The following is a 140,836-nucleotide window of genomic DNA, read 5'->3' as shown; positions in this document are numbered from 1 at the left end:
TTTTCTCAGTGAGAAATTAGATCCATTTCTTATCCTGAACAAATGAAGTCAGTGCAATTCTCAGACATATTTGATGATGCTTACTGAACTCAGAATGAACTCCATTTGATGATGTTTATGACTGAAAATACTGACTCACAGCGGCAAACACAGATAATTTTTATCACTTTTTTTAGCAGCACTAATGAGCAAAAGAGACATTATCGGTTTAAAATATTAAACGGTTCTGAAATATTGCTGAGGATGTAGTTATTTGAATAACTTTTTATTTATACAAGATGTGACCAATGTGTTCAAATAAAACTGTACTGGACCATGTTTGGGAAGTTAGGGTATCTAAAATACAGACACAAAATTTTAAACATACCCGTTCAGGCTGAACCTGTGCAACGCTCCGCTAATTGACGACTCCTAGGTTTTGTACAGCGAATGTCCTGATGTATTATGTAGGGCTGTGATTTCATCAAAATCAATCGGAGGGTATAAAAATGATTGACGGGCTGGAGTCTCTTTAAAGTAAATCAGTTAGCTCAGCGGCCATCGTGACAACACCCCCCAGGCAGCTATTTTTTATCTAGACAATAGGCATGCAGGTTCAGATCTAATTCAATGGGGGAAAACAGAAATCTCTGCAAGTGTTTGTCAAGATTACTTTTCAATAACATCTCAAGGCAACAATCATAAATCAAACATTTTGCTGCTTTAGTTTAAATCCCACTAAAAAAACAGGCATGCATATTCTGGAATCAAAGGCGTTGCATTTCTCCTATTCATTTTGCCACGAGTGGTCTGTCTTTTCTTCGTATTACTGTCTTGTGAATCCCACAGGGCCCTGGCATTCTAGTCAAGTCACATGAGAGTTCAGCTCTGGGCTTTGCTGTGACCCCTGCTGCAGTTTACTGTTAAATCACATTTACCATTACCAGACAACAGACATAATCTAACTAACAGGCGCCCAATGAGATTTCATCCATCGACAGAGCACCGAATTCACCAGACTGCCACCAACCAAACAAACGCAGAAAAAAGCAAAATCCATAATATATTACATTCAGCCTCACCTACAAATTCTCCTTCAGACAAATCCTCCTAAAAAGAGAGTCTGGGTGAGGAATCACTGGCGCACCAGGAAACCTTTGACTAGAGAATATATAATTTATATAAATATATATTAATGCTTTTATTCTGCAAGGATGTATTAAATTGATCGAAAGTGGCAGTGAAGGCATTTGTAATGTTACAAAAGATTTCTATTTTAAATAAATGCTGTTCTTTTGAACTTTCTATTAATCAAAGAATCCTGGGTGGGGGGGGGGGGGGGGGGGGGTTTCACGGTTTCCACAAAAATATAAGCAGCACAACTGTTTAACACTGAATCAGAACATTAGAATGATTTGTGAAGGATCATGCAACACTGAAGACTGGAGTAATGATGCTTCAGCTTTGCCATCACAGGAATAAATGTCATTTTAAAATACACTACCATGCAAAAGTTTGGGGTCAGTAAGATTTTTAATGTTTTTAAAAGAAGTATCTTCTGCTCACCAAGTCTGCATTTATTTGATTAAAAATACAAACAAAAACAGTAATATTGTGAAATATTATTCCAATTTAAAACATTTGTTTTCTATGTGAATATACCGTAAAGTGTAATTTATTCCTGTGATCAAAGCTGAATTTTCAGCATCATTACTCCAGTCTTCAGTGTCACATGATCCTTCAGAAATCATTCTCATATGATGATTTGATGCTCAAGAAACATTTATGATTATTATCAATGTTGAAAACAGTTATTTACATTTTTATTTCATGATGCTATGATGAATAGAAAGTTCAAAAGAACAGCATTTATCTGAAATCTAAAGCTTTTGTAACATTAAACACTACCGTTCAAAAGTTTGGGGTCAGTAAGAATTTTAATTTTATTTTTGGGGGAAATAAATAAAATAAATCAATACTTTTATTCATCAAGGATGAGTTAAACTGATCAAAAGTTACAGTAAAGACATTTATAATGTTAGAAAATATTCTATTTTAAATAAATGCTGTTCTTCTGAACTTTCTATTCATCAAAGAATTTTGAAAAAATATTGTACACAACTGTTTTCAACATTGATAATAATAATGAATGTTTCTTGAGCATCAAATCATCATATTAGAATGATTTCTGAAGGATCATGTGACACTGAAGACTGGAGTAATGATGCTGAAAATTCAGCTTTGATCACAGGCATAAATTACAGTTTAAAATATATTAAAATAGAAAACAGTCATTTTAAATTGTCATAATATTTCACAATATTACTGTTTCTTATATAGTTTTTTGTCAAATAAATGCAGCCTTGGTGAGCAGAAAATACTTCTTTTAAAAACATTAAAAAATCTTACTGACCCCAAACTTTTGAACGGTAGTGTATATTTAAATAGATGATAACTATTTTAAATTGTAATAATATTTCACAATATTGCTGTTTTTACGTGTTTTTTAATAATATAAATATAGCCTTGGTGAGCATAAGAAACTTCTATAGAAAATATTTAAAAAAAAAACATTATGAACCAACCCTAAACTTTTACAGTAGTGTATATGGATGACAATTATGTATATGCATATTGAATATATATACATTTATAGTTGTTTCTTTAGATTTAATATATTTATACATTTTAAATAATAACATTTAAATGCATTTTCAGAAATCCAGGAGCCAATTGTATAAAATTTTGTTTTGTAGAATTATTCAAATTTAAACATTTTAAATTGTAATAATATTATAGTTTTTACTGGTTTATGATCAAATTAATGGATGATCATAAGAGACTTCTTTAAAAAAAAGAATTAACTGACCACAACATTTTGAAGGGAAGTGTATAAAGTTAATTTAATTCCATCTAAGTGTTAATTTAATTATAATGGTTGCACTTTATTTTACAGTGTGTGCACTTATGTGTGTACATGGGGAACAGGACTGTAAAATAAAGGGCTACCGTTATAATTTTCAGGGGTTTATTGGTATTTTCATTGTGATTATTGGTGTTAATAGTGTTTGCATTAGCTGTTGCACAAAGTTTCTTCGTTGCGCTTGGCGTTGTACGTAAGTTTGGTAAGATCAGTCGTTGGTTCAGGGTTAGACTCTGGGGTTTGATAATGAATTGTTTGGGCGGTTGTATGATTACAACTCCTGCTGGTCTGAGTGTTCTCCTACAGAGAAACACTTTGTAAATCTTTAGTACTGAGTTTTAAAAGATCCGACCGCAGCAGGGAGTCTTCTAAGGGTTAACAAAGGAAAGTCGGAGCGAGAGAGAGAGACTCTTTCGGTTTGATCTCTTGCCCCATAGAGACATGTGGAATTGTGGGATAGCAACAGCCTCTTTCCCACATTTGTATCTCCATGGTAACGCCCCATAGGGAGGTGGAAGGGTGGAGGTGAGCTAATCTCTAAGTCGATACAGAAGAATGTTCAACTCTAACTAAACTCTGAGAGTGGGGAGAGTTAATCTATTCTCTCTTCCAACTCAATGAGTTGTGTGTGTGTATGTGTGTGTGTGTGTGTGTGTGTGTGTGTGTGTGTGTGTGTGTGTGTGTGTGTGTGTGTGTGTGTGTGTGTGTGTGTGTACGTGCATGTGTGTATTTTGTGTATGTTGTGTTAAAACTAATAGACAGAAGATGACAGCATGGAACCAGCTAAATACTTAATCTACCATGAAGCTTTACACAGAAATAATTCAACATATATTCAAAAGGGAGTTATTTAATTATTTAAAGGGAATATTTATATTTGTTGCATTGAAGTATATTAAGTCTGCATATATTATCTGTATCAGATGTCTCTTATGGTAGTGTACCTATACTTTTCTGTATTTTATAAATGTACTATTTCAGAGACTTTTACTTTTGCTTTACTATACTTCAAAGCACAATATCTTAATTTTTACTCTACTATAAACATATTGTTCCTTGTTATTTCAGACTAAAGAAATCAAGACTTGGTCAGAGATATAATAACGATATCTGATTCAGGACTAAATCATTCTTTTGAGATGATTGTTTTTGATGAACCCATTGAATCCATGAATCGCACCGTTAAATACATTCCCAAATTGGACCGAATTTTAGTATTGTTTATTGTGATTGAAAATAAATAAATAAATAAACTTGTGTAAGGTGCTTTTAAATGAAAAGGCTACTATAAAAAGACAAGCTGATAAAGGAATTGTTCACCTAATAATGGAAATCCTGTCATCATTCAACTATACCTTTAATAGCTAGGACGAGTTTTGTTAATAAAAAGAAACATTTGCTTATTTGCAGGTCATGCATATTTAAAGTCTTTATCCACTAATCTTTTTTTATTGAGAGCTGGCTGTTTGATAACTTGTAATTTTATTGAGGACTTATACTTTTACTGGTGTAATATTTCATTGGAATATCTACTGTATACTTTAACTCCGGTATTTGGTCCAGCAATCCCCTTTCACATAAGGCTGATTTAATTGCCAATATGCATGTTTTCCTCAGTTCTACTCAGTTATTTGACTCCACTCTTACCTCTAGGCTATACTCAGATTACTCAGATTAAAGAACTGTCGCAACATCTTTCAGTTCTAGGGGCAACAGTATGAAAGTTGTAGCGACAGAGAGAGAGAGAGAGAGAGAGAGAGAGAGGGATGAGGTGTGCGCCACAAGAAAAGAGTGGTAGCACTTTTACACTGCTGAGAGAAATAGCTAAGGGATTTCTTATTTTATTTTCTTTGCTTTTATAGTGCAGGCCAGTTTAGGGAGGAAAGTGGGGAATGAAATTGAGACATGATGCTGGGCAGATCTGAACCTGCATCCCCTTGAGCACCACAGGTCTTTAAGCATTCTCTAACCTCATTCTTTCCTACTTTTCTCCAGTTTTCAGTGTATTCCATGTCGTATTAAAGTGCACCTTTTATGCTTTTTCAGATATTACCTTTCATGCAATGTAGCTGTTTGTGAATGTAAAAGATCTGCTAAGTTTTAAAGATCAAAGTGCTCGATATATATAAAGTTATTGTCTCGCAAAAGAAAGAATCCATTCTGAACTGCCGAAACAAGTCGTCAATAATTCTAGTCTCACTTCCGTAAACGTAACAATGTAACAAATTTGCATAATACCCGCCTATGGTCTTCATTTGGCTGCCCGCGAACAGTTTCTACTTTGACCCACCCTCAAACACTGATTGATTCGTGTTGTGTACATGATCTGCGCTGCAAAAGCAAATTATCTCTGTATACAAGATGAGGATGTGAAGAGTCAATGATTAAAATTACCACAGCGATACAACAGCAGTATAACCTTTTGTTGTGTTCACGTCATTTTACTGACAACTGGTTCTCAAATCTCGGCCAACACGGGATTTGTAAAACGCTTATCAATTAAAGATGGGATAGTGCCCACTTTACTTGGACCAACTACCTCCTCTGAATCACAACCTGTATGATTAATAATTGATGTACATATTTTCTACCCAGTGCAGCTGTAGGTCTCCGGCTAAGTCACGTTATTAAAGTCTTACTGAAATAGTTCTGCTAATCAGCTGTGGGCCCACTATTACCTAAAATTGTACTTTGAGTAATAATGAAGGATGGAGCAAGATTTTGGTTTACAAACTGTAATGTTATGTCATTCACGATAGTGCACGGTTAACGTGTGCACCGTTATTGATCCAACTAATGATACAGTTCCCACATGTGCACCACAATAAATTAAAAATATACACATTGGTTTGTTGATGAGCATACACTTGTTAATGCTGATGTAGAGGAATTAGTCACAACCTCTCATAATGTATGATAAACCGAGTAAAACTGATCACTGAGAAATGTCCTGCTAAGTCATCTTTGCGATGGAGGTTTGAGTTGAATAACTAGTTATTAACTAGTGTTTTATCATTGGACTCGCGCTCAACTTGATATGGTAAAATATACAGAGTGTACTATCGCTAGAGATTGAGGAAGCCTCCGGAGCTGCAATTCGGATATGGTAATGGCCGTTTCATTTCCGACACACACTGTAAGCAGTAGACCAATCACATTGCAGGCGTTTTTAGAAAAGATGTGTTCAATGCATATTATGAGAAAATGAAAGTGTTTTTTGACCTTTGATTTATGTAAACCTATTGTAGGAGACCTCCAAAACAAAATTAGGAACCTTTAAAATAGCATAATAGGTGTACTTTACCATGTCAACAAGAAGCCATGATTGAAAGAACTTGTCATTGAAATCTATACCTGAGGTCTGAAAAGAATGTAAACAAAAACCTCCATATTCACATCCAGAAGGTATATGAATGCAAGCACAGAATGCAGGAAAGCTTGGGCAGTGTGAATGAACAAAATCTCACAACAGTTGCTGCTGTTCATTGTATCTCCCTCTTTGGTGAATGCTGGGAGTAGGTGTGAAATTCATAAGGACATATTGCCAGCATTCAACTGATGTTGATGAAAATAATCTAATGAATTTGTTTGTGAAAGTTGAGTTACTCAACTAGAATGAGTGTAGAAAACCAAGGTCAACATCTCAGATGTTCTGCCATTTCTTTAGAATGAAGCCATCATGAAGCCTTTTGGGAAAAGATTGTGTCAGAATCAGCTGCTCTGAATCATGCTCTCTGAAAACAGACAGGCGTACAAACTTTGACCCTCCCTAATAAACCCGTAAAGGTTTGTTTTTGTGTTGCTCATAGGGGAGATCTCAAATGTAGTGTATGTCAGCTCTGAAACTGCAGCGCTTTGAATGTGTGGATATAGACGACAAACAGCCTGTATTGCTTTCCACATACACAGCCAATCAGAAATGAGTGACATTTAAATTCCCTGAGCATAAGGCAACTGAAAATACTGAGAGAGGAAAAGACCACAGCAGGAGCAGGCAAGTAACCCGACATGACTCTTAGAGCTGGGACTGTGTGTTGTGTGTGTGTGTGTGTGTGTGTGTGTGTGTGTGTGTGTGTGTGTGTGTGTGTGTGTGTGTGTGTGTGTGTGTGTGTGTGTGTGTGTGTGTGTGTGTGTGTGTGTGTGTGTGTGTGTGTGTGTGTGTGTGTGAGAGCAGGGACTCGTGTCAGCAGAGGGGCTGGCTGATGGAACGTCAGAGGCTGCAGATGAAGGGATGAGAAATGACGATGAGCCGAGCTTGGCTGTGTGGCACTGGTCAAAAGCGTGTGAGGGAGATATGAGCTCTGTAGATCAGATTAATCTTTACTCAGATGAGACGAAAGGGAAAAGCATCAAGGCTAGGTATTTTTTTCCTGATAAGTTTGTTGCTGCTGTCCATTGGGCACAAAGATTGAGGGGCTACAAATTCAGTTCAGACTTTGTGCGGCACCTTTTGTGCAAACAGTGCAGTATGATGTGCTGGTAAATACGTAATAAATAAATACACGAGTAAATCCTTTATGTATTAAAAGAAACAAAAACTTTGGCATGAATCATTTATAGTTTCCAATCTAATTTACTTCAGTTAGCAGTTTTGTTGTTTTAGTCAAAATGTCCTTTATATTTCAATATTAATATTATCACGTTTTGTCAATATTTCATCATATTAATACATTTTGTTTTCCATTTTTGTTTTCCATTTTTGTTGACCGTTTAAGGTATTTTTCTTGTCATATTTCTGTCAACAGAAGCTTTGTAATAAAAATTTAAATATAATATTTCATTAATCTTATTAAAAACTTAATTAAATCAAAATCATTTAATTATCTTCATTATACATTTTTTTTTTTTTTTTGTCCTTGTCAGCATGTTTGTTGGATGACTGTTGATGTAGCGGGATGAACAAAAACAGATATAACGGATGTGGTGTCAAGCCTTTGAGAGGTGGTTCATTTTAAATAATTCAACATCAATGTGAAAAATGGGGGCGATAGTGTGTCCAAAGGGTTTGTGATGCAGAAAATGAAAGGGGATGTGTTGTCATCACAGGCTGGTTGGTGTGGGTAGGATCTGGGCCCAGCAGTGGTGGTTTAATCCCTCAACCCCAGGATACAGAGTTCAATATTTCTAAAAGAGACTAGTCTTTTCTGAGTGCACGCTGCCAGCAGTACACCTTTACTGTGCCCCTCCTCTCACACCTGCTGTAGTCAGGAGACTGACTACAAGGCGGAGACCAAAAGGATGGGGCGGCACTGACATAAGGCAAGGCGGTAATTCGGTGATGCTGGATAAGAGTGGTGAGACCAGCACATCAACATCCATGAGGACTAGCATCCATTACTCTGGCATGTTCTTCTCCATCGCAAGGCATGTTCTTGCACTGTTTTTTATGTCTTGTACATTGACAGTGCCTTTAAAATGCCTTTACAAAGGAGTATACTGTAAACAATTGAATGAAAGTAAGTAGAATTGTAACTGAACTGAAATTGCATGTCTTCAGTTTTACTGGCCTTACAGGGAGAGGGAGAGAGAGAGAGAGAGAGAGGTTTTTTAATTGTATTTATATATACACCTTACACTTATATATATGTATATATCAAAAAAATGTCCTCTTTCTAACATTCAAATTCACTTTCTGTGCTTTATGCATATCTTTGAATGTTGCTATGTGTCTTTCTCTTATTTCAGCATTTTTAGCCATGAGCACTGTTGTATCATGTTAAAAAGTTTAACTTTTAAAAATGCATCTTAAGACACCGACTTTTTTGCATTGATTTTACTGCACTATGTTTTTGAGCGCAAGAAGGCATCCTCTGTGAACAACCCCTCAGAGAGCCTGATGTCTTCTGCAGGCTGTTCCATAGTTGGGGACTGAGCATCCTCATAAATGCTAGTTTTGACTGTTAGAACACGTTTAGAAGACCACAGAGACTTGTATGTAATAAACTTCACTAGCTTATTAGATATGGGCTGAGCTGCAAACACATTAAGAGATCTGAACACCAGTAAACCAAAATCAATTTAAGATTTACTAATCAAGGATGTGTAATGCGATAAAGCTGAAACATTTGGGGCCCTTTCTCATGAAGGCCAGCATGAGGACTGTCTGAAACAAAGATGAGACGTAATGTATTCTGTGTTAGGACCGAAATGCTGAGGGGAGGAAGAGCTAAATAAATGCTTGATGGGATTTACTGGAAATTTCACGCTTTGCGACATCTACCGCTTCTGCCACTGCTTCCTGGTCATCCCTTTTGTTCACTTGGAGATTTTATGCACGAAATAATGTTAAAGAGAGGAGGGAGAGAGGTTTCAGAACTTCCTCTCTCTTTCACTCCGTCCCTTTCGTTCCCTCTCTTCTAATTGCAATGCATACACACTAAGCGATCCATATTTTCAGACCTACTCGCTCTCTCTCTTTCTCTCTCTCTTTTTATCTCTTTCTCACCTAATTGCATGCGCACATTAACATATATTTCCATTCGGGCTAAAAGCAGTGGCTTTGTCTGCCACCGAATATCAGAGAATGTTCCTGCATGTTTATGAGTGATGGAGACGTGGGACCATCTATGAACAGAAAATGACATTTTGTTCACATTGGAAACAGAATGAAAATGGGGAACTGATGTTACAAACTGTGTGTGTGTGTGTGTGTGTGTGTGTGTGTGTGTGTGTGTGTGTGTGTGTGTGTGCGCGAGTGAGAGTTTTGGCATTATTTATTGACATGGAACGAAAGCAGCCTTAAGAAATCCAGCATATTCTCTGCCATCTCACGATCAGGGATTAGCCAAGTCTGCATGGGCAAGCATACACACACACCCTATTTTTGTCACACACTCCGAAAAATGCAATCACTTAAACTCCAAGTAAGGCAAAGAGCTCATATGCATGCAAACACACGTTAAATTAATTAACTGAAGTAATTAGTCATCCCCATTTAAGGTATGACATTACTGAGAGAGAGAGAGAGAGAGAGAGAGAGAGAGAGAGAGAGAGAGAGAGAGAGAGCCATCGACTGTGGAAACAGAAGTCAACTCGCAGACACTCGGTCGCCATGGGAACCACTGATGCGCTCAACAGGGGGTCACACATGATCAGGTCAGCCCAGAGCCCCCTTATCGACTTTGTTTCTCCATCTCACATCCATGCAATGGGGGGCCGCAATGTTTTTATAGGAAAGAAATGGCATTGTCCTCTAAAAGCTGACAAGCCTTTGATTTTTCTGACTCCCATTCTTTGTGGTCTCTCCTGATGAAAGGTCCTGCGGTGTGATGTGGTGCTCTGATCTAGGACCAGCTGTTGAGCCTAAACATTATCAGAGAAAGCACATGGCTGCTCTTAGACCGGTGGACATGGGTAGCCAGTGAACGCACTGCTGCATGTGGGAGGAAAACTCGCCGTTTCCATTATTAAGGCTGAGGTATTGAACAGGCAAACGGACTAGAAAAGAACAGTCACAGTACTGAAAGTTTTGCTGAGAAAGAAGGAAAGAAAGCGAAAAGAAGAAAAAGAAAACCATGAGATGGGGCCCCACCCAAGTCTGTAGTAGAAATGAAATAGTTTTATTTTTTCCGGTCTAGCACTCTCATATTACTATTAGGTTGTTTAGTTTATTCTAGCATTTTGTGTTGCTGAATTGTTTTTGTTTAAAGGGTTCATATGATGTTTTGTGTTTTCATGTTTTCCTTTTTCCTTAGTGTGTTATGTAGCTGTTTGTGCATGTATAAGATCTGCAAAGTTACAAAGCTCAAAGTCTCCCACAAAAAGATTTATTCTATCTAAAAGAGAAGGCAGATCCAGACCTAGCTAAAACACCTCGATCGATTTCTCCTTCACATACCTACGTCACTAGGTGGAAATATTTGCATTAATGCCGCCCAAATGCATACGCAAAGAAAGAAGGCGTGGCTTCAGTTATTGTAGTAGTGTTGTCGCCGTCATGTTGTGAGACGCTGTGTGTTTCTATGCGAAAGCAAAAGTACTTCATTTGGCCTTCCGAAAGTGGACGCAATTAGGAATCAGTGGTTAAGATTTATTTACAACACTGTTCCAGAACAGTACAACCCAAATGTTTGTGTGTGTGCAGCGCATTTTACGGAGGATAGTTTCCTGAACCTGGGAGAGTACAAGACCGGCTGTCCACAAAGGCTATTTCGAAAAAATGGGGCAATTCCAACTTTGCAAGTGCAATCTGGCACTTCTGAATCAGAGCCTGTAAGTATGGTTTATTATTTGTTAAAGTATTTGCTATTGACAGTTCAAATTTTGAGTTTTGTGCAGTGTAGAGTAACGCATATTGTTTGTTGTTCTTATGAGCAAAAGTGCAGAGATGGATTTAAGTTTACAAACATAGTATCCTCTGTTTCTCTGCTTATAACTTGGTGTTGAACCGATGACAAACATGGATGCACTACGTGTTCTGTTTCACACTGGCCGTTCTGCTGAAGTCGCACTTGCAAAATTCGTTCCGATCTATCGGCTTGATCATCTGCATTTTCAGAATCCAACTCTGACGACATTATTAACTGCCTTTATAATTGCTTTGGAAGCTGAAGTTTGTGATTATGGTAAGGGGGCGTTGCATTTCTGACACACGCTTGAGGTGTTCGACCAATCACAATGCACTGGGTCAGCTGGCCAATCAATCAGCGTACGCCTTGCACAAGAATCAGCGTTCAGTTTTTAGGTATGTTATACATTTATTTATGGTATAAGTTGTGCGATTAACCGATATATCCATATTTTTCAACATGGAAGTAAGCTAGCCTATTTCCTGTGCGAAACTTCCTATTCTTTAGTTGAATAAAACAAAGTGCAGTAAATGGTAAAACTGTTTGTGCAACAAACCAGTGTGTTTATGATTACGATAATAAATTAAAATATGAAAACAAAAATATCTGACAACAGAAGCCTTGCACAATCACGGTAAAATGGTCGCACCCGATTTAACACAAAAAATAAGAATAATACAAAATAAGATAATAAATATTACAGTGGTACAATATAATTTTGTACATTTCTATACTTGATCCCGATGTCGATGTGCATTATACAGCACAGTTCGTCAGATCACACGGTGTGATGTGAAGCGTGAAAAATGTTGACAAAGGATTAATTTGTCAGCACAAGGCCACTGAAGAGATGTTTTCATTTAATGAGATATTTATTATTAATCCACACAAATGTCAGTCTTGAAAATGCCCTTTTTTCCTCTGCAGATCGTGTATTTAACTGCAGCAGCGCGAGCACAAGCGCTCAGCATGCGCTCTGGGACTCTGCATCTGACAGCCGAAGCCCGTTTTTCTTCCAAAGGGCTATGGAGAACAAGCTCTGAACTTTAATAAGACTAAATGAGCTTCCAAAAGCAGAGATAAAGTGCATTTTATCCCTGCTGTGTAGAAATCGGATGGTCTAAATGCATTCATCACTGTATATAAGATACAGAATACGATGAAGACACAATCTAAGATGGAGGACTGTGGAATAGCGAAAATACTACAGTATGATCTTGCCTTGGTTAGTAATTCATAATTAGGTATATACTATATAGTTACAAAGTCTTAAAGACTTTTCTTCTGTTCATTTGAAAGATCCAACCAATCAAGTGTTTAACTATGGTGGCCAGAAGGGGACATGTTCGGTTCACTTAGTTTTGTCATGGCCACAACATATTAAATCATGGGAATGTGATAATATGTCGAGGTCACGAGATATTAATTTGTGGGAACGTCATATTAAAGGCACACTATATAATTTTTCGCCACTAGAGGTAGCTTGATGATGCCTTGATTTCGCGGAATCATGGGAGTTGTTGTCTTCACCTCTACAGCCAGTGGAGAATACGATGGGACTCGGAAAGAAATCATATTCATGGATGACCGGTAATGTATTAAAGATTTATTAACATTACGAAAGCCGTTGGAGCGGAACGAGGCTGCTGGAGCGATTGCTAATGAGAGACAAGCACGACACACAGCTCGAGAGCAGTGGAGCTTTTATTATGCCACTTCCGCTTCTTCCGGTCGTGCACACTGCAGTGAGCTAGATCAATATAGAGCTGGTAAGTCCCGCCCATCCGTAAAACCCCAAGTGGACCTCTAGATTGAAAAATCGTCAATGCAAGTGAATGTGAGAAAATAATTATTTTCTGGTCCCGTTTGAATTGTGCCATGAATGTAAACATATGTTGTCTGTGAATTTTTTATATAATGTTTCATGTTACGAGTTTGACCGTATATTGTACGATTCTTTGGCTAGCAGTTGTGGAAAAGACATAACGAGAAAGACTACATGTCGCCTATGTGACGTCACCCCATAACACATTTTCCCTCCACTTGTCAAATCACGGTGCTAATGCTGCGATAATCTATGGAGACAGATCGAGATGCCTGTGTGTTTTGTACCCAAATGTCACCATTCAAACCAAATGGGCTGTTCTTTCTTCAGATTCCCGTATCAAACGCGTCGAAAGCAGCGAAGAGTTGTAGTCCACAAAGTGCTCTCACACAAAGTCTAACCGTATCAAATTTCTACCCGCTAAATTGTAGCATTCTTCACACGAAAATTTTTATTAAAAATTCACAGACAACATATGTTCACATTCATGGCAAAATTCAAACGGGACCAGAAAATAATTATTTTCTCACATTCACTTGCATTGACGATTTTTCAACCTAGAGGTCCAGTGGGGTTAGCGGAAGGGGCGGGACTTACCAGCTCTATTAGGCATGGCAAATATGGTACTCGCGGTAAATCAAGAAAACGAGATTTAAACAAAAAGACTGTGTTGAGCTATATAACAATGATTAGTTTTCTGTCGATGAATGTAACAGTTTCTCACCTGTCTAATAAAACACATAATATATTAAAGCGTCTTTGGTGTTTCCATGGTTTCTTCAAAATATAACCGGAAATCGAGGGTAACGCGGGTATAATATCATTAGACGCGTTTCCATTACAAATTTGCGCAAAACTTTTGTGATTTTTTTAAAATATCGATAAAAACCTATTGCGAAATGACGCCGTTTCCATTAACCGATGTTATGCGACTACAGCGTCATTTTTTCCTCTCGCGATAAGTCACTCCAAAAATCATGGCAACAGACGTTGGTAGGTTTATATATATCACAGCCACATACCACACTAGACATTATTATTATTAATGGAAGGAAATGTATAGGCTTGTTATCCAAGCATTAATGGCAAGGAAAGACCCTTACTTACAGCACATATGAGGTGTTCATGGGTGTTTCTCCCTCATTTCTGCTCCAAGGTCTTGATTGTGGCACCTCTATGAGGTTTAGAATCCATAATCCTTTTATGAATTTAATAAAGAACTCTGTCTCGTATTCTGTCCAAACACACCGCGCCTTCTAAGTCAGGTGACCTGTAAATGCACAAAAAACTGTTTCCATTGCAGTTTTGCGAAATATTCCTTTTTCGAATTGCCTGAAAAACCACCTCATGCGAGCGTGAAAACTTTTTTGCGATAAATGGGAGTTTTTGTGAAATTGACGTGTTTCCATTGAGCGTATTTCCAATTCGCAATTTCAATTTGCGCAATTTGAAGGGTAATGGAAACGCGGCTATTGATAGGCGACGTACGGACAAGGTCCGTGTCCTGGTTAAAACTGCTTATTTCTCTGTATTTAAACATTCTTAGAAACAATTGACCGTTCGCAAAAGCCACGCCCCCTAGTTACCAGAACCAGACACATAGCTATGGCTGGGTTGAGCTCCATACCGGTATAAGTGCCGGTAGACTAACTGTTACTCTCTTGCATTGGCAAATCATGACATTTGAGATTAATACAGTGAAAAACAAAACTTGAAGATATTGAAAAACTAGAACAATTTATTGTTATTTATTAACAATATAAATGTATTTAAACAAGTCATGTGTGTGTGTGCTTGTGTGCAAACGGAACTCCTCCAAGTCTGCAAGTCCAAAAATACATTTAGGCAATGGTGAGTTTACTTCATTTTATTTTATTAAATGCATTTATGGTGAGATTATTATATTTTCATGTCAATCTGTGTTCATTTTGACCAAGAACCATGCGCTGTCACTTTAATTTTCAGCGCGTGCAGCACAGCAAAAATAGACTCGGTGCGGAAACGATTGCAGCATTCGCGTGCAGTGTGAAAGCTTTACCTGATAACATGGGTGCTGGAAAAAGTACGCACTGTAAACGGACTACAGAGTATATGTGAAACAGGCGTGACTGACGCTTATATATGTTATATACGCTGACATATTTATCGTATGCTTATTAATCTTCAAGGCATTTAGCTGTGAGTCAGGTCTCCCAAACTGCTTAATCCATTGTAGGCATCTTTCCGCTTGAGTCTTGGGTTTTGGAAAGGCGAAAAAAACGACCCCTCCCTCTAAACTTTTGGGGTACCTAGTGTCAGACTTGCAGGTGCCATAGGCGCATCGTTTCACCATGTTGCTGAAATCGCAATGTTTGACGGAGGTCCTTCTCCTTAGTTACAGTTGCTGAGCTAGGATTGGACGAGGACCGTTCGAGGGCGGGGTTTTGCGAACGGTCAATTGGGATAATGTAAGTACACAAATCAACACAATATATAACACTGTTCTAGTGGTTTTTGGATATTTTGATCCAAAAATCTTACATAGTGTGCCTTTAACTCGTGGTAACGCGATAAGTCGAGGTCATTTTGTCGAGGTAATGAATAATAAATAATTTTGCCCCTGTTTGTTACCGCAGTGGTTTTCAAACTGGGGTCCAGTGATCCCCAAGTGGCTGCAAGGGAGGTTTTTTTTTTTACAATTTAAATGTGATATTTATATATCTTATGAGAGAGATCAAAATATTTGGGGGTCCATGGCAGTAATAAGGTTGAAAATCGCTGTGGGTATTGATTCAGTATTGATAACTAGTTACTGGAGGCTGGTATCTTTCTAAAGCCAAAAACCAAAATGTTGATATCGATTCAGTCATATTCCAGTGTAAATACACGTGTATCCAGACTTTTGGTTTGCGGCATAAAGCTTTTTCTTTTTTATGTTAATTACGCTATAAGTTAATCTGAACTGATTTATACCACTTGCCATTTTTGTGTGCAGTATGAACAGGCAGTCAGTGAACAGACTGTGAAAGATCTGTAGGCCTGCGTGCCATCTGAGGCTAGTGTAAACCCAACTTTCCTGTTATATGTTGTTTAAATTCTTCCCCCTTATTTTGTCTTGAGAGGCTTGTCTTGCGTTTTATCCGTAGGGCTGCTTATTTATTGATCATCCATGCAGTAACAGACAAGCCTGCAAAGAATATTGAACAATGATTCTAAAGTAATGGTGGACAGAAGCGATTTACAGCAATGATTCCCAGCAGATGTTTCACGGAAAGTGAATCAAAGAAAATTATTCATTAAAAGAGTCATTCAAACCAGTCTTAACAGTGAGGTAAGCTGCATCCATGGCAACAAACTCCGAAATCTCTGTTCGGCCCTTTCGTTCTACTCGGAGAGACGCGGTGTCCCTGTGGCACACCCTTGTCTCATTTGTACAGCTGGATAAACAAATTACTCCAAGCCAATTAGCACAAGCTGTTAACACTAGTGTTTCAAGGTCCTTTCGCATTAAGTGTACCACACAGTTAAAACATACTTTAATAAATGCTATAAATGCAACATCAACGGCTGAAATATATTTGTATATTACTGTATAATGATTATTTGGGAAAAGGCAAGATGGGGTGCAGAGACCTGAATAACTCTCTCTAGTGCTGAAAGCATGAATGCAGCCAGTCTGTGGTTTAAGAATGATTCTCCTGCTCTCTGCCATACAATATATTTATATAATCTATACAGTTCAATCATTTGTTCATTTATTCATTCATTTCACAAAGCTATAATTTTATTCAACAGCCATTAGTCCGGTCTTTGATGTCACATGATCCTTCAGAAATCATTCTAAAATACTGATCTGATGATTAAGAAACATTTCTATTATTACTGAAAACCGTTGAGATGCTCCTATTTATGCACCGATGTATCGTCCGCTGATATTTATCGGCCAATTTTTTATCAATTTAAAACCACTGGCATATATCAGCTATAGCATGAAAAAGGCCGATATATTTAACAAACCGATGTTAACCGTGTGAAGGCACTGAGTTGTATAATGTCTGTTGCATAATCCAACACTTTTGTCTGGGTAAAATAAATACTTGCTGAAACAAAATGAAATTGGTACAAAATACAGCAGTGCTCGACAATAAGCATTGCCGGAGCCAGTGTGAACAACGCTCTGAGACTGGCTGGATCTTCACGAAAATTTGCCCTTTGCACGTGTTTTTAAGGCTTGCAGACTTAAATATTAAAGTACAAAAAGATGTGAAAGAGAACCAAGGATTTGTGTATATTTAATTTACACAATTAAGAATATGTTTTACATTTGATTACTTTATTTCTGTAGGCTACCTGAAAACTCTTTGACCAACCTGAAAAAGCACTTTTTACAGAACATCTTTGTTCTGTTGTATTTATGTTGGTCTATTGAGTGTTAAATGGGATCCAATCCATGTTCAATAGAAAATTATTTGATGATGCTGCAATAAACTAGCTAGCATGCCTTAATTAATGCGTTTTTGAACTTTCTTAATTTAAAACATGATCAAAACACTAATCTATTTTAATGACAAAAAGTTCAAATAAGAGAGAAAGTGGGAAATTCAGTATCGGCCAATTGTTGTTTGTTAAAATTGGTATCGGCCAAAATTTAAATCTGTGTAAAAAATCAAATAAAATCGGTGCTTCCCTAAATGGCATCAGTGATGTCAAACCTGGTTTGTCTTGTTATACATTTCATAAAAACAGAATAATTTAAGAACATCTGAATTATCATTCAAGAGCATCAATTATCATTATATTGATTTTCAAAGCTGCAATGTCTATAATAGTATAGCTCAAAGCCAAATGAACAGCAGTTGGTAAAAGAGAGACAGCTCTGAACAGTATGGGGCCCTGAGACTATTACAAGAGGGATGTTTTTTGCTAAACAGTCTCTGTTAAACTTCGGAGCGCATTTCATTTTGACAGTCTCAAATTCTTTTGAAAATGAAGACTTTGTGTTCATACTCACAATCTTACCTGTTCCTGTTCCCAGTGAAACAGAAGAGTGAGTATTGCAGTGTTCTTTCTGAGCTGCATATGTTTTATATAGTGTTTGGTTGAGTGAGATAAGGCACGAAAACACATTAACACCTGCATTCAAGACACACACACACACACACTGCAACGCACACACGTATACGGAGATGGATGATGGGGGAGATTGGATTTCTGGGCCAGTGAGCAGGAAGCAGAATGCAAGCGTGTGACTGCAGTTCTGTCACAGCGGGTCATTTGGGTACTAATGACTGTGTGTGAGTGAGTGTGTGTGTGCGCCTTGCATAAACCGTATAGGTGTGTGATTGAGACACGCACACGCACACCTACCAGCTGCAATTTCAATTTGAAACCCCTCATTTTTATATAAAGGAGGCTGCGATAGAGAAAGTGGCAGGGAGAAATAGAGACTTTTGTTTAGTGCTGTTGAACCAAAGCTCTCACCTGATAGTACAGGTTTCTTGTCTTGTCATCTGCCTGCGCGCTTAAATAAGATGTCATCAGTGCGGTACGGTAACGGTTGTCACCAGAACCAATGATGTGCTCAGAGTGTAACCTGAGTCAGATAACGGCCAGCAGCTCATCTCTGCTCGTTCAGGTGTTTCTTCTTGCCTTTAAGACAACCGGTTTTTGTACTCACGTTGTCTGAGTGTGTGACAGAAAGTGTGAAGGGCGGCGCGTGTATTAAACAACTGAACGGAGAAAATGTAAGCGGAGAGGAAGTACAACAGCGCACTCATGTGGCGAGATAAGAGGTACTACAGTCACTTCCAACACACACATGCAACTCGCAGGAACAAGCCTAATGTTGAGTAAGTTTTCTGACGTTATTATACTTTAAATTTTCTCATTTATTTTTTCTTGGTTAATTTTCACTCCCTTTTTTTTTTTCAATTTACCCAAGTTGAAAACAACTGCCTAAAGTAGTCTAGGATTGTTTGCCGGTCTTTGCTCGTCTCCCAGCCTGGTTTCAGATGGGTTTGGGGACTGGGTACTTTTCAAGTGGTCCCTTGATCACTGTGAATCGGTTTTTGCTTCTTCTGTCTTGCCATGCCTGGTTAGGACACACGATTTTAGCCCCATTATGCGAAGTTTGTAAAGTCAAAGTGGCACAAGGACATTGCTTTTCTCCACTATAAACAATAGTAAGATATAAAGAAAACCAACCCATTTCGTTTTTTAATAATACTGGACTTGTACATATAAAGATCAGCAAAGGTTCAAACAAGAATGTGTAAAATAGCTTGAATGCAACATTAAAATGGCACATGAAATGTATAAAAGAGCTTAAGAAGATTGGATGTGCAAAGCTACAGATCACATGGATTAAGGTGCAAATCACAGAGACCTTAAACATACAATAACAGTCTCAGGCAAAAAGAATTTCATTTATGAAACACACAAACAAGATCAGAATGGGCTTCAGAGGCCCTGTTTAGCATGCTAAATAATTGACAATGTTGATATGAACAAGGAACATTTGGAAAAAAAAATGAAACAAAAAAAACTGATAAAAACAAGCTCTAGCAAAACGTGTAGCTGCCAACAAGTATGCAGCCTGTGGGACAAGATTGAACACGGTATGGAAGTGTTTTATGTGTCCCAAAAAAGCTTTTGTTTTTCTAAAATTTACATGTTTATTTTAAGAAACTGGTGTTGAGTCACAGATATAACAGATAAAAAAAAAAAAAAAAAAAAAAACGGAACGGCAAAATGTTGTAGAGAGCATTGATTATTGTAGTGCTTCGTAATGGGGGACTGCGGGCACAGGAGTCAGGTACGAGATTTCTTCTCTTTCCTGTCAGACGACACTTCGGCTTTACGCTTGTGAGCCTGTGACAAGATAGACAGATAGATAAATAGATAGGCAGACAGACATATAGATAGATAGACAATCAGACAGATATAACATTCTAAATCTTACTGACATTGCTGACATTATGACTTTAGATTAAGACATGGGCAGCCAGATAGATAGACAGGCAGACAGACAGATGGAGATAGACAGATCATTTGCATGTTGTTCTTGTCTTGTAGACAGATTTAACACATTGTAAATCTTGCTGACATTATAGGCATTTAGCATGTGATGGAACGATACTGGAGCAAAGAGAACACGGGCAGAAAAAAAATGCTCCTCGCTCCAGGCAAAATCTTGCAACTCACACCATGCACATGCTCTGATAGATCGACAGATGCATAGATAGATAGACAGGTTTGAAATCGTCAGTGGGATATACTAGTAAACTTTACTGTGGACAGTAAATCTGAGGGGAATTTTGATCATTTGCATGTTGTTCTTGTTCAGTTGTTCAAGCATAATTCGGAACTAGAGGGAAAGTCTTTGGGGACATGAAGCACGGAGCACAACAGATGGAGCGAAAAGAAAGAAGACAGGACGTATTACTGATTGTCCTTTGGGTGTTCTTCTCTTTTTCTCAGCTCGCTCTTTCTCCTCTATCTCCATGTTCTCTTTCTCAATGAGAGAAATGAGCGTGTTACAGCGACGCTGCAGCTCCTAGCAAACCAGACAAAACACACGGAAGGAAACTCTTTCATCATCTCAGCACAAGAGTTATACATCACATCTCATGTACTTTTTAAATTCCTTTCAGGCATCACACACGCATCTGCACCCACACGCTTTCATAAACATGCACACCAATATGACCTGAAAAACAATCCCTGGATGCAATATGATTAAAAAGAGAGTTGGTTTGCATTTGTGTGTGAGACACGCATTCATAGGCTTTATTGTTTTTACATGGACACTAGGCATCTTAACCCAACTGTAAAAGAAAACATCTTCCATTTTAACAAAATGTATTAACTGTTTTTCCAATTGAAGACCACTCCAAATGGAGGCTTCGTGAGATTCAGTTCACTGCTTTCCCCAAAGTACATCTCAGTAAACCCACATACACGTACAACTAGGGCTGTGCGATATGACGATATATATCGGATGGACGAAATAAAAGGTATATCGTTTCATATTATGCTCTATCGTTTATTTCGTGGTGTCGCAAAATACGTTGTTTACGTTAAAACTTTTTCATCATTTGGATGACTGCAATCTTACACGCCACCATGGGGATCGCAGGCAGAAACGTGAATAACAGCATGGCGAGTGAGACAGATCCGGCTGGCTCCGAGCAGGAGAAGGACCTGCCAGGACAAATCGAGGAGCTCGTTCTTAAACGAGGGGTAACAGTTACCTCTGTAGCATGGACATGGTTTGACTATTTTATTTAGATAATTAACAGGCTGCGATGTCAAGTTAGCAATGCTAGAATAAGTTGTGTGCGGGTGAGGTGCCGGCGTGATCAGGGGAATTTTGAGGAACTTGTTACTTTGTAATTTATGGTCATACGGATAGAAGCAAGACACTTAAACTTAAGATTAAGATATTTCTTAGTATTTTCAGATATTTCTAAATTAAATTATGTCAAGCACTAAAATATTTTATTGGGAAGAAATAGAGGGGGGAGATTCGATTTTGAAAAAAATTGAAAAACAAATCTAATATTGTTGTGGACAATAGGGAGATCTTGAAAGTCAAAAAGGTTGAGATCCACTGATTTAGATCATTCATTAAGCTTTTTTTCCATGTGGTGATGCTCCTAAAAGATGGTTTAATCAGTTTTTGCAATTTACATCTAATGTTTTTTTTTAAACCGTCTATGAAATTCTTCACTAGTCTGCTACAAAAAACATCTTTGTTCTTTTGGAGGTTTTTCTCATCAAATATTGATATATATTAATCAATAGTGAATTGTGATTGATTGATTGATTGATAGACAGCCCTACCAATGATTTTTTCCATGGATTTTCCAGTGATGTGTGATTATTGGCTGAGTATTTAAAGTCCCCGTGAACCGGAAGTTGCAAACGACTTTTCTCCAGTGTTATGACGTATTTCCAAGTGAAACGGAATATTGAACAGAGGGCAGGGTTTTACTTAGCGCTCCTCCTCTCCATCTCTCGCTCATAGCAGACTAACGGTTTGAGGGGAGTGATTAAGCGTTTTCAAACCAAGCCGTCAAACCTATGTCATCAGAAAAAGACGCCATTCCAGACCGGAAGAAACTTTTCAGATTTTGATTAAAGATTACCATGGTAAAATTATTATTATTTTTTTTATATTTACTTGCACAGATTAATTGTTCACCACAAGACTAGTAATATGCGCTAACAAAGTAAATAGGGTCAGTTTTGATTTCATGGGGACTTTAAAATTTAGCAATTTCTTGTTAAGAACTTTTAACCAAAAAAATTCCCTGATATTTCCAAGACTTTAGGAGCCCTGGCTTCTAACAAAAAAAACATTCTCACCATTGCAGTCCTGGACTTGATGAACCAGTCGAATCTGAACTGTGGAGCGTTCCGTACACACTGTCGAAGTTCTTCATAAACATATTCTTTATCAAAGCCCATCTTGTGCAACATGCAAATCAGAAACCTGTCTTCCTCCTGCAGACATGCACACAAAGAAAAGTTTCCATATTTTAAGTTCTTAGTAAACACACTACACACATACACTAACTCTCTCTCACATGCACGCACCTCTGTGTAGTTCTTTCCTTTGTTTGTGCCGTACTGGATGCGGAGCTGGTGGAACGGAGCCTTATACCGTGCTATCTACAAGTACACAAAACACACCATCAAACAAGAAATATTTACTAATTATTATTGCATCAAAAATTACATTTCCTCTGAAAGTTTCTTGCTTTCCATGATAAGGCTGTGACTGATTTTGCCTTATATTGAGGTTGCAAATCATCAAAAGCATGAAAAACTAAAGCTACCACACAATCATAATTCAGCAGCCACTAAAGAAAAAACCTGCTTGTCAACAGCGTAATTGAATTCCATTGTGAGTTTTTGAAAGGTTGACCTTGGCATCCAGGGCTTTTTTGATGCTGATGCGTCTCTGGATGCGAGCTTCTCCTCGCTCTATCTGAGCCATGATCTTCTCAATATCCTGCAGCTCATTGCAACGTTCCCAAAACACCGCTATAATAAGGACAAAAGTGTGAGATGTGTGTCTGTGTAGTTGATACTGGAGTGAAATATATTTGTGTAGTTCAGACAAGTGTGAGGTTAGCTGATTGTGTATTTGATGCATGTGTATGTGTGTGTATGTAGTTGTGCATAGTGTACAATAGGGATGAGTCACAATGGTTGACTAGGTCACCAAAAGTAGACTAGTCGATTAGTGAAGTAGCTTAGTTTATCATTGTTTTTCCTTAAATATTTTTTAGATTATTTTATTAAATATGATTTTTTTCATAAATGCTGGTGTTGTTCTAATGCCGTCTGCCCTTCTTTCTTTTATGGACCAAAAAACTAATTTTTAAGAAATGTCCCACTCGCGCTCATCCATATAATGGTAGTGAATAGTGACCAGAATCAAGCTTTTTAAAAAAGAAGTTTTTGTTCATCTTGATTTCTAACTACTTGTGTGCTTTTTCTCGGCGAGACAGAGTGAACTGCGGCGTTAATAGAGTCACACAAACACACGTCGTGTAGCTGTGCACAGACCAACGGCCAAGGCAGGATTTTCATTAAATAATACCTAAAATTTCACGTTGTATACCCTCAGAACACTTGTAAAAATTATATCGGTTTTAAATACCGATAATCACGGTATTTAAAAAATGAAATATCGTTATCGTGTTAATTAGGGGCGTCGCAATATTGGTGATAACAATAATATTTAAAAATGAATAGTGCACATATGATAATATGAGACGTAAATAATCCAGCACCAGTATCTGTTTGACATCCCAACATACAGTAGGTAACAGTATTGCACCTTAACGCTGGTTTCCATGCGTCAAAACACAAGCAGACACAGCGTGCAGCTGCTGCTACTGCCGCGTAAATGTCGTCGCATATGACAGACAAGGCATTCAAGACTCTGAATGTTAGCTCACCAGTCTGGGAGTTTTTTTGATTTTGGCCTCATTGCAACAGTACATGGTTTATCTGTGTTCTTCAAGTCATCTTGGGTATTTTAAAAAGGATTTATGATGCATAGCCTTCATCACGGTATAGAGTAACACAAAATAAAGGATAGCATTTTTCCCCTAAGATTTCTATAGATATTGCGATATGATGGTTGCTCTTCTTCCTGATGCTGGTTGCTCTTCACTGCCATTATATGGACGAGTGCGAGCGGGACATTTTTTTTAATTCTCCTTCTGTGTTCCATAAAAGAAAGAAGGGCACAAGACATTAGAACAACACCAGGGTGGGTAATTTATGACTTAATTTTCATTTTAGGGCGAACTATGCCTTTAATATAGATTTTATTTTTATAACAAACAAAAAAAAATATTATATGATGTATTTCTTTCTTTCTTTTTTTTTAATACTTCAACCCAAAACCAGCCTAATTATACAGGGCTTCCTGAAGACCATTTAGTTCAAGTAACCCATCGACTAGTGAATTCTGAAAAATTTTCTAATATATGCTTGCACATTCTAAGTATGAAATTTTCTATATATAATAGGTTTGTGTGTAGTTGCATTGTTGTGTATTGTACCCGAGTACTCCATGACTTCTTCAGGGGTCTTGCCCTCCACCTCTCTTGCGATGTTGTCAATGTCATCACGACCATATTTCTCATTAGCTTTAATAAACTGATTGAAATCACGCTTGTTCCAGTTTGTGAAACCCTGGGGAAAACAAACAAACATATTCTGCTGTAGCATTGCTCTGTACTTAGCACATTTGTGAGAGTGTGAGTGAATGTATGAGTAAGTGATAGAGAAGAGAGGGTGAGTGTTTGTGTTTACTTGTGTAAGTAGTTTCTCTTTTTCCTCCGTCTCCTCAGGTGAGAGGGGTTCTGCCTCGTCTATCTTTGCTTGTTCCTCCTTCTGGACCTGTGCTGAATTTGGGATATCTGGATTACGTGGAACCTACAGTAAACACAAATACACAATCGCACACCTCTGTATAACAGATGCAACTTTTTCGGAAGCAACTGATTTTACACAAATATTGAAAACAAACATGATGTTCATGAAGTGCTCACCTTGTATCCAATGGTTTTCCTGTAGTAAAGAATCTCCATCTCCAGCAGCTCAAAGAGACGTGGTGGAAAGAATTGAAAGTCCTGGATGTTGGGCTGCTTTGGAGGCCGAGGAGCCTGGATCACATCCACACACATACACACACCCTTTTCATGATCTCTCCACAGACACTTATGTGTATACTGTCATTAAAACATTTGTGTGATCCTTGATGTGCACTGTATAATGATAAAACATTGTTATGCTCCTGGCAGATGCATCTTTATCTAGCGGACACTTCACTTTAATAAAAACACTCATTTGATTTTCAATTTAATTGAATGATATTCATTAAAATTGAGGTTTATCAGCTCCCTGCTATTTTGCTTGACAGGGTTATCACTTTATAAACTATCAACTTTCATCACACTAGGAATCATTATTCTTTAAACGACAAGGCACTATTAAAGCTAGTTTACGCTGCCCTTGCAAATGCCAAAAAAACATTCACCAACAGTTGTTGGGACAGTGTGAACCAGAATAAATTTTATTTTAGTACTATTTATATACTATTCTATTTGATATACTATTATTATTATAATGTTTATTGTTATTATTTCAAATTGAATATATGTGACTATTGATTAAATCAGCTATAGAAATTAAGAAGCTGCATAAAAGGTGCATTCCCTTCTTCTTTAGCAGCCACTTTTATCCTTATTGATGTTTTTTTTATGACTTACAGTGCACTATTCTAACAACTGTCCCTCAGGAGCAATCTAGTGTTAAGTGTCTCTCTCAAGGGCACGGCAGTGACAGGACAGAGGAAAGAAGAACGTCTAGTTCATGAGGTCATTTCCTGAGTCAGCGTCTGAACCTGCAACCTTTGTTTTTCAACTCTTTATCTATTACGTCCTTCCAATACATGATGATACGGCACCCTTCAGCTGAGTTCCTACATTTACTTTAACTCACTGAATCCAGTGCAACTGTCAGTGAAGAAAACAGAGATCTGAGAGCATTATTTATTGTGTAGTAGTGTTGTGTAGACTGTACCTACATGCAGTCATGAGTAGCACTGACAAAAAAAATCATTTCAGAGTGTCTAAACCATGTGTATGTGTTACCTTCGGGGCTCTTGGTTCGCTGACTCGCAGTGCTTCTCTGAAGTAAGCATCTACAGCATAATTGGCCTTCCTTTCTCTCTTAGGAGGCTCGATCCATTCGATCAAACTAAGCTGCACAACACAGAGAGAATTGTTTAAAACTTAAACACACACAAACACACTTTCAGCTACACACCTTCACATAAACTCTCACAGTTTGTGACATACACAGGAGCAAAGCTTACAAACCTGCCAGATTCTCACTGATAGACTCTCGCTTTACTGTAATGCACTTCAGTGCTGCATCATAAATGAGTATGAATTGATTTCCACCTGGTTAACTTCCACACTGACACTAACTTTCTGTTTCTCTCTGTAATCTTCTCCCTCAAACTTGTAAAGGCTGGTCTCGGTGGCACTCGTGTCCATGGTGAAGTTCCTCAGCGAACTCTCGCCGAGATTCTGCATGCGCTCGTTCATCTCAGCCGTCTGAGAGGACACACAAAGTTAAACAGGGCTAAATGGTATCAGCCAAAGTGTAAGATTGAAAAAATTCTCATAATATGAAGGAAATTTGATGTGTTTTATTTGTCTGAGTTTGAAAACAAATGCTTTTGGAACTTGGACCTAAAGTTATTATGGAGTCTTCCAGTAAATTTAAGCAACTTTATAGTATTCAGTCTAGTCCAAGGTGTCCATGTCCACTCACCTTCTTGGCACCTCTTTCCAGAATGGTGTCGATGTCTTCATCTGTTAGTTCGCTGTCTTTAGAGGCGAACACATGTGTTGCTCCATGTCGGATCATTTGTAGCATTTCATCCTTCCCCAGTTTATTCTGCTGGTCGATCAGCCGTCCTGTAAGAGCACACATAGAAGAAAATAATAAGTCATAAGACTGACACAAGCGCTACTAAACCTTTATATTTCTCACAATCAAATATACAGTAAAAATAGTAATATTGTGAAATACTTTTTACAATTTAAAATAACTTTTTTTTAACTTAAAATTCATTTGATGACAAAGCTGAATTTTCAGCAGCCATTACTCCTTCAGTGTCACATGATCCTTCATAAATCATTCTAATATGCTGATTTGGTGCTCAAGAAACATTTCTCATTATTATCATGTTTAAAACAGCTGTTCTGCTTAAACTGTCATATTTTTCAGGATTCTTTGGTGAATAGAAAGTAAAAAAAAAAGGCACTTATTTGAAATAGAAATGTTTAATAACATTTTAAATGTCTTTACTGTCACTTTTGATCAAGTAAACGCATCTTTGCTGAATAAAAGTATTAATTTCTTACTGACCCCAACCTTTTTAACGGTGGTGTAAATAAATAGATTTTCTGTCTAACGAATCCTCTGAAAATATAAATAATAAACTGTATGAATTGTTAAGTGTCCATGTTCCAAAAAAAATTACAGTAATTCTCTCTGTCACTGAATGGCTGTTCTGGCAGAGTGGAAATTAATTTAGCAGTCATTTAAACAAAAACAAACTTTGTTATATACAAATGTGTTATTATAAGTGATTTGCATTACTTAAAGGGATAGTTCACCCAAAAATGAAAATTCTGTCATCATCAACTCACCCTCAAGTTGTTCAAAACCTGTATGAATTTCTTTCTTCTGTTGAACACAAAAGAAGATATGACATTTGAAGAATGTCGGAAACCAAAAAGTTGATGTTATTTTTTTCCATACTATGGAAGTCAATGGGGCCCATCAACCGTTTGGTTTCCGACATTCATCAAAATATCTTCTTTTGTGTTCAACAGAAGAAAGAAATTCATACAGGTTTGGAACAACTTGAGGGTGAGTAAATGATGACAGAATTAAACATTTTTGGTGAACTATCCCTTTAAAATAAACAAAACTCTAAAGATGGGTTTGCAAATTGTAGATATTATTGTTCTCCCACAGGAGCAGTTTTTGAGCTAGTATTGGATACATGTGTTTGGTGTGTGATACTGAAACCTCATGCTGTTTGCTAGTGGCCAATATGTCACAATGATTTTTGACAGAGACAATAGAAACTGTTTTACCCCCTTAGTGTATACATACCCTGCTGAATGACTATGGAGTCCAGGCGTAGTTTCATCTCCGCTCTCTCCACAATTCTCTCCTCCACAGTGTTGTCTGTGATCAACCTGAACACTTTAACTGGTTTCTTCTGTCCAATACGGTGAGCACGGTCCTAAATAATATAGTACACGACACAACAAAAACCATTAAAACTTAAAAACAAGCAGTCATAAAGAAAACTGGCATCTCCCTGAGGCTCACAATCATAAAGTTTAGTGAGCTCAGTTTTGTAGTTTTGTGTGTGTGTTTCTCACCATGGCCTGCAGGTCCACTTGTGGGTTCCAGTCTGAGTCGTAGAGAATCACCACGTCAGCTGTAGCCAAATTAATCCCCAGCCCACCTGCCCGTGTGCTCAGCATGAAGATAAATTTACTGCTGTTCGGGGCGTTAAAAGCATCTATGGCTTGCTAATGCACAACAACAAGAGAGAAGGACAGAACAGGAAAAGCACAGCAAGGGCAGCAATTTAGAGAGTGACCGAAATAATTTATTTAAGCCACGTATATAATTTTAATTATTAAGGTCTATTTCACATTAGTAGTCGATCAGGGTGGTCAGTGGCCGGTATACATACATAATGCAATTTACATATACAAATGACACATCGACAAAATAAATTAAACTGATTCGTATTCTGCCCAATATTTACTTAAAAGTTCACTTTAAAACAGACAGACTGGTTGTTCGATTTTAAACTGATACAAGGAGACACTTCCACCTTTCTAATGTCTAATATCTGCAGGAATATTCTTAGCTTATGAGTGTGTCTTACATTCCCATGTAACCGCAGAGTTTCACCCCAGAACTAATCAGTTCGGTTTCCATGACTACCAGGTTGGTTAATCAGTGTCTTTATATAAACTCTGCTGAGATTCCACATGAAGTATCTGTACTTGCCTCATAATTTTATAAAGCCTGTTGATTTCCTTTCTTCCTCTTGGTGAATCATTCCTTTCTACCTCTTGGTATTTAGGGATGGGAATCATAATTCCACAACTCTGGTTACTCCTACAAATTCTACTTTGTAAATGGTTTCACAAATAATTATTTTATAATTATATTGAGGTTTTTTAGAAATATTTTGGAAGAAGAAGATTTTTTTTTAAATATCAGTTTTGGATTTATAGTTTATTTCAGCATGAAGATATAGGCAAAAACAAACTCTAGACCCTATATTGTTTTTTATGGAACCTACAATATTAATAAACAGACTATACAATAATAATTATTATTAAACTAATGATTATTTAAATATCTATTATTTAATTAAATTGTAAATGTTAAACAAAACATAAATAAATATACTACAGTAATAATATTATTTTACTTTAAAATAAAATAAAAACATTTAATAACTATAATAAGTGTTATAATTAAAGCTTACTTTGAAGACCTATTTTGGATCCAAAACGGCAATTTTGCCTAAAGTTGACAAGTTTGCATCCATACAATTAAAAAAAAAAAAAATTTACTACAGAGAACCAGTCAGTAAAGACTCAAAAGAGTCATGATTTGTACATGAATCAGTTGAACTACACAGGTTATGCTGTATGATTTTGATTCAGTAAAAAAAGAACTGGCTCATAAGAGTCATTTGTTTGAGAATCGACAACACTGGTCGCACTTTATGTTTTTGATTAACTAAAAAGAACCTGTTGTGTGACGTGCATGTGTGTAACTATGTATCTATTTTAGTGCATGTGTGTGGTAATGTGTGAGAGTGTACCTCTCTGGCCTCATGAGGTGTATTTCCATCCAATCTGCAGTACTCGAACTCCCTCCACATGCAATAATCTTCTAGAATATCCAACACGCGTGTCATCTGGCTGAATATTAACACTCTGGATCCTGCAAACACATATGTCCAAGAAAACATGCACAAAAACATGAAAAAAAATCATAAATTCCAAATAAAAGCATAAAAATCTGCCTGATCAAAATTGAAAGCTAATAAACACACACACACTCCTCACCTTGCTCTTGCACTTTAGGCAGAAGTTTATCCAGCGCAACCATCTTGCCACTGTTGATGACAAGGTGTGTGTCCGTAGTGTATGGGGGACCAGGCTCCGCTCCGTCAAACAGGTACGGATGGTTGCAGCATTTCCGCAACTGCATAAGAATATTCAAAAGCCGCATCTTATCCATCTTTCCGGCTGAGTTCAGGATGTCAATATCCTTCATCAGGATACGTGTGTACCTGGTTAAATAAAGAAAACAAACACTTGTGTGTCAGTGAGTCAGTCTGTAATTTGTATTATTCCAACATCACAACTGCTCATCATTTTTCAAGGTTTTCATATCTAGAGCTTGTTTAGTAGTTTATATTGCCAAGTTGTAATAGCAATGGAGCAGTATGGTCGTCTAGTCGCCCAACAGCTGACGAAATTGGTTAGTGAGGTTGACTAGTGAGTCTATCAAGATATTTTTCTTATTTCTTTAAATATCTTTTTTATCAATTTTACATTAACATTAACTTTTTCTAAAGAAAGACTGCTGAAGTTCTTCAGACAACCCACTGATGAGTGTTAGGAATCAATAAAAATCTGGGTGATGAGCAACAGTGTTTATTTATATTTACATTTCACCAGTACCCAGTACAAATGACACTATAAATAATCACCCAAAGTGTTTATCAAACCATATGGCAAGTTTTACAGCGCCCACGTGAAAATGAAAAGAGACGTTAAGATATTTGGGGAGAGAAATAAGAGATTCCTAGTCTAGTTCTGTAATTCATGTATTACGGATTGGGTGACAAGAATGTAAGACTGCAGCAGCTTCTGTTGTCTTTATCACATGGTGAAAACAGTGTAAAACAACAAAGCCTCAACATAGCACGTGGTACAACTAAAAGGGTTTTTTACCACACATGTTCTGGTGATATTAATGTCTCAATATTTTACTATTGGAAAAAAATTAACTTAGTCCATCAAAGTGATAAATACCTTGTAGCGCAACCTCTTAATACTTACATAGTTTCATCAGATGTGGTTAGAATCTATTCCTACTGACCTCTGAATTTTGCTTCAGTGATATGATCACAATGCATCTTGGGTAAATTTACACTTGACTTTTAATGTAGTCAGGTGCTATATTACTGTGACGCATTGCTGCCACATACATATTATTTTTTCCACTCAATTATGTCGTAATAACGAGATCTTTTGTCGTTAAAACGACATATTTTCTCGTAATAACGAGATCTTATGTCGTTTTAACGACATCTTTTCTCGTAATAACGAGATCTTATGTTGTTAAAACAACATCTTTTTCTCGTAATAACGAGATCTTATGTCGTTAAAACTAAATCTTTTTCTCGTAATAACGAGATCTTATGTCGTAATAACGACATCTTTTTCTCGTAATAACGAGATCTTATGTCATTAAAACAACATCTTTTTCTCGTAATAACGAGATCTTATGTCATTAAAATGACATATTTTCTTGGCCTTATAAGGACATGTGTAGTCATGTACAAAATATGCTTTTATCCACATAAAATTGATAGCCAATCATGTCTTTATCATACATCTACGTTCAAAAAGCTGAAGAAATAGCAGCCCCCAATGGACATTCATGTTAAAAGATCAAATTCTGTACACACCTTATTAATAGCACATGAGCCCAGAATACAAACATTGCGTTTAATTGCACATTAGGCTAAGCGTTTTCCTCCCATAGAAAACCCTAATAATAAAGAAAAAGCTTAATGTGGCTTAATAGGCTACTTTATAGGCTACTGCGCACTGCATGACATGGAGGCGCCGGTGCCATCACTCGCATTTTCCTATAAACAGTGGAAAATACTCCATCATGGTCATACAGAAAAGAATAATACATCAGTCGCAACTACTTTTATTTGTGTAAACTCACAACAACAAGAAAACGTTGTGCTTTTGTAAAATAAAATAAAACGAACAGGGCGCGCTTTCATGATCTCTGTGAATTGGAGCGCGTCTCAAAAATGAACTGAAAAACAGTGTATATAGACAAGCCTAGAAATATAACTATCTATATAAAGTTTATTAAAAAAATGTCCACCAACGAAAAAAATCCAATCGAAAGCAAATACGGTACCATCTGATTATGTAATCCTGTCCGTATGAAAGGCGCATCTAGGCTACATTACAGCGGAGATGTATGGAGATTTGTTTGCAGGCAGCCTACACTGAATTAGAAAAGACTAGTTCATTAATAAACAATTAAATTGCTTCATTATTTTTTTCAGACACATTTATTATATCATTTGCCTACTTTTGCCGGTGCTTTGCGGCAAGTTTTATGCATGCGCTTGAGCGTGGAATATAGGCTATAGCCTACATGCACCCAGGATTGAATATAAACGTGCGATTAGTCCTAATTTCTTAAATGAATGACTACTAAAATCCTTTAGTCTATGGCAACTAATCAATAGCCTACATTTAATATTTGACATTATTTAATTAGTAATTAGTATCCAGCTCTTTACATTAAATTAGTTGAGTTAGCATAATTAGTTAATGAACTAATAAAATAATAAAATAAAGTTTAAATTAAGATACTACCGGTAACCATATATTTCTATATAGCATTGCTTATTCCACCACACAAAGGACTGTTTATAAGGTGACAATCCGTTTATACATGTGAAGATTGTATGGCTGTATCTTGAAGATTTTTGTATTGTATTGTATCTTCTGTTATAAAGACGAAGATTGACATTTCGTTAATTAAACAAAATAAGAACACAATGTTGTAAAAAATAAACAACTTAGGCTATGTTCTGTTAGATGTTATATATAATATATTATGTATAAAAAACTTATAGGCCTATATAAAATATATTTTTAAAAAAGGGCCTCATTGATTAATTTTGCCTGATTGGGGGCTACTATTTGCTTAAGCTTTTTGAACGTTGAAGTGTGATAAAGGCGCGATAGGCTGTCAATTTTATGTGGATAAAGGCATATTTTGTACATGACTACACATTTCCTTAAAAGGGCAAAAAAATATGTCATTTTAACGACATAGCATTTTGTTATTACGAGAAAAAGATGACGTTTTAACGACATAAGATCTCGTTATTACGAGAAAAGATGTCGTTAAAACGACATAAGATCTCGTTATTACGAGAAAAAGATGTCGTTTTAACGACATAAGATCTCGTTATTACGAAAAAAGATGTTGTTAAAACGACATAAGATCTCGTTATTACGACATAATTGTGGGGGAAAAATAATATGTATGTGGCAGCAATGCGTCACCGTACTATATGACTGTGATCCAATGATAAATTTGACTCATCCCTTCAATACCTGTTTTTATTTTTCAAGGAAGTTGTGTGGGAGCTTACCATTCTCTCTGCATTTTACTGAGCCCAAGGTAAATCTTCACCTCTTTCTTGGGAGGAAGACTCTTCTCTACTTCTGCTTTAATGCGACGCAGCAGGAATGGACGCAGAACCTGAAAACAACCATTCAATGGCTTGAGTGTCTCATCAACAATAAGAACTTCAATGCTGGAAATACAAAAAATATACTCAAAAGAGAGAGAGTTAGACTCACTGCATGAAGTCTTTCAACCAGCTTCTGGTCACCCAGACAGTTATTTGTGTCGAACCATGAATCAAAATCCTAAAATTATAGAAACACGCAGACATGTTGTCATGGTAGTAACATTCAAGTGATTTCTGCTATTTTTTATACTAAGCTAATGATGTTTTTATCCTATATCCCTAAACCTAACCTAACCTAACCATTGGTGGTGGTTGAGGAGATTCCCCCTTCCATGTAAAGTGCTTTGAGTACCCAGAAAAGCACTATATAAATGTAACGAATTTATTATTAATTAACCTATCCCTAAACATTTCTGCTTGTTTAGGTTTCATGTTTATCCTGTTGGCTGCTTCCCTAAATGTAGGTGACTTCAGGTTTTGTTATCCCTTTGGGAAATGCCTGCCATGTAACAGTACAACACAGTAACTATATGTTGTCAAAATTGAGTTATGATCGAAATTGTACCTCTTAGGCCTTGTCCACACAGAGACGCGTTTAGCTGTATACAGTACGTAAAATTTTTGTATCGTATCGGCGTTTCGTCCAGACAGATCCAGCGTTTTGGGAGCCTGAAACTATTTTTTTAAACTGGGTCCCAGAGTGGATAAATCTGAAAACTTCACCCTTGCGTTTTCGTATGTACAGCCAAAGCCAGCCAATCCGTATATTTTGTGAAACAATGATGTCATCACCGCACGTGTCGACTCTACTCAGACACCGCTACGTCACGTAACAGCAACAACAACTGCGGACTACATGCTTCTGTTCGTGCTGCAGAAGCTACTGAGCCTCTTTTATTTCTATATTTATTATTTGCTTGAATGTATTTTATTTTATTTCTTTATTTTACTTCTTTATTTATTTATATTTTCTTTCTTACACTATGATGCTTGTCTGTTGTCTGATTAAGACATTTCATATTTTGTACCAGGCCATTTATAGTTGTTTATATATTGTTCAATAAAGTTCTTGGTAAAAAAAATAAAATAGAAGTAGAAGACGCTACTGAGCCTATTATTGTATACAGCGCAAAGTTTATGCGCATGCTCCAAGTCTTCTTCTCCGTTTTTAGTGTATCTCTGTGTCAGAATTACAGTGCCACATGGCATGTATACTACATCGTTTTGAGTCGGTTTATGTGGTTTCATGTGTACACAGATATTTCTTGAGACGACGCTGTGTTTACGGAATTTATTTTTTAAACGAGGGAAAAAAAAGATTGGATAGGGAAAGCTCTGGCTTCGTGTGGATGTGGCCTTAGGCTATTCAAAAGTTTGGAGTGGTCTTTAGTGTCACATGATCATTCAGGAATCGCTCTAATATGCTGATTTGATGCTCAAGAAACATTTATTATTATCATAGTAAAACAGTGGGGGTGCTTCATATTTTTGTGGAAACTGCGATTACGATATATTGATTTCAGGATTATTTGATGAATAGAAAGTTCAAAAGAACAGCATTTATTTTAAATAGAATTTTTTTGTAACTTTATAAATGTCTTTACTGTTACTTTTGATCAATTTAATGCATCCTTGCTTAATAAAAGTATTAAAGGGATCATGACATGAGAAATCAAATTTGCGCTGATCTTTTGACAGGTCTTTGTACCATTAAAACATCCTGCAAGTTTCATAGCTTAAAACGTCCTCCTCATTATAAACAAAGCATTTATTTAATCAAGCTCCAAAAAAGACTTGTTTTGTTATTGTGGGATCTGTGACATCACACGGGCAAATAAATTTGCATATGACTGCCTCCAGAGCAAGACATTGATGAATAGTTATAAATCATCACACTATAGGCCCCACCCACTGGCGTTCAATGACTGACATTTGCCTACAATAGATATGAGTGTCACGTTGTGTCAAAAGCAAATAGAACCCATTATAATCATTGATATTGACATAAACTGGATTCAGTATACAGTTGCCCGTTCAGTTTCTGACATACTCCACGTGCTTGAGTTTGTTGACAACAGGACAAATCAAAGAGTGAAAGAATGTTTGCTTTGACACGTCCAGTTTAAATATCTCGTTTGCATCTCTGTACAGGCTTCAGAAGGATTCCAATGGCGTCCTGGGTATATGTTTGTTCGGAGCATTTTGTTTTACAATAATCGAGGCACGGTCTAATGGAGAGTTCGCAAAGAAACTTTTGTTGAAAGATGAAGTATTGGATCTGACAGCAGCTGCATTACAAACCAAAAGTAAATGATTTCATTTTGCTTGGTCTGTAAATGACAGTTTTATATGGAGAATGTTTTCAAACTCCCGTGCAATAGCAACTTTTCAAAGGAATGATGTTTACTGATTGATGGAATGATGTTCCCAATTATAACACTGGCCGTTTACTGACAAGCCTTAAAGGAGCTGCCCCTTAAAAATGTATCATTTCAGAATGAGGGTTAAAAACAACTGTTTTTCTGCATATATATATATATTTTTTCATTTGTGCGAATTGTCCATTAATATTACAGACGTCCTGTGGTAAAATTACATTACTCCATCTACCCTTGTAAAGTTAATCCTGTCTGAATAGGGCTTAAGGTGTAGACTTCTCTAAACAAACAACACATCTGCACACACGCTTCCAACACAACTCTGACAGACACCGCAAGTGTGGGAGGAGATAAAACAGGATGTGATATTCAAAAAAGTATGACTCACACTGGCAGAGTTGAACACATCAGGCAGCAGAAAGTTCAAAAGAGACCAGAGCTCATGTAGATTATTCTGCAGTGGGGTACCAGTCAACAACAGACGATTGGTCGTCTTAAATTCGCGCACAATCTCTGACAACTGAGAGCGTGAGTTAAAAGAGAAGGAGACAGCAAGAAAGAGAAAAAGAGGAAAGATTCTCTGAAGTCTTTTCCTCTGTATCAGATCGTTAAATCAACTCAGAAGTTTTATGAGACACATTTCTCTGCTTTTTAGTTACTCTTGCATTAATTGGGTCTCATCAGTTGTTCATCTGTGTTCAAATACCTTTGATTTTTCGTTTTTGATGCGATGGGCCTCGTCGATAACCAGATAGCGCCAGTTAAACTTCTTAAAGACAGATTTCTCCCGAATCACCATCTCGTACGATGTCACGCACACGTCCCATTCACCAGGCATCATCACATCACGTATGAATGCTGCCTAAAACACACACACACATACTAATTAAAGGGTTAGTTCACCCATAAATGACATTTCTGTCATTAATTACTCAAAGTGGTAATAATGTTGCAGTCTATAGGGAGGTCAGACAGCTCTCTTAATTTGTGTTCCGAAGATGAACGAAGGTCTTACGGGTTTGGAACAACATGAGGGTGAGTAATTATTGACAGAAATTTCATTTTTGGGTGAACTATCCCTTTAAGACTGATTCATTATTACACAAGAACTTTGAAGGACCTGCAGTAGGATGAAACTGGGTAGAAAGGTGAATAGAGGGAAGCAAAGTAAGAGAAAAACTAAAGGACACACACACGTCCCATTCACCAGGCATCAAGTCACGTATGAAGTCTGCCTAAAACACACACACATACTAATTAAGACTGATTCATTATTACACAAGCATTTTGAAGGCCCTGCTGGTAAGATTAAAGTGGGTAGAAAGGGAACAACAGAAGGACGTGAGCAGCCTTACTCTTTCATCTTTGTTCCCAATGAGACAGACGGCCTTCAGGGTGGGCACCCAGCGCTTGAATTCATTCATCCAGTTATGTAGGGTAGATTTGGGCACTAGGACCATGTGGGGGCCGGGAATGTTCCTGTAGTGCTTCAGGTAGCCTAGCAACGCGATTGTCTGCAGGGTCTTACCTAGACCCTGAACCAATCAGAACACACAAATCCAATGAGTCACAGTCCATGACATCAACAAGACAGACCCAGAAAAATCACTTTCACTGAAGCCTGAAAAGCTGATAAGATGCCGGAGTCGTGTCTTCATTGTCAGTGTGGTTCCACAATGATGTATATTCAGACTATTTCTGGAAATGTAGGCATTCAAATACTAAATCATATAGTTGCTTTTAAGTAGACCTGCCACTATGAACATGCCTCTACTGTTGCTGTGTTGACCTTTATTGTAAAATATTAGAGAGTGATACATTGGGGTTTTTACCATCTCATCAGCCAGGATGCCATTAATGCCGTTCTCATACAGAGAAATCATCCAGTTCAGGCCTCTGATCTGATAGTCTCTCAAAGTTCCATTCTTAACGTCTGTCAATGAATGAAAAAATTAATAATCAATGGTCATTAAATTTGATCACAGGTTAATGAGCTACAGTATAATAAATCATCTCAATAAACTGGAAGTACTGGAAGAGAAATGTTACACATATTACATTACTGGTGTCTGTTTTTCTTGACAGCATGTTATCACAGTTTGTGTTCATTTGTTGTCACCTAGTGTGTAATTAAAGATGCCATGTGTAATTTCAAAATTGCAAAACTAATTGTTTCAAAACATACAAAAGTGCAAAGAAGCTATAAAGTTATAGCAAACAGGCCAAAAACAAAGACAGAAAAATAATGAGGATGCATGGCCTTGGTGGGCTTTTTTTGAGCTTGAAAACAATCATTATTTTTGCAACTCCATTAGGGCTGTTAGTAGTGCAGAAATTTTGCACTTCAACTTTAAAGCAGTGGTTCTCAACCTTTTTGCCTTCAAAACCCCCCATTGTTTACAACAATATTTGAAAACTCACATTTTTTACTCACAATTTCTTCCTGATAAAATATTTTAGAGCTTGGCATAACTAGAAAAATGTATATTCATAATAAAAATGAGCATACAGTTATAAGATTTTATTAATTCACATGACGTTTTCTAAGACAGTGTTTCCCAACCCTGCTCCTGGAGGCACACCAACAGTACACATTTTGGATGTCTCCCTTATCTGACCCATATATTTTTGGTCTTGGAGTCTAGTAACGAGCTGATGAGTTGATTCAGGTGTGATTGATTAGGAAGAGTTGGAAAATGTGTAGTGTTGGTGTGCCTCCAGGAAGAGGGTTGGGAAACACTGTTCGAAGAAACTTTCCTAGTGAATCTAGTTGTTGTAGATAATATATCTTATTTAAATTCATGACCTCAACAACTGGATTCACTAGGACAGTTTCTTAGAACAGTGTTTCCCAACACTGTTCTTAGAACAGTGTTTCCCAACACTGTTCTTAGAACAGTGTTTTCCTACCTTCATTTGTTTTAATTTTGTTTTATTTTAATGCGTGTCCCCTAGTGGACCCCGGGCCCCCAGGTTGAGAACCACTGCTTTAGAGGAATTTACTCACCCTCAAGTGTTTCCAAATCTGTATGCTGTTATATTTTCTGTGGAATACAAACTAATGATTTTTTTTAAAACAATCTTTATAGTGTAACACAAAGACATGAGCTGTCAAGATCCCCAAAAAAACACAAAAAAAAAACACAATGACAGTACCATAACCGTAGTCCATGTGACTTTTCTGAAGTCATATGATAGCTATGCGTGAGGAACAGGCAGAAATTAAGTCATTATTCACAGTTTTGTTGGAACGCTATCAAATCGTGCACCAATGTTCTATATCAGGGTTCACCAATCTTGGTCCTGGAGGGCCGCTGTCCTGCAGAGTTTGGCTCCAACCAGCTCCAACACACCTGTTTGAAAGTTTCTAGTATGCCTAGTGAGACCTTGATTAGCTGGTTCAGATGTGTTTAATTGGGGTTGGAGCTAAACTCTGCAGGACAGCGGCCCTCCAGGACTGAGATTGGTGAACCCTGTTCTATATGAATATTCTTCAAAATCCTCCTCTTGTTTTCCACAGAAAAAAATAACAGCATGGGTTTGGAATGACATGAGGGTATATAAACTTTTGTTTTAAATAACCAATTTATTAATGTACTAATATTAATTATTATTTTTAATTATTAGACTCGCTAATAAACAGAAACAGACTTGACTGTTCATAAAAACATTGATTCATACATGAGGGTGACTCCTCAAAACGAACAAGAACATTAGCTGCCTTCCTGCTCTCAGATAAGAGTTCCTCATCCTCCTCCTGCTCTGTTCGACGATGACGGTTACTGAAACACACAACCACGGGCCAGAAATAAATCAAACCAAATCACCATGACGACACGTGTCTGACCAGCAGCTTTTGGTCGCTAACCTCATGCATCTGAATGTGTGAGCATGCATGTTTTTTGTATGTGTGTGTGTGCTGGTGTGTGTGTGTGTGTGTGTGTCTGGCTTACTCTCCGACTGATAGCAGGTTCTGTTTCTCATCCTGTTTAATTCGGGGTCTCCCCATCTTCACCTTCAGAGGTGAGGTGGGGGATTTCTGACTGGCAGGCTGAATGAAATGAGCAAACAGTTCAGTCTGCTTCAGCAGGAACTCAAATCTGTTTGCACGGTCCGTTTTCTGTATTTAAGTGAGAAACATAGATTAGATTTGTGAGTAAATTAAGATCTGCAAATTCCTACTTCAAACTAAGGCTGCACAATATATCGAAATTATCGAAATATCGCAAATGTATATATCGCGATATGCATATCGCAACGGCTTGCAATAACTAGGGTCATGAACAAAAGACAAAGAGAAAATCACTCACTGCTCTTGGCTAAATAACTTTTGTAGCTTTAATAAGAATCAGTATTTAATTCATACAGTGAAAACTAAGCAGTGTTTTATTTTTACATAGCTTTATTTAACAACAGAAACTAAATAATCCTAATGTAGGCCTACCTGAAACCCTAAACCCTGTGATTTACACTGATGTAAAAATAACTTATGCTACAGTAAAACACTGCTGTTCACTTTCAGAAGTTGTAGTTTTCTTGCCACAAAAAGAGTGTGAAACACGTATTATGTAGGTTATATAATTTTAAATATATTTTAAAGATAATTTAAGTTTATTTTACACACTTTAAGCATTATCGTATCGCATATCGCATATCGAATATCGCATTATTTAATAAATTATCGCATATCGCATTTTTCTTCAATATCATGCAGCCCTAATTCAAACTCAGTGAAATCTATTTTAACTTCACAAAGTTTGGAATAATAAAAAATAAAAACTACCTGGGAAAAACAACACTTTTTTTTCTACATTTAATGTACCTAACATTTTAAAATTGGCTGGTTGATTTTACATAATTTTTATTACATCACTTAAGAAACATGAATTTCTAAGCTGTGTCCGAAACCTGAAAAATGCTTCTCAAGCAGTATTTGAAGGTACAAAGGGGTCAAGCATTTTTTAATTCAGTTTTTATAAAAAATAAATTAAAAAAACTAGTCTAAATCCTTAATCTGGTTGGTATTACCTCCACCTTAGTCTTAAGGGTTGGTACTGCAAACCTCATTCTCACCTGTAGTTACCACTAACTCAATTCAGCTAAAAACCTGCTGGCTGGCAGTACACTATATATATTTTTTGTGCATTAAAAGTGTAATGAACACTCAACTCTTTTTTCCTCATATTCAGGGTCAGCCAGGCTCTCCTTCACAGCTGCTTTAGGAGGAGGGTCCAGGAGAAATGGTGGGTCCTCCTAGAAACATACATCAAAGACACACATCTCATATAAAAGCATCCAGAAAAATATATTTGTGACCCTGGATCCCAAAACCAGTCACAAGTCGCACGGGTATATTTGTGGCAATAGCCAAAAATACATTGTATGGGTCAAAATTATCGATTTTTCTTTTATGCCAAAAATCATTAGGATATTAAGTAAAGATCCATGAAGATATTTTGTACATTTCCTACCGTTAAGATATTAAACATTTATTTTTGTGAGTGAATGCAGCAAAATCACGAACATAAATGGACAACTTTAAAGGCGATTTCTTTTGCACCCTCAGATTCCAGATTTTCAAACTGTTGTATCTCGGACAAATATTGTCCTATCCTAACAAACCATACATCAATGGAACGTTTATTTATTCAGCTTTCAGACTATGTATAAATCTCAATTTAAAACATTGACCCATGTGACTGTTTTTGTGGTCCAGGGTCACATATGAAATTGCTTGTCCTTGTTCTGGATACAGTCTAGATTTCAGGCGCTATGCATATTACAGTAGCAAAAAAAATAACTATATGGATAGTCACAAAGTGAGATTTGGCGGGAAAATTAACAACTCAAGTTGTTAAGCACTTCAAACTAACTCACAAGCATAATGTTTAAAAGTGACTTGCCCTGCCAACTGCTGTTTAATGCATTTGACACATTTGACTTTTCACGGTATATCCTAATCTGTAAAAGTTAGTAATTCATGCAAATATTTCCACTTTGTGCAAAAGCTCATCTTTGTCTCTGTTACAAAAAGTGTCAGTCCGTCTTTTTTTATTCAATTAACGCACTATGACTTCACTATGCTTCATCTAAAATGCGGCCGAATAAGGCACAGCTTTATTATTATTATTATTATGTGGCCTATACATTCTTCAATTTTATTTTAAAACGAATAATAGTAGTTATTGGTAGAAGATTTTTTTTTTAATGAATGTGTCACAAATCCTATTAGACACTTTTATGTAAACACAGCAACTTGAACAATAATGAAAAGTGTGACAAAAGCCATGTAACGTTTAAATCTCTTATTAAACGACTCTTATTGAAAACTAAAACTAACTAACTGCTTATAGCAACAAAATATCAATACACAAGCTTATCTGACCTCAAATAAAACCAACATGACGTTCGAGTCATTTTAGCTGACGGTATCAGTGAGTATGTAAGTGTTTATTTACGCGGGCAGCGACTGCAGGTAGTTGTTGATGGGAAGCAGACAGATTTGCATGCTTTCCGTCTGCGGCTGCACGAAGAGTGGCGCAACTCTGCTCCGCCCGCAGACGGAACGCATGCAAATCTGTCAAAAGCCCCATAAAAAGACATGCTCTTGAGCACAGAGTAATAAACATCTAAAGCTCTGCAGATGTGAACTGAACTCCGCCTTCCCGCCATGTTCCGTTCCCCCCAAGCGCAGATGAACTGTAAACTTCTGCATCCTGGTTTTCATGTCCGTCTGCAAACATATATTATGTACTTCTCTGTTTCTCTTTACCTCTTCCGCCTCCGCGTGCGCCTCCCGAGAAGTAGACGGTAGCTCTTCGTCCGACATGTTGGTCAATATGCGAAGCTTCTCATGAGTTATTGGTGACCAGACTGTAAGTTATAAAGCATAATTTTGGAATATGCGTCATGACAGGACCGTACAGTCACGGCGCGCGCAAACGCCCCTTTCAGAGCTTCATACTAAATATCGCGAGATTAGAGTGATCCCATGCCACTTTCAGAGCTGTACATTAGATCTCGCGATATTATCAAAGGCTCAAAAATGGGTAACTGTCAAACACTAACCAGATGCACGAAATTCTTGAATATTGTAAATCTCACAATGCTCCGAGACGCAAAGCAGGTAGAAAGATCAAACGTGTCATTTGTTTTTTAACATTTGTGTCTCAGTTTAAACTAAATGCCTGATGATATTATAAGGTGACCAGATTTCTGAAATGGAAACGAGACGTTTTTTAGTTCAGTGGTCAAAATCTAATTGAAATCTTACTTGTTATTATCTATGATTTAAAAAAAAAAAAAAAAAAAAAACACGGAAACAGTACATTTTTGTATTGTTGTAGGTTCCATATACTGTTATTAAAATTAATAATTATTATGATGTCTGCAGGTCAACCCCTAACTGGTTTTAATACAATTGCCAAAAAATTACACTAAGAAAAATAGAATTGCAGAAATAATACAAAATAAAAATGACAACATATGCTAAATGAAACTGTATTTAACAATTCATTTATTTTAGCTTTTTCCATCTGTATTTAGTATTTTTATTTCCACAAGCTGTGAATATGTTGTATACAGTAATAATAACAACTTTGTTTCATTTTTTCAAATGTTATTTAATTTTTTTTCTCTTCTCTGGCTTTTTTGCAGTGTATTTTCAGGCTATTTTGAATGTGCTGTAAAATAGGGACATTTCCAGGGACAGCTCCAGCTGGAGACAGGACACCAAAAATGGTCACCCTGTAATATTGTGACATGATATCGTGTAACATGTTATTGTATTATAGAGTAACGGTGCACTCTCAGAAAAAAAAAAAAGTGGGGCAGAAGTACAGTTTTGTACTTACCCCTAAGGGGTGCAAATTAATACTTTAAATAAACCTATTAGTCCCTAAAGTATACACATAAGTTCCTAAATGGTACATATTAATACCTTTTGATATGGAACTGCCCCAGTGACAGCTTCTGTACCTTTTTCTGAGAGTGTGTTGTTATGGTCACTCTGAGACTTATTAGGTTGAGGTATCTCCATACATTGTCTGTACAGATCATTTATTTATTTTACTGTGTAAGGGTAAAGATGGCAGTAATAATACATTTTCTTATGCCAACATGCTATTTTGATATATATTGGTCACTAGGTGGCAGACAGATACCACAGTATTTGCAGCACAACCTGCTACTGAGAAATAGTGGTGGTTTCAACCTGAACAAAAATATTTGTTGGTCAGATTATTATGGTGACATTCATAACAAAGAAGTGTTCAAATGAACAAAAGTTTGAAGTAATTCCTTTTTTATTTTCTGTCTCCCTCTTTCTCTCTTTCTTTCTCAGATGCTCCAACAACAGATGGCCTAGTAAACCAGTTTAAATTCCCCTCACAGCATTTTCCAAACTGACCTTGGGTTTTCACACAAACACACACACACACAAGGTCATGTGCTGGGTTTGTTACAAGATACTAGAGGGAGGAACATCTTTTCTTCCTCCACCCAGAATACACACACAGAGACGGTTTGCGTGTACATACATGTCCTCTCACAGATCACATACAAATACAAAAACACTAATTCTCTCCTCCCACCCTCTGTTTGTTCCTCCTCTCTCTCTCTCTCTCTCTCTCTCGTTCTTTCTGTCTCGCTCAGTCCCTGCCTGGTCGATGCTGTGAGTTCCTCCTCTCTGTGTTTGGGGGGGGTTAAACACAGGATTCTCACTGCTTTCCTCTCAGTCTGCAATCAGCAACGGACACACACACGCACACAGACGCAGCAGCTATGAGCGCGGACGATGTGGTGTGCACAGGATGGCTCATAAAATCCCCTCCGGAGAAGAAGCTAAAGAGATTTGTGAGTTAAAGTCCTGTGTGTCTGAGCGTGAGCGTGAGTGTGATGTACTCAGCATTAGAAGCGGGTACTGCAGTATAATGATCCACTGTCAGTTCATGTTCTCTGTGTTTTTATAACACAGGATCTCTTTGCTGTGTTTCCCTGTGCTGCATGGTTGGATTTTAATTGCATTTTAAGACATATATGTTCTCAACTATGTGCATCAGTATTGCTTACACTTGTGCTCTCCCTGCTGCTTTCCATCACTGTCAGTGTTTTACTATTTAACTGTGCTGTGCCGAAGGCTCTGCTTGGCTGCATTTTGATTTCTGTTGCCTGTGGACTTTTGATCGTTGTTATGAGATGCTTTACACATGCTAATTCTCAGCTGTGTTTGTGCAGCATTTGTGTGCCTTCGTGCACGTGGCTTTGCTGCTTTGCATAGCCTCTTCTTGCCTGTGTGAAATTCAGTGCTGTGCTTTGTGACGAAGCAGTTTACCTGTGCAACCACTTAAACAGGCACTTCCATGTGTTACTCTGTCATTGAATGCATCTCAGAATGATATATTCTTTTTATACCATTTGATATTACCTTTTATTGTATAAGTGACAATGCTTTATGCTTTGTCATGTAACTGCAGTCTCGTTGTTATTTGTCTGTTACAGAAATGCAAAGTGCACGTTTTGTTGTTTAATCGTCCTTCCTCGTTTCTTCCTCATTCCTCATCTGTTTACGTCTTTACTATCTTTCACTGTGCTCAGCACTCATTTTGACCCTGTGCTTTCATCTGTCAGACGAGAAGCTACAGTGTCTCAGCAAATGATACTTCTTTGAGCCTTTAATTGTGTTGCTGTGATAATGTTTTCCTTGTCCCTGAATCTAATAAGTAGAGTAAAACAGGAACCGTTAAAACTGGAATAGTTTTAAACTGAAACAGCCTAACTGTTCTCTTTTTACTGTGTAAAATGGTGCTGTGTATGTGTTGACCTCAGTTTTGTTTATGAATAGGGATGAGTGTAATTGTAATCACTATTGACAGTGTAAAGGGACGTTCACACCAAGAACTATAACTATAATCATACCTATAACAATGACTAGCTTAGCATCCACACCAATGGACAATTACGTTTTATTAGAAGCATTGGTCCTTAGTTCTAGTTGATTAAATCCTTAAGCTCTTTGATATCTGGTGCATTCTGATCGTTCTGAATGTGATTCCAGTTATAGCCTATTGTTCCTCTGTGTTGTTGTCATTATAAAGGCCTGTTCAAACGGTAACTATAGCATAACTATAAAGTTTTAATAATCATTAAAGTTCTATGAGAACAGCTATAACGATTACGACACAGGGGGATTGATATAACTTTGGAATCATTTTTAGAACGTTTTTTATAGCAGATGAATGATAAAAAAAACATTGACAAACAATCAGAATCCACACATAACTGCAGTGCACACTATTAATAAAGAACATTATCATCATATATTATTGTTATAGTGTGTGAACCAACTATTTTGTAGTTTACTTAAATATTCCTGTTGTGTTATGACATCTTAAAAGTACAAAGATTCCATGTCTACATGTACAATAATTGTTTCAATGAAATGAAAAATTCCATGTCAGACAAGACAACCTTATTGTAGTGCTGTTTGACATGTCATACCCATTTACTAATCTTTTAAGCTTCCTTTGTTATTAGTTTGGCTAAATATAATAGTGAGGTTATATTTCGCTTGTTACTACATGCATTTCACAATTGTAAATCACGCCTTCCAAAAGCAGGTGCACAATAATATTCAAAAGTTGATTTATATGCAGAAGAGCACTGTTTAGTCTAATTACAAGCTGATTAGACAGACAGAGAGACTCTCAAGATCCTCTGTATGAAAGTGAAGGTCTCAGTTGTTTGGTTGAGAAGAGGAAGGGCAGGGAGGACCTTCAGTCATAAGACGAGTGTTCAAAGTGTCAGCCTGACACCACAAACACGCTCTCTCCCACCCCTCACTCTCTTTTGCTCTGTTTCTGTGAAATTTGGGTGTGTTGCAAAACATGGGAAGTGTAGGGTGCCAGGCAGTTGAGAGTGACCCTGCATTCAGAAATTAGCTGTGCTATCAGAGACCAGACAAGCAAAAGTGGTTTGACTGCTATTAGGAGGTGGAACTAGGGGCTGACAAAGAGTGAGTGCACATGTGTAAACAAGTGTAACCAAGTATGCCTTTAGTCTGTTTAGTGCGTATGTGTGTGTCATAGTAAACAGTTCAAGGCACTACATGAAGAGCAAACAAACGTACACTCTCTCTCTCTCTCTCTCTCTCTCTCTCTCTCTCTCTCTCACTCACTCACTCGCTCTTTCTCTTTCTCGCTCTCTCTTTCTCTGGTTTTGTGGCTTCATCAGAGAGTAAAATGTGAGACATTGGGAAGGAGTGTTTGTTGTGTGCTATCCGTGTGATCTTTCTTTCTTTCTTTCTTTCTTTTGTTGATCATTACATTCTGTGAATTGTAAAAATACTGTACATGCAATATATATTTATTTACAGAAAATGCTTTTTTAAAGATGAGCGAGGCAACTTATCGGCAATGATTAGTTCACAAAAAATATGTCTGTGAACTTTTTTTCAACATTTTAGATTAATATAAAAGGGGGGAAAAAACCTAAGGGGAAGTGTGAATTCAAGGTGCTGTGACAGGTCTCTATTTCTTTGACATATTTCTCCATTTTAACCACCTTTGAGTTTAAAAGTAACTCTTTTTTTAAAAAAGTATTTTATTTTACAAATATTCCATGTAGTCTCTCAATTGATCAGTCGGGCTGCATGATAATTAGGTAATTAATATGAAAGAAATGTATTAGGTTATGATGTTTTGTTGTAGTTATTGTGCATTGGCTGCTATACCCTTTCAAAAAGGAAGTTTATTCAAGTGTGCTTTTAGTATACTTCTTATAAACTAAAAATAAAAAAGTAAACTTTCAGTCTACTTTTTATGTAATTCTCAGAAATATACTTTACGTACTTCTCGGAAATATACTTGAAATTACACTTAGGCTAAGTTTACTTGTCTTACATATTTGTCCAATACTTGTATAAATCTTTTGATCAAGATTGTATTCTAAGTACACTTGGCTTGTAGTTGTGTTTACTCTTTTGATTGAGTAGCTTAAATATTTTTTTCATATTGTTTTACTTACATTGTCTGAAAATATTGATTTATAAAGAAAACTGATTTGTTCCTAATTCTGAATATGTGAATTCTTGTGTAGTCCACTGGTAGTACATAGGAATTCAATTCAAATCTACTTAACTCTTTCCCAGCCATTGACGGAATTTTCCGGAATTTTCCATCATTTACGATACAACACTTGTTATATATATAACATATTTTTAAGGGGGTGCTGGGGGGTGGGGCTTGATGTTGCGCGTGCGAATGAAGTCCCTCGTCATGCCATAAGATTGCGCTGCAGCTGAATCATCCATCCATTTTCCAAACAATGTAATCTGTAGAAAGAGTCACTGAATGTTTTACTTTAATGTACAGTATTAGCCCATGCATACAATGCAAAGACTTTATCAAGACTATTATTACTTGTTTGTGCAAAGCATTATGGGAAAAGCTCTGTGGATATTTACTTTTTGTTGTTGACCTTAGGGAGGAAACAAAACACATTGTTTAACATTAGTTTAGATTGACATTTACACAACACTTTTCCACCTAAGAGGAACTACACAAACATGTAGTTTGCTCCAAACACAGGTAAACAAACTCATACAGACTCAATTTACTGTTCTCCACAATGCACATAAACATACACAAATACGCACACATGCAAACGTGAATGTGTTGGTGTTCGCTTGTTGGAGACAAACGTTTGGGCCAATTTCAGACTTCCCTTCTGTGAAGGGTTCTGGGAAAACGTAGCTCTAGTTCCTCTCTTTGACTAAAACACGCATGCATAAGGGGAAGAAAATATAGCCATTCCAATAGAAAGAATAGAGAGAAGGTCTTTGTTTGAGGCAGAGGTAAATCAAGGCCATGCTCTGACCGTGCTTTTCTGAGCATGCCCAGATCTAAGTGTGGTCTCGATGAAAAATTCTGTAGAAAAACTGTTCAGACACGGGAAGGGTAATGTATGTGGTTTAGTGAGATTCACACACACACACACACACACAAACAGACACACATTAGTGGTTCAGTGTGGAATAAGCACATTTTAATCAGCGTCTGTTGGTTTGTGCTCGTTAACTTTCCATAATCTGTTTAAAAACAATTGTGGGTTTTTTTTGGTATACTAAATTAGTATACTTAAAGTCTGCCAAATTGGAACAAATAATTTTGTACTTAATGCACTTGAGTTATCCGGAAACAGTGCTGAAGTTCAACTAAAGATATACTTAAGTATATTTGATTGTGCTAAAGTGGAACTACTGCAAGTATACTTTAGGTACACTTTAAATATCTTGCATTTAAATACTGGTATTATACAGAGATCATAATATCCTTACTAATAGTGATAAGGCCTAATATTAAGTGTGCATTATGCAATAAAGTACTCCAAATAAAGTTTAATTATATTTATATCAGTAAAATCTCAAGCAATATGTCAGTAAATACGTTAATGGGTTTTGTAGTATACTTAGTATGAAATAAATGTTTTTTAAATACATTTTGGTAAAAAAATAAAAAAAATCACTTGGGTAGTGATCACACTTTTGGAGCTTTGTTCAATTAAATGCTTAATTACTGAGATATTGCTTAGGTTTCAGGATAAACCACTTCACCCTTTGTCAGCTTTATTTCTTGCATGTCCGAATATTTGAAATAATAAAGAAGACCATTAAGATGGAGATTTGTGCCTTGTAAGCAGCATTTCAGCAAAAACAATTAGATATTTACTTTGTGTTCTGTGCATGTGTTGCGTGCAAAATTAATGAGGTGTGATTACTTTTTTTAAGGAGGCGTTTGTGGCCACATTCCCCCAACCTAAAAAGTCCATTTCTCCTAAAAAGTCCATTTCTGGCCTGTAGTGTCAAACATTTTTTATACAAATACCACTTACAGTATAATTGGAAAGGTTAATATATCAGCTTAGTATATGCTGTTCCTTTCTGTGTGCTTGTGTAATCTGTGGAATGGATTTAATATGGTAAAATGGATGTGAGAAAGTACTATATTCATATTGACAGCTGAAAGCATGAACACAATAGCCATAATAATAATAATAATTACTTTTTTTTTTTATAAGGCGAAATTGCAATTGAACTTGACAGCCAATGATCACTGTGTATTTTTGTTTTGTGGAAAAGAGCAGCTTTGACATTTTGTGTTCCACAAGAAAAAAAGTTGTGTTTGAAGTGGCTTGAGTGTGGCTAGATTATTTCCAGATTAAAGCAAATGATCTGTGAGTGTGAAAGGTGTAACTCCCATCAGACTGACCAAATTTTCATTCAATTATATTTCGGTCTTTTCAGTGTTACATTCAAAATCCTTTTTGTCTCACAAATCTGAGGTGGCACATGCACCTTGAATTTTAGGCATGACACTCCTGGTTGTATTGTAAGTGTGTTATAGGTAGAGGTGTAAAGTCCAGGGGTCAGAAGGTAAAAGTCCTGCCATATGTTTATTCCACCCATGAACTCAGCCAGCTGATTTCACTAATTACTTCTATCTCCTGGCTGAAAAACTGTGCTAATTAGCAAATCCAGGTGATTGGAACAAAATACTGAGGAGGACTTTTACTTTCTGAACCTGGACTTTACACCTCTGACTATAGGTCACTTTGGATGAAAAGTTTGGCTGTAAGACCATAGTAAATGGAGAAGTCTTTTCTGGTCTCTTCTTGCTTTATCTGGCTCTCAGGACTCATGTCAGCACTTAGTCTGGATCTCAGAGAAGAGGAAGAGAGTTTGTCTTGTGACAATGTCCACAATGATAGAAATCTTGCAGCTCTGTGGCATTCTTACTCATAATGCATTTGTTTGAAACATATTTGTATAAATGTAAAAACGACCTCAAGGGAGGAAGTCAGGATTTTCCTGATGATACAAGTTGGAGATTGTGGCCTTTTATTAAATATTGCTGGGAGAAAACAACTTTAAAACACTCTGTGAGAAGCAGGCCTGTGAGAAATGTCTTGACCGTCAGGGGTTGTGTAACAGCTGACTTCTGTGGTAAAATCTTGGTTACAGAAAGAAAACAGCAACTAACTGAACAAAGATGTTTCAACAGAGAACTGAATTATGTCACAGACTGAAGAAAAAGAGAATGTACTAAGTTGCTGATGGATCCAGAACCTTTTTTTTTTTCGATGGAATAACAATCTCATGAAAGGGAATAAGGAGTCACTCCAAATAGACCATAAGCTAGTGGCAATGACAGCTGGTGTGTGTTTTGGGTTGGGTTTTAGGTGGGTTTTTGATGCCTTATCTGATGGTTAGATTGGCTTTTTATCTGGAGTTCATCTCATTTTCACGAATCATAATAATAGTACAAACTGAGTATGTCACACCATTCAAATCTTATATAATAAAAATATATAGCATAAAGTATGTATGTGTCTTTTGAAAAAAGGATACTAGTTGTTGGTAAAAAGTGTTTTACATTGGCATTAAAATGACAATTAAATATAAAAGTTATCTATAAATGCAAATACACACACACAAATGTTGGGTGTCCATTAACCCTAAACCTATACCCATCACAGAAAACTTTCTGCATTTTTCGATAATTTTTATTTATGTATTTTTGATTAATAAGCTGTTTTCCACTTGAGCAATTTCCAAGGCTATTTATATAGAGCAAGAGGAAGACCAAGTTAGTATATTTTGTTCAGTGTTATTTATATAAGCAGTATAAATGCAGTGTTCATCTTTTTGGGTATTATCTTCCCTAATAAGAAAAAAAGCGAGCAAGAAAGGGAGAGAAACTATGAGTAAACCTGTGACAGCATAGAAACAGCTATTCCCTGTCTTTTTCTTTGCTTTGAAATGTTTTTCTGCTGTAGTTTCTATAATAGTTTCTGTTACATCATTGAAAATAGGCAACCTCTCTGAAAGATTTACAGATGTCACCTGAGGCAGGTACTGTTTGCACTGGGTAGCACAGGGAAAACCTACTAAAATAACACATAATGTACAATAATCAGAAATAATGACCTAATAACATCAGAGTAAATGCATTTACCTCATAAGCTAATATTAACCCAATTACCTCATGATGACATAACCTAATATCTTAATAGAATAACAACTTAATACATCTAATAAGCATGTTTTTGCACTGATTACAGTCGCTGGTAAAGCCAGGGGATTTATACTGATTGACTTGGTGTTGATTATTTACTTTTCATAACCATATGTGCAACCTGTTTCTGCTCTGAGAGATTAATCTGTGTGTTTCTTGGAAAGTACATTTGTAAGTCATCTCTAACTGCAGGTCACACCCTGCTCAGTTTAGTCAGAAGTTTATCTGTAAGTTTGTTCTTGCATTTATACTAGTCTTGCCACGGTATACGTTACGATCGGTAAGGGACGACAGTGGTGCAAAATTTTATATTGGGTAAATGGGGTGATTGACTGAATGCTTGTAATGCTTAAAGCTTTGGTTTCATTTTTAGTTAAAATAAATCAAGCTGTTTTCATTACTGTAAAGGCTATTGCGCTATTAAAATGGCTCCTCAGTCGGTTTGAATGCAGATACCACATGGTGTGAAAAAAGGACATTGTGGCAAGTCTAATTTGCACAATAATACTTTAATATTTTATTGAATCTACTTCTTGAATTAAGTTTATGTTTAGCAATCACTTTTCTTTGAAGACAGTTGAAGTACTTTGTTTTGTACTTGAGTTCATGAACCTGAACCCTGCACATTTACATACCAGAATGGAGCCAGAGCCAATTTGCTAAAACAGTGCTTAGTTAGTACATAGTTATTTGACTATTCATTAGCAGTATCCAATAGCCACCATGGACTTAGTGACATCAGTGGAAAAGGACATTAGTTTCAGAGGAAGAGCAAGATCAGTGTTATTTTAGTATTAGTATTTATTATTATTTGTATTATTGTTTTTAATTATATAATTTATTTAGATTTTTTTACTATTACCTTTTATTTTTAGATCAAATATTTTTTTATTTCATACAATATTTATTTCAGCTTTATTTCAATTAATAAAAAATGATTTTAATAACAATAACCCTGGTTTTATAAAGACTGAAGTTTATAAAAAAAATCAAATACTTATTTTATTTTTATTTTTTTAAATAAAGTGCACAGATAACTTGTTCAAAATAAGGCCAACCAAGAGCAACATGTGTCAAGATATAAATAGGGGCAAATGATAATTTCATGTGAAGACAAGACAAGATCTAAAGATCAAAGGAGACTTGATTGCTAATCTATGTGAGAGTGTCCAGAAGGACAATGCTAATCTAATTCTCTTCCCCTCTTTCTCGCTCTCTGTCCCTCTCTCTCTCAGTCATGGCGAAAGCGATGGTTTGTTTTGCGGAGGGGTCGGATGAGCGGGAATCCTGATGTTTTGGAATATTACCGTAGCAAGAGCTCCCGTAAACCAATCAGAACCATCGACCTGCAGGAGTGTGAGGTCACCATCGAGGCAGAGGTACGGCCCACTAAACGTCAGTACCAAAATCAGCACCTATTTGTGGTCAAGACCACCACGCGCATCTTTTACCTGCTGGCCAAAACAGTAGAAGAGATGAACATCTGGGTTCAGAACATTGGACAGATTTGTACGTTTGGAGGACTGAACAGACATGCAGGTGAGGCGTTTTATTATAAACGTGTAATTTTTGTTTTTAGGCCTTGGACAGCTTAGTATGACATGCTCACAATTGCCTTTTTCATGAATCATAGCTTCTGATGGTGTCAGAATTTGTAGACTTGTTGTAGACTGTCTAATGACGACCCAATAGGAGCACAGCAATTGATAACGTGTGTGAGAAAGAGAGGAGAGACATGTTGATATGTTGATACTAGCTTGTCTATTTACTGTAATACGTTACATAAATATCTTATTTGTTTTCCCTTTACATTATCATCACACTATCAAAATTATCTGAAGATTTTACTGATGAATGAGCAGTTCATGACCTATTTTGTCTGAGCACTACAGACACACTTACTTTTTTTTTTTCATGCAAAACATTACACATTAACATTACCATATGGGCTTGCTTCGATAATATTAAAATTTTGAGAAGGTCAGAATGAATGCAGTGTCCAGTCTATTAGAAATTATAACAAAATACAATTTAATATTAAATTAAATTAAAACAAATTAAATAATGCTCACCAAGGCTGCATTTGTTTGATCAAAAATACAGTATAAAACAGCAATATTGTGAAATATTATTTAAAAAAAAAATTTAAATGTAACATTCCTATAATGAGAAAGCTGATTTTTCATCAGTACTACAGTTTTCAGTGTGACATGATCTTTCAGAATCATTCTAATATGCTGATTTGCTGCTCAAGAAACATTTCGTATTATTATCAATGTTGAAAATAGTTGTGCTGCTTAATATTTTTGTGGAAACTAATTTTTTTTTTTTTGACCAGTTGAATGCATCTTTGCTGAATAAAAGTAGCAAATTCTTTAAAAAAAAATCTTACTGACCTCAAATTTTTGAAAAGTAATGTAAATATGCACTATATAAATTAGAATAAATAAGTAATAATCATTTGTACATCAACAAGTAACAGGTGACGAAACAAGATCAGGTGAGGCATTAACAAAGAGGTATACATGAAAAATATATCATTTTATTCACGCTAAGGTACAGAAAAGAAAAGTTACAAATGTATTTCTCTGCAGTAAACACACCAGTAATAAAAAAAACTCTGTGCATGTGCGTGGGTTTATGAGAAAGGAAAGTGCTACAGATGAGCTAAAACAGGAAAAACCCTTGTACGTAAAAAGCCTCCTAAAAACAACCCTTCCATCACATCAGATCCCTCCATTAACCTAAAGATTCATATTCCTCTAACTGCGGTTTTGAAATGAATTAACTTAGACTGGGAAATAATTAGCCACTGTATGTTTCCTCCAGAGAGAGATGCTGAGACTGAGAGATGCGGACAGAATCTGTGAGAGAAGGACTCTGTAATATAGGCGAGGTCTTATTTTAATATTCTGTTCCATTCCTCCATCTCTCTTCCTCTCTTTCGAATAGTCTGCAGAGCAACAGCTGCGTCACTGAGGAACGTTCAGACACACACACGTCTGTCATAACGTAGACAGCTCACAAGTATGTGGCATCTCATATCTTTACCTAATAATAGCAAACAGCTAGCGTCATGATCTGTGTCCACAGCACATACGACTGCTATTATAGCGAGAAAATATGTTTTTATTAAAGCTGGCACTATAGTTAGTGTAAGACTCAGGGAGAATGTTAGCAGTTAGCATATACCAAACACAGAGAGTGAGAGAAACCTCAAGTTACACATTACTTGGAAAGATGAGTGATTCAGCAGCCGAGAAGTTTTCAGACACACACGTACTTGGTTACTGTTTAATACACAACACACTGGATGGTTGGACACGCCTCTAAACTGGTAAAGGCTGATTGTGAAAGATAAAGCTAGTATGTACAGAACAACATACACGTCCATGCCCTTTTCTCCACACATATGCGCAGATGAAAAAGGCTTAATTCGTTTCTTTCTTCATGTTGCTTACGTCTCTGATGAAGACCAGAGATGACTATCAGACATATTGTTGAAACAGCAAGTGTAGTTTTGGAGACACAAAGTCTCAGTCGCTGCTTAGCCGCTAACCTCATTACAAACCCCAGCAGGACTCCAGCCATGAACTGGAACTCAGCTTTTTATTTACAGGCAGACTCTTTTGCAGTGAGACAGACAGACAGACAGACAGCGGGTTAGAGAAGAACAGTTTAGAGATTGTAGTCACACCTGGAGGGCCACAGTTTCAGATCCTGCTTCAGGCCATGTGTCAACACACTCAGAACATACACTGGGGTCCTGTTAAACCAAGGCTTTTTTGAACTTTTGTAAACTCAAATGTTGATCTCTGCCAGAGCCACAAGTTACAGTACATGGTTATGTCTCTTCTCTCACTCTGAACTGTCACCGTGCTTACTGTTTATTTACTCTCTCTGTCGCCATAACAACATAATCACTCTGACCTGTCACCATGACAACTACTCACTGTATCTCCACTGTCCCTCTGACCCATCACCATGACAACCACTCATCGTGTCTCCTCTGTCCGTATGACCATCACCATGACGGCCGCTCATTGTGTCTCCACCATCCCTCTGACTCATCACCTTGACAACTGCTCATTGTCTCCACTGTCCCTATGACCATCACCATGACAACCACTCATTGTCTCCACTGTCCCTCTGTCACATCACCATGACAACTGCTCACAGTATCTCTACTCTGATTTTAAAGCATAACCATGACAACTGCTCATTGTGTCTCCACTGTATCTCCCATCACCAACCACTCACTGTATATCTACTCCCACTCTGACCTGTCACCATGATGACCACTCGATTAATAACCTCGTAGCTCACAGTAGTTTTCCAAGTTATCATTAAAAAATACATTTCCCTATGGAGAAAATGAATTGAGTTTTTACTTCCGGAACCCGGCTGTTGCTCTCTATTTCTATTCTCTCTCTCTGACCCCATAGTGCCATGACTACTACTTATTGTATCTCTACTGTCCCTTTGACCCCATCACCATGACAACTGCTCACAACTGCTCTGTTCTCCTGAATCCCTTTACCACAGCAACCTAGGTCTGCAGGTGTAAGCATCTCTACATAATAATGAATGGCTTCTCAATGCAGGTGTATAAAAGAAGCTGTTCAAAAAATGTTACACTTACTGTACAAACATTGTGAAAAAATGTTACAGGCTTATACATTTGAGAAAGATCTGCTAGATATTTAGAGTACATATATACGAGAACAAAAATGAATACAACCACATGCCTGGTGTTGCTCAGATTTCTCTTCTGAGTCATTGTCAGTTATTCAAGTGTTGGATACCCAATAGTAGGCTCTGCCAAAGAAGCAATGTTTATGTGAGCCCACACAATCCCCCTTAGATTAGCATGCTAGCTGCAACGTGATCAAAAAGCCGGTTATCTACAACTGTTTACCCACAGCATTACTCACAATGCCTTTCAAGCACCAGCAGGTTGAGTGTGATATCAGACGTCTAAACACTGAGTCATCACTGGACACCTCTGTTTATGGACAATTAAAATGATTCGGATAATTTGAAACTACCTATTTAATTAACCTGCTCAACTATAATTCCCAAAATGAGAGATGTGTCACTCAGATTCTCACAGCACACACAGATATGACCATGATGGAAGGCAAGCGGCACAAAACTTTCCACAATGACCTTTATCTGCGTTATTTCAACTCAGTTCCACCTTCCAAAAACATTTTTGCTTACTATTAAGAAGAGAAACGATTACACCCCAAAAAATCGACCGTGAACATGTCATGTGTTTTCAGCGCGTGTAACAGGCTCACGTGTTCATCTGTGGGGTTTAGAAATGTCTGGCCACTACTAATGCACTGTTGAGTCTAAACAGGAAGAGAAAGAGAAAGAGAGAGAGTGTGTGTGTGTGTGTGGGGGTTGTGGTGTGTGGGGGGCTGGAAGGGGTGATTTGGTCTGCCACCTTCTGGTAATTAAAAGCAAATGTACTTCAAAAATGAAATGTGTTAAATGTGTGCAAATTTTTGACATCCAAAATAAATCAATGTATCAAAGCCAATCTATTTATTTTTCTCTTGCTCTTTCTCTTTGACAGAATCAATGGACAGTCTAAATCGCACTCCCTCTTCCCAGCAGCCATCTCCAGCACTTTCTCCTCATGTTTCTCTTGTGGCCAATCAGGACACAGTTACCACCGACAGCCACACTGTCCTAGACAGGCCTAGCGAATCAGAGATCAGCCCTCCGCTCGACTACCTCTTCCTCTCTCAGTGTGAAACCGGGACAAAGAGCATCGTCAGGCAAGGCCCACCTCACTTCTTATGATCACATATTGCAAAAAATAATAATTACATGTTAATCTCGATACAGAATTGAGATTCATTCCATGTATCGCCTGACTAGTTATTGGCTTTTTCTCTAATCAGATTTAATAAAGGCGACTGAGAGAATAAATGAGAAAAGAAAATCTCTCATGCTTTTCGCATCAGTGAAATCTTTTGATCTTGGTCACTGCAGCATAACACACTGTGATTAGATTCAAATAAAATCTTCAGGGACCTGCATGCAAAGTAGGGACTTAATGGTTTTATAAGAACGCATAATGATTTTTGTAATGCTGTTTTGTTTTGAATACTGATCGTCATTATGGAGGGGTTTGGCTGTTTAATGAAATAACTGCAGGTTTCTCAGAGCTGCATCACCGTTCAAAAGTTTGGGGTTTTAAATGTTTTTTGAAAGATATCTTCTATGCTCACACTTGATTTCAAATACAGTAAAAACAGTAATATTGGAAATAGTATTACAACTTAAAATAACCGCTTTCTTTTCAGTACCTATTATTTTTTCAGTGTCACATTATCTTTCAGAAATCATTCTAATATGCTGGTTTGGAGCTCAAAAACATTTCTTATTATTATCAGTGTTAAAAACAGCTACTTAATATGTTTGTGAAAAAAACTTTTTTTCAGGATTCTCTGACGAATAGAAAGTTTAACAGAACAGCATTTGTTTGCAATAGAAATCTTTTGTAATTATAATTATACGTTTTACCATCCCTTTTGATCACTTTAATGCATCCTTGCTTAATTAAAGTAAGGTGATGCTTTAGATTAGGGAACACATATTCACTATTAACTCTATCACTATTAACATTATCTCTCCTAATCCCTGTATATTGATAGTTCTCTCGGGACCGCTTCTGAAAATAGGATTATATTGTAGTTGATTAGAGTAGGCGGAGTAACAAATCAGTTGCTGATATTGTTAGCGATCAGTGGCCTGCCTGAATTACGCTTGAATTCCATTCGATCACTCAAGCTTTACGTTAGGTAGTTGTTGTAGTGGTTATATTTAGGTATGAGGTAGGGTTAAGCGATGTAGAATATGGTCAATTAACATTTATTTGTATAGCCCTTTTTACAATACATATCGTTTTAAATCAGATTTACAGATAATGCATGTGTCTACATTACAATTTAGAGTGATGTGACTGTGTCTAAGTTGTACATTTTAGAAAAGTACATATACAAATCACACAGTTAGCTAACAATGTATTAAAGGCAGAAAACAATGAGCTCATTGAAGTAATGAATACATGTTGTTAACAAATTATTAGGATATATAGAAAGTTCTTCATAAGAGGCTGGATCCAAACTGGAGCTGATATACTTTCTAGTTGCCTCAGGATGAGCATCCTGAGATAAAACAGAAAAGCAAATGGAAAATAACTAGCGTAGCTGCTGTTCATAACAGTAAGCAGATAATAATGTGCATTTGATGGAGCATTTCGTGGAAAGTAATTCCAATGTTTTCTTATAATATGGCAGTGGCAGCATATAGATAGAGTGTATTGAAAAAAGCAGAGGGCCTAACACAGATCCTTGCGGCACTCCATAATTTACTGACGTTATCTGACGTAATATGTGTAAATACTAATAAACAGCTAATATGCTAGTAACATGAATGCAAATAAGCAACTACTTAATAGTGAATATGTGTTCCCTAATCTAAAATGTTTAATTTCTTTAAAAAAAAAACCTAAAAAAACGCCACATCTGAACTGTAGTATACATGTTCCAGGAAATTTGTTTTCGAAGTTTTTAATTAAAATTAACGTGAATTGGAAATTGGAAAGAAATTATTGTGTTTTGTGTTGTCTGATCTTAAAAACAACATTTATTTTCTTCTATAATAACATGAACAGCTGAATAATGCACAATAAGACCAGGAAAGTCTAATCGTAAAAAATAGGGTAAATGTTTATTTCATAATGACCTTAAGACAACTTTTCTAATGTGAACCAGATTTGAGTGGCTCCAACACTTAAGCAAATGTTGAATTTTTTAACTTATTTAATATGTGAGTTCACTTGTCTATTTCGATTTTTTTTGTGTGTTGTCTTCCTAAGGCTTTACATACAAAAGAGAATTTGGAATTTGTTATGCAAATATATGATTTCTAAATGAGCACTGATTCAGCAAAGAAAGCCTGTATAAAAAAATAGTTTCATTATGACGCAACAAACCATACTTTTTCCATATGCTTTCTCTGAGGACATTTTTTTCCATTGAAGAGTTTCGTCAACAGGTTTTATTTTGAATAACATTATTTAGTTGAATAAACTAAAAAAAAATTGCTTATTTCTTATGCATTTATGTGTGTTTGTCCTTCCCTATAGGTGTGACAGCATCTCTAACTCTGAACGATCATTTGAGCAGAGCTCGTCTGAGTACACAGAGGATGTGTTTAGCCCCACCCCTCGCATTGACTCCTCCCCCTCCCCTTTCCTTTTGGCTGGGGTGTCCGAACCCCCATTCAGCGCCCCCTGTGGTCCGCTCTCTCTCTCCTCCTCACTTTCGTCCTGCCTCTCATCTCCCATCTCTTTACGCCGTCCACCGGACATTTTCAGATTCGACCGACCCTTCTGCGTGACATCCGACCCACAGACGCCTCCCCCCCTCCCACCCAAACCTACACACCTGTCCGATCCCCACAGTAACGAAGATACCGGCCGTAATCAGACGCAACCTGTTCTCCTCCCTCGCAGGACGTCACTTTCAGGAATAGACCACTTTAGGAGAGGTAAACATACACACAAATACACACAACAGATAGTATCAATGACTCACCCTCCTCCGCCATTTTTCTCATTGAAACATCTCCAAAAAAAGTATTATATATTTTATTATTATAATGTCTTTTTTTTTTCCAGTAGACTTAGACAGTGCTGGAAGAAACTGGAACAAACGTCTAAGCCTCAACCTGGTAAAGAAATATTCAAATATGACATAGTCAAATGAGCCTGGAGAAAGTTAAACATACACAGTAAATAAGCATCAATTTGAATATTCACTGCCAGAAACCACATGTATCATAGTGTGTCTCTCTCTGTACCTCGGCTATTTCTAGCCGATATTTCTGAATACCACAGTTACTGAAAACCACTGTGAGGATTCATATGTGCCCATGGCCTCCCCACCAATCAGCTGCTCTAATGTCACTTCAGACGGCTACATACCCATGAGCCCCTCCAGCCTGCCTGTCTCCCTACTGACCAACTGCAAAACAGAGCTGCCCGCGCCTTCCAATCCCGACTTTGAGCCTCCTCCAGTCGACCGCAACCTTAAACCAAAAAGACGGGGTAAATGTTTTCGGGTTGAAAATGTAGTAAAAGTTTACCAGTATCATTCACAATCAAAGTACATGATGTTAAAAAAAAAAAAAACATTAAAAGTTGTATGATTGTAGTGTTAGTATTCCATATCGTGACTTGTAGTCTTTAGACTGAATTTAGTGTTAATGATTTAAATAGGAAATAAGATTTACATGCCCCAAAATAGCATCTGAACCATTCCTAGAATATAATATCCATGTCAAATATATATATATATATATATATATATATATATATATATATATATATATATATATACACTTCATGGTCAAACGTATGAGGACACTGCCTTTTTATTTACATTTATTGTAAGATACATATATTCCTAACACGTTTTACCGCATGCTAAATGACTTTACCAATGACTAATATCTAGATAAAAACAGGATGTGATGTCATAGTTTTAGGAACTTGATTCCTTGTTATTTTTAAAGTTGTTTGCACAAGTACACTCTTAAAAACTGTCATAGAATAGAATAACCATTTTTGGGTTCCCTAAAACCCTTCAGTTCTTAAAAAAAAAAACTTTAGTGCAATGGAAAGCTCCATATTCTTCATAGAACCGATGGCAATAAATAATCTTTATTTTTAAGAATGTATTATTACGGAGCCCCTAAAAGAACATGTTGAAAGGAAAAAATATGAGATGGGAGGTAAAATGATTTGTCAATGTTTTTACGTTCCCCCCGAGAAGCTTTGCGTTCACTCGTAAAACGTTTTGCGTTCCCCCGGGAAACTTTCCGTTTGCTCGAAAAGAACACAAAGGTTTTGCAAGCGAACGCAAACATTTTCGGGGGAGCGCAAACATTTTGCGAACAAATGCAAAAGCATTGACAAATAATTTACCTCCCATCTAATTTTTTTTTTCTTTCAACATATTCCTTCAACATGTACTTTTAGGGGCTCCGTATATTTTACGAAATAAGTGATGTGATATAGTGTGTTGTGTTAGCTGTAACTGCTGCCATGAAGCAGTTTCATTAATTGGAATATCACGATTTCAGTTAACTACGTCAGAAAAAGAAAAAAGAGAAATGGAAAAGATGTTCTTATGTGAGGAGAGGTACGCAAGAGTGACGCATGTTGAAAATGAATATGAGGAAGATGAGATGCAGCAGAGGCTCATGATCTGTGTATCACACAGAAACCACATTTCTATTTCAAGCTCTAAATTCAAGAGTTGTTTTACTAATGTAAATTGACAGGATTGCCTTGAAATATCGAATTCTCAATTTTGGCAAATACTTTGCCTTCCATACAAAGCCACAGCCGAATTAATGTGCGGTCACTTTAGCACGGGCAAAAAAAGTTTAACTGTCAATTGACAACAATGTAGCGATATATCAATCACCGCTCACGCAGAAGTCACTTCCAAACCAAACAGCTTTCTGTTGGTCAACGTGACGAATTTACATGATTTGAACCCAGTATGGAAGTCTTTTGCTTAATTCCCAGTTGCGTGATTCCTATTTCCTATTTAAAATGACTGAATTTTGCCCTCAAGAAGCGATTCTACAACTGTGAGTTGCTTGGAGATGGTTCACGATTAAAGGTTGTTCAGTGATTTGTTGGAGGGCGAAATCCAGTCATTTTAAATAGGAATCCACGCAATCGGGAATTTTGGCAAAGACTTCCATAGTAGGTTCAAGTTAGTCATGCAAATTCGTCACGTTGACCAACAGAAAGCTGTTTGGCTTGAAAGTGACTTCTGCGTGAGCGGTGCTTCGTACATGTTTGTGATGTTTATGATTGACACCCTTATGTTTATGTATTTAGTATTTGTTAAAAGAATTTCAAATATGTCACAATATTTAATATATATATAATAGTGTGCACTGAGCAACACACTGGTATTTTTGTATTTCATTGAATAGCTGCATGCATAGCCTACTTCTTTAAGACAGTCTTTGTGACGTATTTAAAATTCTTTTTAAACTGAGAATGTAGGTTTGCCAAGACAAAAGCACAAGAGAGGAAGTGCATGATACTGTCAGAGACGCAGAGCAGGAACCGCAGACAGCATTGTGTCTTGAGTGGAGGCACAGGGCTCCTACAGGTCATGCACCTTCACACAAAGGAAATGCCTCATTAACTCAGTGATAGTGTGTTTGTGTGTGTTGTGTGAATGACAGAAAAAGATAAGGAGTGTTTGAGCGTTTTGCATTGTGTTTGGTTTCACAGTTCGACCGCCACCTTTAGACCTACGGGGCCTGTCCACCATTTCTGAATGTCCCTTCCACGTCCCCCTCACACGCACCATGACAGAACCCAGGTGAGATGTACACAACACTGAATTATGACAAACTCAAAGATCAAAATGACCTGAAACTGATCCTCTGCAAATCTGTTCTTCTTCTCAACCTCTTCCGTCTGTGTCCTTCTCTTTAGTATTTCTGTCTGTGTCCTAAATGTTGAACAAAGATATTGTGTTTGTCTTCCTCATGTCACCTGATCTCTATTTCCTGCCTCTGCGAACCCCTCTGCGCAAGTCTTTTCTCATTTACATGTTTGTGACACACTGATGTTTATGTAAGATATTGTTTTGTGTTTGTGTGTTTTGTCTCTAGCACATCACTTCAGTGTGTTCCTTTGGACAGGCGGCGAGAATGGGGCTTAAACGGCTCTGAACAGGAAGGGAGCATCACGCCAACGGTAACGTGACTTCCCGCTTAAGCCGTCCTTTCTCATTAATAATTTATTGCTCTGTTTCTCCTTAAAATTAGAAAGAGCAAGAGGGCAACAGAGGGAGAAAAAAACAAACAAAAGAATGATAAAAAGGCAAGAAAACAACAGTAAATCTCTGTAAATTACAACGAAAATAGCAGAAAATTCAGCAAACAGAAAGAGCATAGAGTGCATAGAAAAACTCAGCAGATAGTTAAGAAATGCAAACCATTAAATTGTGTAAATAATCATAATTTAAGAATAAGCATAAAAAAATATTTAGAATGTATATACACTGTTATATGCAGCATACAACTTTGTCACTTTATTTATACATAAATTCCATATATATATATATATATTAGTGGTGGGCCGTTATCGGCGTTAACGCGCTGCGTTAACGCGAGACTCTTATCGCGCGATAAAAAAAATATCGCCGTTAATCTATTCTCCAAGTTGGGTTGGGAGCGTTGGGAGCTGGCTCAAGCTACACAAGCTATGATGACGCAATCTACCCGCGGCCGCGAGGAACACCGGCTGCAACGCATCATATTCGTCATCATCTTAAGTAAACACGGCTGAAAGTGAAAGCTGGTGTAAAAGATCCGTGCAACATCCATTATTTGGACTTGGTTTGTATTTAAGCCGTCCGATGTAGACTGTGTGGTGTAACAGGTCGGTAAGTTAACACACGACTAATCCGTTCTACCACCTCAAATTCAAAACGAAACATATCACTGAATACCAGCGCGCGTATTATTCCCAATATATCTTAGTGAGTGGTGTAGCACATAATCTCTTTTTATTAAAAGCGCCCGATTTTAAGAATCGTTGTTGTGTTTCTTTTTAACTGAAAAGACATCAGTTAGACAATATTCTAATTTTAAATTTGGGGTTTCATAAGCTCCAAGCCATAATAAACATTAGACCTACTTAAGTCTCTGCAGCTAGTGTACTTACATTTTATTTATCTGCAAAATTATGTTGTATACTTACAGTTTTGCACAATATATGTTCTCAAAACTACATACACCCTTTAAAAAAAAAAAAAAAAAAAAACATTTAGCAGTTGTTTAGCAGGGTCTGTGTAACCTGTTCTGAAATGGTTTTATTATAATATCGTTATCGCAAGAGGCTGCAATGTATATCACAATATGGATTTTAGGCCATATCGCCCATCCCTAATTGATAGCCTATAGTAGTTGATAATAACATAGGCCTACCTAATGTTGCCTACGGACGGTAACAGTACAGTAGTAACCTTTTACAGTCTATGAGTAGAACAGCTTTCTCAAGCAGTTTGTGATGCATTTTGGAAACAGGAGATGAGCCCCTGGTCTAATGCGCCACCTGGCTTGAGAAACCCGTTCTCAAAGACTTACTTTTATAGTCATTATTTGGGTAGCACACATACTCTGAATGCCTTCGGCAGAATTCAAATGAGCCATTTTAATCTAGATTAATCTAGATTAATTTCAAAATTAATCTAGATTAATCTAGATTAAAAAAATTAATCTATGCCCACCTCTAATATATATATATATATATGAAGAGTTCAGATGCAAAAGCCTCTAAGTGCCATCTGAAATTTTCTTCTAGAATGATCATTTTTAGCAAGCTTGTATATTTAAGTTCTGTAATTTCACTTAAATGACAATTAATAGGTTATTTTCATTGCTATTTAAGTGAAATTACTGAACTTAAATATACAAGCTTGATAAAAATGATCATTCTAGAAGGAAATTTCAGATGGCACTTAGAGGCTTTTGCATCTGAACTCTTCATATATATATATATATATATAGAATATATACCATTCTAAAGAAAGTTTGGGGTAGTAAGAATTTTAAAATAACATTCAAATTGAATTATTAATACTTTTATTTAGCAAGGTTGTATTAAATTAATCAAAAGTGAGAATAAAGACATTTGTTACAAAATATTTCTATTTTAAGTCGATGTACTTTCTATTCATCAGCGAAACAAACAGCAAAACTAAAAAAAGTGTTGTCTTAATAAGAAATAAATTTCTACAAAAAGCAGCACAACTGCAGTAATAACAATAATAATAATAAATGTTTCTTAAGCACCAAATCAGCGCATTAGAATGATTTCTGAAGGATCATGTGACACTGAAGACTGGAGTAATGATGCTGAAATTTTTGTTTTGCTATCACAGGAATTAATTACACTTAAAATGTATTAAAATAGAAGAAATATTGTAAATGGTAGTAATTTTACAACATAAATGCAGCCTTGGTGATAGTTTTGAACACACACACACACATATATATTATTGTTATGTATTGTTATTATATATTGTGGGTATATTTGTTTTTCCTTTGTTTAGGACTCTCGGCTGTTCCCAGCTTGTGATTCTGCCCCCTGGATAAGGCCTTCTCAGCTGGATTACTTGTCACTTGACTTCAACTCTGCCTCCCCCTCACCAGTCCAGAAGGTCAGTGGTGGCCATGAAGTGGAAAAATAAGAACGTTTCAGAAATAAATCTCTTAAAAGCATCTGAAGCATTCTATTTAAACACATATTTCGTGTGTGTGCGTGGGGTTTTAGTGGGCACTGCTATCTGTTGTAGCAATCTTTTCTGTGGCTCTTCTGTGAATCTTCAGGCAGCGATTAAAGTGACTCAGCATTTCCTGTCCCAGTGACAGTTGCTTTGTCTCTAAACACGACATGGCATAAATCTGCCTGCAGGATTGATACAGTTCCGCCGTGCTGGTTAGTGTTTTGATGGTTTGCTCATATTGCAGAAACCGCTGCTGGCAGACGAGTACAGGGTGGATTACGTGCAGGTAGACGAGAAGAAGACACAGGCTTTACAAAGCACCAAGATGGAGTGGAAGGATGTCCGTCAGTCAAAAGCCTAAAGCCTTCTGAGGGGGGGAGGAAATAATCCATTTAAATTATTACTTGGTTCAAAACTTGACTTGTTTTCATCTCCTACAATTTCAGGTACATGTTGAGTCTTGTACACGGCTGTGAAAGGAGCCAGTGCAGAGATGGATAGGAAACCTTCAGAAATAAAATGGCAGAATATTTAGAAAATTATTCCAGAATAAAAGACCTCCAGTCCAACCATTCAAGAATAAAGCTGTCCTTAAACCAGGAAGTGAATTAGCATTTTAGATTGGGTTTGCTCAGGAGTTTCATATGGGTTTTTAGAACAGTCAAAAGTTTAGGATTGGTAAGATTTTTTAAACGTTTTTTCAAAGAAGTCTCTTATGCGCAATAAATGCTGCATTTAATGGAACAAAAATACAGTAAAAACATTTATATTGTAAAATATTATTACAATTTTAAATAATCTATTTTAAAATATTATTTGTTCCTGTGGTGCCAAAGCAGCATTATTCCAATCTAAAGTGTCACATGATCCTTCAGAAATCATTTTAATATGCTGACTCGCTGCTCAAGAAACATTTCTTATTATTATCAGTGTTGAAAACAATCATTTTTGTGAAAACATTGATACGCTTTTTTTCAGGATTCTTTGATGAATAGAAAGTTCTGTCACTTTAGAGGAATTTAATGCATCCTTGCTGATTAAAAGTATGAAGTACTTTAAAAAAAATCTTACTGACCCCAAACTTTTGAATGTTTTTTTTTTATTAAGATAGAGAAAAATCCTATGCTAACCGCAGACCTTAATTTATTTAATTGACTGAACAGCTCTATTGAAATTTGTTTCTAAATCTAAATGGACAATGAAATACAAACAATGCTAACAGCTTCAATCTTATCTGAAAACATTTATCACCAAAGCCTAAAGTTGAATTTACAGAAGTACTTCAGTAATTCTACAGAATATGAATTTGTTTACCAGAGCACAAATTAACACACACTTTTATAAAGGAAATTATTTATAAAATGATTATTAATTATTGTTAATTTGCTTATCTTGAAGTACAGAGTGACTTTTTGTGGCACTCCCTGGGACATTTACTTTGGAATAATTCCCCAAATATACACACTGTTCGTTTTACATCACTGATGTAAGGTTCAGATGTTACATTGCCTATCTGTGAATATTCTGAAATAATGTTTTCAAAGGTGTCATGAAGTCTTTAAGTGGATGTTTTGAATATGTTTATGATGCGTACAATCTCTTAAGCTTGTCACAGAAAAAGATAATGCCAATAAATGTGTCTCTTGCACTGATTTAAAAAGACCCTTGAGACCATGTTTAACATGGACTTGCATTACTAAAATATGTTTCATGAGTGTCGGACCACTGTAAACCACTGAAACCACACACTGTGATTGGACGCTGAAACAAATCAATGAAGGAAGTGAATGTTTTGTAGAAGCGAAATCTGCCTTTTCTTTTTTTTTTTTTTTAAGATTGAGTGTTGAGTGAATACTGAATGTTGAATATGTTAGACTACTGTCAAATTATTGACCTAACAGGGTTACGAAGGTCTGTCAACATTTATCAGAATGTATTTTTCCCATCGACCTGGGCCGGTTCACGATTATGAGGCATTACGAATGTATTTCTGTCTTGGGTTGTAGAATTTTAGTGCCATGTCATGCTGTGCTTATGACACTGTTTTTTTTTTTGTTTTTTTTTATGGTGGTCAGATTTTACCTTTGCTGTACTGAAAAGAGCACAAAAATCTCATGGGAAACTATCACTGTGACATCATCAGTTTCCCGCCAATCCTGATATTCTTCAGTGTATGCTTTATATCTCATGAAGAAATGTAATACATGAGTGAGAGAAAGAGAGAGAGAGAAAGAGTGAGAGACAGTGTGTGTGTGTGTGCGTGCGTGTCTGAAATTTAGAGACCTTACTAACCTGTGTGAATCAATGAATGTTTATCTGTCAGCAGGTAAATTATTGTGATGCATATGGAACACAATAAAATCACTTTAAAACAATTCAGCTTAATAAACTGGAAAGAAAAAAACATCAAAGACTCTTCTTTAATCTGTTCTTTTTAAATAAAAAATATACATAAGTATACAATATGTACCTACGCTACCATTCAAAAGAGGTCAATACGATTTTTTTGAATGTGTTTTAAAGGATCCGTGTCACATGATCCTTCAGAAATCATTCTAATATGCTGATTTGGTGCTCAATGCTGAAAGCGGTTTTGCTGCTTAATATTTTTGTTGGAGCCATTGTTGGATAGGAATCACATTATAACATCCTTGTGTCCTTGCTCAATAAAAGTTCATTTCTTTCAAAAACAAAATATATAAAATCTCAATCACCCCAAACCTTTGAACGGTATTGTATATCTATTTTGAATCAGTTTAATACTAATGATAAATACTTGTGGTTTTAGATTTTTATTCAAATAAACCTATATATATAATTCCATAATTTCCTTGGGAATTCATTTGACCCATTTTTGTTGTCATTATTTTGTAATACCCTCATTATAACATTTTTTAAATGAAACCAGCATCACTGTTTAGCAAATATATGAAATCAAATAAAACCAGACGAAGCATGTATTCAGTTCAACTCTGTTTTCTCCATAATTAAGTTTATTATGAAATAATGATATAATGTTCTTATTTCAATCATATCACCGAATCAAAAATATTAAACTGTTATTTTCCTTTGTAACATAATAATAGTTTCATGTGGCACTTAGTACACATGTGTGACATATTTCTTCCATACTGTCCTCTTACATTTTTTTATGCCCTAAAAAGGTCTTTAACACTCCAGCAGAAGCTCTAAAATATAGAAAGAGGATCAAGATGGAAAAAAAGAAAATCACACTATAATAGAATAAATAATGTTTTATAGCAATACTTTAAATATTGTGATTGGACTAAATACTATCCTTTGAAGTTATCAGACAAAACCCGAATATACCATAAATTAAATTTCGCACAAGTCCCTTTAATTTGGGAAAAAATAAATATATATATATACTGTATATATAGAGAGAGAACCAAAAACAACCCAAAAAAAAAAAAAAATAAGGAAAAACTGAAACTCTATGTCATGCTAATCCTAGCAGCGATAACCAAATTTCACTGACTTAATTTTCGCCTGAGAAGTCACATGGCGGGGTACCAGCTCATGGGGTTGGCATTCGCACATGCCAATGCACCTGTTCGAGGAAAATTTGGCAACCAGACTATTTTGGCACGTTAGACATGAATTGGCACGTCATTACGAGATTGATCAGCAGGATTAAAGTCGTCCTGGTCTGAGTATCATTCCCTATAAAATGAAGACGGGCTCAGAGGTGGAATTATTACTTTTAACAACTGATCAGCACTGATGATGGGAGAGAGGAAACAATGATAAAGCCAAGACCGAGAGCTCAGGATAAACAAGGCTCTGACGTAAACACGCTACAGAGGTCCACTGTTCAGAGCAAAACAGTTCCTCCTTCAGGTTTCTCTGGTCTGTAGTTTTCTCAGGGTACCCAAAAGCTCCACCAAACCAAAACGACTTTAAGCTTGATCGATTGTAGGTTTCTCTGAATGTCAAAGTTGTTCCAATATCTGTATTTCCAGTAGACTGTGATCGAGTGACAAATTTGCAGATCGTGATCCACTGTTCTTTGAGACCCGTACGAATAGAATTACACAAATAAAAATACCTGCAATGAACCGATTCTCATGCAAAACAAACTAAAGAGTGCAGCAGGTTCCATCCAAGGAGAAATTGTCCAGGAATAAAATAAAAAATCTTCAGCTTTGACCAGACTCGAAACTGTTGGAAAAACACATGATAATGTTGAGTATGAGATCGAGAGATAAAAGAGAGATTGGGTGAGAGAGAATGCCCCGAAAAGTCACAGTGCACGGAGGAACACCAGGGCGGCGCTAGAGAGAAAGAGTCATTACGGTGGTTTAGTGCTTCAAAAAGTGAAAATTCGCTTTTTGTCGATTTGTGTAGAGAAGAAGAAACCATAGGTGATTTTTCTTATTTCATAATTTAAAACCTCTCTAAAAAGAGAGTGCTGAGGGATAAAATGTGTATGTTTTGTGTGTGTGTGTGTGTGTGTGTGAATTTCTTTTCTGTGAATTACAACATGTCGTGTGCAGAATTCAGTGCAGCCGGCCCGGCGAGGTGTCCCCGTAACCCCAGTAAAAGAAATACGCCTGGTAAACCCCAGTAAAGCAAGGTCCGTCCTCTCTCCTGTAGTTTGTGTCGTGTCAGTCCTCCTCAAGTCCCACAGATGTATCTTAAGTAGAATAGTGCTTTTCCAAGTATACAGAGGCCGGTGTATCCAAGCCCTGGTAGGTGTGTGTTCTATTTTTTAAAGGGAGCTAACCGACTGAAGTTCTGCCAGAAGGGTGATGTGCTGCGCTTGGGCTCGTATTCATATCCATCCGCCTGCCCGTAGCCGTCAGGGAGGAGGTACTGCCCGGGGTTCATGGGGTCCAAAGGTGGTGGGTACGCTGGGGGGACCGACCGGCCCACACCTGAGAAGATGGGCACATAAGAAAACAAAAAGCCTGATGCATAAACTCAAGGTTTATCTGTGGTTAAAATGACTTTTATTTGAATTTTGTGTAGATTTATGCTGTATGTAACACCCACAGGCACCATTTACTGCAAGGCAAACAATTATAATTTGCATTGATTTACTTGTATTTTCTCATTGGGACTTTTTCACCATGGTAACAGCAATACAAAAGAATACAGTTTCATTTATTGGAAATGGAAATTGTGTTATGCAAAAAAAAAAACCTGTCGATAGCAATATACATACAAACACAGCTGCTGCCATTTTGCGACGATTGTTTTGTACAATGTAATGGATTATAAGATAACAACCTGGTATGATTTTATCCCCATTTTCTCTTATCCCCATTATTACTTATGTGGCGAAATGCCATGTAATATGTGGTATGACTGTACCGTATCCCTTAAATGTCCGTCTAGTTTGAACTTGCCTTGCTAGCAACTGCTTTCTTCACGGAAGCTTTGCGTTTAAAGACTTAATAAAATATTTCAACTCAAGACATTTTTCGTGTCAAACTATTTACTTATGTGGCAAGTAGCCATGTAAAAATTGGGATGTTTCAATAATTCCAAATCAAGGCATGTTTCTGTTTTTAACAAAGTAAGGGATAATGTATATCCAGCCGGTTGTTATCTCAGAATAAACCCCTTCAGGCTGATGCAAGATCCTGATCACTCTGTTGGGGTTTATTCTGAGATAACAACTGGCTGGATGTACATTATCCCTTACTTTGTTAAAAACAGAAACATGCCTTGAGAGTCCATGCTTTCACTGTGTGATGTAGCCTAACAAAATGCAGTTAGAATTCCCCCAAAATTCAATATATGAAGGCAAAAAATGTGTTTTTTTCTTATATTTCTATATGATATAATTAAGCAATATCACACAACCAAATGATGTATTCTCCGAATATTAGTATGATTACACATTTGATATTGATTTTATACAACAGTTAATACAACAGTCAATAAACAAGTTAATATTGTGTTACATTTTAGGCAAAATATTGCCTTTTTATGCACTATTTCGCCAACAAAAATAGTTCCAAACAAAGCCGCATCTCCGAGCAACACAGTGGTGTTTCGTTCCTGAATGAATCAGCATTTTTGAACGAAACAATGATTCAATATTCCATTTACAAAGGCAGTCACTTGCTTTGTTCCTGAATGAATCACTCATTTGAGCAAATCGAATGATTCAATGATTCAATGACTCACTCATTAAGACAGTGACTTGCCACCACATATTGGCGGTTTTAGTTTCATGTTTAAAGTATTGTTTAATAAAAAAATATAAAAAGACATATCATAATTCAATATTCAAAATATTATCTTTAAAACATTTATCTCATAGCATTATTTATGCAATTGAAATTATAGTGTAAATACATCTAAATGCTGTTTAAGATGCAGCTTCAGTGCCGCCACTTATGCAGATTTTGATGATACTGATTTCATTTGATTGGTAACAGCCCTATAATGTCTCATTTTTCTAATTTAATTTATTGATTAAATTTAATCGAGCCAAACCAAACCAGCCAAGTGTGAACACACCCTAAGAGGCTAAAACCAGATTCAACATCCAAATTTAACGTCTAATGTTAAAATGTATGTTTTTAATGTAAACTTCTCCCTTTAAATATTTTGGTCAGTTCAAGGATCATTTATACACTTTTATATAATTTATTTGAAAGAATTAGAAGAGCAGTTTCATGTCTATCCTTGTATTGTTCAACTGTTGGAGGTTGACATGGGATTTAGAAAGTAATAATTATTAATAAATAATGCAATACTTCAACAATACACTGTTGAAGATGTAATTAGTAGCTAGTTATTAATAACTTTTTTAGAGTAACCTACCCTCCACTGAACATAATAATGGTCACGCAGGCTTCAAGATTTCATACCTTTCTGTTTGGTGACTCTCCTAACGGTCAAGGCGGCTTGCCTCTTCTGATACCCAGAGATTTCAAACCCTAAAGCGACAAAATGACAGACAACATTTAGTGTAAAACTTTAACAGCTTTGTGTGAAGAACAGAACAAAGTTTAAATCAATGTGAGAGTGGTGAACTTGTATGGTTACTGTATCGAAAAGGTCGGCCTGAATAAAAAAAAAAAAGCTGACAAAATACAAATTTGAAACGGCATGAGAATGAATAATGACTAAATGCAAAAGTTCTCACCAATCTTCTCATCTTCCTGGACCATCTTTCTTTCCTCCTGAAACGCCCGAAGCCAACGCATTTTCTCCTCCAGCTTTTTAGGCAAGAACAGATGGATCTCGTCTGTGTCTCTGTTGGCCAGTTTGAAGGCATTCTTCACGCTAACGTTAAAATCATCATCTCGGCCGTCGATTGCGTCAATGACCTCATATCGATCCATTTCAATTCGGCCCTTATAGTAGAGAATATCACGGCGAATGAGATCCTGTGGAAGGCGGAGACACTTCTTTAGTATGTCTGTAGTCGGTACTGACGATCCAGACAATTGAATGAATTGAATGAAACTAAATATTATATTAAAATAAATGTACATGTAAACTACATGTACATATACATACAAGGTGGGATAGGATGCGTGTGTCACCTTTCTATTAGAGATCATAGTGATTTGGATTACAAGTCTCCAAACATGTTTGATATAAATAGTAAGACTGCTAATTGGTTGGCTGGTCTGGGTAATCTCATATCAGTCTTGTGAAAAACAGGCGCTGATTGTCTCAGTTTTTGTGTTGCTGAACTGTCTGTGTATGTCATATGGTGCTGGAGAGATGTTTTTTGCACCTTTGTGGAGAGACTAAAAATGGGCCATGTGCTTTGAGCTTGAGGGTGTTTGGAGGACAGTGAAACACAAACGGATTTTACCTTCAGCTCCAATCCAAATCACAAACCCTCAGTTGCGCTACACCACCATAATTTGCTTTTCCATGCCTGTCTTGTTCAATTCTGCATCTTCGCTCTCCGAGTGAAAGTTATAGAGTGCAATGTGCTGAAAACATCATCAGCTGCTTGCTACCTTCCCTCAAAGATTCCTACTCCTCACAAACGAAAAACAGGACTGCAAGAGTCATGCCTGACACTATTTTTATTTTTTGTCAGTAGTAATCTATCTATTTATCTGTCTATCTATCTATAGGTATCACTTTCTTTTTACCTGTTTTCTACACTTTATTTCCAGACCAATGCGTCCCAGTTAAAGCGGACTCCTACTCTTCATCATCATCAATTGAACGTAAGAGTGTTATTTGTGCCTTAATCCCCTCTTTCTCTCACCTTCTTGCAGAGGACCATCTGATGATCGAACAGGAAGAAGATTCTGGTTTGGCTGCGCCCGTATGGTTGATATATCCAGGACATCTCCCCGGTGTACACAAGCTCTGAGCTCCTGTCCAGAATATCCTCACCCTGCACACACACAATAACAAATGAATCATTACATCTGACACCACTGAGACTCTGATGTCTTCATGTCTCAGTATGCAGTTCTCCAATCAAATATGATGCCTGTGGTGCAGGTTGCACGTCAATAACAAACATCAAACATGTGCCATAGATGCCAGATTTCATTAGAAACTGCATAGAAAAAAGTAAAAAATGTTAAATATACTACTTGTCCAAATTTGGAACAATTAACATGAAATGTTTTTGAACGTCTCTGCTCACAAAGGCTGCATTTATTTGATCACAAATACAGTAAGAACAGCAATATTTTGAAAAATGATTACAATTTAAAATAGAATTGTTTTAAAATGTAATTTATTCATGTGATGGCAAAGCTGGATTTTCAGTAGCCATGACTCCAGTCTTCACTGTCACATGATCCTTCAGACTCGGAATTTGTGCTCTTTGAAATTTCACCCATCCAAGTCCACAGCAGTGAGTATTGAACGAACACACACACACACACACACACACACACACACACAACTGGAGCAGCCATTTTTGCTGATTTCTCTTTCAAAAAATGACAAAAAAATGTGTATCATGGTTTCAAGAAAAATAATAAGAAGCAAAACCTACATATACATATATAATAAATAAATAACAATAAATAACCAAATTTTCAGGTTCTATTGCTCTCTTTTATATCTTATATACTGCTAATTAACTTGGTCTGAAAAGCTTTAGCCACACACCTCCCAGTCCAGTACAGAGGCCTGCCATTGGGCGATTTTGTCAATGTTCTCAAGCCTTCGTTTGCGTTCGTTGATTTGCTGAGTGACATTTCTCATTACAGCTAGCGCAGCAGCCACATACCGATAATCACTGGGAGAGAAAGGGAAAAGAATGAGCAAAAGAGAAGAGAAAGAAATGAGGGCTGTCAAAATGATAAGTGGAAAGTAGATATGTCAGTTAAAAATTTGTCATTTACAGTCATATATTTTGTGGACCCGACCGCCATTATCTGCGTGATGCACCGTGTTAGCATATCCATGTTTCTGTGTTTACCTGTGTTCTTGTACTGTGTATTTCAGTAACTCTGCTAGCTGTAGAGGGTATTTGCAGATTTTCTGGACTGGTGTGAGAAGGTAGCCGTCAATGGCGATGTCGATCATCTGCTGGACCAATCGGCACGCTTCAAAGAAGTGCTGGTATCGTGCGTCTCGCATAAGACGTGTGATCTCCATGCAGGCGTCAACATGGTTGTTACAGTATTCCGAGTAGATCCAGAATCCATCTTGCTGTAAATAAAAATATAAAAATGTTAAATGAAATCAGTTTTCCCCATGACCTATTATGTATAAGTCAGTGATTTTCTATGTTGGAATACAGACGTGTTCCAAAAAGCAGGGTCCGATCTCACTGAGATGAGGTTCTTCCGTGTTAAACTGTTTCTCCAGATCTCTGACAAAGCTTAACTGGAATCTGTAAATGTCTTCGATATTTCCAAATATCACTTTCAGCTGATCGTCGTTAAACATGTCTCTCCTCTTTTTACACTGACGGAGATACCCCTGAAACAGAAACACAAATACATACACAGATTTACACTTCTGTTCAAAAGTCTCTTATTCTCGGTATTTAATCTCAAATACTGTAAAACGGTAATATTGTCAAATATCAGTACAATTCAAAATGACTGTTTTCTATTTTAACACATTTGAACATCATTTATTTCTGTGATGGCAAAGCTGAATTTTTAGCTGTGTCGTCTGTGTCACATGATCCTTCAGAAATCATTCTAATATGATGATTTGGTGCTCAATAAACATTTCTTATGATGTCTCATTAGATTCTCACAAAGGATTCTGAGACATGCTATCCACGTAAACTTTATAATTGTATGCTTTTCCTGTGTTTACATTTTTTATCTCAATTGTGTTTATGTATATTTCTCCTAGGAGACGAATCTGAGACAGCCAAAGATTGTTACCTCACAGATGTCCTTCAGGTGTTTGATGTAATGTCGTTCTGTGCTCATGATCTCATTGATGACATTGGCCCTCATCTGGTCCCGGTTCTGGGTGGGCTGGCCCAGACACAGGCAGTCGGTGCTGGGGTTCGGACTGGCCTCCGCGTGGCCATTCTGCACCTCGCTGGAGCTTTCGGCAGCCTCGACCGCTGTGTTTTCCTCCTGATTTACCCATAACTAGAACACACACACATTAAGACAGACATGACTTGATCTTCAAGTCCTATTATCATCAATTAAACTAATCATGATGATTGTGCTCACATTCGATTAGCATTCGGCTCAGAGCATCCAGAGTTAACAGTCTGCATGATTGCTTTCATAGGGTCATTAAAGTGTCTAGATGTTGCTTTAAAAGCTTCAGGGGTTAAAGTTACATTGACATGAAACAAAGAGTCAGATTGCGCCCTCTGGTGGCACCAGTCCAAACTACATTTTACCACATTAGAGGCACTGCAGTAATAAACACTTCACAAAATCTGTTTTCACCACGACATAAATGAATCTGCATTTGGACCTGTTACACTGCTGCCAAGATACACACACACAAGCCAGGAGATGAAAAGAGAAGGAGGGCAATACAGATGCGCAGTTAGGAGCATGGTGTGTGTGTGTGTGTGTGTGTGTGTGTGTGTGTGTGTGTTTGAGAGAATCAGATGTAATTTTATTTGCCCTGATTATGTAACTTATCATTTGCTTTCCCAGGTGAGCCAACTGATGTGAACACACATGCGCGGATACACACAAACTCTCTTCTCACACACACACACACACAATGAAAACCCATGAATATGCCCACATTTTTATTCCGAGCTAGTAATATTTCTATGTTCTAGTTCTACAGAAACCGTTTTAGATTTTAAAGGTGCACATAAGGTGTTTAAAGGGATAAGGACAACTCGAAAATGAAAATTCTGTTATCATATACTCATTGAACTTTTGAACAATATGTAAAATCATGTACACTCACAAGAAGACGACTCCAGTCATATCATTAGCCTAATCAAATCAGCATAAGCAAAAATAATCGCTGACTGTACCTTTAAGACATTATTTTAGTCCCTTTATTAAAGGAATAGATCTCACAAAAATGAAAATTTGGTTATCATTTACTCACTCTGAAGTAGTTCCAAACCTGTATGACTTTCTTTCTTTTGTGGATGACTAAAGGAGAAGTTTTGAAGGAAGTATTATTCTCTTTTTTCCTTGCATTTACAAAGAATGCTGGCTGGAGTGTTCAAGCTTCAAAAAGCATTTCACAAATGCACAATAAAAGTATCATAAAATTAGCATATGACTTTGATCCAAGTCTTCTGAAGTCATACTGTACAATAGCTTGTGTGACAAACAGACTGACATTTACATTTTCCAATTTGTGAGTGAATCATACAGACCTGTTTTGTGAACCAGATCAACCGATTCAACTCAAAAGAACCAATCGGACATTTCTAAAGAATGTTTTTACAGAAAAATACAGCATACAGGTTTGGAACAAATTTTCATTTTGGGTGAACTTTGCCTTTAAGCCATATTCCTTGTGGAAACTGGTTGGTCCCCACAGTGTAATTGATTTCAGGTTTTGTTATCCTTGTAGGGACATTTGGATTGCACAGAGATAGCCAAATCTGACCCACACATACACACACGCACAGCACACACACGCATACTGATGACCTGATCTGGAGTCCCAAACACAGGGAAAAAAAAAGAAGACAAAATTAAAAATAGATTTTCATAAATACACAAGCCTGTCACAGATTCTATTCACCCTGAAACCATGTCCTGCATAACTCCCTCGCCCTCTCTTTCTCTCACACACTCTGTTTCTACACAAAGTCACGAATATGATGTCTAATCTCTTGAAGGATGTTTCTCGGATTAAGATCTCATTAAAATCTCAAATGATACTCTTATACCTAGAAATCTCTGCCTCATCGCAACTTTCCAGTGCATTAGCCTCGCTAGTTGTCCGTCCTCATTCTCATCAATGGAAAGGCTTAGTTTAGGGATCCTGCTGCCCGGGTACACAACTCGTGTGTGTGTGCGTGTGTGTGTGTGTGTGTGTTGCTACGGCTGTGTGTTTAAAGAAATAGAGAAATCAGAAGAACACTGATGACGCAGATTTTGCACACACACACACACACCTGCCCATAAATACACAAACATACAAACTTCCATGATCTTCTCTTTCCTTCCTCTCAGTGTCATCCAATCTATTTTAGTCTCTCTCACCCTCTCCTCCCAGAGCAATCTGGTTTTTCTTTTTTGGTGGTGGTGGTGGTGGGCGGGGGGGTTGTCTGTTCTTCTCTCCTGTCCTCTAATGAAAAGTGACGTCTCATTTTATGCTTCATGACTCAACCCCACTGAACAGTGAAGAGAAACAAGATACTGTGTAAAAGGTGTCAGCATCTTACACCAAAAAACAAAACCTTGCCGGTGATATTAATACAACATTCACCAATCTCTTTTACTTGGGTATTTCCAATTATTATATTCACCTATCCTTCTCAGATGTACTATTCACAAGTTTGCCTGCCCATCCAGTCTTAATAGTTAATGGTAAACAAACTTGGCTTGCTGTCCATAGATATGTATACATAAATGCCACACCTCTCCGAATCAATTATGGCACAACATTGCGCGGCTTCTGGTTGTGAATCCGACGAGATTTAAATTCCCGAAGACATGTGATAACCTTTCACAGGTAAGAATGTGTTGATTTGTGTTTTCATATGGATTTTATAGTATGGTAACTTTTTAATGTCGTATTAGCTGATGCCTTCGTCTTCTTGTATTGTGTTAGTTAAGCAAATCATCTGCTATTGCAGTCTATTGTAGATATAGATATTAATATATGCGTCTAACGACAGTTGTAGACGCAGTCAAGGACCATCTCTGACCATTCCAATATGGCGGACGGCTTACATATAGCGGTCCATAGAAACACCCACTAATGAGGCATCTATGTATGTGTGTGTGTATATATATATATATATATATATATATATATATATATATATATATATATATATATATATATATATATATATATATATATATATATATATATATATTAGGGCTTGCATAGACTAGTCGAGTAGTCGATAGATCGACTACTTCAACCACTAGTCGACGCTGTCGGAAACAATCGACTACTCGAGCGTCCATTAACCATAAATTAATTAGAAATGGCGAACGTCACCAACAGACAACACACGTCAGATGTGTGGAAGTATTTCATCAAGCATGACAAAAATATAGTAATTGGCCAACTCTGCAAGAGGCCGTTCACATATTGCGTCTAAAAACGTGTGGAAAGCGCGGCCGTGCCGCTGTCTCATACAAGCGCGTGAGCTCCCATGGCGTCTGTCATTGCTATGCAACCAACCATGAACTGCGCTCTCCATGATGACGACGAAGAAGTTTCAGCAAAGGATTAATTGATTTCTAGCCCTTGCATTACCGTTACTACTAGATATATTTCTGGAGATGAGAAGGAAAAACCCGCCTGGAAAAACTAGCGCACCACGTTGCTTCCATTATGAGCGCGCTCGCCGCGGCCGCGCGCCTACATTTGAAATAACGACCTTGAGCGCGGAAAGACGCGATATGTGAACAGCCCCTAGAAGCAGACGTCTGAAATGAAAGGCAAGAACGGCTATTTATTTGGCTTTAGACTGTTACATGAAAATTTTAAAATGAAATGTCATAATTATAATGTTTTGAGAGTTTACTTATGTAATTGTTGCATTAGGCTATGAATTAATAATGTTTATTGATAATATCTAACGTTAGCTATTTCATGTCTTTTCATTTACAGTAGCATGAACCACGAGTAGTCGAGTAACTCGAGTAATGTTTTGATAAGAAATCGACTAGCAGAAATCAGTAGTCGTGCAACCCCTAATATATATATATATACATATATACATATATATATACTGTATATATATGTTGATGTCCTTGACAGAGGCTCGAACCTGAGGCTCGGCTCGAGCTCCGAGCTCAACTCACCTATAACAGTACTATGTAGAGGAAGAATGAGAGAAATAGTGGAGGAGATGGGGAGGTGGAGGGATGCCGGAGGAATTGCCGCTGTGACGGGTGCAATGACTGCTGCTTATATACACTCATAATGATGATTGACAAGGCTGAATGATTAGGCTCCTCCCAAGACACAAAACTACATTCAGAACTTCATTTAAAATATCTGAGATAAGTTCACAATTAGCAACTGGTCAAAACATAGCAAAGCAAGTAGGCTTCATTTGGGAGCTCCCACAAGCTCAAATTGGATTCTGTGGTTTCCGTTTGCTGTGCCGCTACTAAATATATTGCAACATTGCAAAATAAATTACACCGTATAGTAATTTTAGGTCCTTGAAGGTAAGGGAAACATTTGCAGAAACCTGATAAATGACAACATATGCAAAACGGTCCTATATGGTTTTCAAGTATACAGTCACATACAGATATGAACTTCAAAACACACACAAACAAACAAATATATATATATATATATATATATATATATATATATATATATATATATATATATATATATATATATATATATATATGCACACAGACACACACAATCAGCAAAAAAAGAAACATCCTCAAACTTTCTACAGCTTTTATTTACAGCAAATTTCTTAACACGCGTAAATATTAGATTCAACTGAGACATAAACTGAACGAATTTCAGACATTTGACGAACAGAATTGGAATGAGTCCCTGAACAAAGTGTGGGTCAATATTAATCTCATCCTCAAGTTCTCGGACACATCTGGGGGACATATGGTTACACAAGGTTTGGCGCTGCAAGGATGATCAGCTGTCCTTCCTGTCTCCTTGTCTTAAGCGTCTTACATTATGGACATTGCAGTTTATTGCTCTGTTCACATCTGCAGTCTGTTGATATTTGCCCCCCTGCAGCAGGAATATGGCACGTTTATGCAGGGGATCCGAGACTCCGGGCATCTTTCTCCTGGTGTTTTTCAGAGTCAGTAGAAAGGTCTCTTTAAAGTCATTGTAACTGTGACCTTAATTGTCTACTGCCTTTAAACCATTGTGTCTTAAAGGGGTCATCGGATGCCCATTTTCCACAAGTTGGTATGATTATTTAGGGTCTTCATGTAAAGTTTGTAACATACTTTGGTTAAAATTCCTTAATGGTTGTGTAAAACAACACCCTTTTTACCTCCTCAAAAACAGCTCTGTTCACAGCGACCCGTTTCGGTGCATGTCTCTTTAAATGATAATGAGCAACTGCGCAGCCCACCCCTCTCTTCCGTGGGGGGTGTCACACAAGACACATAAAGTGCTGCCTTGGCAGAGAGTATACAAATGGCTGAGGGCGGAAACATGCTTATACGGGACAGTCCGTCAGTGGTCGTGGGCGGACCAATATGACATCATATTGCTCAGAAAATCGAAACGGCTTGATTATTGAGAGTGTTTAGACTTTTTGAGGATTAAAAAAAAAGGAGTGAATGGATTTTTTCATTGTATGGTGGTTGTGTCCACACACTGCAAAGCAAAGAGACATTTATATGCAAACACCATATAAAAGTGAATTTTGCATCCGATGACCCCTTTAAAGATTGTTCCACAGGTGCACGTGCAATAATTGTTTATGGTTCAAGCATGGAAAACATCATTTAAACCCGTTTTGTAGTCTGGAATTGCATGGTGATCTGATTTCCTAAAGAAAAGTAGAAAAACAATTATTATTTATTAAATTATTTACTCTCGTTAATGCACAAAACAAATACTTCTGTCATCTACTGTCGACATGCATCAGTGCATGTTGGAATGAGGTCATTTACTTACCAGAATCAAAATGTGTGCTGTATATCAAATAGTTGGTATCCAGCCTTCTCGCTTCACTGCTGCAATCCAGGCATCACATCGTTGTTCATAAATCTAAACACTTTCATTTCCTAAAGTAGGTTAGTTTCTGGCCAGAGGGAGCATCCAGCCACCGAGCAACATGGTCCTAATTTTAATTTTGATATTTGTAATAGTTGCACCTCCCGCCGATGTTTTGAATGCGCTCAACAACTAACGTTGAGCGGAAACGTCCAAGGAACAAAGACATCACTTCCTTAAACCGACGAATAGCCGTTGAAATTGTCTATATGTAGAATTCAGAAACTTTTGTTATTAGCAACACCGGTGGCCATTAAGTGAACTGCAGCCAGCAACTTATTGCTCGTGCTTGCATTCATCTCGTGTAAACGTAACGTACTAGAGACTGAACGTGATTCAAGGCCCTGATATAATCACAGTGAAGTTCTTTTTCGTTCTTCGCTTAGAACACACAACAAAAAAGACAGCGGTTAAGAAAGTATCCGATCATAGCGATCTGGATATTTGCACCAGTTCTGCGATTCACCAGCATCTTGCCGACAGATGTGGTAGTTAAAATGACACTGTTATGATAGTTTGATTATTATTATTATTATGATAGATGATATTCATCTGGTTATGTAAGGCTATAGTTTGAATTAATCCCTTTTCTTAAGGTTAATCCAGGTGAAACCGGCCAGAGTCCTCCACATACAAAATCAGTCAACAGGCCTTTATAGACAACCTAGGAAGTCGGGGAAGTCTTGTTTTTTAAGTTTTGTAACAAGCTGTTCACACATTGGCAATACAAAGGCGATTAATACATGAAAATTCTTACATATACTCCCTTTAAAGGTGAAGTGTGTAGGTTTTGTGCTACTAGCAGCGCCCAACAGAGTTGAAAAATAAATAAGCAACAATGGGTAAGTCCTGCCAACAATTCATGTTATTGACTGAGCAATAAGCTTACATGTCGGACTGTTCAAAAGAAAAAAAAAGAATTGTGAATGCCACAACTGACTGCAAACAGTATTTTTTTTTATTTGATGCTGCTAATGCCGCAGAAATTACACACTGCAATGGGAATAAAAGGGATTTTTATTTTTTTTAATGCGTTCCTCAGATTTGAGCTGTATTTGTTTTTATATATGTAACTTTCAGCTCCGCTGTACACTGCTGACTCTCGTATGCAGGCACAGTTTGTGTTGTGCGTGTGGACTGTGAATAAACAGTGAGCAATGATTTCTGATGACACGAGAGCTTCAGGTCTCAGCAGGAGAGAGACGCCAAACCTGCAGGCCAGCGCCACCAACTGGTGTGACATAATGCTTTCAGACTCTACCCCATCTATCTCTCTCACACTCATTCTCTTCCTGTCTATTTCTCCTTGTCCTTTCTCAGTGTTGCATAAGAGATGCCCAAAGGGTCAGAATAAAGACATGCTGTACACAATGATATAGTGTGTGTGTGTGTGTGTGTGTGTGTGTGTGTGTGTGTGTGTGTGTGTGTGTGTGTGTGTGTGTGTGTGTGTGTGTGTGTGTGTGTGTGTGTGTGTGTGTGTGTGTGTGTGTGTGTGTGTGTGTGTGTGTGTGTGTATTTAATATGTATGTCTGTGTAGACACAGGTGATATTCTCTGTACAGCGAAGAGATTTTCTCACACCTGTCATGCCCGAGAGTGGCTTACACAACCTGCCATCTGCGTAAGTGTGTTTTTGGGGAGGAAGGGGGGATGAATGACTGTTAGAAAAGAGAGGAAAGAGAGAAAGTAAAGGGGGAACTGAGAAATGCACTTATGAAGCTCTATGTATGTAGCCAAAGTTACGACCAAGTTACATAAAAGTCCCATTAAAGAGCGCTCCAACTTCACGAACACACTCCTCTCTCATAAGCACATCTCTATCCTACACCTCCTTTTATCCCTTCACCTATGATCCACTAAAAGGGTTTATGTTCATATTTCAGTACTAAGCTTGGGATTTCTCAGAAAGAAAACCAATATATCACACACAAGCAAAAAGTTTGAGCTTATGACCACAACTGCAGTGGACTTACAATCCAGATGCTTCGTCAACAAATTGATAGCGGTTTTAAACAATCTATTGCATGCATTATGAAAAAATGTAAAAAATAAAACCTGACTTGCATAAAATGCCATTAAAATTATTACTGTTAAAATCAAGAACAATTTTTAAAAGATAATATTTTGAGGGTCCTTGTTAGGTATGTTGCCTGGAGGCAACAATGTCGCAATGTAAAGAAACTGGCTGATGTCACAATTCTAAAAACAAAATCTAACACAACTAGCTCCTAAATTCATTGTATTTAACAAATATATTTAAATGTTGTTATATAAAATTTATAAATATATTAAATCTAAATTAATAACTACAAATAAATGTAAATATATTTAACATAAATATACATGATTCTCCATGTACTGTTCAAAAGTTTGGGGTTTGTTGGTTGATTTTTGTAATGTTTTTGAAAGAAGTCTCTTATGCTCACCAAGGCTGTATTTATTTGATCAAGTAAAAACAATAATATTGTGAAATAATGTTATAAATTTGAATATATTGTAAAATGTCATTTATTCCTGTGATGCAAAGCTGAATTTTCAGCATCTTTACTCCAGTCTTCAGTGTCACATAATCCTTCAGAAATCATTCTAATATGCTGATTTGGTTCAATAGAATCATTTCTTATTGTTAAAATAATAATAATAATATATATTTGTAACAATTTGTAAAAAGTTTCATATAATTACAAAGTTATAACTTTTTTCACAACAATAGCACTTTCCGCCGAAATAATTAAACATACATAAAAATATTAATATAACAATAATAGTAATAAAAATAATAAATATATAAAAATATAAATAGGTAAATGAACTTTAGTATAATGTGCACGTTAACAAATGAACATAATATCCTTGTAGGAACATTTCTTATTATAATCAATGTTAGAAAAAATCTACTGAACCCAGACTTTTGAATGATAGTGTATATAATCTGCATAATAAGTAATAATTTATCATTTGAAATGTAGATTTAAAAGATAACATATACTCATATATAAGCTTTATAGGTCATTTAAGTTAATTCATGAAAATGCAATGGAAGAAATTGCATTCATGTCCATTTTATTGGCATCATGTGCTTGCAATGTGAAGAGAATGGATTTGTTACCCAGAGGGAATGTCGCGCAATAGAGGGTTAATCTTTAGTTATGGGCAAGGACATCACTCCCCGGATAGCTAGCGGCGAATCTGCATGTATATGCATATTATCAAGCATGTCTGTGCTAGCACACCATTAATATTTCATTTTTACTGTGCTGCATGTTCATAATGCCTTCTTTAGTTTTATTCATAACATTTCAATACATTTTGCTCATGATATTAGATCTAGTTTTTATAGTATCACTGACACTATGGAGAGAGAAAAGTTGGTGTTTCAACTGGGACCCCCCTAAAGGCCAATTGACATTACACCGATAGACGCCGACTAATGCGGACAACACCAGATTACACTACGTCACTTCTCAGACATTCTGCGAAAACAAACACCGACCAACAGCAACAGCCTTCTGCCATTGGTCAGCGCCTGTCGGTGCAGTGTAAAACCCCTGACACACTTTAAGCACTGGTTGGAGGTGGAGAAGAGATGCTGAAAGAATAGCTGAAGGGCTTATATAATTGGTGTTGTGATTGAGGGTTTATTGTTTAAACTTCTGTTTGAAAATCTATTTTTGAGTTTTCCTTCTCTCTAGCTCTCTTTATGTATACAAATGTGATTAAACAGATCTTTAACAGTCAATGGCCCTGTTTACACCTGGTATTAAGATGCATTTTGGTCGATTGGATTCGGATCACAAGTAGACGAAGGAGACACATTCCCGTTTACACCAAGTGTTTTAATCCGTCTCTTGTCCACTTTTGACCACTTCTGTCGTGATTTCTTCGAGGGGATGGTCTATGGGTGGGTAAATGTATGGGCTTTTTCAGATCATTCGATCTAATGGATGAAATAAGCTCACGCAATTTTCATATGAACATTTCCGGAGATGACAGAAATCATACGGAGAGTCTTTTGTTTCTGCCCTGACAGCCGCAAGACAACACCGAGCGTTGGTGAGGAATGGTGAGAGAACATTGTGCTTGGTACGTTTTTCGTCTTAAAACCAAACTCGGGTCTTCAGCCGACAAAGTTTAAATCCCGTCTGGCTAGCGCGCTTCCCATAATGTTTACGCATTAGGTCAGTAGGCGGTCTTTTTGGCTGTTTTGAACGCATTCGACCACATGACTCTGGAAGTGGTCGAAAGTGGACAAGCTCAAAACGTTTTAGACCCCGTTTACACCTGTATTTAGCGTCGTCCTCTAGTGATCCGATTGACCAAAACGCATCTTAATACGAGGTGTAAACAGGACCAGAGAGGCTCAAATTAAGACCAGCATCTGTTCAAGTCACAGTAAAATAGAAATAAACAAGATGTCACCAAATACTGTCAGAAAAGAGGGAAATATTGATAGTTGTCACCGTTAAATGTTATAATTGAGTGAGCATTACATTACATTTACAATATCTTTTTCCTATTTCAGTATTTTCAGACAGACCCAGACTGTCACCGGCATGAAGATAAGTTGCCATGGAAGCGAGGCGCAGCGACTGTGGCGGAAACAAAACGTTGGAACACAGCGACAGCATGTGAGCAGTAAGCGATGGGATGCATTCAACGGTCAAACGGTAAGCAGTGGTTTTGAAAAAACGCACCTTAGCCGTGGCGTTTGTGAGGCGTGATGCAGCGACAGGGTTGATATAAAAAAGCTGTTTGGTTTGAGGGGGGTGGGACTCCACCTTAGAGAAACAACAACAGCAACACAAACAAGAGTTTGGGTTCAAGATGGAGGTTAAAGGGAAGAATGCGACCTCTTCTGACTGATTATCTGAAAATGTGTCAACTAAATATCTGCAGATTTATTCTATTGTTCATTTCTCGAACAGGCCTGAATGTTGCATCTCTTTTAAACAGCTTTATCTGACTGCTATTCAGTTTAGAAACAGTATTGGATATGAAAACAGCTGGGTTAAACAGATTTGGTTCTGCAGGTGTGTATTAGACAGGTATTTGTTAGACAGGTGGGCATCAGACAGCTATATGTCAGACAGGAAAGTGTTAAAAATCTAAAAAAGTGTTAAAACTCACCCTGACGAAGCTGGCAGGAAACCAGCCCTCCTCCTCGTCGATTTGACCCCACCACCAGTCTTTATTCGAGGCATCCAACACCTTGATGACATCACCTGCCTTGAAGGCCAGCTCCCGGTCAGCCATGGTCACATGGTCCCATACTGCCTCGGCATTCACTACAGAGCCCCCACTGACCAACTACAGAAAGATAGAAAGAGAGGCGCAGGATAAGCCACAGGAAGACAACAGTTACATAACATCAGAAACATTCTGGATTAACATCAAACAGTCACATGCTGGCTTCCACTCCACAGTCAGCGCTCTGGAAACAAAAATGACAGGGGCGTTGAGCTATAACGCTGCATCTCATTTGGGTTTGCCCTGTTTCTCTAACTGCTTTGGCTCAGTTTTGAAACAAAAGTTGTAGATGAGGTTACAACTTGCTAGTATAGACACAACACCCCTATTCTCTGTATTTAAGTTGATAGGCCTTATTAGAATATTACAGTTTTTCTCAATCGCTTCGGCACATTTTTCGAAAACAGTCTTAACATTCTCTAAACTGCAAGTGCAATTGTCACAACTGTTTGCTGGAACATCAGAACTCTATTGCGTGTCTGCAAAACGTAGTAACTCACTCAAAACATTTCAATCATGCTTCAAAACCTAGTTATTGTGTCAATAAAGTCTTAGGCACATTAGTATTTTCACCCCCACAAAATGGTTTTAAGACAGTTATTTATATCTTTTGCTGTAGTGTATTAATATACATTTGTTAGTGTAAATATTCATTTACATTTCCAAACATTCCTTTTGCCATTAATTGTAATAATCCAGTGATATTTTTGTATGGACAAGGAGTGACAAGAGTCGGAATGATCCACAAAGAGATTTGATCTCACCATCATCGAGTCTGTCTGGGATTATACAAAGAAACAGAAAAAAACTGAGACAGACTAAATCCAAAAGAACTGCAGCAATGTCTCCAAGACGCTTGAAGAAACTGGCGTGTAGTACTGTGAAAGGTTTTAGGCACTTAAAAATAATGTCATAAATAGATTTTATTTATCAATTAACTTCTGTAAACTAAATCAAATCAATATTTGGTGCGACCACCAAGTTGTGAAGAGTTTGACAATTGCACTGAGAATCAGTTTTGACCAACAAGTTATGTGCATTTAGTCATTTTGCAAATTGTAGACAATTATACTTATTCTTTTGCACACATGTGCCAAAACACATGCAAATTCAAATCTCATGTGAAGTAGAAACTAATTGTTCAGAGATCTGAACGTATTGTTTTGAGGGGAAAAAAAGTCTAATTTGAGAATTGAGCCAAAGTGATTGAGGAAAAAACTGAAAAGAAAAAAGAAAAGAAAAAAATTGGGGTCAGCAAGATTTTTTTAATGATTTTGAAAGAAGTCTCTTACGGTCAATGAGGATGTATTTGTTTGATCAAATATATAGTAAAAACAAGATTTTTATATTGTGATTTGAGAAATATTGTTATTCTAATATCCCGATTTGGTGCACAGAAAACATTTCTTATAATCAATGTTGCCAAAAGTTGTACTGCTTAATATTTTTGAGGAAACCATGACACATTTTTTTTAGGATTCTTTGATGAATGGGAATTTTAAAAAAGCATTTTACTTTTGTAACATTATAAATGTCTTTACTGTCATAATTTAATACATCCTTGCCGAATAAAAGCATATGTATATTATTTAAATTATACTATTATTATATTTAAAAAATAACCTTTGAACTGTAATGTGCAAGACTCAAAACACATTCATTGCATCCATTTTCCTTCCACTGTCGCACAATTCTGCTTCTAGGCAACAAACATATTTATGCAAATCCTCATTATTCATAATTTTTATGACACAAATAATACATAAATAAAAACTATCATTTTAACTATATATTAAACTATCCTGTTATTTGATGGTTGCGAAAAGCATTTCTGAGGGCAGTTCTCTTGAACAAGAGTCAAAAAACCCACAAAGCATATGTCATACATCAATAACATGTCAGACGACTAGTACAGTACAATTTCATTCAAACAGCACACCTCAATCAAACTCACTCTAAACATTCAGTTGTGACTGCACATTTATACAGAAATTTGGACTGGATAATACAGAAGCTCTTTTAAGGCAAGCCAGTTCACCAGGCGATCTTGGGATTGCCTTTAAAAAGCTATTTTCAAAACTGAAAGTCAAGAAAGTGCAGCTTCTAGTCCTCTATCATAAATGCTTGGCTGTATTAGCTGGGAGGTAGGGCTACACCTCCCAAATTAAGAAGTATGGATTCATTTTTTCCCCATATACTGTATTTCGGTATCATAACCAAACTGTGTATGAATGTAACTGGCTCTCACGGTTCTTTTGTATTCATATAGGAAGGAAGTTGCAATGTACAAGGTCACAGAGCTATACAGAAGCTGTGCTTGAGTAACCATGGCTTCCATGCTTGAGTAAAGACGAGATGCGTTATAGTATTGCTTCCTGCTGACTTTAACATATACAGGCCCATGACAGCGACTTGAGATGATGGCAGGGTAATTCTCTACACAGAAACACTCATACATAATCAGCTCCAAGATTTCACCCCCACAACTCCAGGCTGTTTTCCCCCTCTCTCTCTCTCTCTCTCTCTCTCTCTCTCTCTCTCTCTCTCTCTCTCTCTCTCTCTCTCTCTCTCTCTCTCTCTCTCTCTCTCTCTCTCTCTCTCTCTCTCTCTCTCTCTCTCTCTCTCTCTCTCTCTCTCTCTCTCTCTCTCTCTCTCTCTCTCTCTCTCTCTCTCTCTCTCTCTCTCTCTCTCTCTCTCAGAGGCAGCCAGGCTGTAAAAAATTCTCTTTTTTTGCGCATTTAAAAAGAAACAAATGTTATGTTGTCAGCAGAAAGAGTAAAATCTGTTTGATTTGTATATAGCAACTGCATTTGATACACACCACGGCAGTTGTTATCTCAGTGTCACAACACACTGTGGGTAAATGTGAGAGTTCTCTACTGATCTGATATCTAAACTCCATTACTGAAATCTGTTGTTCGTGTGTACAGGGCACTGAATTACCGAACACAAACACACACACACACACACACACACACACACCTACAGATACACACAGCCTTTAAGGGTTTGAATTATCGCTCCATCAGTATTCCTTTTATCTACTGTACAGAATCTTTTCTAGAGGTGATATGTATCTGAGTGTGTGCAAATGCATTACTTGTGTCCTGTACATGTTTCTAATTGGCTATGGTGGCTGTATCTGTATAACGTGCTCGACAGCTTTGTGTACAGGCCAAGAAATGTGGTAACAAGTGACCGCCTATGTATGAATCACTCAATTATTCATTCAACCGATTTGTTCAAAAACGCTGCTTCATTCAGGAACGAAACATACTGTCTAGTTGAGTGAATCATTGAATCATTCACTCAACAGATTTACTAATCTGATTCATTCAACTGTGTTGCTAGGTGATGCTCTGCTGTTTAGTCATTTGTTTAGAACTATTTTCATTGGCTGGGTAAAAACAGACAAAGCTACTGGCTATATTGTGTCTAAAATATACTTCTTATAATTTCACAAGTCACAGTTCAGTTTGTTCCTTGATTAAGCTTTTGATTAAAAGGCATTTAAAACATTAATTTCCACAATCCATTATACTAAAATACATTTAAAACTCTTGACTGAATAGTTTAACATGTTTTAACTCTGTTTTATATGTTTAAACTCACATTCAAGTCATAAACATATTTTCTTCCACTGCTTTTATTATAATCTCACTCTTCAGTTCTTGGATCATTACAGTGAGTTTAGTGATTTTTTTACCGATTCATCACTAATGTCAGGAAAATGAATGAGTTAGATTTATTAAGTTAAAACAAAATATTAATTTGAGAAACATCTCTCAGTGCAGTCTCAATAATGTTGCAACGTGTTTCTTTTTTCTTTCTCTCTCTCTCTAAAGGGAACAGTAGGCAGTAGGATTATGCAAATCAGTCAGAAAAACTGCAGTGGAAAAGCTGTGTTCCTGTCCCAGCTAGCATCAGATCACACTAGAACAGAAAAAGAGATCAGCTGATGAGGATCACAACCCTTAAACATCCCAATTCATCCACAGCTTATTCTCACGTAAGATATTATTATGTGGCACTGCGTGTATCAGAGCTGTAGGCTATCAACCACACACTGAAATATTACACCGCACACATGATAAAATGATGCAACAGCCCCTGAGATTATCAGATTGGATGGTGATGAATTTAGCGGGATTAAACAGTGTCTCTAAGAGCCAAACAGAGGCAATCTGTTCATAAACAGTGAGAATACAGCAGTACGGTAACACTAGCATTATAGGGCCTTGACTTTGTGTGTGTGTGTGTGTGTGTTATCTGTCGACTCTTCATTCCCCCTGCCTTTATTCCTGCATGAATGAACTGTACTCAGGAACATTCTTCCTCTTTTCCTCTCTTGTCTTGCTCAGCCACTCTTTCTCTGTGTAAATGCCTTGGTGCACACATCTACAACACTGCATCCTTCAGCCAACAGCCAGACCTCACGCTCATTAAATTGATTGTGGATCACGGTTTAATTGAACGGGCATCTGTTAAACGTTTGACCCAAATCACTGAGCTTTCCCTACAACTGACAACTGACGAGAGATGAGTTTGACTTTCTGTTTTAGACCATTCTGTCTTCTCAGCAGAAATGGTGTGTTCTGGCTTTAGATAAAAGTTACATGACTGGGTTCAAAAGTAAATTGAGAATGCCTTTTGAATTACAATTCATGGTCTTGACTTTGAATTGAGGTAGAATGCGGAATCAGAACTGCAATTTAAATGTAAGAAATGTGAATGTAAGAAAGTAGAATTAAATTGACTAATTTTTACTGTAAAATCAAAGTTTGACCAAAAATTTTGGCCAGTACGATAGAACGATAGAACGATAGATAGATAGATAGATAGATAGATAGATAGATAGATAGATAGATAGATAGATCAAGTTTAATAAATTTACTTTTGTGAACCGTGGTGGAAGAACACTCCATTCCCAGAATACCTGTGTTGAATATCTTTGAGTTGCAATTAAATAAATTCCTCGTCCTGTCATTCGAAGTCAAATTTTAATTAAACTTTCTGTGAGGAGCAGCCATTTCTTCAGTTCTAGCTATTCATCAGCCTCATTTGAATCTAGACAGATTCAGGTTTCAAACCAGTTTTGTTACAGCTTTCATTTTTAATAATTCACTAGGAAATAGTCCCTTCACTAGCTCTGCACAGATGTCAGCACACTTTCTGCTCTAAGAAAGCTGCCGTTCTTTGGACAAACAGAATAACAGAGGCCTAGAAACAATCAAGGGGGTGTATATACCTCAACATCTGGCATTCCAGCTGCTGAAGGAAACAGCTGCTATAGGTCAACACTTTCACTGACTGCCATCATTCCATCCAGGCTCCCTTAAATGAAATAAAGCAGAACATGAAGTGCCTTGTTCATTCAGCATCATCATTGCTGCACTACAGACAGAACAGCCCTATAACTCAAAGGAATATAGCATGGCATCCTTCTAGCATGGCTGCCTCAACATAGACACACACGCACACACACCTGACTGGGGAGGACGATTATGTAATCGGAGTACAGTGGGCTAGGAGTCTAGGAGGGAGAACTGGAGAAAGCACGTGGAGAGAGAAAGGAAAAGAGCGGAAGAGAGAGAGAGATTGCATTAAAATAGACTGCTACGCTATGGATTAAGCTCTCATAACTGGATACACACACAAACAAACTCATACATCCATTAGGTCTCATAATATCTCGCAGAGAGAGAGAATAAAAGAAACGAAATGTGCAGACAGCGAAGTAACATTATGAACCGAATGCTTTAAGGAACTATTCCGACTCTTGAGCTGCTTAGCCATATGATGCTGCTTAAGCCTGTTATTCCCTCCACATTCTGATATGAATCATCCTGATAAAACATTTTGCACTTTTCTTGAGGTCTAAATTTAGATTATAAATGCTTTAAACCCATGCAGCATTGCCTGCCCACACGGTTCCTAAAACAAACACAAGCAGAGAAAACGCATAAAAGCCTTTCAGCCATGAAAGATGCAGAAGATACGTGTGTGATACAGCTCACATGAATGCCGCTGTGTGTGCGTGTGTGTGTGTGTGTGTGTGTGTGTGTGTGTGTGTGTGTAGGTGGGTGGGTGGATTCCCAGCCCACGCTCCCAGTGCAGATGTTTCTAAATCTGGCCATTCTCTTGGTTTTCCCACTCTTTCCCGCACTTACGTAGTCATATTTTTGGATGCACATGCCTCTCCATGTGAATGTCGTGCACCAGCTCTGTGGAACCGTCCTGAAACTTCAAGTCGCTGATTTGAAAGGTCAGAACGCACCCCTATAATGTGCACCATGAGATCAGAACCTCCATACTATCTAAAGAACCTCCATACTTGTTCTGCAATCACCTTTTACGTAAGAGTTTCGGAGCCGAATCCAGTGCATTTTAAGATGGCTACAGAGGACAGGATTAGAGGCTGCTGGCGTCTAGAGAGTAGGATGTAAAACGAGTCTGTAAGATTCCGTTTTAACGAATACGCCAACATGCGCATATATACGCTCAAGATTTTCAACTAAAAGACTGCATCTGTCTCTAGGGCATATAACGCAAACTATATTACGTCAATTGCAACATCAAGACGAAGTCACTTGCTTGGCAGTACACTTCCTTCACCATTAACAGGTACATCAGATCTGTTGGAAGAGAAGGACCGCATGCTAATGCGAAAGGGAAATATCCTGCTATAGCCTGGCAATACAGAATGGCAGTAAGCATTCGACTTCCCACACCACTGCTAACTGATGTCTCAATGCATAATTGCGATGTGTGTGAACAACCTCTTTACATGTGACAATATGTTTACACGTCTGGTGTTTCTATTTTTATTTACAAGGAATATGACAGAACTTATAATATGTTTGTAACAGCTTCATATCAAATGTCAGTTACAAGTTATATGCAATGTGTACTTTGCTTAAAGGAAAACAGAGCAACTAATGAATCAGTTTACAAAGACACTGATGCAAAACCTTCTTTTCCTTCATTAAAGGCTTTTAAAAAAATGAAAGATGTTTAGAGATGATGTATTGTGACTTTCAGCGTCCAACAAAGGAGTTTGATGCAGCATGCCGTCAGTGAAGTTTTCAGGAGCAATATTGTTTCTCCGTAGAGACAGTGAGTCAACGGTTTCAGCACTTCAGTGGGATGCATCCGAACCATTATGCTCCAACGCACAACTAAACCCCAGGTCTGCAAAAATGTGCTTGCAGCGTGAACACACGAAACACTAAGACTGACAGTTTGAGCAACGTGAGTTCAAGGGAATGATTCAGCTGATTCATGTTTTAGCTGATGACAGTGATTCCGTAATCATCTTTAATGAGAATACGCTTGTCTGTCCTCTAGAAGAGGCCAGGTTAAGGATAAGCATGTTGGAACACCATCGGTTTAACCAATTAGAAATGGTGAAATCCCTATCATACATGACCATCAGTGTTCTGAGGTGAAAGAGGAAACTGTTAGACTCTGTCAAGAAACATAAAAGATTTACAGGACAAAAAAATTGAAGTATTGCACATCTGAATTATAATTTGACCTGCAATCATGTTAAATTAAATGACAGAACTGGTACAACATCAATTAGCTGAGTCTCTTGCTTCGTTTTCTATATAACATCCACACAAGAGTTTTGTCTACATTTACAAGTATCATGTCTGATCAGAAGAGGAGGGATGTAGCACTTTCCAACTTTTACTGGACCAACAAAGATCACACAATTTGGGACAGTGTACAAATATTTGTGACAATTACATGCACACAAACAGTTATGAGTTTTTAGCCTATGATTCATGTATTTCCATATTTGTTGACATTTTGTTTTGTTGTTTAAAACGAAAAGGTTTTTTATGTTCCCATTTAGAATTAAAATGCACGGCACAATAATTATTTTGAACAAGCACATGATTATCACAAAAAAAAACTAAAAAAAACTAAAATGAAAGTGTATTTTACACAGTGGGACAAATTGTACAAAAAAAAACACTGAGTTACAGGATTCATTACAACACTCCCCTACTACAGTCTACCATATTTACCTGCATAAAAAGTGTGTGAAATCTGACAAACCATGCAAAGGAATGTCTCACGTTTAAAGACAACTTCTGTGTTTATGGGGTGTGCAGTAAGACTTGGCTTCAATATATGACTATTTAGGTGGAATTGCCTGAATGCATGTTTTATCTCACAATAAGTCCAAACACATAGAAATACTCTTCCCGCTTCCTCTATTTCTAATACGTGTAGTGTAGTGTGATTACAGATCAATAGATCTTTATTGGATTCTCAATAAAACTATTTAACTATAGAGAAACCAAAGACAATAGTACATTGCACAAGAAATGAAAGATGTGAGAGGCAGAATGAGCACTCAGGACATGGTCGTCAGGCACCTGTGATCAGTGCGATCGGCACACGGACACACCTCAGTATTTCCCCACAAGGAAACAAAATACTTTAGCATTATTTCACGTGCTCGTTGACCACTCACGCATTTTGCCAGACCTCCACAAAACCTACAGCCTCAAACGAAACGTCGGCCTCCGCCGCAACCCTTCACGGCTTTTACGTTTTTTATTCTCTCGAACGCTTTACAGAGGCCAGATTCGCGTCATCTCCGGTCTAGCGCACAAATCTCGTCGTTTGACACGGATAAACTGCGCACCGCCGATCGTATCTGTAAAAAATAAATGAAGCGGACGCACGCGTTTGTGCGTGCGCGCGCCCCGGCACTTGACTACAGAATGCCGGTCGCTCATAATCAATAAACGAGAAAACTCGCATCAGAATCACGCACGACGAAGAAAACCAAATGGATTTGGCGCACGCACACGCGTCGCGCTTAAATTAAAGGTGAGCAGCTCCTAACGGACACCGTGACACATTTAGGAGAGCGCAAAATACACCAACGTCATTGACATGCCCGAGGCTGCGCTGAGGTGCTGGGTATCCCCCTCTGTCGCGCGCTCGCTCCATCTCTCCCGTTTCCATAGCACTGGAACGGTGCGAGTCTCTCCGCGCGGGCGGACGGACAGCGGCGCGAGGGGGAGCGTCCATTAACTCGCAGCCTCCCTTGTGAATAAAATGAAAATGAAAAAAAATACTGCACGGTGCCGAAATGTCATTCTCGCGCTTTCGCGACCTCTACTCAGCTCATGTATATCCACCATCGCCAAAAAGACACCCCCCCCCCCATCCCTCCCACCAAACCACCTTCTATTTTTCTACCCGTTAACAGAGACCGACGGTAAGCCAGAAGAATGGCGCTCACGGGAGCATCACAGTCAGCCTCACCTTCATCATCCTCAGGGTCAGTCCCGGTCCTGGATCAGTGTCCTTTCCGCAGGTTCGAGCCCCCGACGCCAGCTGCAACCCTGTATCCGCGCCCCCGTGAGCAACGCGCGGTGTATGGAAGAGAAACGCACGTCCGTTTAGACACTGTTCCTTTCTCACGGCGAGGTGGGAGTCTGCGTCTCTCTCTCTCTCTCTCTCTCTCTCTCTCTCTCTCTCTCTCTCTCTCTCTCTCTCTCTCTCTCTCTATGAAAAGAGCTGAAGTATGGGCGGCGCTTGTGCACACAGAACACATACACATACACACATACTGAGGACCCAACCATCAGTCAAAAGAAGGGGTGCTTCACTTTGATATTGAGGAGGCTACAAACATTACATAATTAAAAAAAATAATAATGGTGATCTATTGGCTTTTGGGAACTCGCATCATCATCTCAAAGCAGGAAAGAAAATGTCTAACAAGCAAAAACAAAAGAAAATCAAAACTGCGTGCTGTTTTATATAATTCGGAGGCAAACAGGCAGCACACAGAATCTCTATTCAAGAACATCACAGCCTGACAAAATATACAACCCTGCAATGTGTCCAGAGACATGCGTAAGACAGAGAGACCACTAAAAAAGGGTCCCAATAATCAATGCAAAACAGTATCACTATAGTAAAAACTAATAGCTCTCTCAAATGAAATCCGCTTAATTTTTGCTATTCTTGCTAGTTTCTTAGATTCTTTTTTTTCCTTAATGCTTTGCATGCTAGGCAAAGTAAAAAGTGAACTAATTTGTTTTTAACAAACACTGCAATGGAATATAACAGAAATAGCTATATTTATTTTGTGCAAAATCAGAATAAATTCAACATGCAGGTGTTTCTTTGAATATGAATCTGAGTACCTCAGATGTGTTTAATTATGTACCATGCAGACAGTTCTCTTCAGCTTTCTCTGATTTCCATCATTTGATATTTTTGTTAAGGGACACCATTCATTTTTTAATAGTTTATTATTATTTAAACATCATACGCAGGCTTAATGTAATATGATACTGAAAACATTGATCTCATGGGTGAGAAGAGATGTGCTGTACCAGATTACCCTCTGCCATCAGGCATAATTATATACAGTGTGTTTTGAAATCACACAGAAAACAGCCACAAGAGCTGAGAATTTGAATCACAGCTTCGTTTCTGTAAAGAGTGAGCTGCTGCTTGTATATGGGTCAATGACGTGACGGGTCAATTTTTTGTCCAAAGGCCTTAATAATAATAAAAAAAACAAATATATAACATCCAAAGTAAGGTACAACTTGATCTCTTTTACTGAATCCAAAAGGTTTTAATTATATTTTACTACATATAAAGGTATTTTAAAGATTTTGAAGTGTCAAAAGGTCATTCGGTAAAACCGATATAGTAAATATTTAAATAGAATAATATTGTTGCTTTATGTTTGTATTATTGTTACAATAATACAAACATAAATCAGATAAGGCTCTTTTTTTACATTTCCCCTTTTCTCCTTTCCCTGTGCAATGTTTTACTTGAATATGTTGGAGTGTTTAGAGTAGTCCAATAAATGATTACATTTATGAGATCAGTGATCATTTTTTTTTAATTATTTCTTCTGTGGTACACACTATACTATCTCAACATCAGTGTCAAATCAGTTTTTAACTTTCAAATCAGTGGTTAAACCGAATGACTTTTTTGGTGACATTTTTTCCATCTTGTAACAGTGTTAATTGATTGTACAAACCACAAAATCTTATTGTTAACACCTAGGTAAACTAAAAAAAAATGGTTTCAAATACAGTTATATCTCCATTCTATTTTTTTACACTTTTAAAAACCTTATTCGTCAATGACCCATATACACTATCGTTTAAAAGCTTGGGGTCGGGTCAGTAAGATTTTTTTAATGTTTTTGAAAGTCTCTTATGCTCAACAAGCTTTGTTTATTTAAAAATAGAGTAATATTGTGAATTATTATTACAATTTAGAATAACTGTTTCTAGTTATCCCTGTGATGGCAAAGCTGGATTTTCAACAGCCGTTTATTATTGTCACATGATCTCTCAGAAATCATTCTAATATTATGCTGATTGTTTGGTGTTATTATCGTCAATGTTGAAGACAGTTATGCTGCTTAAAATGGTTCTGGAAACCATTATAGGTTTTTTTTTTTTTGATGAATAGAATGTTCTAGAATAAGAACAGCAGTTTTTGTAACAATGTAAAAGCCTTAACTGTATGGTTAACTGAGGTCATAAAACCTGCTTAAATACTAATTATATAAGCCTTAATAAAATAAACATTAAGGTCATGCATGGGTTCGATTGCCTACTGAAACACTGTCAACTTTCCATTTAAACTCCTTGTATAACCTGAAAGCTAAGCCAAAACATCTCCATGATTTATAAATTGAATGGGAGACAAATTAACCCTAATCTCACAAATCTGTACTGAAAAATGTGCTATTCTATTGTTACAATCTTTCTAGCTGACTTTCACATATATATTTGTATATATTCTTGTTACATTATGCAATGAAGCAGGAGAGATGATGTAACAAGCATTCGGGGGATCACAGCTTCCCTCTCTGTGTCCCGAGGTTTCCTGTGATGCAGCTTTTTCAGACGTAAGAGTTTATTCATAGCAAAACCAAGGCAGGACAGTGTGTGAGTTGGGATGTCACTAATGGACTCAATAGTTCGGAGCATATTGCGTGTATAACAGAGAGGGAGTGGGTATGTTTGTGTATAAAAGCTTTTGGAGACAATATGTTCTCTCCATGCAGTTTTAACCTTTAGGCATCTTATATGGACACAAATAGTCATCATAAGCTTTACCTCATTCCCAGAGCACTATTTAGAATAGTGTATTTTGTGGCATATGTGTTTTGAGTCATGAATAAATCAACTGAGAAGAGAGCACAAACTTTCATAAATAAAACATGAAGCTATATTTGCTTTTATAACGTGGAAGTCTTGCTCTATCTATAGATAAAAGGAGGTTTTGAAGTCTTGAGCGCCAGGCTAATGTCATTTCCAGAGATATAGATGATTTTAAGAAAGTGATTTTTACCACTATTAAACCTAAAATCTCAAAATATTACTGATAAAAAATACATGGCCTGGTTTCACAGACATGGCTTAGATTAAGCCAGGATTAGTTCAGTTAGGACATTTAAGTAACTTTTTTAAATGTGCCTTAGAAAAAGCATGGTGTGCATCTTGAGGAAAAAATATTTTAAGATATGTCAGTGCAAGTTGCTTATAGTTCAGACAGCTTTGTCTGTGAAACCGGGCATAAAAATACTTTGTACATAAAAGTACAAAGCAGTACACAAAAGGGATTTTTGGTATGGCATTTTGATGTATGTAATGGTTCTAAATGATCTCCATATTCACACACCGCTTATTTGCATGATTCTCCAAGATTTCGAAAGAAATACTATTCAAATTTTAGCTTAATCCTTAAATCTTAAAAAGACTATTAGTAAAAATCTAAAATTACTTCTAAAACATAGCGTTATTAAGCACTTTGATTGGTACTAAATGATCTCTAAATGCATACACTGTTTAATCACATGGTTCTTCAAGGTACTTCAAAGAATACCATGCTGGGTATTGTCCAAGAATATGGTTCCATGTCCTGAAGTTTCTTTCCCTTTCAAGATTAAGAAATCAGAGACAATCGCAATAATTGCAAAAGTACAAGCTTGTCTACAAACTCTGCAATACCCATGTGTGTGCATGACATCTGGGATGAATGCCAGGACTGTTAAGGGAGCGAGAGAAAGAGACTGAAGGCTTATGTAATATAGGCCTACTCTCTCCTGAGAAAGAGACTCATCACACACAGCTCCGTGCCAATGGAGGAATCATCAATATGCTCTCGCAAATCATGTGGAAATAGGTCATATTAAAATCTGGCCACAGTACAGATCTGGTGGTAGGCTAAAACTAGCGTGGATCTTGTGGAATACGCCTTTCTTTAAATGACCTTACAGTGTGCACTTGTAACAGAGTTTAGTGAACCAGCCATCTGTTTAAAATCAAATAAACATGTTGATAATGTCAACATGACTGTCATTCCCCACAGGAGAGCCGAGAAAAACATTTCAAAAGCGCTGAGCGGGCAGTAAATAAACTCTGAATAATGTGGTTATACCCTTTGTAATAAAATATTGCAGTTGCATAGGAACCCTGTGAGTGCATCCTGCAGTGATGCAATGGAATCCTGCATGCTGATTGGTTGAGGTCAGGACAGAGAAAGTAAACAGACAAGCCCATCTACAGTATAGTCAGTTCAAATGCTGTGTGAAGTTCAACTTTGAAATTTTATTTCCATAAATCTATCAGTTGTGCACGCTCTGACTCACCTGCATGACAAAGCTTTTTTAAGTTCTTAGGCACCAGAACTACACACAATATCATAGCACTACTGCTGTTTCAGACGTATTTTTAGGTGAGAGTGCCCTCTAATGGAGTGGCGGACTCGCCCCATAGGAAAAATAAGAGCTCTTTGACATCTTGAACAAAAAGAAAACTTTGGTTTCATTTTTTTTTTTTTTTTTTAAATCTCACTTTAAGACAGTGTTTTGCATTACAATATTCTCTAAATGTTTTTATATATATATTAAAATCTTTAAAAAGATTATTTCATTACTCAGTTGTAAGTCACTTTGCACTGTAAAAAATGATATGATCAATAAGTTATGACGTTTTTACATTGCTTTAACTCATCAAAATAAGTTAAGCAATTTTCAACTTATTTTTATACGTTATACAAGATTCAACTAATTTAAGTCAGTTTAATGTAATTTACATTGAAATGACAAACATCCAAGTTGATTTAAGGCAGTAACCTTTCTTTTTTTTTCATCTTCTTCTTTTTTTTTTATACAGTGTGACAAAATGCTAAATAAATTAAGCTAAATGCGTAAATCTGGCTACTTTATAGAACTGGATTAATTTAATGAATGATAGGGTAACAATAACAGTCACATGACACTAAATTTATACTAAATTGTCTACAAATGTAACCATACTAAGGCCTACAAATGGACAAACATAAGAATTAACTAAAAGGAAATAACCTGAAAGACTTTCACGGTGTTTTTTTTTTTTTTTTTGTTAGAATAATAAAGTGATCCTTCTGTTTGATAGTGTAAAATGTTTTCACCAAATAGATTATGACATCTGCACAAAATGTTTCTTTATTGTGCAGTCTAAGGTTCGAGACACAATTTCACCCGTAGAGGGAGCCAAAACCTGATGTGATGTCCAAGTGATCGCTGATTCCTTCTCTTATATTTATAACGTACATACAAGGGAAAAGCGAGCGGGGAGGGAACGAAAGACAATATGACACATCATTTACTGTCAATCACGAATTGCCTACATTTATTATTTCCTCCCCAGCTCATAACGGTAAGACGTGCACGACAGCTTCAACCAGTTTCCATGACAACTGGAGCCTCCTTGATTTTAGAACGGAGACCACCTGTCAATCAAACAAAGCATCAGCATTGCTAATCAGGCAAATGCCTTACAGCTCAGAAAATAATAAGCCATCGACCAATGCTGTTTTTCCCAAGTACCACATCTGTGATGCATCGGCCCAGTTAGTGTTTCTCTACGCACGCAATTGCTTTCAAACAAAGAAAATTACAGTGCACAAGTCAGTGCGTGAGAAAAGCCTATGATTGGTCACGTACACCTAGTTTGGTTTGGTAAAGGTCATGACTTTACTTTACATTCCTCATTTTCGTCATTAAAACAGACATTACAGTCTTGATAGGTCAAACAGTTACACGTTTATGCTGTCATTTAACCATATTATACTATATTAATACATATATACAATATTATATTAACGCTCTTGAAAATCTGCAATACAAAATAACTTTTTTTGTTTAAGCATACTCAGAGTAAAAAAAAATCTTTGATTCTCTACCGACCAGGGGCGTAATTTGTGGGGGGGAGATAACCCCCCCAATATTTAAATCTATGCATTACAACCCCCCCAATATTTATACCATGATCACATGAAAAATATGCAGACCCAAACTTCAACCCCCCCCCCCAATGTTCAAACCAAATCTACGCCCTTGCTACCGACACTACATTCAAAAAGGCCAAATCTGTAAAGCTGCACTACTCTCAAAACGACTGTTGTAGCAAACTCCAGCAATTCTGACTGTACTAAAAAAAATTCCACAAACTTGCCATACTGAAGTCTGAAGGGTTTATTTCCAGTCAATGTTGATTCCTGTGTGGAAAGAGATTGTGTCAGGGGAACTATGGGGTTGATATGTTTTTAAACTTATTTGAAAATGATAACATTGAGGCTAATGAAAGTTAAGTCTTACTGAGATGTTCTAACATTCTTTGTCCATGTACATCCTTGTGTATTAAACAAAACGCAAAAAAAGTACCAAATGCAAAAAATAGAACAGCACTAGATTCCAAAGGTTACACAAAGGTTGGTTCATTCTTAAAAGCTGAATATAAGCTCTAGCTAAAAATGGTAAGTCCATTAAGCTGACTTTGGCATTCTGATGAGGGTAGATGATTGTGACTGTAGGACAACAGCAGAGAACAATCACATAACGTCATTAAAGGCTTTACTGACATTCTGTCTCAAATGACTGAAGATAGTACCCTTTGATTAACAACTAGCCTACATGGATCACATTTACTGAAGACTTTGGGCCAGATCTGATTCTCATGAATGCAGAGAATACTCAAATATGCAAATATCCATACAGTGAATACAGTACATTATGTTCTCCCAACTAATCACATACTGTTTAGCAGCAAAAAGGAAATAAACCAGATTCTACACATATATCCTTGAGTCTTCAGTAAATAGAGTGTACAGAAGTGTAACAGGGGTGTTGGCCAAAATACCACTGAATACGGCAGATGTGATTTAACAGTCCTATGAATGTAGTCTGTGCTATGCCAAAAACAAACATGACCATATAAAATTAGAAAATAAACGTGAGGCAAGCTAACCAAGATATTTAAAATGTTCCAAGATGTAAACATTAAAACCTTGAAACATATAGCTTTTTTTTTATTAAAAAAAGTGTTGTATTAAAATTATTTGTTCATCAATTCAAACTAAGTTTGATATTTGAACAGGATTCTAAGATGATATTGGTCTCAATGTGCTAATGAAGGTTTTCATTCTTATGCTAAAATAAGTCATTTGTAGCATTGTTGTCTTTTTTTTTGCAAATATAATTATAGCATATCCAAAACATCCAAACAAAATGGATAAATTTCAATGGCAAAACCTGGCTACATAAAGGCAAAGCAATATGGCATCTATATATAGACAGCACCTGCTGAATAATGCTGTAACACACAAGGTACAAATACTCAAACTAAAAATAGCTCAAAAACTACACAGTACATTACAAAAGAAAACTATAGCTTATCCGGCAGTAACAGCAACTACAGTGTGTGTGTGTGTGTGTGTGTGTGTGTGTGTGTGTGTGAGAGACAATTCAAGAATGTCAGTAAACATCCAGCATCGTCTTTGGTGACGAGACTTGTCTATTTGTATTATTGTTTTATTTTGATTGAGAGAGATTGTTTATAATTTGGGTGTAGCAGGGGTGAAGCCACCCTCAAGCTCTCCCCTCCTGTTCTTCATGGTAATTTCTCGACGGTCTGCGGATTGCTCAGAGCGAAGATGAGGCACACCTTGAGTGACTCCGACAGGTCGATTCTTCCACTGCGTGCCTGTTGGGGGATAACTGCAGGGATAAAGCGCATCACCTCCACCAAACAATATTTCCCTCTCACCATCCGCTCTAGTGGCACCAGGGAGATTAGGATTATGGCAGTTGTTCTTTAGGGGGAGATGTGAAGGTCTTACAGTGGATTGGCTCACATGTGGCAAATTCGTTTCTTGCTGAGAAGAGTTGGAGTCAAAACCCCGGCCATAGCCCCGCCTCCAACTATCAACAGAAACCCTGCAGGGTTGTCGCGGTAACGGCATATCACTACAATCAGTAGTCCTACGCTGTGAAAAAACAGCCCCCTTTGAGTCATAGTTGGTAACGCTTGTGTAAAGCTCACTTGTCTTAAACTCCAGACAGTCAGTGTCAAGAGAGCGACTGCGTCGATTTAGTGCTAATGGAGCAGGTACTGGCGGACAAGGTCGACCCAAACTGAGGTGGCGAGGAAGGCTTGCGATGCCCCAAGTGTTACTGAGCAACAGACTTTGTTCGTAGGCATCGAAAGTACGCTGGTCACACTCGGCAAAGGCATCTTGCTGAAGGTAACAGCCATCATCCTCAAAGGGTTCGTAAGGAGAAGCCAACTCTTCCTCTTCCTCAACAAGCTCGGTCTGCTGCTCACACTCACCCTCATTTTCCATGTCCACCACATCGAACGTGACAATGGCGGGCAGGGCACTCAGACTCGGGCCATAAGGAGAACTTGACTCTGAGCCATCAAGACTCTCAGTTGAGTTGCGATAATGCCGTGTGTTCTTTGTGAAATCTACCAGCGCTTGGGAGAAACAGACCATCAGCTCTTCTTGGGATTGGCGGCAGCCTCTGGTGGGTAGTAATGGGCTTTGATCCTCAGATTGAGGCTGCGGTCTGGTTGTGTCGGTGGCATGTGAACTAAACCCCGAATCGGCACGGGGTGCAAACAATGGACTCTCCTGAATCTGACCCCTGCTGAGAGGGACTTGCTCTATTACAGCCTGGGATCTCGGTGGTGATTGGGGATAGTGCTGATTGATAACTTCTCCTAAAACTGTCTGACCAGTGTCGACTGCGGGCAGGCTTGAATCATCATAGAAGGAGTCGTCATGGAACAGAAGCTGATCTTTGGATGGGCTTCTGAGATTCTGAAACTCGCAGCACAGAAGAGCATGCTGGATCTTGCTCAGACGCTCCTCCTCCGTCTCCATGGTTCCGGTCTCAAGAGCATTTGATGCCAGGGCATACAGAGGGTTTGTTGTATTCTTGTCGCCCTGCAAGTGGGCATCCTTCGGAGGAAGAGTAGGGCTGATCAGGCGATCATCAGGCTCAAAAAGTTCATAAAGGGCATCACCACTGTAGCTGTCCCGTGGAAGCCTTTCCTGGTGTGGACGTTCTCTACTCTCCTCCTCCATTCCTGGCGTGGTGGAGTCATAGTATCCCTCATCGCTGTTGGGTACCGACTCCTGCCGATCACTCTGTGGGCTCAAGAGGTCAGCAGGAGTGAGGGCTGTTTCTGTGCATCCCAGTGGGCTGCTGTCGGAGGTGGCACGGATGGAGCTCATTTGCTGATCAGGGGTGAGAGAAGGGCTATCCGAGCCCCTGTCTGAGGGGATGTAGCAGACTTCATTACTAGTTTCAGATTCCCATAAACTCTGCAAGTAATCTGCATCGGTCTCATCGGGAGTTGCCATCTCTTCCCCTCCACCTTGATATGTGACAAAACACGAGCTCCGTTTTCCTGCGTTTCGGCTGCCTCTCTCGGCAGACACTGAGCTCTCAGCGACGCTGACGTCATCCTGGTCTGCAATGATGTCTCCACAACCTGTCAGTGAATCAAAGCTCTTCAATGATGAAACATCACCAAAGATTAAGTTTTCAGAAGAACAGGATGCAGCAGGAGGCTCCCCATCGGGAACGTTCACATTCTGCTCAGCCAATCGGTCCAGTTCTGACTCAGCACCTAAGGGTTTTTGATATGTTGTCAGTCCTTCCTGTCTCCCATTTTGCTTCTCCTCCCCCTTCTCCTCTTCTTCTGCTCTCTTCCTCTTATCCAGCTCTACTCTGCTCTTCCGTTTCTCAGGCACTAGCGTTACATCTTTCGTACATTCAGTGGCAGCCAATGGCAGTTTACACTCACTGCCTGCGGTTTGATTAGGCACATCTGGCACCAACTCTTCACCCTGACTGTCGCCATGGTTATCGCTACGGTCACTGACGCTTGACATGGCACCAGGCACTGTTTCGGCATGGAAGCTTGAAGACATTTCAAGTGCCTCATGCTTTTCTAGCTCGACATTTTTGTTTTTCCTGTGTCTCCGAATGCTGCTGAACAGACTCCGAAGACCTCTGCGCTGCCGTGGTAGGGACTGAGATTTCCCATGGTCCTCCTGTGATGATTTCTGAGGTTCACTGGAGGTGCAGAACTCAAAGTCTCCGGAGGCCACTTCACCGCTACTTTTGCCCAAATCTTCCCAGCATCCTCTGCTCACTCCATCATATGTTTGGCTCTTTGTTACACCTGTTTTTGATGACCCCTTTCTTTGACTTCTACCACGCCCACTGAAAAAGTTGGGCAGAACACAGATGCTCTTCCGACCACCAAAAAACTTGAAAGTCGACTTCCGTATTTTCACAGAAGGGTTTGACTGAGGTTGAGGGGTGTCATGGGAAATGGAGTCTGGCTGTGGACCCATTACACCAACAACCTTAGTTCCTGTGGCGGTCTCCATAGTGACACAGATCACTGTGGCTAATGGAGCATGTCTGTGGTAAACTCTCCTTCCTGAGAGGCAGGCTGGAAGGAACAGGGACTGTGTTTATCAGGCATGTTATACCTGTGAAAGAAACAGAAGTTAAAAACAAACCATTAGAAACAGTCAAAAAAATGAAATAAATAAAACAGAACTAAGAATGGATGTTCTTTGGGGATCAATTAAAGACAATTTTTGAATCAATAAATGAACTTCATATGTTATAAAAAAAAAACGTATTGCTAAATAGGTTTTTCTTCCAGCATTTTAAACACATCTGAATGTATGCCTGCCTCAAAAATAATGTAATGTAAACATTAACTTAAACATTAACTTGTAAAATTATCTTAAATTGTGGTAACATTGTGTTCACACAGCAGGGCCCTTGGAAAATAAGACAGAGATATAATAATACTGTGTATACTGTGCATGGAGGATCCTACTAACATTCTAGACAACATTCAAACTTGAGGGGAGAAGCTTGCCACAAAATTTACAATACATTTATTCAAACACTGAAAGATGCATCTGTATATCTGTGATTGAGATGGCTGTTTTCACAGCTCAATGATGATGACAAAATTACCTTGTAAACAAGATGTATGGGCAGTAGTCTACATGTAAAAGTAAACAAAGTTAAACAAAGTGTCACCAGTCGCTCTAACAGGTTATGACATTTTGGGACTTTTCGATAAAATATTTTGAACACTGAGTTTTAATCTCTACGAACAAAGTATAATCCTGCCACCAACTCACTCTGAGTTTGTACTGACTGACCAAAATTCATACATGTTACAGACAATGCATAATAACCATAGACTGTAAAAAATATGGACAAAGCGTCTGTGACGTCACCCATAGACTTTCTGAAGAACGGTTTTGAAGCCGTTTATGGGGGGTATGGGCGGCGCCATCTTGGAAAATCTTAGGAAATCCTAACCCCGCCCACCTTCTGGCCAATCCATATATGGGTAAAGGACGCGCGACGCGCGTCACTCAGCTCGCTCTGCTACTTCGGTTATCTCTGTATGTATATTTTAGGCAACAATAAAACGAAATATGTTATAAAACACCACACTTACTCTTTTCGTTTTCATTTAAAGAAATCTTAAACATTATTGCCACACAAATGTGGTTCAGGCAACGCGTATCACGTTAGCCTATTTATAAAAAAACGAAATATAAAACACAACCCTGCCTCTTTTCATTTAAATATAATATAAAAATATTAAACATTTTCATATGGTCCAGGCAATATGTGCATTTGTACTAAACCACAGATGTTGCAGTAAACAACATTACAGATCATCTTCGTTGTATTAAAATTTAAAAATGACAAAACTCAACCCAGTCTCTTTTAGTTAAATTTCAGTTTTTATCAATATTAGTAGATGCACCGATTGATCGGCTGGTGACTTTTTTTTGGCGTTCAGCGCTGTCATATACAGTGGCGGATCTAGAAAATTTTTCATGGGGGGGCAAAGGGGTGGCAAGAGGTCTTGGCAGGGTGGCAGGGGTAGACGGTACATGGGAATCCCTATATATGAATTGCTTTAACAAAACAAACACAAAAACACTTTTTAACTACAGTAGTTATTGTTTAATCATGCCCTTACACACTACAACGGTTTTTAATTCACAACAGGAATGGCTGGTTTCATTGCTGTGATATCTGAGAGGAATTGGATTTAGGACTGCTTAGCTAATCAAATGATCGATCTCCTAACTGGCACTGTATTGTGAGTTGTAACGTAATGTCGGTGTAACGGCACCCATCAGTAAAATTATGGATTATGGGGCGGTTCTAAGGGCATTGGATATTCGGTGCTTCAGCCCAAACTAAAATTGGGTATTTTTATTTAAAGGAATTAATTAATCATAAAAGTGATTTAAGTGAAAAATAAAGAAAAATAAAGTCTTGTTGTATTAGTGAAATAATTGTAACTATTTGCAACTTATTTATTATTTTTAATTAAACATGCATTCTCTCTAAATGAATCAAGGAAATTATAGCATATTTTCAATTCAAAACGGCAAAATTTAATAAAAAAAAAAGAAAGAAAAAAAAGTTGAGTAATTTTCGTCACCGGATAGTGTCGGTAGTTGAACTTTTCCATTGTAAAACAGTCAAATATAAAAAAATTATCTACTTACATTTTACCAGGCATTCGTTAACTTCTTTAACGTTAATCATTTTGATATTGATGAGCTGGACTGCTGAACTTTTAGTCTTCCTAACAACAAACAGAGCGTTGCGTAATGTAGTGCATCAGAGCAGCATCAATAATAATATCAAGTGAATCTCTTATTTGCATCTTAAGTTTATTGCCAATAATAATGACAGGTTTGGAGTCAAACACGAACGTGAACTCATGAGCTCACGCAAAACACATCTTCAGCACAGCGACTCATTTAAACGCCTCTGATTGGCCGATGTGATCAACAGACATGTCTCTGATTGGCTACAACAATGCTCAACGCTGCAAAAGCACGTCAAAAGTACCTTTATGCAAAGGGAAAAATATAGCCTAAATAAAAATGTAATATGCACTGTTCATGATTAGGTAATCGCGGCCGCTGTAATCTTATTCACATTTGTTTTTCTGATTAATTGTTTTGCTCTATGAGAAAGACAATTTAACAAAATATTCGGGGCTTTAATAAAAAACATTCTGTTTCTCTCTCTGGCTCTACCCAGCCCTAGCGCCGCCCATCAATATTTTATATTTTTTTATTAAGCTGTTCTTGTCTTTACTTAAATCAAAATAAGGCTAATCAAAGGGAAGAGTGCTCTTACAAATCACGAGGGAGCGATTTTTGACCGCTGATTTTGGCTAACGTAAGACTCGCTGTTTTTGCTGATGCTGAATCGTCTTTAGCATACAATACATTCATTACAAATGTAACTAAGTTAAACGTGTGTTTAAACTACACCTGGGGAAACTCACTTCACCTTCAGAGGCTCTGTCCGGGGCAGCTCAGTCTAGTCGAGTTGCAGGACCATCGCACTGCAGCAAACTCGCTGTGTGTGAGCTAGACTGAGCGCGAACGCCGCTCTGCACGTTTGAATCAGGGACGCAACTAAGTATTTGAGGGGCAGAGGGGAGGGTCGAAAAATACATTTAAAATTAAAAATTAAATTGTTCACTTTTGGTAAATGTATTAGACATAGTGGCGGGTTGTTTTTGTAAGTAAAGTTTTTGGATCATCAAAGTTAGGGGGGCAGCTGGGGGGGCAAGGCTCTAGAGTGGGGGGGCACCTGCCCCCCTTGCCCCCCTGTAGATCCGCCCATGGTCATATATCACAACTAAGCAGTGTTTTCAGCCTCATAATGTTTATTTTAGGTTTCCGATATTTAAATACACATAAACACGATTAAAACAATACATTAGGAGTTTGTAAAATACACACTAATGTCTGTGGAAGCAGCAATAACAATCTATTCAAATATAATTTGCCGACATGTGTTATTCATCATATCAGACAAACATAGTGGAAGTAACTATAAAGTTTACTCTATTCTTCTCAGTTCACCGGCCACTTTCTTCCATTTACTTCGGGAGAAACTGATGAATTCACGTGCTGTAAATCCGACTGACAGGACAAAATTGCGGCGCCGGTTTTTAACGACCAAACACACTCACTTACACGTAACGTTATTTGAGAATCGGAATATCAGATAGGCTATAGTTGATGACATGGTAAGTTTGCGAATATTTTGAATAAAAAAGGAAAAGCGAAATAAAAGCGACACATCTGTCATACAGTATTATCAGAGAATGTCTAGTATTATTGTGGCTGCGGTGTATCGCGTGACGCGTCGCCATGGAAACATTAAAGGGAACGTTCGCCTTGAAAAAACTCACTCTGGGGGTGGGGGTGTCAGTTAGAATATTTTAAACTTGAAAGGGTTAAAGTAAAGATCGAAAATAAATATTTGTGTGTGCTGTAAAGTGATTAGAAAAAAATTAAATCGGAATCGGCTAAAATCGGTATCGGCAGGTCAAACTCAATGAAAAATCGGAAATCGGAATCGGCCTACAAAACTGTAATCGGTGCATCTCTAAATATTAGCCATTATAAAAGTATAAGTAAAAGGTACAAGAAGCTATACAAATAAAGCAAACAATTCAGTCAAACATACAACAGGCAAGAAGAGACCTAAAACCTAAAAAAAAAAACAGAACCTAAAAAAAAATGTGCACACTGCACAATTTCACATCAAGTGTTTTCCTCCATAAAAACCATTATGGAAAAAACTGTTAAAGTGCCTTTAATGCACTGATTGTGTTTATCAGGCAGGGCCTGAATTTAATTTCAGGAAAAAGGGGGGAATTCCCTTAGGTGACTCTTTGGGGGATTTGAGGGGGGAGTTTATATTACAATGGGATAATTTTGTTGCAATAGCTTACACACAGCACAGGAAAGCTTGATTTCAAACTTTAAACTAAAAGACAAGTAAAGAGTCAGTAATAAAACAAGAACAAATAAACTAATTAAAAGCAGTAGTACAAATAAACACAATAGAAGAGACATACAAATGAAATAAACAGCGCTTTACTTTTTTATGGTCTAACAGTAGTATTTAGGTAAGAAATACCACAGAACATCAAAAACCAATATAAAATAGCTCTGCATAGTGTTAACTGTATAAACTAAATAAAGATTCATACTTATTAAAGCTACAAAAGTTATTCAGTCAAGAGCAGTGAGAGTTTTTTTTTTTCTTTGTTTAACATAAATGACATATTAGGCTGCTGCACAGATCCAATTTAATAATAAAAATAAATAATAATTTGTTACATTTATATAGCGCTTTTCTAGGTACTCAAAGCGCTTTACATATGGAAGGGGGAATCTCCTCAACCACCAGCAATGTGCAGCATCCTATGGAAGCTTGTTTCCGCCACTGAATAATAAATAAATAATAATAATTGCGACTTTTTATCTCACAATTCTGACTTTTTTTCTCACAATTGCGAGATATGAAGTCAGAATTGTGAGAAATAAAGTCGCAATTGCGAGATATAAAGTCGCAATTCTGAGAAATAAAGTTGCAATTGGGAGATATAAAGTCACAATTCTGAGAAATAAAGTCGCAATTGCGAGATATAAAGTCGCAATTCTGAGAAATAAAGTCGCAATTGGGAGATATAAAGTCGCAATTCTGAGAAATAAAGTCGCAATTGGGAGATATAAAGTCAGAATTGCATGATATAAAGTCGCAATTGCGAGATATGAAGTCAGAATTGTGAGAAATAAAGTCGCAATTGCGAGATATAAAGTCGCAATTCTGAGAAATAAAGTTGCAATTGGGAGATATAAAGTCACAATTCTGAGAAATAAAGTCGCAATTGCGAGATATAAAGTCGCAATTCTGAGAAATAAAGTCGCAATTGGGAGATATAAAGTCGCAATTCTGAGAAATAAAGTCGCAATTGGGAGATATAAAGTCAGAATTGCATGATATAAAGTCGCAATTGCGAGATATAAAGTCAGAATTGCATGATATAAAGTCGCAATTGCGAGATATAAAGTCAGAATTGCATGATATAAAGTCGCAATTGCGTGTTATAAATTCAGAATTGTGGGATACAAACTATTCTGAGGTTTAAAAAAAAAAGAAAAGAAAAAAAAAAGTCCGTCTTTTTTTTCCTTACAATTGGACTTTATATCTCACAATTGGGAGTTTATATCTCACAATTCTGAGAAAAGATGTCAGAATTGCGAGATATAAACTCGCAATTATGTGTTATAAAGTCAGAATTGCGTGATATAAAGTCGCAATTGCAAGAAAAAAAGTCAGAATTCGGACTTTATAACACGCAATTCTGACTTTATTACACGCAATTGCGACTTTATTTCACGCAATTCTGACTTTATATCTCGCAATTCTGACTTTATAACACGCAATTGCAACTTTATTTCACGCAATTCTGACTTTATATCTCGCAATTCTGACTTTATAACATGCAATTGCAACTTTATTTCACGCAATTCTGACTTTATATCTCGCAATTCTGAGAAATAAAGTCAGAATTGCGAGATGTAAACTCGAAATTGTGAGATAAAAAGTCGCAATTATCTTTTAAAATGTTTTATTGTGTGGCGGAAACAAGCTTCCATAGCATCCACTCGGATGATGCGACGGTTATACTGTTAAACATACGTTTTCTTTCTCAACTGTTTACACTCACTTAAGACTTAAAATGACTATTTACGTAAATACCAGCCGAGACAGGCATTTTGACAATTTTGTGTGTATTTGACCATTTAAGCATAATAAGCCACGAAAAATAAGTGAATTTGACACTCGCAAGTTGTTTGATAGGCGGCTTTATATGCACGCTTTGGCTGAGAGCGCACAAACAACAATCTCTCAGAGAACGCAAGGGTACTGAGGAAAAGTTCACATGACAACGATGTACTAAAAGCTGAAAAGTTTTTCCTTTTTTCCTTAAACAAATCCCCGTTCACACAGATCCACGAAAACAATTAAAAACGCTATATTATGCATGCCAGGCCAGTATTTGGTGAGGTCAGTTTATAAAGAAAAACTACACACCTAGACTGAACATGACATCACCGTTTTCACAAATTCACATTTTTGTAGGGATCCCTGAATGTTTAAAATGGCAAGAATTAGGGGCCATTTACATAACAATGGCGTTTAGGAGGAAAACAGGTTTCAAAGTACAAATTTTTGAAAACGATACAGTTATTGTCTCAGTGTAAATAAAAAAAATAAAAAAAAATATTTGTAAAAAAAAAAAAGGTGGCATCACACATATGCGTATTACGTGTTCAGTGACAGTCTATAGGCGTACAGTTTTTCTTTACAAAGTAACATTGCGAACTACTGGCCTGACATGCATTGCATAATACAGCATTTTTAATAGTTTTTGCATATCCTTGTGAATGGGGATCTTTTTGACAACGTTGTCATCTGTACGTGAAAAAAGCAAAGGAAAAACTTTTACATTTTTAGTACGTTGTTGTGTAAACGTACCCTTAAAACGATGTGTAAATGATAATCTTTAGTGATGATGCAACACTGGCCCGAATGCAAGTAAAAGTCTTGTTTCGCAACATGCAGCTCGCTTGTAGTGCAGACGCGATGTGCTGATGTGAAGACATTTGCACATTTTGAGAGAAGGAGAGAGAAGATGCACCACCACTGAATCACTCACGTTTCACAGAAAGTTTTCAAATTACTGATTTGCTGTGTCAAATTACTGAATAATCTGTTAATTTACTTATCTAAACTACATGTTATAGCGCATAAATGTTTGCGGGAATATCCCGCTTTTTAATTGCACTATCTGCGGGAATGTGTAAACATTTGGTTTGATGTAAAACTTTTTAATTGGGAGATGTAAACAGTCACACATCCAAGGATGTTTAATCCCAGTTCAGTCATAACAACTCTCAGGAAAGGTTATAACACATATTATTAATGTAAATGAAATGTACATAGGTTTGGTCTTGGTTGACTATATTTGGTACACTGCTGCTATGGTTGTTGTTGGGAGCATGTGACCTGATTCTGCTAAATGCACAGAGGATTCAATTAATGGATATATGCTGCTGCTGCTGCTAAAGAGAGGAAGACTCCCATAGCAGATCTAGGCAGGTGGTGCTGGGGAGGCGGAGGGCTAGAAGAAGAATTTGCATAGCTTGCAGAGTTAGGGTATTCATTTGGATGTGCCATGGTTGTAAAGGGATGTGGTAATGGATACGTGGAATCGATTGGCTGGCTGTGAACGTTACATTAAAACAACCAATCAGAACGTGAATAGAGTTTCATGGCTAAACGACCCATTTTGTTTGTCTGTCAAAAGCTCCATAAAAAGAAGTAAAACCTGACATAATTAAGAATTTCAATTAAATATATAAAGTGTCTATTACAAATATATTAATAAGATTTCTTGGGCTCATATAGATAATTATCAAGTAAATACTCTTCAAGACATGGCTGCAATGCTTTTTACTGAAATTGTATGATACCTTTTGTTTACAACTGTCTATTGGGTCTTACTGAGCATTATATGCAATGTAGACTGGTTACAACTATCATCAATTGTAAAACATATCATCATGCAGTGTAGTTTAGCTATGAAATGAGTAGGCAAAGGCAGCAAAGTGATAAGTCTTGCAATGCAACACATAACGTGAGTGAAGTTCCGCTGGATTAAACCCCTAAAAACAAAAGCTGAATGAAACCAACGGGCCTGAACACTCACTGTATGTACATCATAAACAAAGGAAAATCACATACAGATAGCGTGCACTCCAAAGAACTACATCCTATGGACCAATTACACCAATTACCGCACTGCGAATATTATTAGTAACAAAAAAAAACTTCTATCAACAGATTGCACACCGTGTCCCCAGCTGGACACCATCACTACGAAATGAACGCGCAACTGGCGCGCGCTAGCCCAGACGCTAACCAGCTCCCGACCGCTTCACTGATATTCACATAACTTGTATACACAAACAGCTGCTTCTGCATGTCCACTCACACAGTGAAAGAGCGAATAACACATAGAGATGGAAAAATGAGCGATACTCGCCTTATTTTTCCATCTTTTCCGCCCAAGCGTGCAGTGATGTGCTCTCTCCTCGCGCAGCGCTGGAGGAGCTCGCGGTTGGGATTCACTTTGTTCAGTGAGCGCTGGAGCGGCTGGCGGCGTTTCCGTGCTACGTGCATTTTGGGAAGTGTAGTACCATGGTATATCTTATCTAGGGGCTATTTCTTTTACTGTATTGGCATATACACAGCAGTGGCATGAAAAAATACGACAAGGAGCCAGAATTAATATTACTAAAAATAATAACAATAGCCTATACAATAAAATAAGTAACATTTGACTAGACATTGATGAAAATAAATTAAATATTCTTTTGCACATGTACTAGGACAACTCTTGAATATGGTAATTAAAGCAGTGGTATTTGTTTGTGCAATTCAAATTTGAGTTTTGCCAACATTTACATGACTGGGGACCCACAAGAGGTTGCTTGGGGGGTCTTATTTATTTATTTTTTTTACTAAATGAGGCTATCAAACTTAATGTGTTGACAAAGGTTTCCAAATCTGAACTACGTTAATCATGAAAAACACTTTACAAATACATTTGAATAGAATTTAAATGTTTCTCTTCTGTTTTTTCCCTAACTTTAATAGTGGGTAGAAATTGATATTTCCAGATTTGCTTGTTTAAGTACAAAGACAATATAAAAGCTTATTATTTAATTTTACTGCCTTATTTAGAAAGGGGGTCTTTAACATCAAAACGTTTAAAACTGGGTTGTTAACTAAAACTATTAAAGGGATAGTTCCCCCACAAATTAAAATTGTCATCATTAATTACTCACCCTCATGTCGTTCCAAACCCGTAAGACTTTCGTTCATCTTCTGAACACAAATGAAGATCTTGATGAAATCGGAGAGATTTTTGTCCCTCCATTGACAGCTACGCAACCACTTTTGACTGTATTTTTTAAAGTCTGTCTCTGCATTGTGTATCTTAGCTCCTCATATGCTAAATTAAAGTATTTTAAGTTTGCCACATCAGTGCAATAATCCCATTTTATGACATGAATAAAAACATTCTCTATGTGGAAACCAGCACCTCAAATGACCGTATAAATGTAAAAATAAAGAAAAACCACCACAGATAAACATTCAAACGTTCAGTACTTAAATTTTATGAACAAACTAACAAGCCAGCTGTCATCCATAGCATAATAAAGTTGTCAAAATACACTTGCAGAAGCCCATATGTATATCCCATTAGCACAGACTGCTACATATGAAATCCTCAAGCTACATACTTCAATACCGGTCATAAATCCTTATGAAGACTCTGGAACTGATCTTCCTTTTGAAGTCTTTAACCTCACATGAACAGAATGATCTCCATTACACTCTACCTGCACAATAGAGGTTATACGGCATCTGTTGGAAGAGTGCATCCCTCTAAACAAGGGATTCATAGACACAAGTACATCACAATGGATTTTATATATCATATTAAGATTGATAAGACAGTTACCAACAATTTTGCATCCATCATCAAGCTGTTACTAATCAACAAAACACTAATTACAACAGCTTAATTTACTATGAAAACATGAAAACCTCCAGATGATCTTGAAAAGAGAGAACAAGGCTATATGACAACGCATAGTTCTAGAGCATTAACTCTTTTAGACAACACTTCTGGTCGTATTACATACAGTAATATTAGATATTACAAATTTGAATGACTATGAAGCTAATTAATGCATGAGGATGTTCAAGTTTAACACACCATACATGTAAACAGAGTTTGTTAGCAGTGTATCGGTCCGTCTGTGAGATTGTATACGAGTGACTCCACGTCATTAGGTCAAGACCCTCTGTCTGTTTCCTTCCCTCTAGATGTCTGTATGGTCTACCTGTCCAGTGTTTGTTTGAGTCTGTCCTTTAGTAAGGCACAGTTGAATATGCTCTGGTTTGTCAGTAAACCAATGCACTGCTCATAGACTTGTGTTTGAGATAGTTGATGAGCCTGGGTGGAATCTCCAGAGAGTCCAAAGAGTGAATCTTGTTCACCTGTATCAGGTGTCTACGAATGACCAATCTACACTGAGATGCCAGAGTCTTCGGACACCCTGTTTAAAAAAAGAGAGATTAATAAAACAGTTATTAACAATCGCATATGGCAATCAGTGCTATTTTAGTATCATTCAAATACTATTATAGTGTTCATTAATATTTTGGATTAGCTTTTATTTGTATATTTGTATATTTTTAGTTTTCACTTTATTTTAGTTTGAATAATTTTGTGTGCTTTGTCAATTTTTTTAATATTTCTATTTAGCTTTATTTTTATTTCAGTTTTACTTTTAGTAATTTTAGTACTTCAACTTCTAATTTTAGTCAAAGTTTTTAAAGAGAAACTTTTTCCATCCAATTTTTATATTTTAATTTATTTTTTATTTATTTAAATATATATATATTTATTTAAATATATATATATATATATATATATATATATATATATATATATATATATATATATATATATATATATATATAAATGTTCTTAATAATTTTGGTTACCAAAAACAACACTGATGGAATAAAAAAATAATAAGAGATGTTATACTGCTAAAAACAAATTTCTCACCTCGCTCTTTCAGCAACAGCTCAACAGCTTCATTCTGTTTGGTGCTCTTCTCTATAATGAGGGTTGGCATGTAGACGTTTGCCCCAAAGTCAATGAGCAGTTGAATGTATTCGACTCCACAGCCGTGTCGCAAACACAATTCCAGGACCGTCTTCTGCTGCGTGGCCCTGCCGATCACCTTCTCTTCCGGGCTGTTATAGTTCGGATCCGCCCCATATAACAGCAACATTTTAAAGCAATCCAGGTGTCCATATATGGCTGACAGGTAAAGTGGCCCGCTGCACACGGCAACCCCCGATGCCCACAGCGTCACCTTTGACCTGGCGTTGACCTCTGCCCCGTGCTGAAGCAGCTGACGGAGGATCTCCGGGTCGCCCTCTCGGGCGGCGGTGAGCACCGGCGAGCTGTTGTTCAGGTGACTTCCGTTCGGATTAGCCCCAGCACGGAGCAAGGCAAGCACGCAGCTCAAGTATCGCCCGCAAACAGCAGTGAAAAGAGGAGTCTGGGCTTTCACATCAAGGGGGTCCACCTCTGCCCCATGGGCCAGGAGCAACTGCAGGCACCTCAGGTGACCTGCAGGGAACAAAACATATGCGTCTTGGTGTCCAACAAACTCAGATGTGACATCAGAGAGTGCGTGCAAGGGTGACGCATGTACCTTTGGACGCAGCCATGCGTAACGGGGTACCTGGGATACCCCAACCGCTCTGCTGATTAATGCACTTCCTGTAGCGTTCTTGTGACAGTAGCTCAGCCAACAGGAAATGGTCATCATCAGCCACAGCTCGGTTCAGCTCCAGACTCTCAGCAGCAGATTCATCCTCTTCCACCGGTCGCAGCTGGAGCATAGAGAAGAACTCTGGAGAAAAAAAAAGTTTATGCACAGATTATTAGTGTCTTTGTAGTGTTTTTTGTGTGACTGTTGAAAATAACACTGTAAAATGTAAAAAAAAGCTGCCTACATAGACGATGCCAAAAATGCTGTCCAGGTTGGAAGCTCACTAGCAGATCAGTTTCACTTTCAGTTGAATCATTTTATGTGCTTTTATCATTTTTATTTGTTGAATATATTTTGCTTTGTTTCAGATTTATTTCAACTGACAAAATGTATATTTTTAATTAGTTAACAAAAACAACACTGGTGGCTAGATTTTCAGCCAGAATATTCAAGATGAATTGCATTCTCTTCCAATACGTGAAGTGTTGCACTTTTAAGTTCAGGTGTGCATAAAAACAAAACCTTATATTGTTTTATCTTGTCTTATATTATTGAATAAATTATGATTACATAATTCGATCTGTGACAGCGTTCAAAACATTAAAACGCTTTGTCATGATGAAGTTTATATATCTGCATTAGCTTTAACGCACTACTAGCAAGCAAACACAACACAGGTTAGCCGACTAGCAAATGAGATAAAACCCATAAATACAAGCAAAACTGAATTCTTAAAGGCTTTATGTTTCTAAACTCAACTGAGAGTAATACTGAGCATACACGGAAGAAAATGCATTCTCAAGCTTTGAGCTCGGTAGATTTAACTCGAGTAAGTTAACGTTATATGTAAATAACGCAGAGTTTGACTCGCTCTCTCCGACCAGCTGTCAAACAAACATACATTTTAACGGTACAAACGACAACGAATATACACCATGACCATTTAGCAGATATTTTAAGTGTGTTTTCGTCTCAAGGACACTCACCGAGCTAATAATAAGCCAAACACTGACGACGAGTAGCGGAAGAAGATGTTCTGCGGGCGGCCAGAGGGGGCGCTGTGCGCGCAAACACCGCCATTGGGATGTGTGTAATGAGTGGTGTTACCCCTATTTTTTACAGTCTATTATGTGTTCCCCACAAACTTAATAATGAAAATAATACGACTACATAATACAATGCACATTTTTACAAAAAATGTGTATTTATTTAAAGAAAATATCCATTTAAATTGAGTGGTGTACAAAAGAGGTACAAAACAGTGCAATGATCAAAACAAGCGTGTATAAAATAATGTAATTACACAGCAAAACTTAAAAAATATATGTAATGTAACCAACAGGCTGTCATTTTCAGTGACATCACTCATTGCTTATTTCAAAATTCCCTTTTGACTATTGCTGAACATTTAATATTTTTACTTTCTAATTTAATCAAAAAATAATATTGTAAACAAATGCTTCTCAATAAAGGAAGCATTTTTAAACATTGATTTTTGCATCTCACATAATAAGAAAAGCCTGTCTGGAGCTCCATAGCAGGGTTCAAGAACTTAAATTCTAGAACTAAAGCTGTCAAATCATTTCCACATACACAAGCAATACACTCATTTTACATATCCAGTAGAAAAAATAAAAAACAATATTGCTTTGCAAAACTATATATGCAATGTATTCAAAAGGCTTGGACAAAAAGGACATAAGTAATATTCTAGAAGGCCCACCATCAACTGTTTTATGTGCATCAAATTATTTGTTTGGCAGTAGAGCTAGGCTTTAACAATCTGGCATTCAATTGCATTCAATCGGCAGCATTTCTTTCAGCTGTTTCTTTGCATGCAAAACAGTGTTTGCAATATAGAAAACCACAAAAATAATACTACGCCCTTGAGCAACAACAACAACAAAAAAAAAAAGTTAATCAATTTGACCCGTTTTCTAATAGTGTGTTCCCTTTATCTACCTGAATCTCACAACAGCTGCTTATGTGTCAGATTAAATCAGTATCAGAGTCAAATGTACTACACATATTACATATATTATATTAAAAGAAAGACATTAAAAAACTACCGTTCAAAATAACTCCAATGAAACAAGGTCAAATTTGATCAGAATGGCATTTAAACAAAACATAAATTATTCTGATTGCCTATGATCAAAGCATGTAGCTTCAATCCTCATGGTCTAAAGGCCAACAAACACACTCAAGTCCACAAAAATGTATAGAACATTTCAGGAATGGGTATGGGAATAGGGTAAAAGAATACACACAGTGCTAGAAAAATCTCATGTACAATGATACACAAATCACTAATTTTTCCTATTAAGGCGGCCTCAATTGTGAAAAGAGTACTGCATGAATCTCTTCAATACTCTGGACATTTGTTCCTTGGGGTTTCAGTCAAAAAATTTCCAATCTGTTACTATGGAGACTCAATGGGATTCTTGTACCTCCTCTTTGGAATGTTCTGTTTCCACAGAAACAGGTTTGTCCTTAGAGGAGGTCAGATCGTGTTCGGTGGTCGCAGGCTCTGCCCCTTCTTTCTCATTGCACTTCTCAGCTCCTGGACCCGCCTCCTCTTCGTCGCCATTACTCAAAGGAGCACAGCTTCCGTTTGATTGGACAACAGGAGCAGTGGGAGTGTTCTCATTTGGACTGTCCTGTTCTGCAGGTGCGTTGATTGGTCTAGATGGATCAGGAAGAACTCCATCTGCAACAGCCAGCTGCTGTAAATGGAGGAGAGGGAGACAGTGACATGTCAAACAAATACCTCTCCACTCAAAAACTGCAACTCCCACAACCCCACTTACTCGCTGTAATTCAGTCATGGTTCTTTCTCCTTCTACCTGCTTCTGCGTGAGGGACAGCATCTGGTCTAGAACAGACTGTTTTGGGTGCATGCCTCTGTCATAGTGGTTATACATCCCACACCAGAACCTGGGGAACACAAATACACAATACAGCACTTCATTAAAACTGTGTTGATTGAGTACATCGGTGATATTTCTTTACCATACTTTTGGTGCTAAACTATTCAGTAAACACGAGACATTACAGACATCGAATTCATTTTGGTTTCACTAACAGTATTACACCACTATTATCTTTTTGTTTACAGTAAGCACAGTGGAGAGTGACGTTGTGCATTTACACCCATCTGTGTTTGTGGGTAACAAGTGGAAAGGTGGTTTGTTAATGTGTTTGAGAGTGTATTCATACTTGAAGTGCAGGGGTAAAGTGCTTGGTCTGAGAAGTGTGCTCTCTACTGTACGTCGGTACAAGGGGTTTCGATACTGATGCTGGTTCTCCAGAAGATGCGTCCACAATGAAAACGTTTTTTCATGCAACCTAAAATCCCACATAGAATGTTGAAGCAAAGCATTTAAAATCATTCAAGACTCGGAAACAAACAAACAAACAAGCAGAGTATGGTTGATTTCACTTCTATCCGAATCAAGAATATTTGCTTTTAATATAAAGCACACACATTAAATGCTAACTGATTTTTATTTTTATTTTAAATCAATGAGTGCGTGTATGTGAATTCTATCCTCACCTCATTTCCAGTCGCTCTTTCTGGCAGTTGCCGATGAAGTTGCCGTACTGGCAGGCGTAGACTTGATTGTGTATTTCTATGAGGTAACGTTCATTAAACTCAAACACACAGGGAAATTGTTCTGACAGCTGCCACACGCACTCCAGGAACTGGGTGAACACCGGAGACACTTCCTTGGGGTCAGTGTCCAAATGGCCACACCTAGAGCACAAACGTATATACAAATAAGCACATGATGTGACAAAAAAACTGACCAGTTATTAACAATAATGGCTACAGAGTTCACCATTAATAAAGTCAGCCTTTATATAGTATACAAAAGGTAATTATTACATATGACACTTTTAATATTATTTAACATTTTAATAATACTGCTATATAATATTTATATTTGCTGTTATTAAACGCTGTGATACTGTTTTAAGTATGATTTACCAATTCATGTAATAGCAGTCAAAAGTTCTTACCTGTGACTGAATTTATGACCAAAAGAGATCCACTCCTTTTCTATTAAAACCTGTAAAAAAAATAAAATAATAATGAATGAATTTCCCTCAATCAAGACCATAAAAGACAGTCAAGACCATAACATTTTCCACAAGTCTAGGTGTTTTACCTTTTAATATACACTACTGTTCAAAAGTTTGGGGTCAGTAAGATTTTGTAAAAGAAATTAATACTTTTATTCAGCAAGGACACATTAAATTGAACAAAAGTGACAGTGTCAACAAATCAAATTTATATTAATCAAAGAATCCTGAAAAAAATGTATCACGGTTTCCACAAAAAATATTAAGCAGCACTACTGTTTTCAACATTGATAATAATAATAATAATAAGAAGAAGAAATGTTTCTTGAGCATAAAATCAGCATATTAGAATGAAGACTGAAGTAATGATGCTGAAAATCAGCATTGCCATCACATTTCACATTACTTATTAAAATAGAAACAGTTCATTTTAAATTGTAATATCGTTATAATTGCCTAAGAAATAATTAATTAAAAAATGACTTAGGCAATTATGCTATGAGGCTAACGATATATAAATTACAATATTACTGTCTTACTGTATTTTTGAATCTTACCAACCCAAAAATTTTGAACAACAAGTATATATTTAGTTAGTTACACAGGAATAGTTGATGACTTATTTAGCAAAGCCATGACCTGCCTAACAGTGACATAAATGTGAGCGTGCACTTAAAATTCATAGGAGTCCTGTGTTGAGTGTAGAGGTTATAGGTTACTAGCTCATTACCATGAGGCCTTTAATGGTTCTGTAGTATGGGTCCAGCAGTATGCAAGCCAAAGAGCACACCTGAGCCGTTCTGTCCCATCCATCAGAACAATGTACCAACACACTCGCCCTCTCTTCACAGACAGCCTATAACACAAACAAAATGACGGAGTAAATCAGAAATACTTGATGATCATTTGTGTGGGTGTGTCTCTCCATGCAATTATAGATTTGAGGTCAGTACCTTGGCGAGGAACACGCCTGCATCCATCACAGATTTTATGTGCCTCAGCCAGCCGGAATTCTCCAAACCTATCAGATAGTCACTCATGGAAGGGGATTTCATAGAGCACACTGCAAAGAACAAAGGTACAACCAACCATCACTTTATCTACTACTTGCTTAAAAGGTACAACCAACACTCAAGTGAGCATAAAGTTGCAAACACAAGCGTAATCAGCTTATATAGAGTTAATATTGCATATACCAGTACAAATGTAAAAGCTTGTCCTCTCACCCTCCAGCAGTTTTTGCAGGCTGTTTCTCATGACGTGGATGTTTTCAATTCCTTGGAAGTGGAACCTGATATTGGAGTAGTTGTCCTCATTCTCATAGCCTTTACCAGCTGCGCGGTTCGCCATTGCATTCAACTGACAAAGACAAAAAACGTGTAGAAATACATGCACACGTTTCTCCAGATGATCAGGTTATGGTTTACTAAAAGAAATAATATGTTGTTTTTCTAGTTATATTGGTGAAACATGAGATGGGCAACAATAAATAGAACAGTATATACAATATTTGCAATACATACAAAAATAAAACACATTGCATAACTAAACTCTATGACAAGAATTTATTGGTTAACTAATCAGATTCTGTAAATGCTCATTACATAAATAGAGGAGTAGTTGGGATCAGAGGTCACAGGGTGAAAGATTACACATGACACCTATGTGACTCCTACATATATGCCAGGGCAGTTGGGGTTGAATGTTTAAAGATAAACATTTACAAGTTCCATCATGAGTTGTCCTCTAATGTATATAGAAAGGTTAAGGTTAAAGGTCACACCTTAGGCCGTGTGTCCACTACATATATAAAAGGGCAGTTGGGGTTTGCTTGGCTGATGACCTGAAGCATCTGCTCGTCTTCTACACAGCGAGAGTTCAAACCTGACAAAGGCTGACTGCAGCGACAGATCGCAGCCTGCAAGAAAGTCACACAAAATACAAAGAACAGACAAAGATGTTGTTAGCTGCACAACTTCTTATCTTTCCAGTATAAACCTATTGATGTATTTATATGTCCTCAACATGGTGCAAACTGTCGACTGTGTGAAATTAGCTGTTAAAAAGCCTAGTAAGGCATTTTGCTGCCTATTATCTAGGTTTATAAATTATTAATTTAAATGTATTTAATAGATTGGACTATTTTGGACAATTCAATATCTTTGCAGTATTGTTTAAAATAGACTGACTGGCAAAAAAAAAAAAAAAGGATTATTGCAGTGATTATGTTTCTAGCATGTTATATGTTTGCCAACAGTTCTTCTAACCGTAACTGATGGAGTGTGTAGCTTTTCATTTCTTAAACAACCATGTAGGAAGACGCATCATGGCCATACTCCAGGATGACAATGTCAAGATGCATCAGGCTCAAATTGTGAAATAATGGTTGAGTGAGGAAGGACGAATAATTCATGAAGAATTATTTTCACACATGGATCGCCACCTCTGAGTCCAGACCTTAAATTAGTAGACTTTACAGAGTGCTCGACTCTTGCATTGTCAATACAAGATTTTGACCATAAACTGATGCACCCCTTGATGGAAATAACATTCAACATTCATGCTCCCTCCTAACCATTCTTTTACAATTTGAGCCTGATGCATCTTGACATTGTCATCCTTGAATATGGCCATGATGTGTCTTCATACATGCACAAAAAGTGTTCTTGTCGCTTCATAACTTTAAGGTTGAACCACTGTAGTCACATGGACTATTTTAACGATGTCTTTACTACCTTTCTGGGCCTTTAAAGTGGTAATAACGTTGCAGTCTATGGGGGGTTGGAAAGCTTGATTTGTGTTCTGAACGCCGAAGATGAAGATCTTACGGGTTTGGACCGACATAAAGCTGAGTAATTAACGACAGAACGATTTCATTTTTGGGTGAACTAACCCTTTAAGGATACATACAATGCTTTCTTAGAATTTGGCCATTTGTCTTAGACGGCAGCATAATTATAATGTCTACAGTATGAAATAGCCTTTGCATTAGGAGTGTGCCTATGATGCCTTAAAATGCTGTCTAGGTGGGGAGCCCACTAGGTTGTGGAACAGAGCCATTGTGTGCATTTATAAAGTGCATGCCATGCGCTTGTACACCTTTGTATCTTTGTGATAGTAAGACAGAGCAGGCAATCGCCCTCGGCTCCTAAACTTGGCACTGCCTGTTACCGTAGCAACACTGGCACTTTTAGGGAGTCCAAGGATAGATGGATAAGTGCTACAGATCTATGTGAAAGAGAGACAGAGGGACATTTTTGAGAGATCTATGAAACAGAAAAAAAAACATTAAAAATAATTATAACATAACACAATTTATAAATTATTTAATTATAAAGATTGGTCAAATTTTAAACAAAACATTCTGATCAAGTTTTGGGTGCATACACTACAGTTAAAAAGTTTGGGGTCCACAAGATTTGCTGATCAGTCTCTTATGCTCACCAAGACCAATTATTTGATCAATTATACAGTAAAAAAATAAATAAAATAATAATAATAATAATAATATCGTGAAATATTATTAAAATTTATTAAAATTATTGTTTTAAAATGTAATTTATTCCTGTGATGACATGACAAAGCTTAATTTTCAGAATCATTACTTCAGTCTTCAGTGTCACATGATCCTACAGAAATCATTCTAATATGCTGATTTGGTCCTTGCGTCTTATTATTATCAATTTATTGTGTGGCTTTTAACTGAAATAGACAAATAACAATGTAGTCCTTACAAACACTTTTTATTAATATTAAGGTGCCTTCCAGAAAAAAGTATAATTATTATTATTTTTTTATCTTACTGACCCCAAACTTTGAACGGTAGTGTGTTTGATTGAAACTGTTGCTGGTTCTGCCTAAAACATATTTATCATGCTGGTCAGTGGATGAAAAAAAGTTTGTCTGATTATTGTTAAATGGTCCTAAACAGGATGCATGTTCACTTTACTATGTTTACTATGCTACCTTATAGTTCTTGTTGAGGTGGCTGATTTCCCAATATTCATTGGAGAGACCCATCCTGCTGAAGTCGTTCGCCAAACTGATGAATTCCCAACCCCGTCTCCTGTCCTCCTCATTTTGTTGTGGATTATAGAGAAAGGCATAAAGCTCATCTTCTTTGACTGAAATGACATAAGCATGTAATTATTGGGCCAGTTCTGCACTGTCACTACATTCATTAAGCATGTGTTGTTAACCAAAATGATTAAGAATTGTTTTCGCTAACTGAAATAAATCTAATATAAATATTTGATGAAACCTAATAAAAATGCACATAAATACTAAATTTAAATTAAAATATAAAATAAAAACAAATTCAAAATATTAATAAATACTATAATACTAGTACATACAGTACTGTGCAAAAGTCTTAGGCATGTTAATATCCCCACCCCAAAAATGTCCCCAAAAATGGTTTTAAGTCAGTTATTCATATCTTTTGCTGTAGTGTGTCAGTAGGAACTATCAGTTTATATTTCCAAACATTCTTTTTGCCATTAATTGTAATAATCCAGTGAGATTTCTGTATGCACAAGGAATCTGACAATAGCCGGTATGATCTGATCTCACCATCATCGAGTCCGTCTGTGATTACATGAAGAAACAGAAAAAACTGAGACAGACTAAATCCAGAAGAACTGCGGGAACGTCTCCAAGATGCTTGAAGAAACCTTCCTGCAAAGCTACCTGAAAAACTATGCACAAGTGTACCTGGACAAAAGCTATTTTAAACGCAAAGGGTCGTTACACCAAATATTGATTTGGATTTGTTAATAGAAGTTAAATCATAAATAAATTCAATTTATGATTTTATTTTTGAAAGCATTCTCACTTTACAGCATTTTAACACAAGTGCCAGTACTTTTCACAGTACTGTAGCTTTGCAGGAAGGTTTCTTCAAGCGTCTCGGAGACGTTCCCGCAGTTCTTCTGGATTTAGTCTGTCTCAGTTTTTTCTGTTTCTTCATGTAATCACAGACGGACTCCATGATGGTGAGATCAGATCATCCTGGCTGTTGTCAGACTCCTTGTGCATACAGAAATATCGCTGGATTATTACAATTAATGGCAAAAAGAATGTTTGGAAATGTAAACTGATATTTCCTACTGACACACTACAGCAAAAGATATAAATAACTGACTTAAAACCATTTTTGGGGATATTTTTGGGGTGGGGATATTAACATGCCTAAGACTTTTGCACAGTACTGTACATAATACTGAAATAACACTGTCATGTTCATGTGTTTTCATGTCTTGCATACTTAAACATTTGATTTTCTGTGGGTTATCAATTCAAAAATAAAAAAGGAAATCTCATAAATACCTACTTTGCTCATACCAATAGAGCAAACCACCAGTATGTGTGCGGTGTGTGTACCTGGTTGAGAAAGGCGCAAAACTGACTGATAGACATCCTGACAATCTTTCTCTCTTTGGAACAGCAGATGAAGCATCTGGAAGGTTTTACAGCGGATCAGGAGAGGACAACCAGACACGGTTAAAGGAAGTTTCTCTACTGAAGCAATGTGATGATGCAGCACCTTCAAACACGCAGGATTGAAATATAACCAGTGTTATCAGACATATCTAGATGTGTATTTCAAAAAGACTCAACAACATATGCCCTATGGTGGAAGAGATGGCTGCATCCGAAATCAGGCGAGAAACAAAAGTAGTATGTCCGAATTCTCTGGTAGGTCACATGATAATGACAACATGGCGAATGTAGTACATCCGGATTGCATTCATACTGAACACATTCACACAACATAGAACATACTTTCTTAGCAGTTGTGAAGTGATTACTTATTCAAATGATGTACCTACTCAACAGAGTATGCGATATCGGATGCAGCCCATGACATTCGGTTCCCACTTGCCTACATTACCCATGTTTCTTTGCGTGTGCTGTTGGTTTGTTCCACGTAGATAAGGTGAGTAGCGGTCAAATAAAGAGTGCCCAGAGCTGATGACTTTTCAGTGTACCTGTTCAGTAGTTTCACATACTCCACCTGCAAAAAACAAAATCAGTAAGAAAAGCATTAGCACAGAATTATTGACTCAACGGTCTTCTACTAATAAACAAAGCACTAGCCAATGACTGAAGGGGTTAAGCAGACAGAATCACGTCTGTTGGGTTTGGATGTGCCCCTCAGGGAGCAGAAGCCATCATCCAGACTATGTTTAACACAATGGAGAGGAAATCCTACAGAACCTCTTAAGTCTACTGTCAGCACATCCTGTTGCTCCATCTCTGCACTTTTGTCATTTCGGTTACTGAGTAACAAGCGATGAAACACAAATGTAACACAAGACGCCACTTCAGCACGAAGGAACATTTTATTATGAGTCAAAGTCTAATGTATTCTGCTCGTTTATACTTGATGAAGAACTACTCTTTTCAGTAAGTGATTAGAAAAATCTTTTCAGGTCTTTAGGATAGCAAAATGAAGCTGGTCAGGTGTGAGATCTCTATTGTCTCCATAAAGTGAACAGGTTAGATCCTGTGTTTCTGCATGACATGAAACTCAAGCTAAATCACAGTAGCTCAATTTAAGATTATATTGATCAAGATTCAAACTAATAATTCTCTGTGAACGGGAAGAGCAGATCTAACCAGAGTTGTTAGATGCTAACGTTGACCACAGTTCCTGCGATACTGCTGATTCAACATATGACATCCTTTGAGCTGATCCCTCAAACACACACAAAATACAAAAAGGTTCAGCAATCATCTTTTAATACTTTTAAAAACGATCATATAATGTTATGTAACAAAATAAACATATTTTCTACAACATTACTTCTCAGTCCTGGTCTGCAACCCAGACTGCACATCTTGGATATGCAAATTTCAAATAAGACGATGAGCATCAAGTGTGTTTAAATAAGGTAGATGGGATATTTAATGACCAGGACTGAGAACCACTCAGTAAATGAAGTAAAAAAAATATAATGTAACTTAATAGAAACTAAATATTTTCTAAATAATATTTTAGACATGTTTATAATATTATTATTTCACAGTATAAATTGGGTCTTTATACAATAAACTACATTTTAAATTTTAAAGCAGGGTGACTCACACGAGTATGATCATATGGCATCTAAATGATTGAAACCCCCTGCTTTAGGCAAAGCTTCATAGAATCATTGTCTCTCCCTTTGCCTACAGGTTCCCTTGAGCAAACATACAAGTGGAATTTTGAAGTGCCAACTGAAAACACCTTCAAAGTCCATTCAGATTCATTAAGATGCGTTACGTTAAGCAACCAACTTTAAAATGCATTGGATGAATTTAACAGCATACTAAAGCTCGGGTTCGTGTTAAACAAGCCCATTTAAACGCTTCCTTCTGCATGTTTTTACACCTACCGAGGGTTATTGAGTCTGACATTACATGAGATCTGCCAACTTTACACGAGTAACTTTTACACCTGTTGATCAGATTCAGACCTACCTTTGGCGTTATAATGTGCTCCATATTTTCATTGGGTTATCATCCAACTGTCCACGTTAAACTTTCGCTGTTTGTGTGTCTAGTGGTTGACATGTTTGTTTCGGGAAATCGTTATACGTTGCTAGCGTTCCTCCCTAACGTGAGGAGGACTACAATCATGTCAGCTGACGGGAGCAGATATCGCGATAAAAGTCAAAGAGCAACGAGATTTCAGTCGCCAACTTGATGTACGGGTCGTCAACAGTTCATTAATGAAGCATGCTGTAATAATTTAACACTGCAGTATGTATGTAAATAAAAACATATTGATTAAAACTAAATTAAGCAAATTATTTTAGTAACACAATGTTAACGGTAAAAATAATTCCTAACAGTTGTTATATAAAAAGTTATAAATAGTCTAGGGACAAATAAATGAAACAAATAAAAGTTGGCTTTTCATTTTGACATGACTCTAGAGCTGAAGTTTTCAGAGTGCTCGGTGGCTTGTTGAAAAGTTGGAAAAACAGTGTAAATATGTACAAATATAGGCTAATAATAAGTATACATTTTATTTAAAAAAAAAAAAATACATAAAATAAATAAAATAATTCAAACAATACATACAATAGTACAGTACTCGTGTTTATAATACGATTTCCCCCCCAGTAGACCTATTAATTGCATATAGGTCTTTATTCATGAAAATATAATATAATAGCCTTTTCAATTTCAGGATGCACTGTAAAAATATAAAAGTGTTGATGGCTTGATTTTTTAAGTACAATCAACTTGGATCTTTAAGTCATTTCAACTTAAATTACATTAAACTGAATTTTAAAAAAAAAAATAGTTGAATCTTGCATAAAAGTTGAAAACTTATTTTGGTGACTTAAAGCAATGTGAAAGATATTATGTTGTCATAACGTATTGATAATTCAATTTTTGTACAGTGTGGGGGTCCCTCGCATGAGGATTATCATGTCTGGGGTTCTGTGGCATCTAAAAGATCGAAAACCTGCAAGACAAGTCATAACATATCTGGAAACGTCATTAACCCTTACTTACACCCAGACACACGCAGCACAGGGGGGTTGCTCCTGCAGGGTGGCCCAACCAGATTTGTCTAATTGCTGGGGTGGACCCCCATCGCTTGACCCATTGTCACCTTAACGACCTCCCGACTCTTAGGCTCAGTTATCTGATAACAGGCGCACTAATGAAGAACATTAACATACAGCTCACCCAGCTTAAGCCAAATTCCCTCTCAAATACCTGCCAATGTCCTGCACACACAAAAGCACAAAATACACATGCTGTAGAATCTGACACAATGACAACAATTGTTGACTGCAAGGGTTTTATTCAAATCAAGGCTGTTTAATCAAGAAATGCCTCCGAATATGCACACTTCCTCGCGATAAACAGTATGTGAAAAGATTATGTCTGAATTCAAATTATTTCAAAAACAGTGGGCAAATGATACTACTTCAAGGGAGATTCTGAAGTGTGCATCCATGGACACTTTAGTATTCCAATGAGTTCAAGGGAGAGAAGTTGTAAATAGTGAAGTGATGCAACTGATGCTGTAGATCCCATGAAATTGACAGCATTACGGATGTATCACGTTCATACATTCATGCGGTATAGAACATACTTTTTTTTGAATGATTGTGAAGTAAAAAGAAGTACTCAGAGAGAATGTGATTTTGGACGCAGCCCATTTTTCTGATGGATAGGCCTTCAGATGCTAATGTGTTTTTAGGACTCTCAACCGAGCAGAGAATCAGATAAAGAAAACAGAGATGAATCAGACCCTTCAGGATAATGATAGAATCTGCAGACAGATTTGAATGCTGTCTAACGCTTACCTCAGATCCATCTGACTATATCATTTCATGTCATTCCTGCACTCTCAGCATGTGAGCAATGCATACCAGGTTTGAGCATGTCAAAAGGGTTAAGCTATAGAAAGGACAGAGATGTTTGTCTCATTTTACATGTACTGTGGTATGATAATGGTTTCATGTTATAAGAAGTCACCTAAAAACTTTTAGACACTATACAATAAAGTAGATGCGACTGATTTACTTAGAATAAAAATGTATTTTTTTTAATAAAATTATATAAAAATTGCATTTGTTTTAGAATTGTGAAGTAAACTGAACATTTTGCGTTTTAGAAATTAAGGTGTGAATGAAGATATTTAGATCAACCTGAAACTAGTTCCAATTTCTATTCCACTCTCAGTCTCTCTTTCAGCTCCTCTCACTTTCTCTCTTTCCAACGGGCTCTTTTTCTTCACTATTTCCTCTTTCCTTCACTATTTCTCCCCTCTCTCTCTCTCTCTAGTCTCCCTTCCAGTTCTGTAATCCAACCAGAAAATCTGCCAAATGGTGTCACATTACTATAGTCATTTTGTTTTTTAGAAAATACATTTACCATCTGGAGCTCACACACACACATTCACACACACATACACACTCAGAAAGCCCAGTCTGTCACACCGGGAGACAGGCTTTGTTGACCTGATGCTAATTTGTTAGTTCTTAGACAATGACAATTTACTGTCTTTTGTGTGAGGACTAATCTCTGTTAATAGCTTGACACAATCAGGTCTGCCCAGCTGCAACAGAGATTTATGCCAATGACGATGTATGTTGTTTTTTTGGATACAGTCAAAGATGTAAAATCTGAATGACGGTAAAATCGGTTTTAACGGGGTAGGACATATTTGGAAATGAACAATGAAGACACAGATGTGCACATATATTCTGAGACGTGTTGGTAGAATAAAATGAATAGAACGTATAACATGAATTTATTTGAATAGTTTGTAGGTTTAGTGAAACAAAGGAATTCCTGTAGTGAAAGAACTGTCTTTTTAGAGGTTTAGAGTTTTCACAAAAGGGGTGACACACAAGGTATGGTGTAGACAGCAAGAAAAGACTAAATATAAGCACAATTAATAAATATGATCCAGATTGCATTAAATAAAGGTTCACTTAGCAACAATATACATGCTGAATGCTGACTAATGATTTTGTTTTATGCAGTGAATTATTGGCCAAAGCCACACAAAAAATTAGCTATTTAAAAAAGTTTTATATTAAAAAAATCTACATTTTCCTATAATCTGCCTCATGTTAATAATAGAATGTTGCAGTTCAATAATAATACACAACTTTTTTTCAGGTAATTTGATATATTTTGTACAATTAACTCTGGTATACTGTTTCTTCACTTCTTGATGTCTGAATCTGATTCAGAAGCAAGACTTGAGCACTGCTCATTAAAGAGTTTCATAGTTGGTAACAAAGTGTGTGTGTGTGTGTGTGTGTGTTTAGATGTGCATTGATAGTGAATTGACCTCCCTGTCTCAGAGAAAGTAAACAGAGACAGACAAGTCTGTAACCTTTACCCCCACATACAAAAGGCTCCATCGTTCTCCAGACACGCATGCTATTTATTTAAGTTAGGCTATGTATCTATCTAACATATATACTGTTAATATTTAGGTTTATGTGAAAGAGACATGTTTTTATCTCTATTTTAAATTGTACATTTTAGACTGATTACATTTAGTCGGTGTTAAGCCCATACAGAGTCCTCAGTTAGCCTACTCTCACTTTAAAAAAGAATTTTGATCTGATTAAAGTTTTGATTTGTGACCCAGGGAGATGATGATGTCATTTAGAGTGAGTTCATCACCACTTGTCATATCTTGTATACAGTAATTAGCAGCGCAAACATACAAATAAACAACCCTGCCAATCACTAAACCCCGCCTAAATTTAAATGCAGATGACCGATAACGAGGGGCTGATGGGAGCAGGAGGGGCTGCTAGTGTGTGTGTGTGCAGGGGGATGGGGTCCAGCAAACACATAAATGACGCCTGAAGACAGTATCTCCAGATCAGATGCGACTGACTTCGTTGCAACTTCACATTTAAACCGACTTCTGCAACCCAAAGGATTTAAACAAACGCAATCATGACTTCATCCGTACCCTGCGCGCTCTTTCTGTTCATATCAACCGCTCTCCCGTTGTCTTATGCGTTATCGGGGGAATACTGTCACGGCTGGACGGATTCCTTCAACTCTTGGCACCGGGGATTCCAGTGTCCGGAGCGCTTCGACGGCGAGGACGCGCGCTACTGCTGCGGGACATGCGTGCTCAGGTACTGCTGCACATTCGCGGAGGCGCGCCTCGACCAGAGCACCTGCGACGCTGGCTCCGAATCGGAGAACACGGATGACATGAGAAAGATGGCAGAAAGTGGTGAGTATTTATATAAACTTGTGTAATTCATAATGTTGGAAGCACTTTATTTTACAGTCCTACCCATGTAGCCTACTACAGACATTTTACAGAAATTACAATAACTGTGTAATAACTAGGTACTAACCACTAAACCTAACCGTAACCTGTAGTTAGCTAAGGAAAATCCTTAAATGTAAGCACGCGTTTTTGTTGCAGACAGTGTACAAGTTATTTAAGGAAGTAAACGTTACATTTATTGACCATTGCCTTTTACACTGCAGCAAAGTAATCTAAAATGATTTAATCCCTTGAATGAATGCTGTTGTACGAATAGAAATGTTCATGAAATATCTAAATTTCAATATTTGCCCCCTGGAGTTGATATCTGGGGACAATTTTAACTTGTTATTTTTTCGAAGCATATTAAAATACCCAGACCTAGATTCTTCAGAAATGTTTTTTTTTTTTTTACACATAGAATTTTATTACACTTTTATTATCCCTGACATGCATATTTGTATGATCCTCATGTTTAATTTTCTTATCTCTCTTCCTCTCTAGTTCCAACATATCTCCCCTTTGTGATTGTGGTGAGCGCGTTCCTGTCGTTCGTTCTGGTCGGTGCGGTTGTGTCTATCTGTTGCTGCCAGTGTGTGAAACCCAAAGCGAGCGATCGACCAACAGGGCCATCCGCTGCTCAGACCAGCCTGTTGGAGTCTGGAGGACCCTCAGTGGACAGCTCCACCCCATCCCGCACCTCCTCTTCAGGCTCCTCCATGACAAACGCTCGCCCTCCACCATCTGAACTCAGCGTTAACCTCTACGGGCCGATGGGAAACACATTTCCAACTTCTCAGTCGCAGCAGTATGTTCCTCCAGTCCCCCAGGGGGCGCCACAGTTCTATCAGCCCTACATGAATTACGCTCTTCCCCCAGAGCGCGCCATGCTGATGGCCCCAGCTTTCCTAGATGGCCGTTCAGTGTTTGGGCAGGTGCACGGGCAGCCTTTTCCTCAGGCCCCCATGCACACAGAGCCCATCTATCCAACTGTCACTATCTGATGATGTTTATAAAGCTACAACTGTACTCTAAAACTCAGTGGGGCTGCACAAAGAATAGGAATGTCTTGGGAATATGTTGTTTTCGCTGTATTGGATCATGGCTTCCACAGACATTTTCTGTACCCACATACACAATCATGACTGACATCGTGTTGGTCATGGTTGGTAACTTTTAATGATGTATTAATGCTTCTCATAGGAGTGTATTTGCATGAACACTTGATTGTTTGCTCAGCAATCACTGATTGTGATGTTATTTATAACAGATTAGAGAATAAATGTATTTTCATAGACAATTTTTTTGACTCGTTTTTACTCAAAGATATGAATATTTCAAGACGTGTGTGAAACTACACTTTAAAGATAAAGGTTCTTTATTAGTATCTATGGTTCTATGAAGAACATTTAACTTTTATGGAAACTTATATTCCACAAGAGGTTAAAAATAGTGGAAAAAGGTTCTTTAGATTTTTTTAAACGTTCTTCACGATAAGAAAAATGGTTCTTTCACTGAAAAATGGTTCTTATATGGCATCACTGAAAAAAAAACTTTATTTTCAAGAATGTAGGATATTAATTAATGTGAAATGATTTAATTCTCATAAAACTCATGGAAAACTCCAGCAGAATTGGTTTCATTTACTGAAATGAAGTACAATCTTTTCCTTAAACTGAAGTTCTAGAGATCTTCTAACTATCTGAACAGTAAGTGGCTCTTTGTTCTGCAAAGATCTTTGGGTTTTTCTTTACAGTACTTTGTGAATGTAAAGCTCTCCAGCCGTTACGGCTGCTTGTGTGTGTGGCTGAGCAGGTTTTGTGCGAATGCGAATGGTTTTTATGCGTTTGTGTGTGGAAACGGCAGGAGGCGAGAGGACAAAAGATGCAGATCTCCTTACGCCCCTGAGAGTGGGATTAACGCAGGTAAAGAGGGGTGTGTGAGTGAGATTAGGCTCTGGATGGCCCAGCTGGAGTTTAAGCAGATGCGTATGAGTTCATTAACGAGCTGCAGATGAACCTACTGAGTTTCAGCCCAAATCCTGTTATGATGTAAAACACGTTGTGTGAAACACCAGAAGCGAAAGACACATGAATAAATACAGCCATGCTGTAAATACAAGTTACAACCAATCTGCTTTTCCTCACTCAAAACACAAACGCATAGTTTTTTAACTTTAAGGCTAAAAGGAGAACAGTAAAACACAAAGCTGATGATATATTTACTGTTTTAGTTCTATCATGCTTGGTCAAAAACTTCTTAATGTAAATATTAAAGTATATGTTACATAGGTAAGCATCTAGGCTTACTCCACACCAAAATATTAATGGTTAATAAAAATGACACTTTTTTGCAAATCAAAAGGTTGTCTTTGTATCGTAATTTTCAATTATTTTCCTTTTGGAGAACCCCATTGTCCAACACAATATTTGAAGATATTTCCTCTGGTATATCTGTTTATGACAACTCTGCTTGTTTTCAACCTTTTTATGAACAGAAACTATAAACTTGATATATAAAAGCAATTAAACATGATTCATTTTTGTGATTGCATAGGATTCAAGATTCTATTTTTTCAATAAAATAATAGTTATTGAGGAGAAAAAGAAATTGGATTTCCATTTACGTCTTGATTTTCTGTTTTTAGCATTTAAAAAAAGAAAATTACTTAATAATTTTAAGTTTAAGTAGGCTGAGGCCACCTGGTTGAGAACCACTGTAGTACTTGGTAACAATGGTACGAAGTCCTTTTCGTGTGTGTGTTTAAACTTAAGTGTTGTAGAAATTTCTGTGGAAATCGCCAGCACGCCACAAATTCTTCCTTAAATGTAAATATCGCCCCACTCAGGATCAAGAGTGGAGTGCAAAAAGAATGTAGAACTTTATACTGGTAAAGACATTAGCAAAAAAAGAATGATTCTGTCATTGTTAGGGGTCATGGGTGAAAGGTCAAATTCCAGATACATATCAAGCCAACTACAAAGAGAGAGAAAGATAATGAATCAATCAGATGACAATCAACTGAAATTAATTGTATTATATTAATTTATCATCATGACAAGACGTCCACAGTTTATTAGTTTCACACATTTTAATTATTAAAAAAAGATTTTCAGAAAAAAATGAGACAAACACAATGATTCAATACTAAAGAATCTAACAAATTCTTAATGCCCCTTTCGGTCAAATTCCAGAACACAACGTAACAGCTCATTTGCTCAAATTGAAAGATGGTTCTACAAGAACTTGGGCTTTTGAACTCTCATTCAACTTGTGTTCCATAATTATTCTACTTTTAAGGGGCTGTTCACACAGGACATGTTCTTGCTTTCAGTCTGCGTTAATATTGAATTGTTGGTCTTTTTTAACCCTAGTATTTGTTTCAATGTCTGTTGTACCATGTCTCGTTATTTTAGCATCTAATTAGCACCACTTTTTCAATACGCTTAAAGGTGCAGTAAACGATTTCTGAGAAACGCTGTTGAAAGTGGAATGGACCAAGCACCAAAACACACTTATAGCCAATCAGCAGTAAGGGGCGTATACTCACGAGCGGGAGATGACTGTGCGGCATAGGGTGTTTTTGGGGGCGGAGCTATCAGGATAGGGGCGTGATCCTTTTGGTAGGGGCGTGTTAGTTTTGGTGATTAACATTTTTTAACAGCGTTTCTCAAAAATCGATTACTGCAACTTTAAAGTTAAAAACTCGCTCTGTTCCATTCCAATGCTCTCCATCTATATCATGTGTGAACGGCCCATAAGACATTCTATACATGGTCTGAGACAGTCCATGGTTACATAATACAAGAAAAACAATTTGTACTTACCAAGAAAAAACATTAAAAAACATGTGAAATCATACCATTATTAATGAATTAAAATGATTAAAGATCAGTTTACGCATTAAATGAATACCGTACAAATGGCTCTATTGACTAAAGCCACTTTAGAGAATTTAGTTTTGAACTAATGCATTAGACTTAAACCCCACACGGAATAGTACATTTCTAAACCATCATCCATTTCTACTACAAACTAAATACAGACACAGTACAAACAATATCAAGGTTTCACTAATATAAAATGAAATGGAAAAACTGAGACCTCGAGTACACTGAAGCAGGAAGACAGATGAAATACAGGATCACTATAAGGGGTCAAGTTATCAGACTGCAGATGGTCCGTTCCTTCAGGACAATGGTGTGTGTATGTGTGTGTGGCTTCATGGTGACTGTGTGTGTTTGGAAACGTGCATGCATGAGAGCGTAAGTGAGTGCGTTTATGTGTAAATTAGTTTCTGTTAGGGTTGTGTGTGTGTGTAAATGAGGTTTTCTCAGGGGTTGTTTGGAGCCACGAGTGTCACTCGTCTGGTTTTCTCTTAGGTTTTTTAGGGTTGCGTGAGCGACTTTTGGCTTTGCAGAGAGGACAGATTGGTGCATTCCGATGGATTTGTTGGTGGCAGGACAGACAAGCCTGGAAACAGACAACAAATTAAATCAATATCATCTCTTTGACTCCATGACTCCCATTAATTTCTCCTCCCATCTCCATGTCCCTATAGAGTTTCAATCAATTACATGATATAGAAGTTACATTTTCTTTTACCAGTTTCAAAGTTTTATTAAATTTTTGTTCCTGAAATCCACCCTTCTGCTGGGGTCAGGGTAATCCTGATTTTTTGGATTAAAGGTATCCTGATCTTACCAAAAAGTTTTGAAAAACACAAACCAAGAATTGAAAGAATTTGAAACCAAGATTGGATTTTGTGATCTTATCCAATCTACAACCCATTTTCAAGATTTGATCCAACCCGATAGCTGGAATCCAATCTTTTGAACAACTGGGCCCTTTTCAGAGTCCTTTTGACTAAAAAGAACCAGCTCACAAGAACCCATACATTCTTTTGTGAAACAGACTACAGAGGTACAACAAAGCCAATGCAATAAAATTGTGTTTTATTTTGTGGTACCTCGACCATCTACCTCATAACATTCAATTCAGAATGCAAGCTCACAACTAAGCAAATATGTTATTTCTTTTGCTAGTAATATGTAGACACTGTCAAATAAGCTTAACATATTTTCCCACATGTGATTGCTGATGTTTGTGTGGGTGTACACAGATAGAGATGCACTAATGTCAAAAAGTACCTTCATAGGTGGCGGCTGCTGGCGGAAGGTCGCTGTCTGCCTGGCGTCCTGTTTCCGCGCAGCTTGAAGCTGCTGGGCTGCAGCCGCCGCCGCCGCTAGGGATTCTGGGATAGGAGGTTCCTGAGGTTCAGTCTGCCACTCAGCCTTTTGCTT

The 140,836-nt window shown here is 37.3% G+C and overlaps 8 protein-coding genes across 15 annotated transcripts in view; 2 read left to right on the top strand and 6 right to left on the bottom strand.

Annotated features, from left to right (window-relative positions):
• Positions 1-19,184: 19,184 nt before the first annotated feature.
• Positions 19,185-43,029, bottom strand: smarca1 (SNF2 related chromatin remodeling ATPase 1). Of its 2 annotated transcripts, XM_079872971.1 has the most exons (25): positions 42,828-43,029; positions 41,225-41,308; positions 40,009-40,175; positions 39,737-39,837; positions 37,888-37,988; positions 37,411-37,590; positions 36,762-36,917; positions 36,444-36,575; positions 33,787-33,855; positions 33,576-33,685; positions 30,214-30,440; positions 29,967-30,088; positions 28,495-28,647; positions 28,220-28,352; positions 26,864-27,009; positions 26,515-26,643; positions 26,176-26,286; positions 25,072-25,185; positions 24,833-24,955; positions 24,580-24,712; positions 22,926-23,044; positions 22,595-22,669; positions 22,364-22,501; positions 20,439-20,549; positions 19,185-19,864 (listed from the first exon to the last, which is right to left on the bottom strand). In XM_079872971.1, the coding sequence occupies exons 1-25, from the start codon at positions 42,882-42,884 to the stop codon at positions 19,805-19,807; spliced, it is 3,051 nt and encodes a 1,016-aa protein (XP_079729097.1). In that variant the 5' UTR covers positions 42,885-43,029; the 3' UTR covers positions 19,185-19,804. The 2 variants fall into 2 exon arrangements, with proteins under 2 accessions (XP_079729097.1, XP_079729098.1); XM_079872972.1 differs by lacking the exons at positions 39,737-39,837; positions 40,009-40,175; positions 41,225-41,308; positions 42,828-43,029 and adding an exon at positions 39,212-39,263.
• A 1,719-nt stretch (positions 43,030-44,748) lies between these two features.
• gab3 (GRB2 associated binding protein 3) lies at positions 44,749-70,100 on the top strand. Of its 3 annotated transcripts, none has more exons than XM_079871253.1 (10): positions 44,749-44,908; positions 53,361-53,664; positions 57,710-57,914; positions 60,293-60,696; positions 60,830-60,879; positions 61,024-61,255; positions 63,470-63,560; positions 63,856-63,940; positions 66,303-66,410; positions 66,721-70,100. In XM_079871253.1, exons 1-10 carry the CDS (start codon positions 44,837-44,839, stop codon positions 66,835-66,837), a joined length of 1,668 nt encoding a protein of 555 aa, XP_079727379.1. In that variant the 5' UTR covers positions 44,749-44,836; the 3' UTR covers positions 66,838-70,100. The 3 variants fall into 3 exon arrangements, with proteins under 3 accessions (XP_079727379.1, XP_079727378.1, XP_079727380.1); XM_079871252.1 differs by having other exon boundaries at positions 60,827-60,879; XM_079871254.1 differs by lacking the exons at positions 63,856-63,940; positions 66,303-66,410; positions 66,721-70,100 and adding an exon at positions 63,677-63,849 and having other exon boundaries at positions 60,827-60,879.
• Positions 68,518-97,493, bottom strand: arhgef9a (Cdc42 guanine nucleotide exchange factor (GEF) 9a). Of its 3 annotated transcripts, XM_079871255.1 has the most exons (11): positions 97,304-97,493; positions 87,893-88,072; positions 87,460-87,543; positions 76,793-77,008; positions 76,194-76,373; positions 75,868-76,100; positions 75,555-75,684; positions 74,692-74,823; positions 73,603-73,846; positions 73,325-73,393; positions 68,518-71,374 (listed from the first exon to the last, which is right to left on the bottom strand). In XM_079871255.1, the coding sequence occupies exons 1-11, from the start codon at positions 97,310-97,312 to the stop codon at positions 71,202-71,204; spliced, it is 1,650 nt and encodes a 549-aa protein (XP_079727381.1). In that variant the 5' UTR covers positions 97,313-97,493; the 3' UTR covers positions 68,518-71,201. The 3 variants fall into 3 exon arrangements, with proteins under 3 accessions (XP_079727381.1, XP_079727382.1, XP_079727383.1); XM_079871256.1 differs by lacking the exon at positions 87,460-87,543; XM_079871257.1 differs by lacking the exons at positions 87,460-87,543; positions 87,893-88,072; positions 97,304-97,493 and adding an exon at positions 77,096-77,185.
• A 5,016-nt stretch (positions 97,494-102,509) lies between these two features.
• amer1 (APC membrane recruitment protein 1) lies at positions 102,510-116,482 on the bottom strand. Its single transcript, XM_079873292.1, has 2 exons — positions 116,362-116,482; positions 102,510-107,866 (listed from the first exon to the last, which is right to left on the bottom strand). The coding sequence occupies exon 2, from the start codon at positions 107,759-107,761 to the stop codon at positions 104,909-104,911; it is 2,853 nt and encodes a 950-aa protein (XP_079729418.1). The 5' UTR covers positions 107,762-107,866; positions 116,362-116,482; the 3' UTR covers positions 102,510-104,908.
• Positions 116,483-118,285: 1,803 nt separating this feature from the next.
• asb12a (ankyrin repeat and SOCS box-containing 12a) lies at positions 118,286-120,752 on the bottom strand. Of its 2 annotated transcripts, none has more exons than XM_079870703.1 (4): positions 120,670-120,752; positions 119,624-119,824; positions 118,966-119,538; positions 118,286-118,447 (listed from the first exon to the last, which is right to left on the bottom strand). In XM_079870703.1, the coding sequence occupies exons 2-4, from the start codon at positions 119,811-119,813 to the stop codon at positions 118,293-118,295; spliced, it is 918 nt and encodes a 305-aa protein (XP_079726829.1). In that variant the 5' UTR covers positions 119,814-119,824; positions 120,670-120,752; the 3' UTR covers positions 118,286-118,292. The 2 variants fall into 2 exon arrangements, with proteins under 2 accessions (XP_079726829.1, XP_079726830.1); XM_079870704.1 differs by having other exon boundaries at positions 119,928-120,675.
• Positions 120,753-120,855: 103 nt separating this feature from the next.
• mtmr8 (myotubularin related protein 8) lies at positions 120,856-131,369 on the bottom strand. The gene is made up of 14 exons (XM_079870497.1): positions 131,234-131,369; positions 129,663-129,785; positions 129,152-129,314; positions 127,736-127,893; positions 126,869-126,997; positions 125,553-125,687; positions 124,996-125,128; positions 124,723-124,832; positions 124,500-124,625; positions 123,707-123,756; positions 123,240-123,440; positions 122,903-123,031; positions 122,494-122,620; positions 120,856-122,409 (listed from the first exon to the last, which is right to left on the bottom strand). Exons 1-14 carry the CDS (start codon positions 131,255-131,257, stop codon positions 122,116-122,118), a joined length of 1,902 nt encoding a protein of 633 aa, XP_079726623.1. The 5' UTR covers positions 131,258-131,369; the 3' UTR covers positions 120,856-122,115.
• A 3,660-nt stretch (positions 131,370-135,029) lies between these two features.
• On the top strand, positions 135,030-136,831 carry shisa2a (shisa family member 2a). 2 transcript variants are annotated; one of them, XM_079872683.1, is made up of 2 exons: positions 135,030-135,494; positions 136,038-136,831. In XM_079872683.1, exons 1-2 carry the CDS (start codon positions 135,206-135,208, stop codon positions 136,535-136,537), a joined length of 789 nt encoding a protein of 262 aa, XP_079728809.1. In that variant the 5' UTR covers positions 135,030-135,205; the 3' UTR covers positions 136,538-136,831. The 2 variants fall into 2 exon arrangements, with proteins under 2 accessions (XP_079728809.1, XP_079728810.1); XM_079872684.1 differs by having other exon boundaries at positions 135,030-135,491; positions 136,038-136,824.
• Positions 136,832-138,392: 1,561 nt separating this feature from the next.
• Positions 138,393-140,836, bottom strand: part of zc4h2 (zinc finger, C4H2 domain containing) — a 4,672-nt gene continuing 2,228 nt past the window's right edge. Inside the window, exons 4-5 of the mRNA XM_079872042.1 lie at positions 140,684-140,836; positions 138,393-140,006 (exon numbers count right to left, since the gene is read on the bottom strand). The exon at positions 140,684-140,836 is cut by the window's right edge and continues 10 nt beyond it. Coding sequence (XP_079728168.1) covers positions 139,893-140,006; positions 140,684-140,836 — 267 coding nt within the window. The 3' untranslated portion in view covers positions 138,393-139,892. The remainder of the gene's footprint in view (positions 140,007-140,683) is intronic.

This window comes from Squalius cephalus (genome assembly GCF_949319135.1).
Source record: "Squalius cephalus genome assembly, chromosome: 5".
NCBI classification, from domain to species: Eukaryota; Metazoa; Chordata; class Actinopteri; order Cypriniformes; family Leuciscidae; genus Squalius; species Squalius cephalus.
The sequence above is the reverse complement of the archived record's forward strand: the minus strand, read 5'-3'. Positions and strand labels throughout refer to the sequence as shown.

Bases quoted from the DNA above. Each gene is read 5' to 3' on its own strand.
- smarca1 (XM_079872971.1), bottom strand. From the start codon at position 42,884: ATGTCGGACGAAGAGCTACCGTCTACTTCTCGGGAGGCGCACGCGGAG. The intron at 37,989-39,736 runs GTATGAATCAAT...ATTCATTGACAG, and splicing joins TTTTGAGGAGTCACCCTCAT to ACGTTAAGAATGGAACTTTG. The intron at 36,576-36,761 runs GTATTTGAACAC...TCACGCTCTCAG, and splicing joins TCAAAAACGAAAAATCAAAG to TTGTCAGAGATTGTGCGCGA.
- asb12a (XM_079870703.1), bottom strand. From the start codon at position 119,813: ATGCTCCAGCTGCGACCGGTGGAAGAGGATGAATCTGCTGCTGAGAGT. The intron at 119,539-119,623 runs GTACATGCGTCA...TGTTCCCTGCAG, and splicing joins ACGCATGGCTGCGTCCAAAG to GTCACCTGAGGTGCCTGCAG. The intron at 118,448-118,965 runs GTGAGAAATTTG...TTTTTTAAACAG, and splicing joins GCTGTTGCTGAAAGAGCGAG to GGTGTCCGAAGACTCTGGCA.
- mtmr8 (XM_079870497.1), bottom strand. From the start codon at position 131,257: ATGGAGCACATTATAACGCCAAAG. The intron at 124,626-124,722 runs GTACTGACCTCA...TTTGTGTTATAG, and splicing joins CAGGCGTGTTCCTCGCCAAG to GCTGTCTGTGAAGAGAGGGC. The intron at 122,621-122,902 runs GTATGAATACAC...TGTGTTCCCCAG, and splicing joins ACTTTACCCCTGCACTTCAA to GTTCTGGTGTGGGATGTATA.
- arhgef9a (XM_079871255.1), bottom strand. The intron at 87,544-87,892 runs GTGAGTTTTAAC...TGTTTCTCTAAG, and splicing joins TTCCTGCCAGCTTCGTCAGG to GTGGAGTCCCACCCCCCTCA. The intron at 73,847-74,691 runs GTGAGAGAAAGA...CGCCTTCCACAG, and splicing joins AGATGGTCCTCTGCAAGAAG to GATCTCATTCGCCGTGATAT.
- gab3 (XM_079871252.1), top strand. From the start codon at position 44,837: ATGAGCGCGGACGATGTGGTGTGCACAGGATGGCTCATAAAATCCCCT. The intron at 60,697-60,826 runs GTAAACATACAC...TTTTTTTTCCAG, and splicing joins AATAGACCACTTTAGGAGAG to TAGACTTAGACAGTGCTGGA. The intron at 63,561-63,855 runs GTGAGATGTACA...TTTTGTCTCTAG, and splicing joins CGCACCATGACAGAACCCAG to CACATCACTTCAGTGTGTTC.
- amer1 (XM_079873292.1), bottom strand. From the start codon at position 107,761: ATGGAGACCGCCACAGGAACTAAGGTTGTTGGTGTAATGGGTCCACAG.
- shisa2a (XM_079872683.1), top strand. From the start codon at position 135,206: ATGACTTCATCCGTACCCTGCGCGCTCTTTCTGTTCATATCAACCGCT. The intron at 135,495-136,037 runs GTGAGTATTTAT...CTTCCTCTCTAG, and splicing joins GAGAAAGATGGCAGAAAGTG to TTCCAACATATCTCCCCTTT.